This window comes from Carassius carassius, chromosome 9, assembly GCF_963082965.1.
Source record: "Carassius carassius chromosome 9, fCarCar2.1, whole genome shotgun sequence".
Taxonomy (NCBI): Eukaryota; Metazoa; Chordata; class Actinopteri; order Cypriniformes; family Cyprinidae; genus Carassius; species Carassius carassius.
This window is the reverse complement of record NC_081763.1, coordinates 19,478,683-19,582,687: the sequence shown is the minus strand read 5'-3', so window position 1 is coordinate 19,582,687 and position 104,005 is coordinate 19,478,683. Positions and strand designations below refer to the sequence as shown.

General features: G+C 38.9%; 2 protein-coding genes and 1 long non-coding RNA gene across 4 annotated transcripts; 2 read left to right on the top strand and 1 right to left on the bottom strand.

Moving 5' to 3' along the window:
• Positions 1-549: 549 nt before the first annotated feature.
• Positions 550-58,090, top strand: LOC132148751 (macrophage receptor MARCO-like). The gene is made up of 4 exons (XM_059557445.1): positions 550-1,482; positions 3,660-3,708; positions 57,578-57,601; positions 57,750-58,090. The coding sequence occupies exons 1-4, from the start codon at positions 550-552 to the stop codon at positions 58,088-58,090; spliced, it is 1,347 nt and encodes a 448-aa protein (XP_059413428.1).
• On the bottom strand, positions 7,487-8,870 carry LOC132149223 (uncharacterized). 2 transcript variants are annotated; one of them, XR_009435008.1, is made up of 3 exons: positions 8,418-8,870; positions 8,202-8,297; positions 7,487-7,941 (listed from the first exon to the last, which is right to left on the bottom strand). It is a non-coding gene; the product is annotated as an uncharacterized LOC132149223 (long non-coding RNA). The 2 variants fall into 2 exon arrangements; XR_009435009.1 differs by having other exon boundaries at positions 8,202-8,870.
• Positions 58,091-58,426: 336 nt separating the features above from the next.
• Positions 58,427-93,670, top strand: LOC132149220 (deleted in malignant brain tumors 1 protein-like). The gene is made up of 8 exons (XM_059558243.1): positions 58,427-58,755; positions 58,879-59,163; positions 61,423-61,743; positions 91,506-91,811; positions 91,935-92,219; positions 92,425-92,745; positions 92,825-92,962; positions 93,089-93,670. The coding sequence occupies exons 1-8, from the start codon at positions 58,545-58,547 to the stop codon at positions 93,331-93,333; spliced, it is 2,112 nt and encodes a 703-aa protein (XP_059414226.1). The 5' UTR covers positions 58,427-58,544; the 3' UTR covers positions 93,334-93,670.
• Positions 93,671-104,005: the final 10,335 nt, after the last annotated feature.

The window sequence follows — 104,005 nt, the reverse complement described above, 5'->3', positions numbered from 1 at the left end:
GGGAACCATTAGAATTTCTGTGATGGTTCTATTGTTGTTTTATCAGCAGGGTCACCGTGGCCTTTGTGATGTTATTTGCCATAAATGCAATACATTGATTGCTGCAATACTGTAAGATAGTAGCGGCTGTTTGTAGTTGTGGTGGGCCTGTTTGGGAGAAAATCCAGAGCCGTTTTTTACTCCCAGTCCTTCCCTGGCAGTGCCCTTAAAGTACAATAAAGTCCACACTATCCAGAGTAGTATTCAAGGCTTAGTGTATCCCATCATGCATTGTGTTCTGGAAATAAACTGGTATAAATTGACATGGATAAGCTCTAACAACAGTCTTTAATAGGAATCCAAGGGGTTATACAGGGCAGGCAGGAGCACAAGTAGCACATAACACAGAGACGAAAAGACATATAACACTGGACAGGGTACAAGGGGGCCTCTAGGAGGCCTCTAGGGATAGGCTTGTAAAGGACAGGAGGCCTACAGGGCAGTACCTGTAGACCCATAGCGGATCAGGCAGTTCAGGGTGAGTGGGTGGAACAGGCAGTTCAGGGGGCCATGGTGGACCAGACAGTTCAGGGAGCCATGATGGACCAGGCAGTTCAGGGGGTCATGGTGGACCAGGCAGTTAAGGGGGTCATGGTGGACCAGGCAGTTCAGGCGGCCATGGGGGACCAGGCAGTTAAGGGGGCCAGGGATTACCAAGCAGTTCAGGGGGCCATGGTGGAGCAGGCAGTTCAGGGGGTCATGGTGGAGCAGGCAGTTCAGGGGGCCATGGTGGAGCAGGCAGTTCAGGGGGTCATGGTGGAGCAGACAGTTCAGGGAGCCATGATGGACCAGGCAGTTCAGGGGGTCATGATGGACCAGGCAGTTCAGGGGGTCATGGTGGACCAGGCAGTTCAGGGGGTCATGGTGGACCAGGCAGTTCAGGCGGCCATGGGGGACCAGGCAGTTAAGGGGGCCAGGGATTACCAAGCAGTTCAGGGGGCCATGGTGGAGCAGGCAGTTCAGGGGGTCATGGTGGAGCAGGCAGTTCAGGGGGCCATGGTGGAGCAGGCAGTTCAGGGGGTCATGGTGGAGCAGGCAGTTCAGGGGGCCATGGTGGAGGAGGCAGTTCAGGGGGTCATGATGGACCAGGCAGTTCAGGGGGTCATGGTGGACCAGGCAGTTCAGGGGGTCATGGTGGACCAGGCAGTTCAGGCGGCCATGGGGGACCAGGCAGTTAAGGGGGCCAGGGATTACCAAGCAGTTCAGGGGGCCATGGTGGAGCAGGTAGTTCAGGGGGTCATGGTGGAGCAGGCAGTTCAGGGGGCCATGGTGGAGCAGGCAGTTCAGGGGGTCATGGTGGAGCAGGCAGTTCAGGGGGCCATGGTGGAGGAGGCAGTTCAGGGGGTCATGGTGGAGGAGGCAGTTCAGGGGGTCATGGTGGAGCAGGCAGTTCAGGGGGCCATGGTGGAGCAGGCAGTTCAGGGGGTCATGGTGGAGCAGGCAGTTAAGGCTCCCCATTATAAGCAAAAGCATATTACCGTGCACCTTCTGGTTGTCGTCTCTTTGTTTCAGATCACTAAGGCTTTCAAGTCCCGGTTGGCATGGACCTCACTGAGGTCCACTGAAAGACACTTATCCTCATAACCAAGCTACAGGATAGGCGTCCCACTGCCACATCTAGACGATTACCACTGTTTGCTTTTAAAGACATTATTAAGTGTCTTAATTGTCATGTATTTCCAAGCTGATGGTTCCGGGGGGTTAATGTTTAAGCTCTTGTATGTTCAATTAATTTGGGATCAAGAACCCCCATAAGGAACCATACTGCCAAATAAAAATTGTGTTCAATAAACTCAAGTAACTTACCAAAATGGTCCTGTCTAAACTACTATTATCAACAACTTCAGCTTATAGCACTAAATATTATTCATGCCCAATAGGAGTGTCATTGATAAAGAAATAGTTTAAACAATGTCTTTTGTTAAAGCACTTAACCTTACAAAAAGCTGTAACATACCTGTTAGTGGATATATCCTGATGAGACGTCGCCTCTGAGTCTTCACTTGAACATCGCTTCTCAGGGAATGGATGATTTTTCGTGGGTCTACCATCATGAACTGGAAAGAGCAAACATACTGAAAGTTCGGTGGTTTCTTTAAGTTTAAAGCTTTTAGTTTTAACCAAAGCAGACGAGTTTCTTCTCCCTTTGAAGGGGCATGTAAATTATAGGGTGCCCCCGTCCATATTCGGCTCTGATGTGTGGATTATGGTCAAAACTAATGTCTTGCAGATATTTTTTACTCTTGAACCAGCTATTATGACACCCCTTAACTACACAAAGTACGCCAGTCTTTCTGTTGTCCATATTAAAAGTAAACTAGCCTGTGAAATCTATTCAGTGACCGCAAAACTACTGAATCACAATACAACTACTATTAGCGGAAGTGCTTTACCAGAAATCTGACACATTATAGTTCTAAAATGGCAGCACCCGCGCTTATGTGAAAAATAAGGTGGATACTCCAGAACATTCTACATTATGGTCATCAGTGAAAACTGGAACCGCTCGCTTGTAGAGACTTTTTATACCTTACGAAAAATAATTTTATTCAAGTGTGCTATTAGTATACTAAAAATAGGAAAGTATGCTTTTAGTTTACTTTTTATGTACTTCTCAGAAACTGGCTTTATGTAGGCCTACCCCTTAGAAATATAAAAATTCTAAATATATTTGAGCTATACTCCTAGAATCCATGTTTTCATTATTATACGGTAGAGGGCACAGAATTGCCAAAAAAAACACAAGTGAAGAAGAAAAAAAGAAACAACATGATCATCTGACATAAAACAGCATCAAAACTGTAACGTTAAGGAATAAAATGTCGACAGATGAAGAGGTAATACTTACAGTCAAGCTTTGGGGTGTTGATCGACTTCATCTATGTTTTGATTATCATTCTGAATCCAATTCATAGTCTATTTTCAGGTAATGCTAATGAAGGGTCTGAAATAGATGTTGCTCAATCAGGGCATTAAAATATACACATCATAATTTATTCAGAGAAATAACTTTATAAAATTGTTAATTTTCGTAAGGGAAAAATATTACTCATAAAGCTATATAGGTATTGAAATTATGTTATCATTATTTAATTAATTTTAACATTAAGGAAATTTGTAAAATATTAGGAGAAATTAAGAGACTGAAAAGGAAAATGGAAGTGAAGGTGCAATTCAGGAGGGAACTTTTAATTATTTTGCATGTTCCCAGCCTAAGGATTTAAATGTGATGGCCATACAAAAAAAATAAAAAAATAAAAATAAATAAATAATAAGGTTGTCCTCGTTTCAGAATTTGTTGTGGGTATATGGTATGGCCTGGATAAGTGAGATTTCAAGGTCTGAAATTTTGTCCCAGTCTGCTCATGCTGGAACTGTTGGTTGATTGGAATAATTGGCCGCTCCATACGAGTCCTGTTATCAGCAACACAGAGGAAAGCGAAACCATATCCTTGCCGCCTGGGCGGGATCGGCACCGAATGGAACGGTTAGCAACGAGAACGCTTCGGCCCGACGGCGGAAAAGTGGCTATAGTGTAGGCTACGTTTCCGTTCTTTAAGAATCAGCTGCCTTTTTCATTTATCAGGAAGTAACCTCTTAATTCATGCTTGTTTTCAAAGAACGCAAGCATCGCAATGCCAAGACGTTATCTTCTCACTTTGATATTGGGTAAAGTAAATTTTCAGTTCTTGCACTTTCTATTTTTCATAACAGAGATTAAAGATTAAAATATCATTATGACACTGCAAGTCACAATTTTAATATCACAGTAATATCTTATCCTTAAAACAGTTTAGTTAAAGATTAAGCTGGTTGGTTGTGCAATCTTTTTTATCATTGTGCCGTTATTTCTTAGATTTTCACTGAGCTTTTACAAATGAACTGAAAACGGAACTGAAACTATTTGCTAATACCAGAATTAACTTTTAAAATGATAATCGTTGATTTATCTGTATGTTTGGGTTGACATAATTGATTTTAAAAAGACATTTAACAAGTTGACTAACACACTAATGCATATATATATATATATATAGTTTTTATTTATTTATTTATTTATTTCTTTTGATTGCTTACAATTACACAATTTCTATAACTAGGGCTTCTTTTCTTTAAACTCACACACAAAACCACAAAATATGCACACAACATGCAAAACATTATGTGTCTCTTTCAAAACTATTTTAACATTTATAAAAAAATTCGCATAGTAACTCTACACACAAACATCAGATGATTAGCCATATACATGCCAAACTACATGGATATGACAAATGTAAAACTACTCGTTTGTGTATTTTTCTTGATCAGTGTGTTGTGGAATGCACAGAAGTTCGTCAGAGCACTAAACTGAATTAATACTGAACTGACTTGAGCTGTGTAATGACACTACAGCTTATTAAAGCTGCTTTACAGCAGAATATAAATTTGTTATTGCTGTATGGCGGCAAATCAATGACAATATTATCCGAGCGCACAACTGATGCTGGCGCGCGCGCTAAATCGATTCCGCGAGAGGAAAACTAAATCGGACGCGGAAAAACGAGCCCGCGAGCTCATCTCGCGCGCGCATGGTCATTCCCCACATCCTCGCGCTCGATCATCTCACCTCTGCTCACACGAACAATTTTATTTTTGTCACTCGTGGGGCGGGGCTTGCTGTTTTCGTTGTTATCTCAAATGTCATTGGTTATTCCCCTTTTCCTGAAGTTAGTATTGGACGCATGTTAGAAAATGATTAATAATTCACTTGACTTGACACATGACTTCATCAGTGGACCAGATACATGTGAGTTATCATTTCATTTGCTTGTTTAATTTATTTTTGTCTTTAATGTAATTTAATTCATTGTTTATAGAGTAGATCTTTTCTGAGAGGGGGTTCGGCGAAAAATCGGCAGCTGTCAGCAGGAAATGGCTGCCAATAAAACCGGATGGCAGCATGATGGCAGCTGTCGCTAAAACACGAAAATTGGAGGGAGCAAGACCATAGACAGTAAAAGAAATGGACACAGCGACCCCATTGGAACTCAATTGAGACAAGTGAAGCCCATTTTTAGCAATTTTTAGCACTTCCGTTTCTGACGCGCAGACTCAAACTAAGCTTGATGACGTCAGCAACCTGTCTGACAGATGTAAATCTTCAAGTAGCTGTGCGTGCAAACTGCCATCATTAATCTTGCAGAGACGGCGAGCATGAGCAGGGAGTTCTTTGGCGTGAGTGAGCAGGAGTAAGTATTCTGATTAATTATTTTGTATAGTATTTTAACGCCAGTATGCAGGGGCGGAGTAGGACCAAAAAATCTACCGGGAAATTTCGTAAACCACCGGCCCTCGGTGGTCCAAAAAAAAAAATGCTAAAAAATATATACTACTAACGTCATAACCCTTGCAAAATTATTTTAAATATATTAAGAAAGCCACTGCTACTGGTCACGTGGTCTATGGTTATACTTTGTAAATTATATAGTTTATCATAAACTAACCACTTATAAATTACTTACAAATTAACTTTTATTATAAAGTGTTACTGATTATTAATGGGCGTCGGCGACGTCATTATAGTATGAATATATATAATACACACACCACTGTCTACCTACCACTAATTTAATTAGTCATTATTATTAGGCTACCAACATTTACTAGCTTGTGCTAGTTCACGGGCGGCTAGCAATAACGTACGTTAATGCTTGAGCGGCGCCACTGTTTTTTCTGTCAATTCACCTGTTGACACCTGATTTCGGAATAAATCCGTAATTTTTGAGCACTTTGATGCATTCTCCTCCAGCATCCGCTTCTTCTTCATTCTGGCCTTTTCGGCCCCTCCTTTGTCCTTTCTCTTCTTGCCTTCCATGGGGGTATCGTTAAATGTTATGCAACCACGCTAATCCTTCCTGACTGTCAATTTATTTTTCTAGAATTTGCGCGCTTTCTCTCTCTCTCTCTCTCTAGTCTGGCGTGTGCCATTTTTGGGTCATGTCATTAGAGGTCATGCCATTAGGGGGCAGGGGGTGCTCATTATCTCCCTACATTTCTGTAAACAGACTTGACCTGCAATCGGTTCATTGGATAAACGAATTCCCCATTCCCAGGAGGTTTTACTCCATTCTATGTTGATTTAAGAACAAACAAATGAATTAAATACTCGTTTTTTGTTTGTTTTTTTGTGACCATGAAAGTTCTGTATGAATAATATGACAGGGGAGATGAGATGAGTGTGCAGGGGGGTAACTATGACTGAGAAATACAGTGCCGGCCGCCGCGCTCCCGCTCACGCTCCGGCCACTCTCACGGCCGTTATGAATAATTTATAATGGGCCGATCATGAAAATTCATCAACCGGCCGGCCGGTCGACCGGCCGACCGGGAAAAGTCCCGATCGTCCCGATTGCCACTCTGCCCCTGCCAGTACGCCATAGTAAGTTAATTGCCTGCGAGCTTCTCCTCCTGTCTGTACGGTAATTTCTCTACTGTGCGACAGAGAGTCGAGTGGTTATGACGCCATCGTTAGCCATAATGTAACATAGAAGGTAATGGAGCCCTTTATACATTGTCGTGTATCTTTAGAAATAAAAAATGGACAAATGGAGTCTTTAAACGCCTCAGATGTAAAGTTATTCACTGTCAAAGTGACGCCAAAATGAATGCAAAGTCAATGGGATGCTAACGCAAGTGAAGTTCTGCTACAAGATGGCAGCTCGCAGCCGACTTCAACTTCCGGTAGACTTCCTTGCCGCCTGAGCAAGACAAGTAAATAATTATATACATTTATGATTATTTTTAATACTTTTTTAAAATAATTATAAAGGTCAGTATTGTATATTATTTGATTTAAAATTTTGATCAAATATAAACAAAGAAAAAAGATAATTTTGCTAAACGTTAATTTCCAGCTGAATGTTTATGCATGAATGCATGCATGTATCATTGTTTGTGTGAAATAATGAAATATATGCACACAAACACATTTATATTTATTTAAATATGAGAGTGGCACTTACTAGGTGTATGTTGTATATTTATTATAAGCTATATACACAAATGACTGAAAAGAGAGAAGTCTCAGTGACCTTTATTTAAAATCATATTTTTTGCAGTTATATTTGTAGTATTTCAAGAAACAACTATATATATATATATATATATATATATATATATATATATATATATATATATATACAGTATAAAGTGGCTGTTAAATTTGTAACCGGGTTGGTATGTTGTCAAAGTCAGTGCTTTACAATGTAAACAGTATAAAATATATCCAGTAAGCAAGCAGACAAAAATATCGATCAGAATCACTAACAACAATCCGGAGGTATTTTCAAGACTCTTAGATCAGAACTGATGAGGTATACGGAGTTACTCCTCCAGCATCTTTCACCAATCACTGTAAAACCCAGGATGGGTGTGCATCTCTCCTCGTTTTCCTCTTCCAACATGGTCAAGTCAAGCCTCCTTCATTTATATAGTGCTTTTAATAATACAGATCAAAGCAAAGCAACTTTACAGTATTAAATAGGAAAATAGTGTGTCAGTCAATAATGCAGAAGGGCATTAGTAAACACTCAGTTTTAGTCAAAAGGCAGTTTATCATTGAATTCAGTGATGTCATACTTCAGCTCGGTTCAGTTTAAATAGTATCTGTGGAATCATTTGCAATCATGTCAATGATATCGCTGTAAATGAAGTGACCACAACGAAGCAAGCCAGAGGCAACAAGGAACCAAAACTCCATCGGTGACAGAATTGAGAAAAAACAAGGTCTTTACAGGGGATCTGTATCTGGGGCTCTAGTTGTCCTGGTCATCGCTGTCTTTCAGGAATGTAGAGGTCCTCTCTAGGTGCTGATCCACTATCTAGTCTGGATACGTACTGGATCTGGATGACTGTAGTGACCTCGGAATAAGAAAGAAACAGATTAATATAATTGAAGATTTTAATATCTATACGATGTTTGATAGGGAGCCAGTGCAGTGTTTATAGAACTGGGCTAATCCGGTCACACTTCCTGATTCTAGTAAGAACTCTAGCTGCTGCATTTTATTATTCATAAGAAAATGGTGATATGCATGCACAGCCATATTAATGATTATTCCCATTGCATCTTGTCATCATGTACAGAGCAGTGATTACATTTTCATGCATAATTTGCACACCTGGTAAGCAGTTGTTGTAAACCCCGCAGTGTCTGCAGGGTGTACATTTGGAAGAATTCCTGGCATGGCTTAGACTTGTTCTCCATTTTGTTACACCTGTATATTGAGATGAGGAGCATAAAAACAGCATTATTACGAAGATAAACATTCAGACATGGCAACTGAGAAATTTCATGTTATGGCACCATTTTAAATCAAATATGTAAAAGAAAATACACCGTCAAGCCAGCTGAATTGTGCCCTCTTTCGAAAGGAGTCTGTATTCAACAGACTTCTGAATTTGGAACAAACCAAAGACAGACTTAATAATGTAGCATCACCCTCCTCCAGGATCACATAAAGAAGAATTTCCAACAGGGCAGCATCTGGCAACTATTGGGTATTACAAAAAAAAAAAAGGTGTCATTGCCATGGTTTTGTCTCAAGATGCACATCAGTAATGTTTTTTTTTTCTAAAAGCACGTTTACAAAAGCTACTTCAATGTTCTAAATTAACTAGTAACTACGGCCTAATCCTGGCTTAATCCAAGCCCTGTCTGTGAAACTAGACCTAAAAGTTATAAGGAATTATGAACAGTTCCATTATATTTTGTATAGATTGTTAAAAAAAAACAAAAAAAAAAACAAGTGTTTTGCATTCACATGCTTAGAACTTCAACTGGTACACAGAACAGTCCCCCCCCCCCATGGAACAGAATAAGTAAACCTGAACATAAATACACAGTCAGTATCTGTCATTTGCAAAATCTGCAAACAATACAAAATGATGAGGGGAGTTAATCTTAAGTGTTCAGGATTTGACATCACCCCAGCTGTTCAGTGTAGATGTGGTGGTCACAAAATATAAAATATATATGTAAACAATAGGTGAGATGTTATGTGTGTCAAGATGAGAGAATGTCTTTCTAAAATGTAATTTACACTGTTTATTACATTGACGATTGATGTTCCCTGCTTAATCGATCGGTGTTTGATTGTTTTCCCTTTGGGAGTGTTCGCCTGTTTGGGGAGAGGGCGCGCGCGCTGCTCAAACAATACACAGACTGATGATTGAAGCAGCAGCGGCTCCGTGTCCTGTGTATTATTTATACTTTTATCTCCCCTCATCAGGTGTGGTACACATTAATGTTATAATAATATGTTCTTGACATGTCAGAGAGTTATGACGAATGTAAATGAGAGTTTAAAGTGTTTAATGAGTTGTGTAAAAGTTTGCTTCGAGATACGTCTGTGTGTCTCGTGTGCTAGTTATGCATTTCATGCTAATGATGGAGACCATGCGGTCTCAGGAAAGACGCGATATTAGAGTGAATCCACCAGTATGATTTGTTTTAGTTAAATAATGTGATTATTACAATAGTAAGTCTGCATATGAGCGTGAAGATAAGTGTGTTTGCACTCAAAATGTGTTAGAGAGAATAATTTTTGCTGTTATATGAACACGTTGCATTGTCAGGGTTCATTTAAGTGTAAAACACAGGAAGAGTGGAAAATATTATATGTATATTATATGTTAGAAATTAGTATTTTATAGTGTTTAATTTGTGAACACAGTAGTCAGTGAAAGACTGTATATATGTACTTCTTTTTTTCTATATTGTGACTTCTCTTGAAGTGATGCTCTGTCATTTATTGACATATAAATGTATTTGAACTGTTTTAAATGGTTAAAAAACAATAAACAGACTGATGATTGAAGCAGCAGCAGCTCCGTGTCCTGTGTATTATTTATACTTTTATCTCCCCTCATCAGGCGGTGAGGGTACTACATAGACAACTGCCTGTCCCAGAACAGACCTCATCTATTCCAAAAGCAAGTGGTACACCTGCACATGCATAGTATTAGAGAAAACACACCTCAATAGTGCAAAAAAAAATGGATTCTTCTTTTAAGAACTCTTAAGTTAATGGATATCAGACAATCTCCTGAAAGACTAAACACGCAAAAATATATGGTTAGTGTTGCACATTTATCTTCTATAATTCCAGTCAAACAACATTCATTTATATTATTCAATAGACTGTTAACACATTAACAAACTTTAATATTTAATGGTACGTTAAACGTAATATTTGAAGTTAATGGTAGGCCCCTAACAAGGTACACAATGTAGCATGGTACACAAACTACGTTGCTACCACTAATTAGATTTCATTGAACAATTAAACCAAAGTAGGCAAAGTTACACTGTTGTTCACCAAGATAACAATTAAAATCAAACTTACAACGCAAAAAATATTGGTCGATACTGATTGGCTGCCACCGAGTGGCAGGTCCCGCCTACCTTCCGGCTGCCAGTTACTGCCTTCCGGCTGTCAATGGCAGCCACTTCCTGCTGCCAGCTGCCGATTTTTTATCTGAACCCCTGCTGTCTTTTCTAGATACTTGAATAACTGGAATTTTTCTGATTGCTAGTGATTGCAGTCTTGTAAGGTATACTTCACATAATTTACAGACTGTAATGACACACACACACACACAACACACACACACATATGTGTATATATATATATATATATATATATATATATATATATATATATATATATATATATAAAGCTAAATGAATGACAGTGGAGTGTTTAAAGTATTTTATCTTTAATCTTTTAAATAGATACATCGTAATATTTGAAGGTTAGTTTAGTCTGTGTTCCTATAAAACACAGGTTTGATTTGAATTTGATTTACATTGTTACTAGTCATCTACTATCAAGATCAGTCCCTTCATTATGATGTTTATGAAAATTGATTCCTGTTTATTGAAAAGAAACTTGTAATACATTCAATCCCAATGTATTTACTTGCATTATTTTTTCCCCCTTTGTAATTGCAGGTCGTGTACATGAATGCAGCAAATAACTGGGCCTTGACATCCTACCAATTATTCTCAGAAGCAGATTATTAGAATAGACATGTCTGCAGCAGTTTATTTGTGTTCACATAGGCCTAGATTCACTAAATAGCGTCAATAAGGGTTTATAGTCCAAAGTTGCATTATACATGGAGATATAGGATATATTTTTACTCACGTTTACTTCAGATTTCTTCAGACAGAATCATAATTTCTATTCATTTTCCACTGATTTACACAATCTGATGATAGTTATCTGATCCCAGTGCTGTCTCTGTGTGTGTAGTCTTCCGCGTGCACGTCTGCCACTGACAGAGACCTGATTTGTCTGTGTCTTGTCCATCATAATTGTGCATCATATCCCGCCCCGTCCCATCCTGTGATGCATTTCCTGTACACTTGTTGATATCTGACCACAACAACACACAGAAACCTCTGTACCCACGAAATATCCAAATAATAACCACACGATTACGTTAGTAAATGTTTTGTATGTGATTTTCTTGAGATTTGGGGCACTTTTATAACAATATTGAAAATGAACACCTAAAATGCTAATTTGTGCAGCGAAATAAAAGGCTATAAATAGCATATTTTAAAAACAGTAAACGACCAAATTCCACATGATATCGCAAAAGGAAGTTATAACAAACACTCCATCAGAATTTAAAGTGAGTTTTGAGTAAAAGTGTACTAATCATTTAATAAATTGTCTTATGCTTGATGCTACCATTAGCTCTAATGCAGCTACATAGCATGTGCAGTTCTTCTTCATAATGCATTTTGTCATAATAATTCACGTAAGGTCATAAGAAAATGTTTTATTGTATTTTTATAGAAAGGCTTTTGATAATAGCTGGTAAATGTATACTGAGATTGAAGCGATGTGGCTTGGTAAACCTTGTAATGCCAGAATAAAACTAATAATGGCTGAGTACAACAAAATATTAATGATAAAAGAATAATGAGGATGATGTATCATACCTGGCGGAGGTGTGAAAGGCTCATTGAGTGACAACAATAGAATTATGAATGGGGCAGGCTGCCAGTCCAGATATGGGATAATAGCACACAGGAGAGCTTACAGCAGTCATAAATACTTTTTATTAGCCTTTTATTAGCCTTCTCTAAAAACACACATGACATGGTCTTAGAAAACGTTTCATAAAATTCACAGTTTGTGAGACAATGTTCTGAAATATAAAAAATAAAGTATTAGTAGACTTGTGGCTTTAGCTTCATTATGTTTCTAAAATATCCTACATCAACATTTAAAAATATATTTTTTTTTTTTTTTTTTTTCATGTTTGGAAACATGAAAAGCCGCTTTAAGCCCGCCCCGGGTATACTTCAAATTCCACGTTTTGTTCCGTCTCACACACAGCCTCGTTCGCAGTGCTTAGAAATGGCTGATGAGCTCGACAAGCAGTTCCACTTCTGTCTCATCATTCACCTCGTGCATGCGGTGTTGACAACCGCGCTCCCCGTGCGCGTGGAGGCAATTTTTTAGACCGCGTGGACCGGTACGTTGCTGTCCGCGAGCCCTCTTGATGATGAAAATCACATAATGCGGACAGTGCGCGGATGCGGACAGTCAAATTATACTTTGGCCTTTATCATTGACGCACGAGATTATAATCTTTTTGTTAGCCTATCCAGTTGAAGCAACTAGATGCAGCGCTGCTGTGATGTTCATTCAAAATATTGCAGAAAAAGAGAACATCAATGTGGTGACGATCTTGTTTACGTCAAAACTTAAACCAAGCCATTCACACAGAAAGCATATTTCATGCATTTTCTAGAGGGGCATTTCCTATCACCGTTGCACTCGTGTCTGGCACAAGAGAGCTGCATTTTTAGAAAGTCATGTAAAATTAATTAATTAAAAAATATATATATTATTTTCAATATTATGCACTTTTTTTCATAGTGATGTTTTCTTATGCTTTGAATAAACATGCATTAGTAATATTTTGCCCAATGCGCCCTCTTGTGGCCTCAGGAGAGAAACCAAAAACTTTTCTTCACCCTAACTGAAATAATGCATTTTAAATTCGAATATAATTCGAATTTTGATAATATTTAATTGCAAATTCGAATTTAGTTTATCAGCCATTTTGACTATCGTGAGGTACCCCCCCCCCCCCCCCCCCCCCCCCCCCCCCCCCAGTTTCCAGTTCCCAGTTCCGACTGTATTTCATCCTCGGCACTTCACCAACACCACACCACAACATTTTGAGCAGGTGATGTGTGATCTTTCCTTAGTACTCATGGCCAGTAATACTAATGTGTAGGCTGCAACTAATGATTATTTTGATAATCGATTAGTTGGCCGATTTTTTTTATTTTTTTTCTCGATTCATCAATTAATCGGATTAAAACCCCAATTTTCTTTATTTTAATTTCACTGACAAAAACAGACTAGTCCTCATTCTGCCCAATGTCCTTAAAACAAATGTGCAAACTGAATGCTATGAAAACATACAGTGCGATAAATAGTATTTCTATAGTGTTCCAGTGGCTCAAGTGGTGACGCATTAGCAGTGCAAGGTTCTGGGTTCGATTCCCAGGGAACACATCTTAGGTAAAAATTGTTAGCCTGAATGCACTGTAAATCGCTTTGGATAAAAGCGTCTGCTAAATGCATAATTTTAATTTAACAAAAATTGCCTCCTTTGCCTTTGATAACAGCTCACATGCTTGCTGGCATTGTTTATGTACTTTTTGACTAATTGGGTATCTGAATAAAAAATGAACACTATAAAGCACTTGACAATTTTTTTCTGCCTTTCACAGATAACAGCAATAATTATATTATAGATTTAAAAATAGCTTACTACTGTTAATAAAACGCTTACTCATACTGGAGGTCTAACCAATACAGAAAGCTAAAAAATATTTTGGTAATTACTAATACTGTTAGGTTAAGGGGAGCAGTGGCACAAACCTTACAAAATAGGTTAAAAACATTTTAAAAAATGTAACATTTTAATAAATTTGTTAATCACTTGTAGACTATATAGTGAATACAGTTTAAATCTCTAAATCAAAAATTAAAACAATTAAGATAATAAAGAAAAATAAAATCACTGTAATGTCAATGTCAATGTCAATTTTATTTATATAGCACTATTAAACACAACCACTGGTTGACCAATGTGCTGAACAACAACAATAAAAACATTTCAATAAGACAAAACATAATAATACTATAAAACAACACAGTATAAAATTTACATTTTAAAACGCTACATCAAAAAGGTATGTTTTCAACATAGATTTAAAAACAGATAGTGAAGGTGCAGATCTAATACAAAGGGGTAATGCATTCCACAATCTAGGGGCAGCTACCGAGAAAGCGCGGTCACCCCTTACATTTTAGCCTCGACTTGGGGATGTATAATAATCTCTGGTTGGACGACCGGAGAGACAAGAGGGGTAGGTGTTCAGTCAATAATTCAGGAAGATAAGTAGGGGCAAGACCATTTAATGATTTAAACACTAAAAGTAGAATTTTAAAATTAACTCGATAGCGCACGGGTAGCCAGTGTAGAGAGCGTACTGCTCTGCAGGAACACCCGTCTCATGCACTTTGATCACTGTCAGTCTCTTCTTACCATAATTTCTTTATACAGTAAAAGCATCTGATATTTATATTCAGACAATTACATGCTTCTGTCCCTTCACAGTTCCTACGCTCATAAATTACTTGCACTGCATGTTGACTGTTACGTGCCCCTTTTTAAAAAAAAGATCTGGGGGTGAAAGGGGTGTAACAAATAAACGGTGGGGAGAGACTGAGAGAACTGCCGTCTCCAAGTCCCAGGGCTGATACACAAGAAAGATCAGTAACACCAGTTTGAGCAAACAAACAGAGGTATTTATTAAACAGAATATGAAAAAAAAAAATACTTAAGGCTTCAGGAGGGGAAAGGTCAAAACAACAAACAAAAAAAGAAATATTCCTCTGGCTAAGTTTTTATGAAGTAACTTACCTATCAAAAGAAAATAAAAATAAATTACAGAGATGCTTCCCTGACTTCCTCTCTAACTTAAACACAGGAGAAAAAAGGGTAATTTCTAAAATAAATGACATCCACCTCCCTACAAGAAAAAAGATATTCCACATCCACTTAAACAGTTACAAAAAGAAATAAAATAAAACTGAAACACTCTGCTACTCCAAATAACTTCACATTAACACTATAGGTGAAGCAATCAACAAACACGGAGATAGATCTCAATAACTTCAAGCTAACACTATAGGTGAAGCAATCAACAAACACGGAGATAGATCTCAATAACTTCAAGTTAAATCTATAGGTGAAGCAATCAACAAACACAGAGACAAGAGTTTAAACCAGAGCTTAAACTGCAACGCTGGGACTGGAAGATGGCAGTTGCAAGGATGGAACACCTCAGCCTTTCTCTCTGGGCTGCAGCTCTGCCGGTTCCTTTATACTCCAGCTAACGAGCTCAAAACAGGAATCAGGTGACACTCATTAGCCTGCCAAGCAGAGAGAGCAGGAGGAGTAAAAAGAGACAAGATCAGTCTACCACACACACACAGAGTAAACACAATTGTTAATTAAATCATATGACAGAATAACTTATGTCCCTATGGACGTAACATTGACTTTTAAACCTAAATATAAATGTTAAACAATAGATGTTTCAAAAGATATTTCAGCACAATGAATGTTTTTGCACATAATATTTTTTCCCTTGCCTCTCTGTACAAGCCCTGTCCCAAATGGTACCCTAAACCCTCACGGTCTTCCTCTGAGTCCGCACTTTCCTGATGTAATGCTGCTTTGACTGTTGGGTAGACGTTTGCTGTGGAGCTCGCCTCAGTGTGGGCCCAGCAGTACTATAGGTCTACGCGGGACTGTTTTTTAAGTCCCGCTCCCGCCAGCTCCCGCTGGGGTTATATCTGCACCCACCCGTTCCCGATATATATACACTCTTTGTTCACCCGCTGTCTGCTTAGAATAATTTTCTTCCTGACCCGACCATCCCGCTAAATTTAGAATTCGTTTCCAGATTTTCACATTTACATTTCCACGGAGAAAATAAAAATGTAGTCTGCAAAAAAATTGTATATATTATTTTATTCACCTTGTCAAGATACAAAATGTAACATTTTGCTGCCAACACAGTAGGGGGAAAATGTCGCAAGAGAAAAAATAAATAAAAATGTACAAAAATAGAAGCCTTTTTGTTATTTTTATTCGTATTGTCAAAATACGTAACATTTTGCTGTCAACACAGTTGAACGTCCTTCAAGGACAGCGCATCCACACTTTGCCATTCTCTTTGAGGGCCGTATATTTTAGCTACAGTCTGCCCTGAGGACCGTTATGTACATGCTGCGCGCACAGACCCCTCAAATACAATGCATGACGCAGAAAAAACTGGTCCATGCGTGCAGTGCGTGCATAACGGTCCTGAGTGCAGGGCAGGCTGTTGCCTATACCGGGTGGTCGATAAGATTAAGATTAAGTAAAGCGAAGATATGCTGTTCTGGAAGAACGTCGGGAACGTGATATTGAATGACCGACCGCTCCCGTTCAAATTACACCAGAGTTACCGACCACTACTGTGTTTTAGTCGGAAATTTAAACCCGCGGCGCAAAATATGTGGTCGGGTGCACATGAAGTGTTCTATTTGGGACAGGGCTGTGTTCCTTTTGTTTAACGTGTGGACGCCCACTGCCCTGGTGATTTCAAATTAACAGACACTGACAGGGCAGGACATGAAATGGAAAGGCTTGCGCGAATTTGAGACATTTACAGATAAGGATATGACCATTAACTAAAAGTTTTTTGCGCCGAGAACACAAACACGTATCTGTAAAAGCACCTGACAGCCAAGCCATTATGCTAATGCATCAGCTTGAAGCTTAAAATAAAGATTTATTATGTTTTTGGCAGCTTGGATGACATACTTGTAGCGAATGATTAATTATAAATATTTAGATCCGCTGTAAGCAGGGATGGACTGGGACTAAAAAACGGCCCTGGACTTTGACTAGGCCCGACCCAAAGCAATCGGCCCGCGGAAACTCTACAAACAACAGCAATAACGCCTGGTAATTTAAAGTTGAGCTGGAGTGGGTGTCTTTCTCTGCTATTGGCCTGCAGAAGGGGAATGCCATCTCAAAGCAGAGGATGGCCCAATGGAATGTGGATGGCATCACCCTGGCTTATCAGACACAGGGTGTGCCCTGCCCATTCAACTAGAAGTGTTGCGTCCTCTTGGGCGCTGACTTGTGGTGCCTCACTGCAGATATCAGTACAGCCACGGGCTGGGCGACCCCTAACACATTCATTATATTCTATAGCGTTCATGTGGAGCTGGTATCCTCCTGTGTTCTCACCTCAAATGGGTAGAAGCACTGAGAGGCGCGGCTTCAGGTCGGCATGCTATAACTGCTCCAGAAAGCCCATACAGTAGGCCCTGTTGAGCTCCTCCATCCCCTCGGCAGCCAGACATGGCAGAGCTTCCGGTGCCAGGCCCTCAACTATTGAATCCGTGAGAACCGGGAGAGTGCTGGATTCCATAGAGACCTAAGTGGATCCCATATGTGTAAAGTCCATGGTAAAGCCTCAGATCTCGTGTTTACCCAGCAGACTTCTGGCATTTCAAAGAGGGTTACAATCACCTCCAATTTTACATATGCCCCTAAAGGTATTTTCATATGCATATGTGCTCCCGATACCTCCTTCGGGAAGGATGGGGCATCCGCAGTGTCCCTGTTCCAAGTGGAGTGGGTACATTTTCCTTGTGTTATCCAATCTCACTAAGTGGGTAGTGCTACGACTACGGTGAGTGGTCTTCTTGTTGCGAGCCCTGGCCTACACCAAAAAGGGGTGCAGGCAGCTCGTACAGGGCACAGGAAGGGGCAACATCCATAGAGCTTTGATAGAGGATCCCAATTCGTCGATCATAGATGTGACGTCAAGAGTGACCGACTGAAAGGGAACGTCTCGGTTAGGGAACTGAGATGTCACATCTCTTTGCCACAGCTGCTGTACCACTGCTGAGCGGCCGGGTCACCGGCTCATCTCCTCAGTGAAAACCTGATATGCATTGCACCTGCTGCCTTTTTATGCTCACTGTGTGATCAGCTGCAGCTGTTTACAATAATTCCATGGCAATGTGCATTGGTTCTTTTAGTTTACACTCAAAGTAGATTGGTATGTCGAAGCTAGATCACCGATGTGACGTCTCCGTTCCCTGGTTACATACGTAACCAAGACATTTTTTTGTAATGACGATGGTGGGTCCTATGTAAAAAAAAATACAGAAAAAAAATAATAACCAGCATAAAGACTGATTTTGTGGTGTATATTTAGTGTTTTAATTCCTTTAAAGGTTCCATAGAATGCATTGATACAATATTTTAAATTGTTCTCTGATATCTACATAGAAGGTATGTGGCATAGGTGAGGGCAAAAAAATCTCCAGAAATTATGTTCTTGTTAACAAGGTTCGGGAGGAGCGCATCAGATACTTAGCCTAATCAACACAGGTGGACCACAATCTAGTAATCAATCCCACAGTATAAATATTGCTGACTTACCTCTATCCATTGACGGTTAACCAGCATTCGATTCGTTCTGTCTGTCATCCTATCACAGACCCAATCTTCCTTCCAACGAAGAGATCTGTACCGGGGATTTTTCAGATCTGCCACTTTTTCCGGACCCACGATCACTCCTACCTCGCCAAACATGGCCGCCGAACACCATTAAGCATTATCGCGACAGCTGCTCTTCTCGCAAAGCCACACGTTGTGGCCAATAGACCATACGAAGCCCCGAGCTCGCCTTGCTCGATACCACGATCATCCTTCTCAAGACCGGGCTTTCCTTGAGCACTGGATCGCAGCAGCAGGCATTCAACCAGCCTGGGCTGCACCTCAGTTCTCACCGCAGCAAGTCTCTCTCGCTTCCCGCCGCGGCTTTTCTGGCCGCAGTGCAGTCTGAGGCTGCCTCCTCTAGCTGCGCAGACCGCCTGTCGTAAATCAATACATTCTTCAGGTGAAGTAATTCCGTCGGATGACGGAGGCAAGCCATCCACACCGAAATGTCTGAAGACATTATATTTGCCTTACCGTGCATGTTTAAACCTCACTGAGATGATACAGACATAAGTTGCATGCAATTATTCTGGCAGGACCAATTTATTTAGGTAAGGCAAGTTTATTTATATAGCACATTTCGTACACAATGGTAATTCAAAGTGCTTTACATAAAACAAAAGGAAAATAATTATGAAGGAAAATAATAATATAATAAATAAATGAAACAAGCACATTTTAAACCTTTAAAATGATTTTAAAAAATTACTTATTTAAAATGAATTTAAAAACCGTTAGAAACAGAAAATGATTTTATAAAAAAAAAAAAACTGTGAAAATAGTGCAATCAGTTCGGACATTGCACAAGTGCCCATTCAATAAATGTACAGCTAAACATATGAGTTTAAGTCTAGATTTAAACGTGACTAGTGTTTTATCACATCTGATCTCTTCTGGAAGCCAATTCCAATTGCGGGCAGCATAGTAACTAAAGTGGACTCCCCTTGTTTTGCGTAAACCCTTGGTATTTCTAACTGACTCAATCCTAGTGATCTGAGTGCTCGGTTAGGTTTATATTCAGTGAACATATCTGCAATTTATTAAGGAACATATTTCACCATTTACTTGCGTGATCACTTAGAATTTATTGAAAACACAACTACCCTCGTGTTTTGCCGCAGGACAGCAAGGGTGAGTAAAATTTCTGTTGTCTTTTCAGGACTGTAATACGAAAAGCACGCAAAGTAAATATCTTTAGAATCTGCTTGAAAGTGAATAGCACATAACTGCAATCATAATTACGGTTATAACCATGTCTATTGGTACAATGTTTTACAAGACTAAACATGCTTCATCGTTTTCAAAAGCCTCTGTTTCCACAGTCCATACTACAATGCGAAAACAGCATTCCAAATTTATCCACTCTGGAGACCGTTTAAAAATATAATGTAAAAATATAATTTAATTCAAATGTACACCATCTTTACTATTGGACACTTCTTTACAACAGGCATACTACAGCAATCATAAGTCCTTGAACCTCAAATGTTGCTATACGTTTCAGCTATTCACCAAAATAATCTGTTCAGATTTCCCCTATAGGTGGCAAAAAAAAAAGAAAAAAGCTGCTCATTAACCCTTTTGAAGACGTCCTGAGTCTTAATCTCCATTCAGAGGCTTCATGGGCTCTTTCGGTCAGCCATTTGCCCTTCGGCATCTAAATAGCAGGGGCTTATCAGCCAGTAGGGCCCGTACGCTGACACCGTGACCTATTCCAGTCGAGGCAACTCTGGCCCTCTTGGTCGGGCTATACAACCACGCCGCTCCTCCTCATCGGCCGGTAGGACTCACCTTTCCAACGCTGTGAGCCCCTGTTGAGCATCGGCTCGAGCCCCACCGACCGGGCGCCTCTAACCACATAGTCCAGTACCTGCAGCCGGTAGGGCCTACCTTCCCAACGCTTAAGTTCATGGGCTCTCTCGGTCAGCCATTTGCCCTTCGGCATCTAAATAGCAGGGGCTTATCAGCCAGTAGGGCCCGTACGCTGACACCGTGACCTATTCCAGTCGAGGCAACTCTGGCCCTCTTGGTCGGGCTATACAACCACGCCGCTCCTCCTCATCAGCCGGTAGGACTCACCTTTCCAACGCTGTGAGCCCCTGTTGAGCATCGGCTCGAGCCCCACCGACCGGGCGCCTCTAACCACATAGTCCAGTACCTGCAGCCGGTAGGGCCTACCTTCCCAACGCTTAAGTTGCTCCCGTTGGAGTATGTAGGCTCTTCCGGCCCACCAACGAGATGACTTCTCAGAAAATAAAATCAGCCACCGCCAGTACTCAATGCTATTTTGGGGGGCGTACTTAATCTGGCGGCTGTCCTCTTGTCCATTTGCTTTTTGGGGGGTACTCTAGGTTCAAGCCATTCCTGAGCTCGGAGCCCTTCCCCGGACAGCACGCCAAATACGCATACCATACCTCAGCTAATTATATGTAAGCGTGAACTCGTGAAATGATGTTCTCGTTAACAAGGTTCGGGAGGAGCGCGTCAGATACTTAGCCTAATCAACACAGGTGGACCACAATCTAGTAATCAATCCCACAGTATAAATATCGCTGACTTACCTCTATACATTGACGGTTAATCAGCATCCCTCCTCCACCCCATCTCCTCACTTCGAGTTCACTTTATAATTAGACGGGGAAGGGGGGGTACTCTAGGTTTGGGCCATTCCCGTGCTCTGAGCCCTTCCCCAGACAGCACGCCAAATACGCATACCATACCTCAGCTAATAATATGTAAGCGTGAACTCGTGAAATGGATTTACATGTCCATTTACAACCCTAGGATTTGTCCCTATGTAGCCCCTCATAGAGCTAAGGCAATGCTAACTACGCCACCCCTTGGACACAACCAGTAAGGGCAAGGGGACTCTGTTACAAAAAGAACACACACACAGGCTTGGTTTAGCAAAGTAGAAAGATACAATCTTTATTTTATCTTTACTTATAATGTAGTCGCTTTTGGTTGTCAATAAATAACACGTAAATACATAATTGGACATAGGGATAAGCCATAGGAAGATGGGCCCCCAGGTTACGGGTTGGACCAGACCTAGGTTTCAATGCCACACGTGAACTAAAACACACCACATTTTTGGTAGAACAAACACTACAAACTCAGCCTACATAACCACGGCAATCATGCTCCTTGATGCACACATCACAGCACTACACTGCACACATCGGTTTAAAATTGTTGAAACACTAAGGAAACCAAGCTAGAACCTGACAAGCTTGTCTATCCTATGGGCCCAATCCACCCCAAGACTACTACTAAGGAGGGGGAGAAAACAAACAACACACAAAAAAAGAAGAAACCGCTAGCCAGTGATCACAATCAGTTCACTAACACAAATCTTTTACAACCCACCAGTTAGTGTTGTACCCTTAAAAAGGGGAAAAGTAACGGGAGAAGGTTTAAGAAACACACATGGCGCAGCTCTCGCCTTCACTCGTCTGTATTGAATGCTTTTGAACAATGTATTCAAGAAAACATACATTTCAACATTTGTGCACTCATCAACCACAGTCACGACATTTTTAGTGCTTTCTAAATTATCTTTTTAACTTAATTACCATATAAAATGTCAATTGTTTTAAACAAAGTTATCAAAATACATTTAATACTCTTTTTTTTAAATGATTTCTCAAGTAACACAAAGATTAATTGTACTTTTAACCGCATTCAGCAGTATTCAGTATCTCAGCATCACATGGAATCACCCTTGTAGTGATAAATACAAAATAACTTTACAGCAGAAATATGTGTATGTAGTAGTAACTAGCTTAAACACAAACGACACAGTAAACACTCGTATATGTCGAGACTCGGTCATGACGGAGCCACGAGGTCTCCAACTGCTAGCATAAAGTTACACATCTTTGCAGTTAGCACGAAACTCTTTAAATAATGCAAAAATGTCTATTTTACCCATATAAAACCATAATACCATAACGAAATGCATTATAAACATGTTAATATCTACATTGCTTTGTGATTGGTAAGTACCTTAAAAAGGGGAAAAGTAACGGGAGAAGGTTTTAGAAACACATGACGCAGCTGTCGCCTTCACTCGTCTGTATTGAATGAGGAAGAGAAGCTCGCGCATGCAATCCCCAGGCGGGAAGGAAGTCGACCGGAAGTTGAAGTCAGCCGCGTGCCACCAACTTGTAGCAGAACTTCACTTGCGTTAGCATCCCATTGACTCCCATTCATTTTGGTGTCACTTTGACAGCGAATAACTTTACATCTGAGGCGTTTAAAGACTCCATTTGTCCATTATTTATTTCTAAAGATACACGACAATGTATAAAGGGCTCCATTACCTTCTATGTTACATTATGGCCCCGTAGAAACAGATTTTGTAAAAATAGGCTAACGATTGCGTCATAACCACTCGACTCTCTGTCGCACAGTAGAGAAATTACCGTACAGACAGGAGGAGAAGCTTGCAGGCAATCGGGGAGACGTCAAGAGAGAAGCCCATAGATACAAGCCCTGGCGTTACATTTTAAAATACTATACAAAATAATTAATCAGAATACTTACTCCTGCTCACTCACGCCAAAGAACTCCCCGCTCAAGCTCGCCGTCTCTGCAAGATTAACGATGGCAGTTTGCACACACAGCTACTAGAAGGTTTACATTTGTCAGACAGGTTGCTGACGCTTAGTTTGAGACTGCGTGTCAGAAACGGAAGTGCTAAAAATTGCTAAAAATGGGCTTCACTTGTCTCAATTGAGTTCCAATGGGGTCGCTGTGTCCATTTCTTTTACTGTCTATGGCAATCCCCCTACAGAAGCCCTGAGGCATTACCAATAGATCGACGAATAATCAACCAACAGAAGGATCAGCATTATCAGCATTCCACTTCTCAATATTACTCGTCTAGTTTTTAACAGTGACAACCTTAATATGGTTTTTAACAGTGACAACCTTAAAATGTATTCTAATATAACCATTAATATAACTGACTATAGTAAACCTATTGTAAATTAGATGAGTTAGGAACACTTTTCACATTAGAGGGAAAAGAAAAACAATATATAAAGAAAAAAAATAAACAAATCAAAAACGTGTCAAAAAAAAAACAGCACCTGCACATTCACAGATATTTACACCTTTAAACTCATTCAAGAGAACAGCAGACGACAATCGAATTGCGGCAGCCTCTGCCTGCAGTCTAGCGACTGGGTGGGTAGACAGTGTTTCGGCGCTTCACAATCTCACCAGGGTCATGGATCACTCCTCTGTGCTCATCAATCTAGGCATTGTTTCTTCACAATACCTGCAGAACTTCTGATGATTCGGCTGTGCAGATCCGGCTGACATAGAACATGAGCGGGTAAATGCAAAAGTTGGGGGCATAACTATTAGTGATCCCAACTGTAACGTCACAGTTGGTGTTATGTTCTGATTCGCTGAGTTTTTCAGTGGTCTTTTGCATTCTCAAGATTTACATAAAAAGGAAGAAACAATGGTGTTTGAGGCTCATGGTATGTCATTTCCATTTACATAATTGTTATTATTCAACTATGCCAAGGTAAAATACAGTTTTCCATTCTATGGCACCTTTAATATAGCTATTTTGACAAATGGCTGTGGCTAATGAAAATGGTAAATAGTGAGGGGGAGAGCGGGCATCATTGTCTAATCCCAAGGTGCAGATATGAACACCTGTACTTTACTTGAGTATATTTTTTTCTGGAAGCTTATGACTAACTTTATGTTAAGATTTAAAAAAGAAATTATCCAGTTCTTTTTCGTCGCCACCAGAGTTTTCTCATTACTCCAAAAGTGTTCATGGCCATGGGAAGAAAAGGCACATCAGACACAGAATCTATATGAGTATACCTTTACTTCAAATCTTTATTGGCATAGGTGGAGTTTAGGGAGGGCTGAGGGGTGGGAATCAAGAGCAAATCATAATTTTGTCTGAGCTATGAATAACATAAAAATTTAATAATTTATATTTTCAAAATTATTTGTATTATCTTATTATTTTGGTGGATATAATAAGTAAGTTTGGTCTAAATTAATTTCTATGATATTTAAGCCCCATCCTCACGAGCCGCGAGTCATCATGATTCTTAACTTAGGTTACATGTGAGGAGTCTCTTTTTATTATTTTCTGAAGTTAACTGAATAATGGATATTAGTTATATTTTTTAATAAACCCGCAAATAAAAATATGGTGGACTGAGTCACTGCTGGCTGAATTGGACAGGTGATTTACACACGAAGCGTTGGCCTCGAGTGTGGCATGTGACACAGTATTCAACTGTGAGAAAAATGGCATCAGTCCTCAACTAAGCATGTACGGAAGCCTTAAGATTCACCCTCAGCTTCTGACAGCTGAAATGGATCTTGTGAAATGTGTGATCACATCGTGAGCATGCTTGAGAAACTTAAAGATATAGTAGACTACAAAAGGACAAATATCCAAACTTTTTCAGACTACAGCAGCTTGCACTCATGCTGCCCATTGGTTTGGATTAGAGCCCTACACAGGCCTCAGATCCCGAGACACTTATCTATCCGACAGCTTATCAGAATTATCGGCCCAAGACTTTTTTCCCCTTCTCCCAAACAACTTATACTATTGTTTCAGCTATTAAAATGTTTCAGTTTTGTATTTAATGGCAAAGTGATTATGTTTCGTTTATAGTTTTTTTTTCTTTTTTTTTAAGTAATGACCAAGTGGCCAGCGGCAGACAGTGAGCTTACGTTTGATCAATTTAGTCTTATCAAATCATCTTGACTTGCCTAAAATAAAATCTATAGATATAAAAACCATTCAAGCATAATTACAATGTTAAAACATTAAACCTACAGTAGATAAATGTGCACTATATCTAACAGAGAGTAGAAGCTAAAGCGTGCTTTGCAAGACATGGAGGCACCAGCGTGATTGCTTGAATTGTTTTTTCAGTGGATACGCCGTCATTTTTGCTCATAAAGGTAAGTACATTCGTAACTGTAAAGGGTTTAATTTTATTTGTGTGCAATATCAACAAAACGTTGTGCTTTTATAAAATAAAGAAAACAAACATGATCCACTTTCTAATGTCTTGTCTTGAACAGGAGCGCTTCACAAAAATTAACCAAAACTCAGCGAATACATGCCTCACAGACACGATGTTTCTATAAATGTATAAATGTATCAATAGAAAGCTTTAAATTACTAGGCTACTTAACTCATATAGTTATTTTTTTGAATTTCATATAATATGTCCTGTTGTGCATCTGATTTTCCACTCTGTAAACTTGTCAGAGCCACCACTGATTCTGTACAAACCACAATTGTGTTAGTGCTAGACATCTTCAACCCACTGCAGTGCATGACATATAGCTAATAATTCAGAAGAATATACAGATACATGATCAGAAATTCTTCTAGCAATTTTGCTTTTTGACAATTTACACTGTGCAACTGAGGGTAATAATTAAACTGGGATAAGTAGCCTATTTTTTTTTTTTTTTTACAAGTTTTTAGCTAAGAACACAAGTCTGTCTGTCGACTGTCTCTGGTTTAAGAGAAGCTCTGTGGCATAAAACTATGTTCCCACTAGCACTAAAAACCCTCTCAGATGGGGAACTAGTTGCTGGAATAGGTATTTCTTTATATATATATTATTTATATATTATAATATATACAGTATATTAATACCAAAGACACTCTCTCTGTCTGTATTATGAAAACTGGTAAAACGAATTAAAAATATTATAACATATATATTATAATAGTAATTCCACATTGCCATAGCCTATGTTTCTATATTCACACAGCAGTGATTGAGTTAGTGTATTTATACAGCGACCACAATCGCAAACAGTACAGTTGAGATCTCATGACAGAACACAGACCAGCTGAATGATGCTTTCATTAAAATCGATAAACTCCAGCTTGTTTGTTTCAGATCATCTGCGCCCGCGCTTCCGCAATGAGGAGTGGGCATTTGCGTACGCATGATTTCCAGATTGCTTAAAATAATCAAAACACCAGGAAGAAAATGTATCTATGGCTGTGTTCTAAATAGCATACTTGCTTACTGCCCAGTACACAGTGTATGCTGTCTACTATTTTTTAAAGAAAAGTGTGTGAAAGGGTATACAATAAGCAACAAATGGTTCAGAGTAATATGCTAAAGTATTGTCACATAAAAAAAACATTAATTCAGCACAGCTGCTGAGGTTGTTACCTCACAAATAAATGTACTAACCATTATTTTTACAAAGGCTTGTTAATTAATGATTCATACTAGTAAACAATGCTATATTGCCCAATTGAACTCATTTAATAATTAATGGTTTTTACATACTGAACAGAACTAATAATAATTGTGTAAATAGTAGTTAGTGTTGAGTTTAAATTATCATACTTAAAAATATTATTAAATAAATGCAAAATCATTGGGACAAAAACCTCCATACATGTTTTATTTCCAATTTTCATATATTTCCTTTATTTTCATTGAAAAATATGTGATGTGATGGGAAAAGTAGTAGAACAAGTTTGGTAAAAGGCGGCCTCGAACTCGGGTCGTTCATGTGAAAATAAATCATAACACATCTTTTACCCACTGCGCTACTCATACTGTAAATAAATGGGCATCCTATTTATCATAGCCAGCGATTGGTAAGCGGAGTTAATGTAAATAGTCTCTGCCTACAAGTTATTATGCTATAATATTACTTCAATATTTTTATTATTCAATATCTTAGAAATAATCTGTACTGTATAAAGCACTGTAGAGATAAAGGTGAAGTCATTTTACTTGATCGGAAACGTGCTGTAGAGATTAAATTACAATTTATGTCCTACTGTACCTACGATATTGTTTTTAGATACACAGCGATAGTTTGTAGTTTACAGTAACATGTAGGCTATCTATAAAAGTGTTACATTTGTAAATACTATTCCCACCTCCAATTCACTCATGTATTTGAAGATGAAACATTACATGGAGCATGTTGCATTCTGGTAAACAGTATCCTGTGCAGTGTCTTCAGAGGCATACATCGAATTTCAGCAAATGTAGCAGGTAATCCAGCTGTCACAGTGTCTGGGTTGTGTTCTCTGGGGTTCCACTAGATGTCCTCCTTTCTCACGGTGTCTGTCCCCTTTTACTTCCTGTTCCCTTATTTGGTCACCTTCCTCCTTGTTGAGTAATTGATTGTTCCCCACCTGTTTCCTGTTCCCTCATTATCCTTCTGTGTATTTATACCCGGTCTGTCTGAGTCTGTGTTACGGAGTCCTTGTTTAATGTTTGAAAGTTAATTCATGTCCATCGCTTCTTGCCTTGCCTTGCCTTGCCTTGCCTTGCCTTGCCTTGCCTTGCCTTGCCTTGCTTTGCCTTGTCTTGTTTATGTTGGATTTGGATATTCTGGTTTTGACCCTGCCTGGACTGTTTACCCCTTTGGATTACCCTTTAATAAATGACTTACCTGCAATTGGTTCCCTCTCCGTGTTTTCGGTATCACCGAACGTGACACCAGCATTCCATGCATACAGAACATTCTCTTAGTATTCACAGTATATACGCAGCATACTGCAAAATTGTAGGAGTTGTATGGCAGTATGCTAGGGGTGTAAAGGTACGCAAAAATCACAGTTCGGTACGTACCTCGGTTTTAAAGTCACGGTCGGTTCATTTTTGGTACAGTAAGTGAAAGAAATGCAGAAATACAGTAAGTGAAAAAAAAAAAAAAAAAAAAAAAATATATATATATATATATATATATAAAATAAAAAAGAATAATAAATAAAAATACTGCTGCAAAGTTCTCCACTAAATAAAATACTCTCAGTCTCAAACCAATATCACATAATAAAATATAATGAAAAATATAAAAAAAAAAAAAAAAAAAAAAAATATATATATATATATATACACTTTTCCAAAAGTTTTTCCAAAGTGTAAAGTGCAGCAACAACAGTTTCAGTTTTTAGACCTGCTCAGATTTCGTTATAGCGTTGGCCCGATCAGAATTAAGAGCAAAGGTCTGTTTAAATGCCGACGGGAGCTGCATTTGAATTACGGTTGTTTTTTTCCTAGTTGTAGTGATGTTCACACTCGCGTGATGCCTTTTGAAAATTTTAGAATTAGCTGCAGGGCGGGATTTGCGCTGAACGCGGAGACTTCCGCCACTTAATATGCTCGTGTGGAAACACGAATATGTACTTATGTTCCGCACACAAAATATTGCATTCGGTCATTCGGTGCACATGTGCACCGTACCGAAATCCCTGTTACGAAACGGTCTGGTACGAATACACGTACCGTTACACCACTACAGTATGCCATTCCGAATATGTACTTATGTTCCGCACACAAAATATTGCATTCGATCATTCTGTGCACATGTGCACAGTACCGAAATCCCTGTAACGAAACGGTCTGGTACGAATACACGTACCGTTACACCACTACAGTATGCCATTCCGAATACAGCTTCTGTACTGATTTCAGTGTACTTGAGTTATATTAAGTAGATTCTGGTAAATATAGTAGATCATCTGGGTATTTTATGCATACCGAAAATTTGCGCATGATGCACAGCATACATACTGGATACTGCAGAAATAGTAAGAGTAGTATGGAATTTCAAACACAGCATATGTAGCCAGGAAGCTATGAATTTGAAACATTCGATATTCACAACATTTTCAATTTTACATCGTCATCAAAATTATTGTGATATTATTGCTTATATTTGATATATCGCCCAGCCCTAGTTGTATGTGAGCCAAAAATATGTGTTATATAAGATAAACATATGATCAGGAAATACTGGACATATAAGGAATACTTCTGGCAGAGTGACACTTCAACTTCCAGCAAAGGACAAACTAAACCCAGTAACCTTGGTCTAAAAAAGGCTCCCACCATCTTTCACTATTTGAACCCTAAGAAATATATGCGTATGCATGTATACATTGAGATAAAGAGAGATAGGAATTGAGAATAGAGAGGGAGAGAAAACAGATGGGAGGAGGAAAAAGCACAAGAGGAGAGAAAGGTAGGGCAGGAGTAAGAGAAGGGGTCAAGAAGAGAGAGAATGAGATCACTCACAAATAAACATAACAGAAACTTCTGGAAGAGAGTGTACTTTTTCTAAAACATTAAAAGACAAATATCATACTTTTCACTGCACTACATTTCTATCAAGGTCCTCAAAGTAGAAAGTCATTACTATGTAGCAGCTTCGGAAGTCAGTGGGTGATTTTTTCCTCTCTAAAATGTGACTTTTTTTTTTAGACAGTAATCACTCTTATAGTGAGCAAAAAAAAAAAAGTTATGTTTAACAATGTTGGGTTACGTGTAGTGATTTCCGAGCTTTTTTTAACACTGACCAGTTGCAAATTTGATATTTACTCACACCAATTTAATTAGAAGTTGATATTGTGGTTTATATTAGACACAATTTTGTCGGATTTTGCAAAAATTGTGTGAACATAAATATTACCTATTAAGTCACAGAGGAACTTTTGTGCATCTCCTAGGCATTTGACTTGAAGCAGCACTGAACAGACCATTCTGTGTATGACATCAAAGTACAACGAGAGCAATTACAGAGCATTTTTCTTTATTTTTATTTGATGTTAAAACTTGCTGTTTTGCTTTTTTATTAAAGCAGTGTTGTTGTTATAAAGTTATTTAGCTACAGATGTGTTGCTGTGTTGTGAACTATACATCCGTTGTGTTGTGTTGCTGTATGATATCACTACCATGCTGCTTTTGTGAGAGTGGGTAGGGGTGTTAAATTATTATTTTTTTTTCTTGTCAACTCACTTTAATTTCTGTGGGTTTCATTTCTATAGGTTTGTTATATTCTAAAAGCTATTTATTCCTAAGATACTACAAGCTAGTCAGTGTATTCAGTAGACGTAATGTATTGTAAGTTGCTTCAGAGGCATAAGGTTGTCATGCTACATGTGGATCGAGGAGCAAGGAAACCCAGGAGATTTCTTCAACATGGAATTTTAATTTAAAGATGTGGAAAACACAGGAACTCAAAGAAGACGTTAACAGCAGACAAAAGAACTCTAAACTGGAACACTATTTATACAGGACTTGATGAGGGGAGGACAAGGAACACCTGGGACTAATGAAACATAGAAAAGCACTTGGAATCAAATTAACTGAGTACACGGGGAACAGAAACTGGGTCGCCTTAGCCTCTACGGCTGGGCTTAACTGGGGATCCAGCACTGAAGTACGCTTAGGAAGGCGTTTAAGAGGAACAGGCACTGGAGGGTGCTCTGTAAGGCGGGTTAGAGGAACAGGCACTGGAGGGTGCTCTGTAAGGTGTTTAAGAGGAACAGGCACTGGAGGCGCTCTTTAAGGCGTTTAAGAGGAACAGGCACTGGAGGGCGCTCTGTAAGGTGTTTAAGAGGAACAGGCACTGGAGGGCGCTCTGTAAGGCGTTTAAGAGGAACAGGCACTGGAGGGCGCTCTGTAAGGCGTTTAAAGGAAAAAAGGCACTGGAGGGCGCTCTGTAAGGCGTTTAAGAGGAACAGACACTGGAGGGCGCTCTGTAAGGCGTTTAAGAGGAACAGGCACTGGAGGGCGCTCTGTAAGGTGTTTAAGAGGAACAGGCACTGGAGGGCGCTCTGTAAGGCGTTTAAGAGAAACAGGCACTGGAGGGTGCTCTGTAAGGCGTTTAAGAGGAACAGGCACTGGAGGGCGCTCTGTAAGGTGTTTAAGAGAAACAGGCACTGGAGGGCACTCTGAAAAGTGCTTATGAGAGCAGGTCACTGAAGTGAGCTTTGGGGCTGGAAGGCTTGCCAAGTTAATGTTCGTTGGGCTTTTCACATTAATGTCCTTTTGGCCTGCCATATGAACTGGCTTGGGCGACGGGTTTGACTTGGGGACGGCCAGCTGATGGGTCCTGGATTGGGACACTTTTTTAATGCACCACAAACTAGCTGAGACATACACATCTACACATTGAAAACATAAATAAATAAATAAATAAATAAATAAATAAATAAATAAATAAATAAATAAATAAATAAACAGACATATAAGGTTAATGAGGCATGTAGGTAGTGGCCAGGGATGGCTTGTATTTTGGGGGATGGTGGGGGGCTTTGGGTCCTGTTGCCCTGCAGCATCTTTCCCTAGCACTTCCGTTGTGGTGTGACATGGGCTGGGGATTAAGTTATGATATATTTTAGCCATAGTGGGATCAGAGGCAACCCCAATAATTATTAAATATTTATTAGTTTATAACTTAACATTATTATTATTACTTGACCTCTTCGGTGTCCTCCACCCTTTCCCATTCTTAATTAAATTATTATTATTATTATTAATATTGTTGCATTTGTCTCCTTTTTTCATTTTTAAAGTTATACTAATATTTTTTATTAACCTGTTAAGATTCTTTTTCATTTGTATGCTCCCTCCTCCACCTCTAGGCAAAATGACACACTCACACACACACACACATGCATGCTCACAGACACATGAATACAAATACAGGAGCTAATCAGAATGGATTTGTAATCAGTATACTGTACACTGTAAAACCCGACAAGTTAACTTAACTCAAATCGTTTGAGTAAACCGATTGCCTTGACTTTAAAACCCGACAATTAAACTTAACTCAAACGCTTTGAGTAAAAAGATATCCTTAAGTTATGTTAACTCAAACCGTTTGAGGCAACCGATTGCCTTAAACCATTTAAGTTGAAAAAACTAACAGTTATAAGTACTCTGAACTTAATTCAGTTGAGTTCACTGAAAGAAGATATACATTGCAATTAAGTAATTAAGTGATTAATTGAGTGATAATTGAGCTTTAGTGATGAACACCTGCTGTTAACAAACAGAATCACTGAAGAAAAGAGAGAAAGGAACTACAGCTGACTTCAGACACAGCCTCACTCAAACCTGACAAGTTATGTTAACTCAAACCATTTGAGGCAAACGATTACCTTAAACCATTTAAGTTGAAAAAACTAACAGTTATGAGTACTCTGAACTTAATTCAGTTGAGTTCACTGAAAGAAGATGTACATTGCAATTAAGTAATTAAGTGATTAACTAAGTGCTGGTTGTGAATTAGTGATGAACAGCTGCTGTTAACAAACATAATCACTGAAGAAAAGAGAAACACAAGAACTACTACAACTGACTTCAGACACAGCCTTAGATGAAATCAACTGAAATAAAATACATGAAATCTCTCAAGATCTGATTAAACAACCCCATAAACAGCATCACCAGCTGCACTTATTAATAACCAGACTGACTTTATTTCTGTCAGACGTCTACAGAAGATCTTATTGAGAACGAACTAAGGTTTAGATGTTGATTTATTGTTTCATTTAAAGTAACCATGTTAGAGATCAGTGTTTGCTTTAGTTGGGCCCTTGACCCTTGACTTCTGTCTTAGTCTTTTCTCCGGCTGTTATAACCATGTGTTTCTAAAACGCATTTGTTGTAATTCAGAAGCCCAGAAGAAATGCCATCAGGTGTTAACCTGTACCTAGATGTAGGTTGTTATACTTTATATAGGTGATGATAGTTATTCATTATTATTCACAATTATTGATCGTACAGAGTCTAATCTCTGATGAAATAAATGTGCAATTAGTAGAAGTGGACCTAGTAAAAATGACACTAAGATTCAGTTAATATAAAAATGACTTCATAAACATTTTGTACACATACATTTTTCTTCTATGCCAGTAATTGGTCAAACACAGACATTAATAATCAGAATATTAACCTCTACAATGGTGACGGAAAAAAACGTGCTGCAATGCATGCTGGGTACTATTGTAGTACAAAACTCATCCATGGTTCCCAGCATGCTCTGCAGAATTCTTTTTTTATGGTCACCATTGTTGAGGTTCATATTCTGATTATTGATGTCTTTGTGTGACTGTTTGACACCATTGAAGACCACACAGTTTGAAAAGTCATTCAGATTAACTGATTATCCCAGAACCACTTCCTCTTAGAATCACTTTTACTATATAATCAATCAAATTTGACAACACCTATTTCATCAGAGATTAGACTCAGTACAGTTCAATAATTGATGATTATCATCACCAATATAAAGTATAACAACCTACACCTAGGTACAGGTTAACACCTGATGATATTTCTTCTGGGCTTTTGGATTACAACAAATGTGTTTTAGAAACACACGGTTATAACAGCCAAAGAAAAGACTAAGACAGAAATTAAGGGTCAAGAGCCCAACTAAAGCAAACACTGATCTCTAACATGGTTACTTCAAATGAAACAATAAATCAACATCTAAACCTTAGTTCATTCTCAATAAGATCTTCTGTAGACGTCTGACAGAAATAAAGTCAGTCTGGTTATTAATAAGTGCAGCTGGTGATGCTGTTTGTGGGGTTGTTTAATCAGATCTTGAGAGATTTCATGTATTTTATTTCAGTTGATTTCATCTAAGGCTGTGTCTGAAGTCAGTTGTAATAGTTCTTGTGTTTCTCTTTTCTTCAGTAATTCAGTTTGTTAACAGCAGCTGTTCATCACTAATGCTCAATCAGCACTTAGTTAATCACTTAATTACTTGAATGCAAAGTTTTAAAACTTAGGCCCTGTCCACACGGACACGGGTATTTTTATAACCGTGACTTTTTTTACGCGGTTCGGCCTTTCGTCCACACGAAAACGCAGTTTCAGGGCACCGAAACCGAACATTTTTGAAAACTACGGCCAGGGTGAGCATTTTCAGAAACGCCGGTTGCAGTGTTGTCGTGTGGACAGTATAACCGGGGTTTATCCGCTGTGTTTGACGTCAGATTGTGCGCTGCTGCCTGCTTCTGATTGGCCAAGGTGACTTTACAATTTGGGTTATATCGCCGCCTGCTGGTGTGGCATGCTCTTGACAGCGCTTGATAGCATGTTTTGGCGTTTTCATGTGGACGGGATTTTTTTTTTAACGCAGGAGGAAAAACTCCGGTTATAAAAATACCCGTGTCCGTGTGGACTAGGCCTTACATGGTTTAAATCAAGGCAATCTGTTTACTCAAACGATTTGAGTTAAGTTAACTTGTCGGCTTTTACAGTGTATATGTTTTTTTTGTCCAAGTGAGTCTATATTATATATGTAAATATTGTAATATTCTTTACTTTGCCTATGTTTCATACTTTTATGATATATGGTCTATGGGATTTTGTATTTGGCACATGCAAACATTGTCACAATCCTTACTTGCATACAATTTGTTTTTGTTTTTTTATTCTAATAATTTGTGGGCTAGTGCCTTGGCGATGATTTGAATGCCAACATTAATCAGAGAAATTTGACAATAACTTGGTTAGGTTGGGTCTTTATTCGGTTTAAGCAGGAATGAAATGGTTTCAGTGTTCATATTAGTTGGGATTAAAAATTTCTGTTTAGATTTGCTTATCATTTGGATGAAGAGTGGTGATAAAATGGACCAAAATTGTTTGTAGAACACCATCAAAAACGCATTTGACTTAATATTCTTGTTTTGATGACTTTAAATCTATTATATAAAAACAATGATGCAATAATGATTGGTTAATTAATAATAACCATATGATTTTATTAAATAACAATGTTAAAATAATGTAGTACAAAAGAAACAATTTGCATTATTACAAATGCCTGCAAATGGCACTAATGGCCTGGTACAGGGCCGTAGCTGGGGTAAGCGGGGCCCTGGTGCAGGTTGTACCAGTGGGCCCTGTTTGAAATTGTTTAATTTATATGTTCATTCTATTTATTTATTTGTGCTAATTCCACAATGTTTAAGTTGTTTCATGTTTGTAGGTGTCCAGGTACAGAAAACAAATAATTAAATATAAAATAGCTCTGCATAGTAAAAATTAAATTAACAGTCAAACCAAAATGTATTCAGACACCTTCAACATTTCTTACATTATCACAGTTTATTATATAATTATATAACAGTATATTATAACTCAGATTTGAACTGTCAGAACAAATTCATCTTGATGTCAGATAACTTTGATAGAATGATTAGTAATGGATTACAATCAACCAAAACTTCAGACAACTGTTAGTATGACAATATTTGCACAACTATCAATACTTTGTTGAACAATTACCAAGCAATCCTTAATTTCGTTCAGTCTGTGTTGTGAAAAGGTTGCATTAGCAGGTCAAAGTATCTGAATAATTTTTGGTCCAATTTTTTTTTTCTAGCAGTTTCACTAGTCTATGGGATTAGAATCCCGCCAAATGTATTGAGGTCACAGATTGAAAAATAATAAGCATAAATAAAATATTTAAAAACACGTGTAAATTAATAACGCACAAAACCGAGAAACAAATGCAATTTTTTTTAAATAACAAACAGCGCAGTCATGGATTACACAAAACTGAAACGTGAATTCAAAATTTTCCAAATCGCAAACTAAATCAGGTTTCCTGCTCATATATTTTATTTTTTGGTGTGTTTGTGGTTTTCCCCTTTGCTCTTGTTTCCACGTTCTGCGCTTGCGTTTCTAAAAGTTGCAGTTTGAGTTTCATGTAAATCAGGGCGGGCTTCAGCGTCACCATTGGGCCAATAGTTCTAGACTGACAGCTGCGCCTCTAGCCAATCAGTTCATGGGGGAGTTGATGTCACTCCAAAATCTCCATCACCTGCGTGCTTTCACAAGGAGCAGCATTAGCGTTCGACTTGAAGCAGCTGCACAGAATGATCACTGTAGGACATCAAAGTACCGTTGTAAACAAAATCACTATCACGGGATTGGGACGGGAAAAATTGTTGGCGGGACCTGGAATCGTAATAACACTTTGATCCCCAACTTTCTACACAAATATAGCCTACCTTTTAAATAAATAAAGTATAAACTGTAGGCTTATATTTTAATTTTGAACTCAATTGTACTCGCCCTGTGTCTTTATGCTCTCCTCCTGTTTGCTCTGGTGTGGCTGGTAAAGGACAGATCGGTAACGGCTGGTCTATGTGGTAATACAGTAGCCTACACTGGGCAGTACATCCAAAAGCCCACCTATCATTCATAGACCTCAAATATAGCTTTTCATCGAAAAGATGTATGTAGTAATAACTTTATATGGCCGCTCAATCTAATATTGACCTACAGAAATGTGTGCTATTGAAGTGTGTGTGGACACTGAACAGCAGGACAGATGGAGGCACCAGTGCTCTCACTTAGAGGTCTTCACAGTGCACCCGAGACCCGTCGACCCGGGACCCGTACGGGTTCGGGTCTATATTTTAAATCATCAGCCGGGTCCGGGTCGGGTCCGAATCTATTACCTCGGGTCCCGGGTCTGTTTAACATTGTGTGTAATACCCGTGCGATCGGAGTCATCAGACTCGGAGAACACCCGGCCGTGATCAAAGACTGCTTGTGTTTTTTGTAACTTGCAACTTGTAAAATTAGGAAAAGAAAAGAGTGAGCCAAAAAAAGTGATCGCTCTCTCTCTCCCTCTCTCTCTGCTTTTAGAAGCAGAGCTCGCAGACTCAGAGTTAATACAAGTGCACGCACGGTATTAATGCTTGCAGACTTGACACACTCATATTTAATATATTTCAAATCAGCAACACAATCTGAGGTGAACTGTCACATGAATGTTTTCTATGACGCTCAAATTGCGTTAAAGCATATTTTAGGTTGATAAAGCTAGCACGCATGTGCAGTCTCGAGCGCATTTCATGTTTCTATGGCAACCAGTGAGGGACATTTCGACCGCCAAACCGCGTTTTACATTTTCTCCCATTTTTATAATAATATAAATGAACCATTTAATCTTAAAGTTTTAGTGGTCAGATTCAGACTCGATGCAGAGCAGAGAGCACAGAGATGATAGCAAATAAATAACGTCAGCGGCCATGGCATTGCACGAGAGATCGTTATTATAGTTCAAAAGGGCAAACAGTCTAAGTTATTATGCGAATTAACTCGAGTCAGAATGTACATGTGCACAGTAGCATTTGTCATCCGTCACCGTGACATCAAGTGGACTTTTGAAGCTGAAATAATGAGTGGATTCAGCTTGGACTTGGAATAACGAGAGGAATAACATGGATAACTTTCTTCTCGGAGGATTGTAATGCATCACAGGCAGTCAGGTACAAGGAAGAGAGACTACGGCTCCTTAAATTAGGTAAGACAAAAAGCAGTATTTTTCGCAACAGGTTTATTGACTTGTAATAGCAATTTAAGGTGGTAATGTGACAGTCGGGTCCAGTCGGGTCTGTGTCTTCCCGGCGGGTTCGGGTCCAGATTTCAAATAACTACGGGTCTGGGTCGGGTCCGGGTAGGCATTTCTCGGATCTACACGGGTCCGGGTCCAGCTTTTGATATATAAGACGGGTCCGGGTCGGTTCGGTGTAGTACATTACGGGTCTCTTTCGGGTTCGGGCACAAATTTTTGGACCCGTGAAGACCTCTACTCTCACTTGCTCTTAAAATGTGAACTTGAGCGAGAAACTCCATGTATGAAAAATAAATCTATAGAGAGTGCCACTCTCAGAGTGCAATGTCTATGGTCAAATGAAAAAAAAAAAATAGAAAACGTGTGTGAAATTTACAATGTGCATTGTTTAAGATTGCTTTCAGTTCAATAAAATAACAATAAAAATTATTCAACTAAAGTGGGCATGCTGTGATCTGTGCTGTATTTTTTCTCTGTAACTGACAGATTCTGGCTGAAAATAAATAAATAAATACAACATGGGAGAGATCGTGAGTCATTCCTGGAAATGGGATGGGATTTTCCCCCAGTTTTTTTTTGTGGGATTGGGACAGGACGGGATCTTTTTTTGCGGGAGGGGGACGGGAGAGATTTGAAAATCCACTCCCGTGTCTCCATCACCCTCTACTTCACACACACACACCTGCCACAGCAGCCACGAGTCGCATTGGAGTGACGTCAACTCCCCCTTGAACTGATTGGATAGAGGCGCAGCTGTCAATCTGAATTTGCGGGCCAATGGTGACGCTGAAGCCTGCCCTGATTTACATGAAACTCAAACTGCAACTTTTAGAAATGCAAGCGCAGAACGTGGAAACAAGAGCAAAGGTGAAAAAACCACAAGCACACAAAAAAATTACATATGAGCAGGAAACCTGATTTTGTTTGAGATTTGGAAAATTTTGAATTCATGTTTCAGTTTTGTGCAATAGAATTTTAAATGCGTTTACATTTTTGATTTACGCTTATTATTTTTCGATCCATGACTGCGCTTTTTGTTATTTAAAAATAAATTAAAATAAATCGGTTTTGTGCGTTATTATTTTACACGTGTTTTTAAATATTTGATCTTTGCTTGTTATTTTTCGTTCTGTGACTGCAATACATTTGGCGGGATTATAATCCCATAGTAGTCCAATGTATGAAGATTTTTGGGTATGTCACAGCTCGCTTTATTTTGCTCTCTTACGTAAATTAATTATAGTGTCCTGCACTTACTATTAAAACTAATATATATATATATATATATATATATATATATATATATATATATATATATATATATATATATATATATATATATATATATATATATATATATATATATATATATATATAATTTTTTTTTTTTTTTTTTTTTTTAATTTTCACATTACATAACATTACAGCAGCTAGTAGCTAAATTAGGCACGGTCACTTTAAGAGACGATGAACCATCCAATATAATACACATCCAATATTTTTCTTAACTGTTTACTTTCACTTAAGACATAACCGACAGTTTTATCGAACATACTTTCCAAGACAGGTATTTTGACATATTTTGTATGTTTTTGTCGGTACAAGAGCAAAAAGAGGCAAATTCTGTGTTAAAAAGTGTTTTGAGACGCCCCTCTCTGCGTGAGCCCTGAACACCAGAACACCGTGGTGCTGAAATCGGCTTTTTCACATTCTTTTCTGTTTGTTTAAACTGCGATTTGTATTGTTCATTCAGGTGCAGGAGGAAGTTCGAGGAGAACTTCGCAAAGGAGCTCGGTTTAGTGTCGCTGTCTGTCAGACGCGGCTCTGAGACTGTGAGATGCGTGCGCACCGAACACAGAGCGCGAGTTGAGATTTTCTGCGTCTTGTGTTTGAATTATTTAAACTTTTTTGAATGTTTAAATTGGAAAGTGGTCAGGCTTAAAAACAAATGAAAACGATAAGCTTTCGTGACGACACGCAGCAGTGGCCTGTCAACTGTCCTGATCGTCTTTTTAGGCTAGCCTCAGCCAGATCGCCGGAGGCCCCCACTCGGCCGTGGGCCCCTATAATCGTCACCACCTTTCACCCCACTTGCGTCACACTTAGAGGACGATCAAATCCTTGTTTAATATTGACCAAACATTTAATTCAAATATATAAAATTATTATTTTATTTTTCGCCACCTTTTTGCGATAGAAATGCTACAGCCTATTTAATTTCTTCAACAAAAACATATGGACATAACAACCTTTCCCAAAATTAACAATGGTTTTATCGTATTAAAACTGCTTTATTTTATTTTGTGGGATTTCTGAATGCTTGAGACTATAAAATTAATCAGACAACTGTATTACTAAAATCAAAGCCATAAGTAGTTGTCTAGAGCTACAGATGTAATTTATAAATAATACAATTTAATTAAAATGTATTTATTTACTTGTATATTTGTTAAAAAATTATATTTTGAGCCCTTAAAATAGTTTTTTTTAAGTGGGTGCACAACAATACTATTCTGCTTAGGGCACCCATTTGGCCAGCAGCGGCCCTGCTTGGAGGTTAAATTTGAAACACCGTGGAAGAGAAGTTGAAGACATATTGCTTTCTGTGGCTGTTTTCTGAGACATTCTGACTGTTTTTTTTCCTTGGAATATTGTTCGTTAATACAATTGGACCTGAATCATCTGAGTGGATTCCTCCGGAAATAATTATCTTCATCATCTCATTGCACTCTATCAACTCATCAGCTCTTAATTCTTTCGTACTGAGATATATATAATTTTTTCCAAACTTAAATTTTCAGAATCAGTTTCCTTGGGTTACAATTGCATTATGTTATCAAGCTCAATTAATTGTTGGAGATGGAGTATCATTCAGTGTTCATTACTTTGGTTTTAAAGTACTTGTTTGTGGCTTCGTTTTATTTATTGATTTATTTTCCCCATGATAATACAGTTGTTCATTTCAATTTTGAGAATTTTGTTTAAAAGGAAAAATTACCCCTAAGCTCCTTGAATGAACTTTTTTTTTGTTGTTGTTGTTGAAAATGTATATTTTCAATTAGATCACAAATCCCTGAAATAAACCCTGAGATTAAGTGTTTACACAAATTTAACCAGGAGCTTGGGTTAAATTTTACTCTTAGTTTTAGCTACCTCAGTAAATTTATTTATTTTTTTGTGTGTGATTTGATTTTCACTCACACATTCTGAAGAGTGGGATATACATTTTTTCATATCTATTTTGAGCTTGATTATATGTCCCAAGACAAAATATGGATCTTTGTAACTGTTTTGATGTACATGGACAAAACTTTTTGTATTTTGCAGGGGCAGAAAAACTTGTAGTATTGAGGATATCATAGATTTTTTAAAAGTACATGGGGAAATTGCAAAAGTAGTCAGAGCCCGATGAGCCAGAGCAGCCGGCAGGAAGAATTCTCATTCAGTATTCGTCTGGAAGTTCAGTTTTGAAGATTGACCCTGTTAGTTTAGGAAACCTGCCAAGCCCAAAAGACCCTTCTGTAATATAGCATGTGAGAACAGTTTGTGATATGAGCCAAGAGAGATTAGGCAGGGAACTAGCACATAGACATTCAGATGAACAAAACACAGTATCAAACTTTTCTCCCTCATATATCCCACAGAGCCCTGTGCACATCGACAAAAGCATGCTTAACCCTCCTCAGATTCAAAGGTAGTTGTGGAGCATGTTATCCGTAATGAGTCTGCACACTCACCCTTGAGGCAGAGCCAGATCTGCACATTCTCCGGCAGAATCCCCAAGCCAAATGGGGAGGTTGATTATGAGACTTGGTGTCCTCAAGTTAATATTCTACTCTCTGACCCTTCTGTGTCAAATTTTCAGAAAGTGGAGATAATCTTATAAAGTCTGCTTAGTCCAGCAGCTGACATTGTCAAACCTTTAGGTGTTAGTTCTTCACCTAGTTCTTAACTTAACCAGATTGAATCCGCTTTTGGTATAGTAGAAGATGGAGAAGAACTCTTTGAATCTTTTCTAAACTTAAATTAAAATGCTGGAGAAAAACCTTCAGCATACCAGCAAAGACTGCATACTCTTCTTAGCAGAGCAATATCCAGAGGGAGAGCTAGTGCAGCCAACCTCCGCAAACATTTGCTTCGCCAGTTTTGTTAAGGGTGCTGGGGCCAGACCATGATAATAGGACTCCAGCTTGAACATCTTAAAGACCACCCACCACCTTTCTCTGAGCTCCTGCTCTCTGTGAGGACCGAAGAAGATAAAAGGGCAGCAATGTTAGATCGAATGAAGAAACACAAAAGCGGCTGCACATGCTCACTCCGTGTATGGCCTACCTGTCAATGTAGAACCACAGTCTGAGTCCTCAAAGAAGTGCCCACAGGATGAAACTCAGAAACTTAAAGGAAAAATAGCTTCACTGGAGAAACAAGTTGCCTGTCTGTCAAAGAAAGGTAAAACAAAAGAGTGTGAAGTTAATTGTGTAAAAAATTCTACGGAGGGCACAGTTACCAGTGACTAGTCTCGTGGCTAACTCCAGCGTGACATCTGACTCTACAAATATGCAAAGGCCCTGGTTCTGCTTTAAGTGCGGAGAGGATGGACACATTGCAAGCCGCTGCACTAAGGAACCCAACCCTGAGCTTGTCTGTAAAAAGAATTCACAGCTAAGGGAACGACAGGAGAAGTACAGGAAATTGCATGAACCATCTCAGTTTTCTTTAAACCTATAGCAGCTCCTGCTGTGGAACACCAAGGAGCTGCCAGCCCTGCCAGCAATTATGCTAGAGAAAACCAAGGAAATAATGGGTTAAAGATTAGTTCTTGCCACAAGGTCTTATTGGTCAACGTTGCATCACTTCTGTGTTTGTGGAAGACATTGAGTGCGAGTCTCTTTTAGACACAGGGTCTCAAGTCACAACTGTTTCAGAAGCATTTTATTTGACCCATTTAATCTTCCCTTCCAATTTAACCAGTTCATGCTTTGTTTGAGATTGAGATTGTTGGTGGGCAGCACGTTCCATATCTTGGCTACATCCAAGTTGTCATAACTTTCCCTCGTACTGTGATAGGTGCAGAGGTAGAACTTTCTTCTCTTGTACTTGTTATTCCAGATTGTCACTTCAACAGTAGAGTCCCACTGCTAATTGGAACAAATGTTCTTGACCGCCTGTATCAGCAGGGTGTAGAGAGAAAAGGGTCCAAGTTCTTCCAAAATCCTGATGCCAGCATTGACTATGCTTTGCTTTTTTAGCATGTTGCTCAGAAATATGAGAGTGGGAAGCAACCATTTCAAGTCAGAGCACTAGAGAAAGACCACATTATTATCCCTGCCAAACAGAAAATCTGTGTCCCTGTTCAAGTGAGGATAATAAAAAGCATTTCATAAGCTTTGTTTGTTTTAGAGCAAACTGAGAATTTTCCTTTGCCTGGTGGGCTAATAGTTGAAAATGCTGCAGTGAATGTCCCTTGTTCCAAGATTCCTGTCATTTTAAAGAACATGACTGAACATGATATTACTCATTATCCCAAGCGTGTGATTGCAGAGATGGCAGCTGCTCATGTTCTTCCTTTGAAGCCTGAGGTACTATCTTGCTCTAATCATGTGTCCTCTGGGAAGTTGGTGTTCCATCTTGATGACTCGCCAATTCCTGAAGAGTGGAAGAAGCGTATCTCTGATAAACTGAATTCCTTAATAGAGGTTTTTGCTGTTGATGAGTTGTCATATGGTCATACTACTGCAGTGAAGCACCACATTAGACTACAGGATGAGACACATTTTAAGGAACGGCCAAGAACGATACATCCAAGTGACAGAGAAGCCGTTAGGCAACACCTCAGAGAGCTCCTAGATGCTGAAATAATAAGAGAGTCTGAAAGCCCTTTCGCGTCACCAATTGTGTTGGTCCTCAAGAAAAACGGACAAATTAGGCTTTGTGTTGATTAACAAAAGCTTAATATGCTCATAATAAAAGATGGTTCTCTGTCATTGGTTTTACATCCAGATACTACCAATTTGAAGTAGCCGAAGAAAATAAACACAAAACAGCTTTTGTTTGTCCACTTGGCTTCTTTGAATTTAAACAGTTGCCTCAAGGTGTAACAAATGCACCTAGCACCTTCCAGAGGCTTATGTAGACGTGTGTAGGAGACTTACATCTGAGTGAGGTTATTGTTTTCCTGGATGACCTCATTGTCTTTTCCAAAACACTTGCGGAACATGAAGCCCGACTGTTGAATTTTCAAAATCAGTTTCCCGGGGTCAATTAATTGTTGGAGATTGAGTATGATTCAATGGTGATTACTTTGGTGTTAAAGTGCCAGAACAAAGAGCATTTAAATTGATTGCCTCACAATACATTTCTGGCTTACTTGAATTCTTGTTTGTGGCTTTGTTTTTTTTATTTAGTTTGTCCCCCATGATATTTCAGTTGTTTTTAAATTGAGAAAGAAAAAAAGGCCACGAAAAAGATCCCAAAGCTCCATGAACTAACTTTTTAAAATGTATATTTTCAGTTAGATCACAAATTGTCACAACACAGAAGACCCCAGGGAGACAGACAGATAAGTATGTGTTACGGAATGAAACTCACACAGAGGGTAAGAAAAACACAATTGTAGTTCATTGACAGAAAGTGAAGCAGATGGTTCTGGCAGGGGAGTATTCAAGTCAATATAGCAGTCTTTAGGGAAGAGGAGAGTAACGTCGTAATGGGCATTCATTGGAGATTGTAGAAGGGAGACAAAAGATTGCACACACCTCAGACGATGAACCAACTGGGAATCCACAAGGCTGGAGTGATTACTGATCTGTGACAGGTGCATGTGATCAGAACTCAGGAGGTAGCACAGACAGGAAGACAAAGTGGCAGTGGAGAAATCTCAGGAATACAATTCCGGAAACAGTACTCACTCAACTGAAGGACTTCATTGATGAGACCACTAGAGTCTAGAACTTGACTGCGTACTCACTGAAACCGAGCCTTGACTGACGCGGAAGAGCTGATCATGAACAGATCTCGGAGCATGCATGACTGAACACCTCTTTGACATGGGATGTGAATGCCATTAGCGTGTGAATGGCAGGGCTATTTACTTCCCAAATGGACTAGGCCAATTTAAGAGCGTGGCCAGCAAGATGAAAAATAAGTATGAAAGTAATGTATTAAGACTGGAATATGAATGGAGATATAGGCAGGGGCGATTCTAGGATTTTCATTTTAGGGGGGCTCAGCCCCCAATGAGTGTATGATGTAAAAAATAAATAAATAAATTAGTTTATGCTCTAATGCTCATTATTAACTAGTTGCATTCATTCATCCAGTAACATGCATATGGCACAGTTTTATAATCACCGAGGTACCGAATGTGAGGTATTTAGGGGGGTTCTGGGGCTAGCTCCCCCGAGAAAATTTTTATTTCTCTGATCTACATATGTGCATTTTAAGATGTTTTGAAGGCCAAAAACATTGGATGACAATAGCTTTAAAACCATGTGCGGGCAGCTGTTTTTTTTTCTCACCTCATCAGCATCACACTCTTTTTCTCTTGGTTTTTATCTTGCTCTGTCTTTTCCCTCGTAAAGCTGAGCTTTGACTGATATAGGCTTTTTATTTTTGTCTGTCAGTGAAGAAAGTAAACATAGGGTCAACTGATAGGTTGATTTATGAATCATTTTCTCAGACAAAGCTACCAGGAAAGCTAGGTAACTAAGTCCATCAACAATGAAATATTAATTATTTTATTTTTTAAGCTTTTTAGCCTTTGTAATCAACAATACGGTTGGTTATTCACCAAGTCACCCTGTGAAAATCTATTTAATATCAAATCATTTAACTAACCAGCTAAACGTGTATTAATGTAACTGTCTATTGGCAATATGATTAATCTGTTCTATATGTATTTCTATTTATTAAAAATAACAACATGAATTATCAATTTGCCACTTCTATAAATCAAGTACTTAAAAGAAAATAACAAATCCCTTTTACTCTTACTCTAATATATGTATGTACACTCCTCCTGATTCATTATTACTTAATACAAAACTATATTTATTAATACAAAACAAAAAAACTCCAAAATAATAATGATGTTCTCTCTCTGGGTCATCTAGTGCTTTCAGATAATGATGTGTGTCTTTAATCATTTATGTGCATGGCAGCATAATGTAATGTCAAAATACAAAATAATATGTTTTAAAGTTTAAAAAGTAAATAAATAAAATAAATCATGATCGTTTTTTAAAGTATGTTTTCATGGGTGTTAATCGCTTCAAAGCTGGAGTATCCCTGACGGTCATAACAGAAATGGTCGTTTTTTCTTATTTCGTTTGATTTTATTTTATTTTATTCGCCAAATATTTCCATCAGGAATTGAGTATGTTTATTGAATTATTTCATCAAGTTATATTTTCTTAACTTGTTTTGTGTCTCTTCTGTTGGGTTATTTATATTGATGTCTTCATGCTTTTTTTTTTTAATACAATATCATATTATTTTTCCTCTTAGAGCTGCTTTTCCTGTTTCCCACAAAAGACAGAGATGATTCAGGGGTTTCATTCATTTCTAGAAAGCATGCCCACTCTCTTTTAAAATAACTTACCCAAAAGACATTAAAATCGCTTTCCACTCTTTTAACTACTACTACATTTTGGTCAGATTTAGGCCCCTTCATGTCAGATATGATACATTTTTCAGTTATTCAAGGTGCATTTCACCCATCTATTAATATAGCTGTTATTTCTCTCTTGTTAAAAAAAGATAAAGATCTGACTTGTTCTAGTTACCGGCCACTCTCTTTGATAGGGACTGATGATAAATTATATGCTAAACAGGGCTCTAGACTAACTTTTTGCACTGGTTACACTGGTGCACCTAAGAAAAGCACAAAAGTTAGGTGCACCCAAATTTTTCGACCGCATCGCATTTAAGACAGCAGTATTACAAGTTCAAAAACAAGTTTAAATTGATGTCCATATAGGCAATATTGACCTTTTTCCTAAATTATTAACTAACAATCTGGTCAGCATAATGTTCTTTACTTGAAGCACAAAGGTAACTTACTGAAAAAGTGTTGGTGCTTAAAGTGTTTCACTGAGCTGAAATGTAAACTTAAAGAAAATTAAAAGAAAATCTAAATTAAGTGTTTTAAGGGCTTCAAACTGAACATCTCATGGCTCAGTGTATTCTACACTGATTCTAATCAGATCTTTCACCGTGTCTGAATGAAGGGATGCTGTAGTGTCTGATTTGAACCGCTAAACAGTCCCTAAACAGCTTATACTACAACCCGAATTCCGGAAAAGTTGGGACGTTTTTTAAATTTTAATAAAATGAAAACTAAAGGAATTTCAAATCACATGAGCCAATATTTTATTCACAATAGAACATAGATAACGTAGCAAATGTTTAAACTGAGAAATTTTACACTTTTATCCACTTAATTAGCTCATTTAAAATTTAATGCCTGCTACAGGTCTCAAAAAAGTTGGCACGGGGGCAACAAATGGCTAAAAAAGCAAGCAGTTTTGAAAAGATTCAGCTGGGAGAACATCTAGTGATTAATTAAGTTAATTGATATCAGGTCTGTCACATGATTAGCTATAAAAGCTTTGTCTTAGAGAAGCAGAGTCTCTCAGAAGTAAAGATGGGCAGAGGCTCACCAATCTGTGAAAGACTGCGTAAAAAAATTGTGGAAAACTTTAAAAACAATGTTCCTCAACGTCAAATTGCAAAGGCTTTGCAAATCTCATCATCTACAGTGCATAACATCATCAAAAGATTCAGAGAAACTGGAGAAATCTCTGTGCGTAAGGGACAAGGCCGGAGACCTTTATTGGATGCCCGTGGTCTTCGGGCTCTCAGACGACACTGCATCACTCATCGGCATGATTGTGTCAATGACATTACTAAATGGGCCCAGGAATACTTTCAGAAACCACTGTCGGTAAACACAATCCGCCGTGCCATCAGCAGATGCCAACTAAAGCTCTATCATGCAAAAAGGAAGCCATATGTGAACATGGTCCAGAAGCGTGTCCTGTGGGCCAAGGCTTTCAAAGTGGAATAGTGTTTTATGGTCAGACGAGTCCAAATTTGACATTCTTGTTGGAAATCACGGACGCCGTGTCCTCCGGGCTAAAGAGGAGGGAGACCTTCCAGCATGTTATCAGCGTTCAGTTCAAAAGCCAGCATCTCTGATGGTATGGGGGTGCATAAGTGCATACGGTATGGGCAGCTTGCATGTTTTGGAAGGCTCTGTGAATGCTGAAAGGTATATAAAGGTTTTAGAGCAACATATGCTTCCCTCCAAACAACGTCTATTTCAGGGAAGGCCTTGTTTATTTCAGCAGGACAATGCATAACCACATACTGCAGCTATAACAACAGCATGGCTTCGTCGTAGAAGAGTCCGGGTGCTAACCTGGCCTGCCTGCAGTCCAGATCTTTCACCTATAGAGAACATTTGGCGCATCATTAAACGAAAAATACGTCAAAGACGACCACGAACTCTTCAGCAGCTGGAAATCTATATAAGGCAATAATGGGACCAAATTCCAACAGCAAAACTCCAGCAACTCATAGCCTCAATGCCCAGATGTCTTCAAACTGTTTTGAAAAGAAAAGGAGATGCTACACCATGGTAAACATGCCCCGTCCCAACTATTTTGAGACCTGTAGCAGAAATCAAAATTGAAATGAGCTCATTTTGTGCATAAAATTGTAAACTTTCTCAGTTTAAACATTTGCTATGTTATCTATGTTCTATTGTGAATAAAATATTGGCTCATGTGATTTGAAAGTCTTTTAGTTTTCATTTTATTAAAAATTAAAAAACGTCCCAACTTTTCCGGAATTCGGGTTGTACCATTTTAGCTATTAAAATTGTTTGTAATAGCAAAGTGATTATATTTTGTGTGGTTTTTTTATTTAGTTAATTTAGAAAAACTTTTGGAGCATTTTTTGTTTGTTAAATAGAAGTTGTTGTTTTTTTTTTTAAGTAACAACCAAACGGCCAGCAGCAGACAGTGAGCAGTGGCAGACAAAGTACACAAATCAAGTACTTGAGTAAAAGTACAGATACATATAATAAAATATTATTCCAGTAAAAGTAAAAGTACTCCTTTTTCACTTTCATTTAAGTGAAAGTACAAAAGAACTCAATTTTTATATATACTTAAGTAAAAAAGTATCGAAAGATAGATTTAGCAATTTTATATAGGCTACTTAATTTAATTTTATATTAACACATATTTTTTATAATCCTACTTCTCAAAATACCTGAGATTTTCTCAAAATAACCACTATATAAAGTCAAGATATATTTTTGTTGTTATATGGTTATATGATATGTACTACATTGATGAGAGTCATGTTCACTGTGAAGCTTACACTGTGATGTACCTGAGAGAAAACAGAGTTGACCATCTGATTTTCACCAGTAAGAAAAACGTTTTTTAAAGTTTGTTTTGCAGAACATCAAAGTTACATATGACATGAGAATAAGGCCTGAAGTTAGGAAAAATATTTTAAGGAAAATATAATTATATCTTCATACTGATTTTTTTCCTTCTTAAACCTTGTCTGTGGTGTAAAAACACCCCCTGGCCAAATGCCCCCAGAGGACATCACTTCCCACTTTGATAATTACTGTAGTTACCATGTTCTGAACATCAAATCCTTTCTTTTTTTCCCCCAGATGTAATCTATATAGGTGGTTAAATAAAAATATTTGGACTTTATTTTTTTAAATTACCTCAACTTAGCACCAGCAAGCTTGTTAGCTAGACAGTTAGCATCAGCTAACAATATTTACTTATTTCCAGTATGGTTATGAAGAAACATTCATATTTGTCTACTCGGCTAGTTAATCCAAACAATATAAAAATGTGTACTGTTGCTAAACAATATAAAAGCAGAGGTCACATAGGGCATATGTAGCATTTTAATAAAACTGTTAACGTTACGGAATTTGAACGTGCATGAGTTATTTTATTTAATCTGCGTTATTTTAATGTTTCGTGTTTTATTTTTTTTATTTTTTACCTAAGAGATAGAGACAGTCTGCATCATCTGAATTCAAGCATTACAGTCGGCTTAAATAGATCACTTTTTACAGCAGATTTAGTATTTGACCTAAATATGATTTTCAGTTACAATAATTAATCCTAAATATCAACATTAATAACTTACTTTTAACAGCATCAGACACGCACGTACGCGCTCACAAGATCTTCCGGTTCTTACTTGTGAATTCAGTTCACTGGAGACTCACACTAAACGGTTCATTTGAATCAGTGAGTTGTCGACTCAAGAACAGCCGCAATTGGATCATTCTAATTCATAAACCAGGGGGGCAGAGTTTCATATTTTTTTGAAGCATCCCTGGGCGCCGCCATTGGCTAGCGGACCCCCACCTGCTGTTAGCATTCCATTGACTCCCATTCATTTTGGCGTCACTTTGACAGCGAATAACTTTACATCTGAGGCGTTTAAAGACTCCATTTGTCCATTAATTATTTCTAAAGAAACGCGAAAATGTATAAAAGGCTCAATTACCTTGTATCTTACGTTATGGTGCTGTAGAAGCAGTTTTTGTAAAAAATAGGCTAACGATTGTGTCATAACCAGTGACTCTCCGTCGCACAGTAGAGAAATTACCGTATGGACAGGAGGAGAAGCTCGCGGGAAATCTTTTACTGTCTATGAGGCTATCAGGGGGACGCGGAGGCATAAAGTCAAGGGAGATAATCAGAATTCTTACCAAAATTTGCTCCTGTTCACGCTCGCCTTCTCTGGAAGATTCGGTGGGTGAGTCAGATTTCTCTTGGCACAGCGGTTAGAAGACTTACAGGTTGCTCACGTGACATCTACGTCATCAAGCTCAGTTTGAGTCTGCGCAGTACACTCGACCCCCAGGAAGTGTGTGCTTCTAATTGACTTCACTTGTCTCCGTTGAATCCAATGGGGTCGCTGTGTCCATTTCTTCTACTGTCTATGTCGTAAACGAATAGTTTGGTGTGATTTGCGATCCGATTTAAAAGGTTAATTGAAAAGAAACCGCTTCTGCGTGTCGGAGCACGTGATATATTGGTATATATATGGAAATTACTTTTGCCAGTGCTTTGCAGCAAGCTTAAGCCTATTGCGTGAATTTGAATGCAGAACTGTTCAGCTGCGCTGCATACAATAAACACAGTCAAGCTGCGACAGTCGCGGTAGCACGGTCTCGTGTTGTTTCCACCAGCGTGGCAATTCTTTTCATCACTAATTGATGGATGAATAAAATATAAAAGTAAGGAAAAGTCAAGGCCTAAAGTGTCTGCCGTTGCTAAGCAACCATGACGTGCTCTCTCCATGAAGACGCGGAAATTTCAGCAAAGGATAAATGGATTTGCAGCTCTAAAAATCGCTTGCAGTAGCTCTGCTACTAAATTTATTTCAAAATGGCAATCCATATACAACTATGATCAGCTGTTCCTTCATCTTGGCTGAGCTTTCAACGTTGTTATGGAAAAGGATGAAGCTGATTGGTTAGTTCTTGTCACATGACCCGCGGTGCACTTGCGGCATTCTGAAAAGTTAAGATGTTTTTAGCTAGATGCGGTGCGGACGCGCCTGGAAAAAACGAACGCGTCGTGACTGCGTCACTTCCATTATGAGCGTGCATACCTCGCACCTACATTGGAAATAATGAACTTGAGCACGCAAAAGACGCGATATGTGAACGGCCCCTAAAATATGCGGGAGGCCCGGTCCGCGTCTGAACTATATGATGTGAAAATTGGCCCGAAGCCCGGCTCGAGGGGCATAAAAAAGGTCGGGCCCATCTGAAATGCAATTTAAGGATTTTGCTCCGCATCGGATAACTTATGCAGCTTGGGCCCCGCGTTGCATTCTGGGACGTGGTGGCCATGTTAAAATCGTGAAAAGGTTGTGGAATTTACAGTGATATGCTAAATAGGGATGCCAGGGACCGGTATGTGGACAAAATCGGCACTATTAACAGATTGGATCCATATGAAATTTCCAACAAAGAGTGGAGCACCGACGACGACTTGTCAGGGTTTGGGTAGAGGGATGCGGCGAGGACTCAATAATGCAGAGAGAAGGGCTCTTTAATAGTAGTAATAATAAAATAAACAAACAAAAACTACCCCATAGGGGAAAACAGACTAAACTTGACTGGCAAGGCAAGACACGATGTGCACAGACAAATATTTGACAACAAACTAGCAACCAGACTACAAACACAAGGACAATAAATAGGGAGCTAATGAGGGAACACATGTGGGGAAAATTACATCAATAATCAGGTAACAAGATGGGTGGGGTCAAGACAATTGACGAGAGCACATGGCACATAGGAACTAAGACAAAAGCCATGTGCTCACACAAAACAAAAAAACACAACCACATGGCCAGCAAACCAATCGCAAGCCATGTGCTTGAATAGACACAAACACGCAGCTAATGAGCAAGCTCATAAACCGCGTGTTCACACGAGACGGCACGCAGCCAGTAAAAACTAAGCCGCGCGCTCACATGAAAACAATGACATGAGGAGAGTATCAGGGATCTGTCACAAAACCATGAATAACACTAGACTGAAGTGACAGAACCCTGACACTAGCCCCCCTCAAAAGGGACGCCACCTAGCAGGAAAACCCAAACAGTTATTAAAAGGGACCAGGGAGGGGCGGGATGGTTGAGCCAAGGAGGCTCAGGCAGTCCAGGAGTCCCAGCAGTGGGCTAGGGTGGAGCCGGAGAGATGAGCCAGCGAGGATCTGGCCTAACAGGAACCCAGGCAGACCACCAGAGCGGAGCCAGAGGAACGAGCCAGCGAGGATCTGGCCTAACAGGAACCTGGGCAGACCAGCAGGGCAGAACCAGTGGGAGAGACCAAGAGGACTCCGGCTTAACAGAAACCCCGACAGACCACCAGGGCGGTGTTGGAGGAACAGACCAGCGAGGCTCCGGCCTAACAGGAACCCCGGCAGATAGGAAGGGCAAAACCGGCAAGGCACTCATCAAGGGCGGAGCCGGCATCAGGGCAGGGAGCTTAGACAGAGCCGGCATCAGGGCAAGGAGCTTAGACAGAGCCGGCATCAGGGCAAGGGGCTTGGGCGGCGCCGGCATCAGGGCAAGGGGCTTGGGCGGCGCCGGCATCAGGGCAAGGGGCTTGGGCGGCGCCGGCATCAGGGCAAGGGGCTTGGGCGGCGCCGGCATCAGGGCAAGGGGCTTGGGCGGCGCCGGCATCAGGGCAAGGGGCTTGGGCGGCGCCGGCATCAGGGCAAGGGGCTTGGGCGGCGCCGGCATCAGGGCAAGGGACCTGGGCGGCGCCGGCAGGGCAAGGGGCTTGGGCATGACTGGAATGGCCTCCAGGCCAGCAGTGGGCTCCTGAATGGCCTCCGGACCATGTGGGATGAAGGAAGCCTTTCTCCTCCTCCTCCTCCGTCTCCAAGACTGGGGCAGTGCAATGTCGTCGCCCACTACTGGGGGCGCTGCAGCCTCATCCGGCACCTCTGGGGGCGCTGCAGCCTCATCCGGCACCTCTGGGGGCGCTGCAGCCTCATCCGGCACCTCTGGGGGCACTGCAGCCTCATCCGGCACCTCTGGGGGCACTGCAGCCTCATCCGGCACCTCTGGCATTGGCGGGGCAGAGCCATTCCTCTTCTTTCCCCTCCTCCGTCTTCGCTGCAGTCTCTTCGGCCACCTCTAGGGGTTCTGCAATGTCACAAGTCACCTCTGGGGGTACTGCAGCTCCTTCATCCACCATAGGGGGAACTGCAGCTTTGACGGGCACCACAGGCAGCACTGCAGCCTCCTTAGCTGGGGAACGTGCCACGAACTCCACAAATTCCCCAAACGACAGGTGGTCCAGCCCCCTCATTCTCCACCAGCTGAGAGGCTCATCAAGGGCGTAATTGAAGAGGTCCTTGAGGGCCGCATCATTAAACTCCAATCCCTCTGCAGTACCACTGAACTCCAGGGCAAAATCCCTCACACCAGTCCCTTGTTGATGGAGAGAGATCAAGGTCTTAAACTGGAGCATGCGCTGGTAGTGGGGGCTGGAGAGAGTGGAGGCTGGTGGACGGTGCAACCCCTTCTTCCGCTGAGTCCTCATACTGGCTAGTTCGTACTGTCAGGGTTTGGGTAGAGGGATGAGGCGAGGACTCAATGATGCAGAGAGAAGGGCTCTTTAATAGTAGTAATAATAAAATAAACAAACAAAAACTACCCCGTAGGGGAAAACAGACTAAACTTGACTGGCAAGGCAAGGCAAGACACGATGTTCACAGACAAATATTTGACGACGAACTAGCAACCAGACTACAAACACAAGGACAATAAATAGGGAGCTAATGAGGAGGATAACGAGGGAACACATGTGGGGAAAATTACATCAATAATCAGGTAACAAGATGGGTGGGGTCAAGACAATTGACGAGAGCACATGGCACATAGGAACTAAGACAAAAGCCATGTGCTCACACAAAACAAAAAAACACAAGCACATGGCCAGCAAACCAATCGCAAGCCATGTGCTTGAATAGACACAAACACGCAGCTAATGAGCAAGCTCATAAACCGTGTGTTCACACGAGACGGCATGCAGCCAGTAAAAACTAAGCCGCACGCTCACATGAAAACAATGACATGAGGAGAGTATCAGGGCTCTGTCACAAAACTATGAATAACACTAGACTGAAGTGACAGAACCCTGACACGACTTGCTGCCGCACTTTTGCATTATAGATATCTTCGGCTACCTTGTTTGTTTTGTGAGCACCTACACCTAGAAGTCATTGGAGTCTCATGTGTGGTTCACAAACAGATAGGTTCAGGAGCTGCAGATCATAAAGCCGACAAACAGTGTACAGAAATCAAGAAAACGCTACGCTACGCTCCACATAGCTGCTAGTTAAGTAACTGTTAGTGCTAACAACACAAACAAGTGTTTCAAAAGTGTAGTTAGTAGCTGTCAACCCTCCCATTTTTTTCCGGGGTTCTCGCGTATTTGAGCTCTTTTCCCGCTGTCTTCCCGTTTTAGTATTTTCCTGTAAAATATCTCGTTAGCCCTTCCATCGGATCTGTAGATCTCTGTACTGTTGTCCTGTTGCTACCCCTTGCCCTTCCAGCAAAACAGATGTTTTCAAAGCATAATTTTGCTTACTTGAAAGCAACCTTAGCGTGGTGTTGTTGGGCTTTTTTAGATAGCGTGGTTGTTGTGAGAGCACGATTTCACACCAATCTGTAAGCAAAGTCACGTTAGACCTAGCTTCACAACTCGCTTAACGTTAGTTAATGCAGCATTCTTGTAGTACGAATTTTTTTATATCAGCAGAGGGATAGCAACAGAAAGATGAATTTTAAATTTTCCCGTATTTTGGATGAGTAACCAGGGAAATTTCCCTTATGTTCAATGTTGACTTAAGCTATATAAAGTAAATATTCAGATGTTATGGTATCCGTGGTCGCACCTCCAAGCAGGAAAGCGGTGGAAAGTTAATCCATTCTCTTTTTTTCCCCCATGGCGATTATGTGTTGAGCTATTACACCCCACAATACAGCAGCGGTTTACCATGTTTGAAATTGATTTTTAATTAATCAAATTAAGACAAACGGCTGACAGGGAGTACGTCTAAACACTGCGCAGTAGTCTGAGTAGCAGTAAAGGAGGCCATCAACATGGCGGCCACACCAAGTAATGACGTCACGACGCCCAAGCCCTATTATTGATTCAACTAATAGTTTGTCCTCCCCTTGAACAGTATAATCTCTGGATGCAATGAAAGCTTTTGACCAGCTAGAATGGAACTATTTATGGGCAGTTTTACAGCATCTGGGTCTAAGATCGAGTTTTATAAATATGATAAAAGTTTTGTACGCCAATCCAGCAGCCACTGTTCTCAGGTTCTGTTTGCTCTAACCCATTCTTTATTTATCGAGGTAGCTACTAGGGTTACCCTCTTTCTCCTCTGTTATTTGCCCTATCCTTGAAACCCTTAGCTCAAGAGGTCCGACAATCTGAAACTATTTCTCCAATATAAATACGGAATAATAATCATCATATTTCTTTGTTTGCCGATGATATCTTATTGTTTTTGGAGAAGCCATCACATTCTATTCCTCATGTGTTGGATTTATTTGACCATTTTAGATCTCTCTCTGGGTTTAAAATGAATCAGAGTAAGTCATGTCTACTTCCCCTCAATTCTAAAATTGATTACATTTCCCTTCCTGTATCTATTCCATACTTCCAAAAACTTAGGGATAGATGTTTTTCCTTTCCTTCAGGAAATTCTCTCAAAAAACTATAATAGTATTCTAGCCAAATTATCCTCAAATTTGAAAAATTTATCTCATCTTCCCAGTTCTCTTCAGGCTCATATATCAGTGATTAAAATGAATGTTATCCCAATTATTAATTTATTTTCTTCCATGATTCCTCTCGCTCCACCGGTTGGTTACTGGAACAAACTTGATGCATGTGTTTCACGGTATATATGGGATGGGAAACGTCGTCGTATTAAACTGACAACCTTACACCAAAGTAGATTACTGTACATGGATGTCTTCCTTTTCCCAACTTTAGACTGTATGCTCAAGCCTTTTTCATCTGCTCTTTATCAGTTTTGTTTGATCCTGATGCTTCTGTGTCTTGGAAAGCAAGTGAGGAATCTATTGTTTATCCGTATAAATTGAAGCATCTTGTTTTTTCGGGGGTTGCGCTTAGTGTAAATCTCAGTTTGGTCCCATTTTAACCCACCTCCTCTCCACATGGAGGGATGTTCATGTATTTGCGCATTAGATCAGCCCTATGGGCATATGGGGTGCCTTGAAACTCTCAACTGCCTATTCACCCTTTGCACAAACTAATCCTTCCCTCTGAGGAATCTCCCTTCTCTGTTTCAGTTATCTATCTCTTTCTTCTTGAACATTCATACAAACCTTTATCTATAACAACTGTTTGGGCCAAGGATCTTAGTGAGGATGTGCATGTTTTATTTTAGGATCAGGTATGGGGAATGTTTAAATTGTCTTCTAAAAACCCTAAACAAAAATGATTCATTGGAAGTTGCTGCTTAGGGTTTACTTGACTCCAAAATGAAATGTTTTAATATGAATCTGTCATTTTCACCAAAGTGCTATCTCTGTTCGCAAGCAAGGATCTTTAGGCACATTTTTTGTGGCAAGACCTATAGGTACTACATAAAAGTGCATCTTAAATTTGAGAGAAATATAAAGGTACAGGAGGTGTGAGGTAATATATATGTTTATAAGTTTATGACATTAGCAGTTATTGACATGAGGATGAAGGGTTTAGAAAAGCCAGGGGGTTAAAGTCCTTATCACGATATAATTGTCTGTTTATATACAATTTGTCTGCTGTAACAGTTGCCTTTTTTCCTTCATTTATCATCTGTTTTCGGATGGGGAAAAGCTCCTTTCAACGCTCCACAATGTGTTTTGGGTATTGTTCGTTAAGTCTGTAATTTGTACCTTTAAGTTGTCTAGTACCTTGCTTCAGTTATTTTTGTTTATAATGTTCGACTTTTAATTATTTTATTTAAGTTTGTGACCTTTATATATTCTAATAATATATATATATTTTTTAAATGTCTTAATAAATTCTGAATTGATTTTCTACTTTTAATTGTAAGTCTACAGTAAATTTAATTGTCCCTGTTTTTCATCTCAACAGCCAGTGCTCTGATTTCTGTAACTGGTGAGTAACAAGCTGTTAGTCACTCATTTAAAATAATAATAATTTTATTCCAGCTTTATCATGACATATCTAGTCACTGTTTTGGCTAGTCTGTAAGTTTAGCCTGTTGTAAGATGAGTTGTATCATAATGGAGTTATTTTTTTTTAGGAGATTATAGTATCAGACTGGTCAATGGTGATAATGACTGCTCTGGAAGAGTTGAGATGCTTTATAATGGCCAATGGGGGACAGTGTGTGATGACCACTGGGACATGAATGATGCTGCTGTGGTGTGCAAACAGTTGGGATGTGGAAAAGCTGTTAGAGCACAAACCAGTGCTCATTTTGGTCAGGGAAGTGGTCCGATCTTGTTGGATGATGTGAGATGTTCAGGAAGTGAATCATCACTCACACAGTGCTCACATCCTTCTATTGGAAAACATGACTGTAGTCATTCTGAAGATGCAGGTGTTGTCTGCTTACAGGGTATGTTATTTTTTCCCCTGTAGTTTTGCTGAATTTGTATGTAATATATAATTCTTAGCATTACCTTTTTAATTCTAACATTTAATTACTTTAATTTTCTAAATAAACTTTTGTTATAATTTTCAAAACAATTAGTACTAAATTTCTATCAGATTATTTTGATTATCTGTTTAGAAATTCATGCTAAGTGTTTTGAAAATGTACCTCTTGTGTGTAAAAATAATATCACAGAGATTAGAAAACACAAACCATGATGTTTGGCCCCAAATAATAATAATAATAATAATAATAATAAACTTATGTAAACTAATGCGTAACAGACACATGACCCAAAAACATGTTTTTAATCCTTATTACTTACATTTTTAAAACCAACTACCAGCCATAAGATTGGTCAGTGGGACTGACTCATGCTGTGGAAGAGTGGAGATCCGTTATAATGGCCAGTGGGGAACCGTGTGTGATGATGAATGGGACATGAATGATGCTGCTGTGGTGTGCAGACAGTTACAGTGTGGATCAGTCATCAGTGCACCTCCTGGTGCTGCCTTTGGTCAAGGCAGTGAACGAATCTGGCTGGATAATGTTAAATGCTCAGGAAGTGAAGGAACAATCACACAATGTCCACACAATGGACTAGGAAGTCATAACTGTGGTCATGGAGAAGATGCTGGTGTTGTTTGTTCAGGTTAGTCAAATCTTAAGCACCTTCACACATTATTTTGGGTGAAATGTGCAACAGAAATTACATTAGATTCATGTTTTTCATAATTTTTCTAAATTTTTAAATAATACACTTTTTCTTTTGCAGGCAACCTGCAGATGCCGACCCTTTCTTTGACATCCAGACATTCAGTTGTTTCTCCTGGAGAAAATATCCAGTTCAGATGCACAACACCTAAACCAAGATGCAATGCTAATGCTAAATTCCAGCTCTTCAGAAACGGACCATCTATAATCTCCCAGGAACATAAATCTAGTGTCACTTTCAACATTAATGTAGACGTCTCACATCAGGGCAACTACAGCTGTCAATACTCCTACCAGAGCAACACTATCAAGTCACCTTTGAGCAGAAATGTTACCATCACTGTGGGTGAGTGTGTTCAGTTTATTCTTATTGCCTACATCATAAATCACATGCATTAGTACAGTAGTGATGGGATTTATGGCTCTTTGAGGGGATCCGGTTCTTCACAATCCGTTCCTTTCAAAGAGGAACGGATTGTTCATTGTCTCTTTTGGCTCTTTTAAATATTTAGTCAGTTTTAAGAAGCCAGCTTGGAGCCATCTCAGTTTATCCTGGAAATAATCACTGGGAAGAATGATGAGGTGAGATTTGTAGTCAAATAATTAAAACTCAGATATCACACACCAATATCTGAGTTTGAATTATTCTGAAATATTGATTATTACCTCATTTGTCATGTGTGGACTATATTCCATAGGGTTGCACAAATCCCTCTGCTTAGACAGTGACATCACTATTTTGGATTTACCTTTAGTACAAAGTGTGTGTGTGTTAGAGGTCTTCACGGGTCCACTTGGATCCGAAAACCCGAGGTCCGACCCGAGACCCGAGCGGGTTCGGGTCCAAAACTCCAACGAGTACCTCGGACACGGGTCGGATTCGGTATTAGTGGTCTCGGGTAATTTAAAATAAATATGCCTTTTCCAAATGGACCCGAGAAGACCCGAATTCTTTTAAACTATGTTGGGCATTTAACAAAATTGCATTATTTAAAACAACTATGACACCGTTCTCTCATTTTTTCTAAGTGTGAGAGCAAATCAGCGCTTCTACGTGCAACGGGCTATAAGCACGGTTGCCTCGCAACGCATTTATTTACTCAGTTCCACATTAACCAACCCCCCTCCCTTTGCCAAGAACTAGTGCGCCATCATGTGGATGGATGTTTGACTAAATGCAAGTACCGGTATTTGAATTGTCGTTAAGCCAGGCCTGTCAATCAATTTGAAAAATACGCGACACTGTCAGAAAAGCATGGAGGCGATAACAGACATTGCGAAAAAGGTGAGGGAAAACGAATATGTAGAACAGAAACATCCAGGGTCGTCATCGGTGTTTAGTCAAAATCAATGACTGGGAGACTTTGTATATTTTATTGAAAATCTGTTATTCTGTAATCTGAAAAGTTATATTTGAGAAACAGCCATCGGTAAATTTTATCCTGTGGTGGTTCTAATGTTAATCATCGTATGGTCCGGTAAATAACATTATGCCAACTTTCAAAGGACGTAATGGGTTACATGTGTGATTGACATTTCAGCACTTCAGCGCGTAGGCTACTCCTACTGCCGCGTCTATGTTAAGTGCATTTTTGAGAAACGCATGGTTGCAGGCTGTGCACATGTAAATGCCGTTTACGTTCGGGTCCAGTCGGGTTCTAAAGGAAATGCCGTCAGGTCGGGTCGGACTCGGGTCTAATTTTATCGGGTCTGTCTCGGGTCGGGTTTTTCTTTAAAAATAAATAATGTATGCATGTCGGGTTCGGGTAAGTAGTGATTCGGGTCGATTCGGGTCGGGTACAGTTTTTAGGACCCGAGAAGACCTCTAGTGTGTGTAAAGCTACGTTGACTTATGTTATTCATACAATACCTACTCACGAATAAACATCAAAAAGAAAGCCGGCTGCAATAAATTTATGTGCAAAACAGCTTTTACTACAAACACTTCCACACAAGAACATTGTTATCACACAAGAACATTTTGATAGAAAACAAAAAATATTTAAAGTTAGAATAAATAAAATGGAAATGTCTACATACAATTACTACTGTAAACTTTGCAAACATCAGCCCCTTCAAGTCAATGAACAATAACAAAGTGGGCTGCAATAAATGTCTGTGCAAAACAGCTTTTTTTTCAACGCTCCTACCCAATGACAGAGGCACGCAGGATGTGAAGGACGTGAAGGATGCGTGCACAACTAATAACTAATATCATCACGCTATAAAGGGTTGGCCTGCGCTGGGTGCGCCCCTCCCCCTACAACTGTTCTGTCTCGCGGAGGAGCTCATTTGTGTGCATCTGTGTGAAACACGCATAGGATAAAAGAACGACAGAAAGAACGGCTCCCCTCCAGCCGCGACTCGGCTCCCATCGTTCATGTTAATGAGCCGTTCAAAAGAATCGGTTCGTTCGCGAACGTCACAACTCTATAGTACAGTGAAATCATTTTGTATTGACACCTTTTGTTTTTGCAATTTAAATATTTTGTAAAATGGCAGTGGATTAAATTTTGGATCATGACAATTTTAGATCATTTTTATTTATTTAATTAAATAAGTTACGTTTTTTGTTAAACCATATAAATGTATTATTGTTCTTTAGTGAACTTGCAGCAGCCCAGCATTTCTCACAGTGCTCCTGATGCATGGTTCGACAAGGAGCTTCAGGGGCCAGTGATCACCAGGAGCCACAGTTTCACTATCAACTGTTCGACTGCATCCCAGTTTCCTGGAGGCTCTTTTCACTTGTTCAGAGGGTCAAACATCACCAGGACTGAGTCAGCTGTCAATCACTCCGCCTCCTTCTTCTTTCCTGAGGCAGAATATTCAAATGAAGGAAACTACAGTTGTGTTTATGAAGTCAGTGTCTCCTCACGCTCCTTCAATTCATCTGCCTCTGAACTGCTGCTTATCACTATCACAGGTACTAATGTGTAAGAGTCTAAAAACAAGCTGGACTGCTGGTAATGAAAGTTTAAAGGGATAGTTCACCAAAAAATGAATTCTGTCATTAATTACTCATCCTTATGTGATTCCAAAACCTTAAGACTTTTGTTCATCTACAGAACACAAATTAAGATATATTTGATGAAATCAGAGAGCTTTCTGACCCTGCTTAGACAGCAAGGCAACTGACACGTTCAAGGCCAAAAAAGATAGTAAGGACATTGTTAAAATGCTCCATGTGGCATAAGTGGTTTAATTCTAGTTTTATGAAGATACGATAATAATAATACTTTGTGCGCAAAGAAAACAAAAATAACGACTTTATTCAACAATTCTTCTCTTCCCTGTCAGCGTTCACCACCTTTCATTAACATTCCACATTGGTACTGTCTATGCATGGTCAGAAAGCTCTCAGATTTCATCAAATATATCTTAATTTGTTTCTGAAGATGAACGAAGGTCTTGTGGGTTAGCAACGTGACGTGATGGTGAGGAATTAATTACAGAATTTTTGGGTGAACTATCCTTTAACTCAACCCCTAATGTCTCTCTCAGCCTCCCTGCTTCCTGTCATTGGTGCTGCAGTGCCAGGTGTACTGCTCTTGTTGTCTCTCCTCATAATCATCCTCCTGCTAAAGAGAAGACAAAAGCATAAGAAAAAGGAAACTCATTCGAAGTGCTCTTTTACGAAAGGTAACAGAGTTGCATTTTATAAAATAAGTCAGATGATGTGTTCTGTTTTATTTTTAACTCTTTCATCCAAAGTTAATTTTATCCTCAACATTTTCCTGTAATTATGTCCCTCTCTATGCAATGTCTCTAGCTGCAGCTAATACATATGCCGGTACATCCCATGATAACAAAAATGAAGAGGATGATGAGGCTGTTTATGGAAATGTACAAACTGATGAAAACATGGATCATGATGATTCTGAACAAGACTATATTAATGTGGACTCTGGTCATTCTGAGCAGGACGATGTGAATGTAGACACTGATGACTCTGAAGACGACTATGTCAATGTGAATGTTTCAGTAAATAACAGTGTGATAGACAAATCTGATGATAACATTTATGAAAGCTGTTAAGATTAATACTAATATACATATATATATATATATATATATATATATATATATATATATATATATATATATATATATATATACACTTTATATTTAGCTTATTTTATATATATAGTTAACTTCTAACTATTTTTGAATTTTGGGGATCATCAGTCATCAAAGCTAACTCAGTAAGCACTGATGACAGACAAGAAGATTTATTTTAAATTTCACAAAGCTGATTACTCACTTAAAACTCCCACAGATCATGTTTTCAGGCCATTTTAAGTCTCATTTTGATGTAACAAAGTAGTTATATTTAAGTGTGTAAGTTGTTTGCTTATTTATTAATTTTTTTACATTTCAATGTAATTTTGTATCTTCCTTTCCTTGTCTCCACCCCCTGGCTAATGTAAAATGATAAATGTGAATGATTCTATATAATAATAATGAAAAAAGTTGTTTACTTGGGGTGCATCTCAATCAGCTCTCTAGCTCCCGAGCTCATGAATCAGTATTTCAGTCACTGGTAAGTTCCCTGGCTCACTGCACATTGGGACAGTAATTACTCAGTCATTTGCGGTAACATGACTACCAACAATCTCAACGGACAACATTGTAGAACGTCACCACTGTAATTAAATCAACAGGCAGGACCAAACTCTTTTTGATATTATTTTTGTTCTCTTTAAACACATCGTTCTTTGAAATGTTCTTACAACATTTCAGTCGAATATTAATTTTAAAAGTTACCTAGATGTGATCATTACCTATCTAGCAATGTGTGCTTATGCTGAAATAAACTTTGTTTGTCTTTTCAAATCTTCTGTCCCGTATCCTTATAGTTATTTATTTATTTATTTTTTTTCAGAACTTATGAATACATAGCCTACAAGAACAGGGAAATGAGAAATGGTTATATCTCATACAAAAAAAAAATTACAACTATGGGTTGGCACACATCAAGAACACGTTACACATCAAGAAAAAAAGAAAAGAAAAGCACAAGATTAAAATTACTCCTATCTTTTATTTTTCATTTTAAATTGTCATAAGGTATAAAAAATTATTATTATTTTAAATATAAGACATGAAACAAGTCAAATTCAGAATGAAAAAGGGGAAAAGACAAAGGAGATTTTTGCTTATTTATAATTGAATTAAATCACCCAATGCCTCTTTTGCTAGTTCCAAAATGTACCGATAAATTGAAAGCTGGTAAAGGAGAACTTTGCTGGGGGAGAAACTGTGGACAAAACACAATTTCCATGAAAGAAGACATTGCCATGCAGGAAATTATATTTCAGTAAGAAAGATAGGCCACCAAGTTTGTTCAATATAGGCTACTATTTAAAAAAGAAAAAAAAAACATAAACAAAGAAAAACCCTGATACTGGTTGCACAAGTCATCTTCTCAGCCAATTTACTTTATATACAAATTAATAATATTTAATAATACATTTGCTGTTTATAAAGATTTTCATGCAAAATCATGGGAAATTCAATTGCATCCACTTAAGGTAAAAATCGCATGCCCTGCCATGAATGACACTACTGAAAGCACAAACCCTGCGTTTCAAAGTTCATACTAGCCATCCTAAATGGTATGTGAGATTAAAATAAGTATGTCCTAAAGCATAGTATGTTTAAAAGAATATGCCAGACATCCCCAAATGGTCTACTATTTCAGATATATTTTTGAAGTGTGGGATCCGTGCACATTTTGATGGCTAATATTACCAACAATCCATTGTGCTTTGATGACTGATTCCGTTCAAAACTACAAACATAGTGGAAGTACCCGACCAATGGTGAAGTAGAGAGGTTTAGATAAACCAGGGCCGTGCACAGACGTTTTGAGGGGCAGTGGCCCAAACCACAAAAGGTGCACTAGGTGGGTGCTTGTTAACATAAATTATCCAGTTGTTACAAATAATTAAAATAGAGGACAGCACACTCTGTAATAATTGCAACCTTTATTGTAGATGTTTTGAGAGTGGGGTTAGTTGACCCCCCATCCCCCCCCCCCAACTAATGCTTTTTATCACATTATAATCAGATATATATTTCCACCTGTAGTCGCTAATGGACAACAAACTCTCTGTTTAGTCTGTTTTTAGTAAGGCTACAACTTTAGTGTTCAACATATTGTTTCAGAATTGCAAATAATTAAATACTGAAATTTAAACTCCATTTGGTTGGTTTTATGTTGTTAAAGTTAACTTTAAGAAAATAAATATGACTGTAAAAGGAAATTATTAAATAAATATTTAAATTTTACCAATTATTTATTACACATGATTTTGAATCAGATTTTTAGACATTTCATTTAAATTTTTTACTGCATAAAATCTATATTATATGCTAATAAACAACTCATTTAGAACTCTTTTTTTTTTTTTTTTTTACTATTTATAGGTCTACTATTAATACGGTTTTAAGAAAATATTATAAATATGTTATAGATTACCAGTAGAGTGATTAAAATGGGAAATACACTTAACTGCAAGAATTAAAGGGTGAAAAACTGCTAAATATTCTATATAATTATTTACCTGCTATCTTGCTGGAGCTTTGAATTCATATTTGCAATGTTGAAATATCTTGAGCAGTCTCGCATATTATACATGCAGTTCATTTGTAATGCATTTAATATATTGTACTTTCAAAAAAGCATTGAGTTTGCAAAAGCTGTTTTTTTAGCCTTTGTTTTAGTTCCATTAACACAGATTTGACCAGCAGGCACCAGCGTGTGGTGTTTCGAGCGCTTTGTTCAATTCGATTCGCCTGGTTCAATTGATTTGAAGTGGTTCGTTTCTCCCATCACTCGGAGGCAAAGAAAATGCACTTGGAGAATACATAGGAAAACACAGAGAAAATGACCTTGAATACATTGAAAAATCGTCGCTGGAACTTGGAATACAATAATCTTACTCAAATGAGACCAGACATAGAGGTGCGTGCTTAAAGGGTACATAACATAACACAGTTTCACCTAATCTCATGTTAATCTTGAGTACCTATAGAGATGTACTGCATCCTTCATATATCCAAAAAGTCTTTGGTTTTATCATATTTATAAAAGAAAAATGCTTTCCGACTCTTTCTGAAAAAGCCGAGCTCCTGGAGGTGTGCCGTGAGCGGAGCTATAATACTGATGTTTTGATGTTTCCATTAACATATATTCACTTATGTGCTGATTTCCAACAAAAGACAGAAATCTGATGCAGTTGTTCTTACATGAATGGGGTCTTTTATCACAGGGACGGCTCCATGTTTTAATAGCAAATGATGTGCAAATCCTGTGTCGACTTGGGCCTTGTTAATAGTCTATAAAACATTTGTCACTCAAATGAGCAGAACACACAAAGGCACTTGATATACACTCTGTTGCTGCCCCAGAAAAACAAACTGCATCCACTGTTCGTGTAATGCTGGGTTCTTGGGGAAGCTGAACACGATAAACTTTCCCTCACATCCAAAAATGCACTTATTTGGAAGCATTCTCGAACAAATCCTATGCAGCGCTGCCGACGATTTTGACGCGCGTTGATGTGCGTGGTCTCGCTCTCCTCTGGTCAATGTGTGTGCACGGGCCCGTTTTTCCGAGAGAAAAGCTCATATAAGGACTTCCGCTCTTGTCTACGTCATTAGAGCCACGATCTTAAATAAAAAACAAACTAAATTTGTACCAACCCGGGAGTAAGATTTTCAGCACAGAAATGCTCAGTCATTCTTCTAAATTATTTTTTTAAACTTTGGCCATGTTTAGAATGAGAATCCATCTCTTTAACACTGTGAACAACTTTGAATACAAGAAATTATGTTTTATTAACAAGATTCGGGAGAAGCAAGTCAGATACTTAGCCTAATCAACACAGGTGGACCACAATCAAGTAATCAATACCATAGTATAAATATCGCCGACTTACCTCTCTCCATTGACGGTTTATCAGCATGCTGGTTTGCTCTGTCTGTCATCTTATCACAGACCCAATTTTCCTACCAACGAAGAGATCTATATTACACATGATTTTGAATCAGATTTGGTCAAATGGTCATTTAACATCCAGATGGGGCATCTTACCCACTGACTCGACTTGGGTCAACTTAACCCTAACCCAGCTAGGGCAAACAGGGCACACAGCATTATTTTTTTTAGAACTCTTTGTCATAGACACATGCTGATCATTTAAAATGATAAGAAACCTCTTAAAATTTTCATTGTACTGGTTCATTTTCCCTTATCATGAGGACCACAAAAAATGGCAAATCTTGCCCCACTCTCCCTATTAGACATTTCATTTAATTTTTTTACTGCATAAAATCTATATTATATGCTAATAAACAACTCATTTAGAACTCTTTTTTTTTTTTTACTATTTATAGGTCTACTATTAATACAGTTTTAAGAAAATATTATAAATATGTTATAGATTACCAGTATCAAGAGAAGTGATTAAAATGGGAAATACACTTAACTGCAAGAATTAAAGGGTGAAAAACTGCTAAATATTCTATATAATTATTTACCTGCTATCTTGCTGGAGCTTTGAATTCATATTTGCAATGTTGAAATATCTTGAGCAGTCTCGCATATTATACATGCAGTTCATTTGTAATGGAATTTTATTATTTGGAGTGCATTTAATATATTGTACTTTCAAAAAAGCATTGGGTTTGCAAAAGCTGTTTTTTTAGCCTTTGTTTTAGTTGCATTTACACAGATTTGACCAGCAGGCACCAGCGTGTGGTGTTTCGAGCGCTTTGTTCAATTCGATTCGCCTGGTTCAATTGATTTGAAGTGGTTCGTTTCTCCCATCACTCGGAGGCAAAGAAAATGCACTTGGAGAATACATAGGAAAACACAGAGAAAATGACCTTGAATACATTGAAAAATCGTCGCTGGAACTTGGAATACAATAATCTTACTCAAATGAGACCAGACATAGAGGTGCGTGCTTAATGTCCAAAGACATTACATTTGTCACGATCGGTGTTACAGAAAACACAGGAGAAGGAACCAATCGCAGGTAAGTCATTTATTAAAGGGTAATCCAAAAGGGGAAAACAGTCCAGGCAGGGTCAAAACCAGAATATCCAAATCCAAACATAAACAAGACACAAAGACAAGGCAAGGCAAGGCAAGATGACGGACATGAATAAACTTTCAACATTAAACAAGGACTCCGTAACACAGACTCAGACAGACCGGGTATAAATAGACAGAAGGATAATGAGGGAACAGGAGACAGGTGGGGAACAATCAATTACTAACAAGGAGGAAGGTGACCAAATAAGGGAACAGGAAGTGATAAGGTGACAGACACCGTGAGAAAGGGGGACATCTAGTGGAAACCCAGGGACACAACCCAGACACTGTGACAACATTTGCCTTACCGTGCATGTTTAAACCTCACTGAGATGATACAGACATAAGTTTCGTGCAATTATTCTGGCAGGACCAATTTTATTTAGGGACAAATTTCACCATTCACTGGCGTGATCACTCAAAATTTATCTAAAATGCAACTGCCCTCATGTTTTGCCGCAGGACAGCAAGTGTGAGTAAAATTTCTGTTGCCTTTTTAGGACAGTAATACGAAAAGCAGGCAAGTAAATATCTTTAGAAACCGCTTGGAAGTGAATAGCACATAACTGCAATTAACGTTACTGCTATAATCATGTCTTTTGGTACAATGTTTTATTAGACTAAACATGCTTCATCGTTTTCGAAAGCCTCTGTTTCCACAGTCCATACTACAATGTGAAAACAGCGTTCCAAATGTATCCGCTCTGGAGACCGTTTAAAAAGGCCGGAGGCCAAAATGAGAGGAAAGATGCTTTTCCAACAAGAACATACTAATGTGGACAAGGCTTGAGGAATTGTCAAATCAGGCAACCAATTGCTAAGCTGGCAACACAGTAGGCTAGCCATTCATTTTTAGCTTGCCCCATCAAATGTTACTAACCCTTTTACTCTTCCCGCAGCCAACATCACAGCAGCTGAAGCAAGCTCCGCAGGTGGCCCAAGCAGCTATCTCTCCTCCTCTTCTCATGCTCCCCTTCACTTCTCTGTTTTCCGTATCTCCCCACTGCTGCCGCAGTTTCTGCTCCCGCAGGAGCCTTTTCTGTATCTCCTCACTGCTGCAGCAGTGTTTGTTCCCGCAGGAGCCTTTATCTATATTTTTCCACTGCCACAGTGCAAAAAAAATTAAATAAATAATAATAAAAATTTTGATCATTCCATGGGTCTTGGTACTCTTCTGGCAAAAGTCCACATCATCTCCGCTTCAAAGTTATGCCATGCATCCTAGGTTGTAGTGATAGTATCACGTATCGACGATAGTCAAGAGGATATAAGGCTCATTAGGCGGCCTACTATAATTCGGCTATCAAACTGCTCTGTTATTCCATTTCAGCACTGCATTTCATGATTTGAGCCTGTAGGCGGTGAAGAAGTCTCCATCCACAAACAGACATACATTGTTTGCAGATATAAGGTTTTTCATTGCACTTTAACAGGTAATCTGATATGTGCAATATTTTAAAAGAGCTCTCACTAACTGAGTTTAATGCCACAGTTACGTTAGAATGCATCTCATTCTTGTTTCCGTGGCGGTGCGTCGGTCTCATCTATGAAGCATGTGGTCCGGAGCGCGTATGAGAAATGCAACAGTTTAACTGAACTCACTCCAAATATATGAACTTACCTGTTTTGAATACCTCATATTTAATGCGTTCGTTTATGTCCATATTAGGGTTAAATCGTTGGACTTTAAATTAAATCTACTATTGTTTTTCACTGTTGACTGATTTTGCAGAACATTTAAACTTCTCACGTGCTGACAACATGACGATTCGACAATGACCATATCGCTGATTGATGGCACCTATTTGGGGTACACTGGCACAGGAAATTCGATTTATTTTTTGTACGCTTAATTTTCGAATACAATGACTGCACCAAGATTTCTGACTCGTTATCGTAAGCAGCTCATTGGATTTGCTAAACAATTATTCAAGTAATCCTCACAGCATCTACCCTTGTAGACAACCAAATTGTTCTTAGTATTGAACTCCCTGTCAGGCGCTGCAAGAGTGCTCCCGGTTGAGCCAACCTTTACCTTCTCCGTTCAACTACCAGCAAAGCTTACTCGTATGACATCGCGAGTATTAAACTCCTGTCAGATGCTGCAAGAGCTTTCCCAGTTAAGAAATCTTGGCCTTTCCATCCGACTACCAGTGAAGCTTACCCGTTCATGCCACGAATATTGAGCTCCCATGTGATGTCGGCAAGAGCCTCCCGGCTACACAACCTTACCTCTCTGTCTTGCATCAGTTAGACTACCCGTTCGATGCAGTGAGTATAGAACTCCCGTCGGACTTCTGGTCGCCTGGCTAGACAACTGACTTTTTCTTCTCCAATCCAACCATACTAGTCCATCTTCGAATACCTCCTCCCTAGAAATTCTCGACAGTGATTGCGACAGTGGCAAGCAGTGGCGGACTGGGACAGTAAATCAGACTGGGAGTTTGACTCCATCCCAGGCCACCTCTGTTGCTGCAGTCACCACCACCCAATTCATGTGTCCACCAGACTGCTAAACTCTTTGGCTCTTTCAGTTGTTTGAATTGGGTTATACTTAAATAATAAATCAAAATCCTTAGACTGTGGACGGGCAAAATAATCAAATGAAGTATCAAGGCATTCACTGCCTCTATCATATTTCCCTTAATCCCCCTCTCTCTCACTCTGCACATTGAGTTTCTCTGCAATATTAAATAAGCACTTTCAATAATCTATATTAATTATGCAGCCATCAATTGTATGTCCCAATGATCACAGTCCTACTACTGATGACCTTATAAATCATAAAAGCACATATTTTTCTAAGAGTAGGTATAGCCAGATTTAGCGACTTTCCAGACCTTCATAGCGACTTTTTTCCAAAAAAGCGACTAGCGACAAATCTAGCGACTTTTTTTTGACACACCTTATTTAGTCTCTGAGACTCTCCGGTAGTGCCGCACGAGCATGATCTCTCTCTCTCCCAGGGCGCGCACACGCCTCTCTCTCTCTGCATCTGCTCTATTCAGCGAGCAGAGAGGAGCAGCACTTTCAGTTAAAAAAAGATATTCTGTTGCTTCTAACTCTATTTTACATGCAAGTATAGCCGAAATCACAGTACAACCATTGTCTTAATCTTATGTGTATGTGATTTCATTAGACAATGTCGTGAATAGGATTTTAGTGCAGAGATTAACATCTGGAGCTGATTATGTAGTCTTAATGGACCGCGTTTCAGTCATTATAATATTAATTCCGTTGTCGGACAACAGAAACATTAAAATATAATAATAAAAAAACGTTTTATTGAGAATTTTGGCTGCATTAAAATGCAGTACATAAGCACAGAAAGGGCAAGATAATATGACGCACTTACGTCATTAATATGCTAATTAGCATAAGAGAAACCAGGCTCAGTCGGGGGGCTAGTTCTCCTCTGGTCTGACGATACCAGCATGGTGTGGTTTATTTCCAGGTTGCAACACAGGTGCAAAGGTCTTGTCTAATGCTAAATGATTGTCTGGTTGCTGTGGTCTTGTGCTGATGCTCGACGAGGTGATGAGGTCTTTGCAGGGGATCTGTCTCTGGGGCACATCTAGCTGATCGCTAATAGGAACACTGCAGTAGTTAGCTCTCTCCAAAGCAGCTTTTAACTCCTAATTTAGAGCAAGAGGCTTAAACCTTGGCCTTGACATTTAAGCTTGGCATTCTGATACAGTTCCCACACATGCACCTAAATAAATTATAACAATGACGCTGCAATCACATCTTAAAATTACCACAAACTAAGTTAACACTGACCACTGAGAAGCATTCTGCTCCAATCATGCTCGCAAATCAGTCTCTGTCTGATCAACTAGACCTTTCATCATCAGACCCAGGCTCGAATTTATAAGGTAAAACTGATACCATATTTTCTCTCTATACAGTCTCTCCGGAGCTGTCAGTCAGTTATTAAATTTACATTTGAATTAAATTGAATAATTCATGTAAATATAGTTATGTAGTTATAGAAATGGGCGTTTCGTTTCCAACACACTTTGTATGCAATAGACCAAAAACAAAGGACTGGGCAATCTGACCATTCAGAGCAGAGTAGACTCATGGAAATGTAGGGTTTAGAGAGACTGAATTTTAGAAATGCTTTATTTGAATCGCTTGAAAATCATTGAGAAATGTGGTGAAATTAAATGTATATTGAGTAAACTAAAGTGTTTTTTGACCTTGCATGCATAACTTTTTGTAGGAGACTAGCAAAACAATATTAGGAACCTTACAAATAGCATGAAGGTGGCACCAGTATGTAAGTTGGTGTGGCTTAATGGTTACAGATCTGAGCCACTAACTTAAAAGTAGACTGGCTTGAACTGACAATATAGCTCTGCTAAACATAAAAAATGGAATAAGGCTGTACTAATGATCTGTATTGGCCAGTGTGGTGTGTCTTCATATACACGCATTTAACCACAAGTTTCAGAAACCTTAAAATGTGTGAACAATGTGAATATGTCTAAGTGCAGCAGCACATTAAGAGCACACGTTCTCAAAGAGATTTCAAACATTTGAAGAGACAACTTGTGTTTGCTTTATAAAGAACAGAATAAGCTGACATTGAATGACTTATTTGCAAAGTCTAGTGCAAACTGACTAGCATATTAAAGTGCACATCAGTTGGTAGAATGCTGAAAGGTTGAACTAAAAACAAGTGCTTATATTTATTATAGAGAAATATTTAGTATAGAGGGTAGTGGGTATTTCACAGATCACAGTGGTTACTGAGATTAGCTTCTGCTTAAACATAAATAAATAATAAGCTATTTCTCCTGATTTACTCTCTTGAGAAGCTGAAGTGTTTAGTAAGACGGGGTGGTAGCAGTAAAATGAGGAACTAGTAGTTCTGTTCACACAGAGCTAGTTTCTGTCTGACTCAGAGAACATGTGAAGAGCAACAGAGATGCACACCACGGACATCGATCAATGAAAGAACAGAAATGCTGAGATCACTGCTTGACTTCACACTTGGTAAACAGTTTTTAAATTGATATTATTATTGACATTTATTATTATATTAAATGATATACACTGTTTAAATTATTAAATAAACATTAATATAAATTAGAAGGGTTACTGTTCAGGCTTTTTACAAATACATGAACTCTGTATATCATCAGAAGCAGTAGTGTCCTGCATAAAAAGCAGTTTTTATTGCAAACAAATTCACCTTATATTATCAAAGAAAATGTAAGACAGCAAACAAAAAAATACTTGCTTAATACTTAAACATACAAAATTTTGTGATAAATTCTATTCTAAATTTTAAAATTCCTTATGTTTTCTCTTTGACAGTGATGGTTTTGAATGATTACCTAAATGTTTCTACTCTATATTATTGATAAAGGAATAGTTCACTCAAAATTTGAGCAAATCTGAATTACTTTCTTTTTTTCTGTGGACTCCACAAAGAGAAATTAGAAAAAGGAGAAATAAAGATTTTCATTATTATATTTTTTTCCATGCAGTTACAATTAAAGTAGACTTTTTAAGCTTTCAAGCTTAAAAAAAAAAAGTTTTCCATACAGCTTATGTGTTGTATTCCAGGTCTTCTGAAACCATACAGTTTTAATACAGGTGCCGTCCTTTATTAAACCTTTAATCAGGATAAAACCGTATATTAAAAGCTAACAATGCAGCAGCATTTACAAGTAACAACATATCTAAAAGTATGAGACAACAACAAAACAAAAAACAGGCCTATCATTAAAAGCAGTGCTTGCACAGGTGCTGAAACTAATGTGATATTTTTCTGAATGGTTTTATATATATAGTAATGTTAACAGTGTTCTATGTGAACATGTTCTGCATTTATTTTCCCCAGGTTTTTTTTTTTTTTCTTGGAAAATCATATTTGAATGTGCAGCCACTATAGTTGCCGTTGGGCAAATATGTTGTATATTCACCCCTTCAGTGTCAAATTAGAATAGAAGGAGTGCATTTGGCATTTAACTCAAAATAACTGCTGTCAACAGATCAATCTTTATTCATAAACAAATTTATTATGCAGAAAAGTTGAAGAACATTCGATGCAAATCCCAAAAAAAGGCTGCTTCTAGCTTATAATCTCTTGAATATGAAAACACAACAAATCTGTTGTCTTAAAATGGTGGAACATAGTTCATAACAGTGCAGCCATTAAGTTGCCCCAACAGGGTATTGTGCATGAGAAAATTAAATGAATAAATTAAAATAAATAGAATGAAGAGAATATTACATCTATTTAATAAAAAGGTATACCTGAAAGAAAATTACGCATTTAACTGTTTGGTCAACATTATCAACATTCTGCAAAATATCTTCTTCTGTGCTCAACAGAAGAAAGGAACTAATAGGTTTGCAACTTGATGATGACAAAATGATGACACAATTTCCATTTTTGGGTGAACTGTCCCTAACGTAAGCAGTTTTAGTATCCTAGTATCCTACAGGTAGCCTATAAGGAAAACTGCAGTGAAGGTAAAAGTAGTACCATAATAAATTCACATAAACATATTTGCATGCTATTCTTTGTGATGTAAATATGTACAATATCACATATTTTATGAATAGGTACATATTAATTAGGTCAAATGGATTAACCCTGAGAAAAGTCCTTGATATTCATTCAAATTAATGATATTCTTTTTAAAATACCGTATATGCTTTTTAAAATAATTATCATTTGTAGGCTACACACATGATTGTTTTTATTTTTTTATTTTTTTATTAACTTATTATTGAACATGCAGGTATTTTCATTCTTAGAGGTATGCTAGTTAAATAAAAATAAATAAATAAATAAAAAATTGGAATGAAGAAAATAGTACATCTATATAATAAAAAAGGTATCCCTGAAAGAAAATTACATTAGGTCCACAGTATTCGATGGCTGACTGTAGTAGCTGATTTCATATAATAATATAAATGTAAACTCATTACTTGTCTGAATTTCAACTTTATAATGAAATTATAAGCTACTAGTCATAAAATGAATGGGATAAAGGGGCCTCAATATTTTGCCCCTTATAAGACATACCCCCAGTTTCACAGACAAGACTTAAGCATGGTCCCAGATTAAATGTAAATCTGATTTGTTTTAACTGAAAGAAACTTGCGCTGATAGATCTTAAAAACATATCAGTGCCTTTGTTTTGTCTGAAGATTCACACCAGTAATGTTTTTTTTTAAGCCATGTTAATAAAAATTAATTAAATTTCCCAGTTGAATTGAATTTATGTCCTAATCATGTCTTAGTCTAAGATCTGACTATGAAACCGGGCTATAATGTCATAAAAGAGTAAAAAATATCATCTACAGCAGTTGATTCCATGTATTAGCTCTTTATCTTTCCATTCTTCCTTTTGTGTGACTGACGGAAGTTTGTAAACTGGTGTTGTCACTTGAAAACTGGAAATCTCCACCCCCATGTCAAAAGCAGACACAGAAGAGGGGCAGCAGAGCTGGGAAAAGATTGATCTCTCATCTCCTCCTTTTACAGATTTATTACCTATCAAATTAAGGTCTACTGTACAGTAGATATGTCATTTAAAGGGTTAAGTTATGTTTTAGGTGAGATATTATGAAAGCAAAAAGCACTAAAAAAGACCAATAACCTTGATTTATTAACCTATTAACACAGTATACCCCATTTCCTCATGATATACTTACAAGTGTATAGTTGCTGGTGGGCTTAAATGGGTTAATGATGCCGTTATTTACAATTCAGTCAGAGCACATGCCACTGAAGTGAGGGCCTGGACATTTAGATGCACACTAAAGTGGTTTTATGCAATCACAACACACTGGGCTCGCTACCCAATCAGAGCACATTGCTTATTTCTTAGGGAGGGGCTTCATAAAAGCAGGAAATGATCAGCATGTTGATCAGAGAAGGGAGAGAGAGTTGTGGAATAAAGGTAAATTATCTAGAAAATAATGTTTTTTTTTGTTTGTTTTTTAAACTAAGCATTAACACATGTTAGACTGCACCTCATAAACACAATCAAGCCTTGAAAAAAAAACTGTGAACCACACTTTTAATTTTCTCTATTCAACAGGAGCTCAAAACATCAGTCTGGTCAATGGCTTGGATGCCTGCTCTGGAAGAGTTGAGTTATTTTATAATGGCACGTGGGAGGCATTGTGTGGTGAATCCTGGGACATTGATGATGCTGCTGTGGTGTGCAGACAGTTGGGATGTGGAAGAGCTGTTATTGCAGATGGCCAATCTCTTTTTGGGGTAAGGGGTAATGTCTGGCTAAGCAAGATCAACTGTAACGGAGACGAGTCATCCATCGCACAGTGCTTTGAAAAGAATGGAAATAATTGTCCTCAGAGTAACGAAGCTGGAGTCATATGTTCAGGTATGAGGATTTAGTATTTCCCTAAATCAAAGTGTACTTTGCAAGTGTGCTGGTGTAGTTCAACAGCACGAGGTTTGAGACTGACTGTCAGTCTGTGTATGAGTTGTGGGGAACTTCAGTGATTCTTTTGGCATGTTACAATATGCCAGTAGGTGACAACAAGTGTCTGTCTTTAATAGTGATGTGCAGTCATATTTGTGAAATGTCAATGAGATTTTTCTGGGCAAATCTCCATTGTTCATGTACACTGATGAATGAAGCACAGCTCACACAGAAATCACTTTCAAACCAAGCAGCTTTCTACTGGTCAAGAGCCCAAATTTGAATGAGCGAAACCTACATGGGGAAATTTGCCCTTGTGCAAAAATCCTGATTGCACAGATTCTAATTTTAGCAATGATAAATTTGACCACACCTTAATTCATGAGCAAATTGAATATTTAATTTAAACGATTAGCTAAAAACAAATATATGGAATCATTCAGCAGAAACATTACAGTAGTATGCCATTCTGAAGATAGGGTGTACTCTTTTTAATGTACTAAAATCTTCCCTCCAGCTTCTTCATTTATTATCATTGGTGTTGTGGTAATAGCTGTACTGCTCATATTGTCTGCACTGCTGATCACTTTCCTGGTGAGGAGGAGACAAAAACAAAAGAAAATCCAAATAAGCTCCCGTTCAAAAGGTGAGAATGATTTCAGCAATGTACTTTACCTTTAATTTGGTATTGCCAATATCAGTGTTGAAACATCTTACCATCATAGTAAAACGTTGTTGTTGTTTTTTCCAATGCACTTTGTATCCCATGGTGCAGTTAATATGCAAGGTGTGCTCCATAATGACCAGAATGAAGTGCCTGCTGTGGATGACTATGAGCTTGTAGATATGGATGATGGTGATCATGATGATGTAAACTCTGACTCTGATCAAGATTACATCAATGTAGATCAAAATGACTCTGAACCAGACTACGTCAATGTGGAAACAGACGATTCAGAACAGGACTACATCAATGTAAATATTACAGAAAACAGAAGTTCACTGGACAGTAACTATGAAGATTTATGAAAGCTATTTGATGGGAATTTTTTCACAAAATAAAAGACCCAGTACCTTCTGAATGGATAACAGTACTAAATATCAGACAAGACAAGAGTCCATTGCTACACAAAAGTGCCACACAAAAATGGAGCAAGAATTGCCAGGCAAGGAACAAGTAAAGTCCGCAGTGAATTATTCATTATAACCAATAATCAATGTCCAAGTATAAATTATTCTTTGTATATAAAGAGAACAAAGACTCTTTGAACATTACTTTTATTAATTATCTAGAAATATCTGGAATGTAAGTGTGGATTATCTTTTCTTGTAGCAAAGCATCAGTTTGTCTATTTGACTGAAAATGGTTAACTAGCAAATTAGCAGTTGTTAACAGAGCTTTAGCAAAAAAGTATGAACTTTTATTAAAAGTGATATAGTGTTTTTGACAGCTTCTCAAGATTTGTGTTCTCTAAAGAAGCAACCAATAAGGAAACTCGCTGAGAGAGAAAGCAGTAGCTGTATCCGTTCACAGTGTGACACAACTACCCACAGCCCATCTGTGTGTCTTCATCTCTCAGTTGTTGTTGTTGTTAGACAACCGCAAATGAGTTACTGTTACTGTGTGATGTCTGCCTTTTGTCATGACTGCCCACTGGATGCCTAAATAATTGAAAATAAAATATTTTTAAACAACAGTTTAAACAAAGACTTTAATATGTTAAAAATTATATATTTTATTAATATATGTATTCTACACAAGTTGCCTCTGAATAAAATTACAACTGCAAATACACTGTAAATCCAGTTTTTATTTCTCTGGGCTCAGGAAATGCTGAATATGTTGTCACTGTTTCACAGTCTCTGCCCTCTGTGTGTCCAGAAGGGCACTTCCTCAAATCTGCTTCACAGTTTACGTATTCTGAGAACAGAGCTAATCTCTGAATGTGTTAAAACACATCCTGAAAAATAACCAAAACTAGGAAATCCCACTGAATACTACACTTTAACGCCATTTCAGAGTACTGCCTATATGATTTGGTTTCTTTATTCCCCTTTGCAATTTCTATCACATGTAAGCAGTTAGTTTCACTTCTTTGCAGAGATCATTTGAAATTTTACATACTGTAGGTTGTCATTCATTAAATGAAACATAAGTCAAGTCAAGTTGAGCTTTATTGTCATTCTGCTACATGTGTGGACATACAGTGGAATGAAATGTCATGCTTCACAGGACCATGGTGCTGCATAAACACAGACAAACAACAATTAAGTAAAACAGATTTTGACTATAGATTTACATGTTTACCTATAAAAAATACAAACTATATGAATGCTTTACATAAATACTGTACCTATACAAAACTAACCTAATGACAGATTTAACTATAAATATGTGACCCTGGACCACAAAACCAGTCTAAAGTGTCAAATTTTCGAAATTGAGATTTGTACATTATCTGAAAACTGAATACTTTTACCAAAAAGTGGTATATTTCAAGTTTATTTGACTTAAGTTCAAGTATATTTTTAAGTATACTTCATATAGCAAGTATACAATTATCAGTGTTCTAGTAGTATACTTTTAAGAGTACTGTTTCAGTACACCTTGGGACTATATTGGCCCACTTTCTAGTATATAAGAGTATACTTTTAAGTATACTTTAAGTATAACAGTGTAGCAAACTTTGAGTACACAACTAGTTTATCTCTATGTTTGTAGTTTGTACTGCAATTATACTAAAAGTGAACTTATAGGTATACTCATAGTTTACTGATTAAATACTTTGTACACTTTGAAGTATAGTCTCAGTTATACTGCAACTCATAAGTTTTCTTTAAAGGTACAGGTTGTAGGATCTGCCACTGGAGGGCGCACTATCAAAACAATAACAATCGCGTGGTTTGATGACGCTAAGAAGGAGCGTGGAATGATGGGATTTGTTGACTTCAATCTAACCGCTGAAGGCCATCAATCAGACAAAGATAAATCATGGATTTAATGCAACGATTCAATTCAACGATTTGCGCGAGTAGATTACATACAAGGTCAATGCAAAGACACGATCAGACTACGGATCAGACGCGTCCTCGCGCGGGTCTATAGACGTGATGCCCCGCGTTTGCCGTGTATGCCCCATAATACAAATCTTGTTGATCGTTATAATAGCATACGTTTTCTGTAAAGATACGAACTCAGATACAACTCACCTGTCAAGTAAAACACAAGCGAGATCTCTTGCATCTCTTTCTAGTTGAAGTTTGTCGCGAAGCTACTTCCGCATTTGTCCACGATACTGTTGTCATGTGGTTTCTACGTCAGTAAAGGTGGTAACAAAGGGTAACTAATGTCACTGACAGGTGACTGCACTGCCCCGTGTCACTGTTTAGAATGGGAATTTTCTCATGATTTACAAGTAGTTGAAAACATTAGAGATATTGTTAGTAATCAGCTAGACAAAATATATAACACTAGCCTAGTGGTTTTTGGATATTTTACTGCAAATGTCTTACAAATTGTACCTTTAAGTGAACTTCACATCATAATTTAAGTATACTATGTCCCTATTTAGGTTTGAATTTGTATATAGTTTGTTATATGAATATCTGCACATACAAAACATCCAAAGAAAGAACAGGGTATCTGCTTGTAAACAAAACACTGCTGAAAAACATGTTATTCTGGCTTCATGTATTCTCCTTGTAAACACTTTAATGTGGGTATGTTCCATAATGAATAAAGAAATAATGTTTGTTTGTTTTTTGTTTTGTTTTTTTTTCAAATATGTTTTATTGAGCACCAACCATACAAAGTGTACAAAATGTCAAACAGTACTTATAAATATGAAATAGTGCTCACAATTTTTCATTTTTTTCCCCACTCCCCCTCACCTCCCCACAAAACACCATTCCTATCCCCTACATGGGATCTCACACCCTGATGCCCCCTGCTCTTGGATGACAAACACAATACAATAAAATGAAAAATAATAAATAAGTAAATAAAAAATCTTTGCATTGGTGGTTAGTTACACTGTAAATCCTGAGGACATAAACATTTCACTCTTCAGGCATGATGTCTAGAGAGTCAATGATGGAAAGCAAGGGGTTCCAAGTTTTGTCAAATCTCCTCAAGGAGCCTATAAGGGAGAACCTTAGCCTCTCAAGTTTTAGATTATATAGGATTTCTTTAATCCATCTGTCGTATGATGGAGGCAGGGCCTTCTTCCAGTTAAGCAAGATCAAGCACCTAGCAAGGAAGGTACAGAAGGCCAAAGAGTGTTGTGTTTCAGCTGTTGTGTTTCATGCTGCCATGTGATATACCAAAAAGGGCAGACAAAGGATTTGGGTTTGTTACACAATGGTAGGCCGTGTGAAGAGTGTCAAATATTTTAAACCAAAAGTCTACTAGCTTTGAACATGACTAAAACATGTGAATGAAGTCTGCAGGAGATTGGTTGCACCTATTACAGGCATCTGCAACATTGGGATAGAACTTGGACAATCTGTGGTTAGTGTAGTAAGTCCTATGTATTAATTTACATTGAATCAGTCCGTGCCGTGCACAGATGGAAGAGTTATGGACTAACTCCAGAATCTGGTCCCATTGGTCTTCCTCAATATATCCCCAAATCCTGCTCCCATAGAGGTTGTCATAGAGGTCTTTGATAGCCGTGATACCTCTGTCACTCCAGAGTTGAAAGGCAGAATCCATAATAGATGGTTTGAAACTATGATTATGGGATACTGGAGCGTAAATAGAGGAATGCTTCAGGCCAAAATGCTTCCTGAATTTACATTTATCTGACGCTTTTATCCAAAGCGACTTACAATTACTATATATGTCAGAGGTCGCACACCTCTGGAGAAACTAGGGGTTAAGTGTCTTGCTCAGGGACACACTGGCGTTTCACAGTGGATTCGAACCCGGGTCTCTCACACCACAGGCATGCGTCTTATCCACTGCTCTAACACCACCCATCAACCCATGAATTGCATCCATATTTTAAGCAAAGAAATAATGTTTAACAAAAAGCTGAAAAAAGGCTGTGAATTGGATTCAGAATAATTATCAAAATGTAGATGGAGTCGATCAACACCCCAAAGTGAAGAGAAGTGAACACACACACGGTGAGCAACTGGGGGTTCAGGGCACTTCAGCCATGGGTATTGAGGGTGGAAGAGAGCGCTGTTCATTCACTCCCTCCCACCTACAACTCCTGCCAGCACTGAGACTCGAACCAATGACCTTCTGGTAACTAGTCCAGCTCTCTAATCATTAGGCCACAGCTGCCCCAGCTGGTTGAAATAGATTTTTAATTAATCAAATTAAGACACACGGCTGAGAGGGAGTATGTCTAAACACTGCGCAGTAGTCCGAGTAGCAGTAAAGGAGGCCATTAACATGGCGGCCATGCCAAGTAATCACGTCATTATGCCCAAGACTAGAAATGAATTCAGTTCATTTATTAACAAACAAATATGAAAAGTAATTAACCTGTTAACAGCAGGTTTCTGTGTTCATATATTGAAGTAAAGGATGATTATTTTAATAAGTACCACATTTTCTTTATTCGTCTTATTTTTGTATTTGCAATAACGGCCTGTGCGTAATGTTTGTAACAATTTATTTCTTTGTTCAAATCTATTAACATTTACATGATTAAAACTGATCTTGAAAAACTGAGCGACCACATTGCTACATTAAACTGTGTAAAATGTTAATTTGGTTGCAGTGCTATGCACGTAATACCTCATCTGCTGTCATTCTTCAATAATGTTCATTAGTGAACATATATAAATAACATTAATAATAATGAACAATATTTCCACAGCATTTATTAATCTTAGTTCGTGTTAATTTCAGCATTTATTTATACATTAATGGACCATTGTCACTCTATCTATAATCTCAATTACTGTAGGAGTGTCAATGGTCCATTTGAGAGATAGGTGACTGCAATGCACTTTATAAGTCTGCATTACACCGTAAACTAAGAAGAAGAGGATTTGTCACAACTCACGCACAGGCTGTGTCAAGAACACGCTTAGTACAGTTCAGACAGTTCAGCATCAGAGGTAAAAAAAAAAAACTATATAAATACTGTTCAGTTTCTTGCACAGATTCTTTTGTGTCTTTACACATCAGTGTATCGACAATTCATCATGCATTGGCTGTCGAGGACGAATTCAGTACAGTTCTGGCATTGCAGTGCATCAGAGAGACCGATCGTTTTGTGTCTTTAATCAATGTATCGTCACAAACCACTGGGTTTATTTTAGTTTTGCTTGTGTGTTTTTTATAGTTTTTTTTTATTTAGCCATGATTCCCATTCACATCAATTATAAGACTGATAGACTGCAATGGTTTGAGTTAAAAATCTTGATTTGTGTTCTATTGAAGAACCAAAGCAACCTACATCTTGGATGCCTTGGGGTTAAGCTTTCATTTCTGGGTCAAACAGACAATTCCTGACCCCGAGATGAAAACAGTGAGGGTCAGATGCTTTTAAAAAGTCACATTTTACGTATATGTAGTACTAAGCAAGTGTCAGTTTTGGACTTTGATCATATATATCATAAAAGGTACTTTTTTCATGCGGGCTGTTTAACTCTCCCCACCATTGACAGAATCCATCATTCATGAGATAACGCTTCCCCGCCACTGATGGAAATTTCTCAAATTGGATCAAAACACAGCAAAGAAGAAGCAGAAATAAGTGATTACGAATGTAAGCAGATGCATATGTAAAAGTTATCATCAAGCATTAAACAGCAAATAAATCAAAACTGCCCAATGTTACTGAATAAAAAACAGCACAGGAAAAGTGCTGTAGGACCATGCAAGCTGGATATATTGATGGAAGCAATCTTCCATCTGTTTTGATCATCGTTCTGAATCTGATCAAAAATATTTTACAAAAACATGTTTTTCTCAGCTTTTTGTTTAAAATGCTGTTGTTTTTTCATGAAACTTGCCCACATTAAACTGTTGATAAAAATAAAAAAATGTTTGCGATGGCACATATGAACACAATTGTGCACACAATAATATTATCATTTAAAAAAAATAATACAGTTTGTTTTATTTACATATTCTAACAGTAATTTGTGGTGTAAATTACCTTGTATAAGGATACAATCTTAATTGAATAAAAATAGACTAGAGGGCAGATCTTGACAGAGAAATGGACTGAACTCATAATAACTGCGCAGAGTGAAAGTTTTATTTCTCACAAAAGCACCATCAGATTTTCTTATGATCCATGAAGTAAATACCTCTTAAATTCATAAGACTACCCTTGTAATTTTATGATCTGTTGTGTTTTAAAATCAGTAATCTAATTAATATCTAAGCTCATTTCTAATCTTATAAGAGATAGTGAGTGATGACTGAGTTCAAGAAGTCTACAGTAGGTAATCTTAAGTAAAAGGACTGGATTCTTCTTAAGATTGTCATCTCATAGAGAATGTCTCTTTGCAATGAAGTCAAGCGAAACGCGTGAAAGAGGCTGGGTAAAAAAGGGGTAGTTTTCTTGTCTTAATTCATTTTTAAAACAGTTAAAAGGGGAAGTGAATGTGTGTGTTTGCAGTTTTGGTTTTGTATGTTTTAAAAAGAGCAGATCGATAGATCTTAAGTCCATTTGGGAACAAAGCAAGGATTACCATGTCAAGACCTCCTCTTCTCTTTTTGATAGGTAAATTCAATTTACAATCTTTGCAGTTCCTATTTTAATTACATATGTAGTTTAAAGATTAACATTCAATGTTGAAATATTTGTATATGTCTACAATAATATTTCATGTTTAAAACAGTATTGTTGATGTTTATGAACTGTGTATGTTGGTGGTGGTGCCATATGCTACTAAATACTATGTTGATCTGTCATCTCTCAGGTTTAGTTTCAGAGTTTTTACCATTTGCTCTTTCCAAAACGGAACTGAAACTAGTGGCTTTTTGTAATGTTTTATGTTAACTTTTATTTAGACACGGTCTAATAATTATCCTTCAGGGATGTTTGAGCTGCCTTGATATGATTTTGACTGATGATAAAATGATAAATGATAAAATGATAAAATGGAGCTTACATTTAATGGAGCTTTTACAAAAAATTGGGATCGTGAAGGGTAGGAAGAAAGAACTATGTCAAAAGACTAGGATACATCCCGCCACAAACAACATAACATTTCCCTGCAACTGTTACAGTCCGCTACAGTACACAATACATAGTGTCTATCTATATAGGCAACATTCTCATAAATTTGTGAGTAGACTAAAATGTTTTGTGCTGTTGTTTGACTGTCTGTTACTAAATGGAAAAATTCCAGAGTGGCATACTGTTGCTATAGTTCCTTTCTTAGGTTTTGGTAAGCCAAGTTGACAGATTTCACAGACTACAAATTTCTTTCTCTATATTATCTATCTAGCTGGAGGACAGATAAGCTAGAAACATGTCTGTTATTTTGAACCAATTTTAGAACAAACATTGGACTCCTTCACACAGCAGCAGAATATGGTTGTCAGTCTTTTATTGGAGTCATTTATATGGTTGCATTCACACACATTTCAGTTATTTATGGGATTGACAAATGCATTCTATTATTGACACACCTGTGCATTTTCTGCACTCACAACTGTGTTGTAAAATATATTAAATAAACCATCATAAGTTCTAATATTAAACTTGTAATATTAAAAATCAAGGAGAATAACAGTTTTAAAATGTACATAGAAGTATTGAGTAAATTTTAATCTAAAAGTATTGTACTTGAATCCACGCATGTGTGTTTGGACAAAATATTCTTCCCAAAAAATTTGCCCAGTATATCAAAAGGTTAGTTTCTGATATTTCATACACTCAGCTGACATAATGCATTTACATTTGATCATTTAGCAGATGCTTTTATCCAAAGCGACTTACAAGGGCAAATAGATGCAATTCAGACCAATAGGCAACAGTATACAAATGCTGTAACAAGTTAGTCTAGCACAGTACACATATAATTTTTATTTTATTTTATAAAGTGAGTTTAGAGCAATAAAATTGTATTGAACTCAGAAATTGTTGTGTTTTGTCACTATGCTAAGGTAACATACCACCTAACCCTGAAGCACCTGTTGCTAGTGTTGTTTTTGTGATAACTTGTCCCTCAAATCAACAGTCAAGCTGGAGATATCAAAGCCCATTCAAACAACACAGCAAGCTTTAATCAGCTTTCAGGGTTTTTTTTTCTTTTCTTTTTTTTTTTTTTTTTTGACGTAATGCAAAATCCTTCCTTTTAAATTAAGGGGGAAGTTGTGGCCTAATGGTTAGAGATTCAGACTCGTGATCCAGAGGTTGTGTGTTCTCCATCTCCAAGCATGACCTGGTATGAGAGAAGGTCCGTCACTTTGACAATGAACCCAGGAATCCACTTGGGTCCATCTTCTTCCGCTTATCCGGGGCCGGGTCGCGGGGGCAGCAGTCTAAGCAGAGAACCCCAGACTTCCCTCTCCCTAGACACTTCCTCCAGCTCTTCTGGGGGGACACCGAGGCGTTCCCAGGCCAGCCGGGAGACATAGTCTCTCCAGCGTGTCCTAGGTCTTCCCCGGGGTCTCCTCCCAGTCGGACGCGCCCGGAACACCCAGCCCAGCCACCCTGCGGAGAAAGCTCATTTCGGCCGCCTGTATCCGGAATCTTGTCCTTTCGGTCATGACCCAAAGCTCATGACCATAGGTGAGAGTAGGAACGTAGATTGACCGGTAAATCGAGAGCTTCGCCTTGCGGCTCAGCTCCTTCTTCACCACGACAGACCGGTACAGCGACCGCATTACTGCAGAAGCTGCACCGATCCGTCTGTCAATCTCCCGTTCCATCCTTCCCTCACTCGTGAACAAGACCCCAAGATACCTGAACTCCTCCACTTGAGGCAGGAACTCTCCACCAACCTGAAGTGGGCAAGCCACCCTTTTCCGACTGAGGTCCTTGAGGTCCACTTGGGTCCTTATAACTAAAGTTTACACACGTCACTGTGTGTCACTCCAAAATAATCAAAAATGGGCAAAAAGGAAGGAGCTGGATGCTGATAGTAGCGGCAATCACCTGTCACTAAAGTGGATGAGCCCTTAATTATGCAGAACTTTAAGGCTTAATATAATTTAAACAGATGAGTTATAAAAAAAATTGACCGCCCTCACAGACAAAATTAGTCATAGAGAACAACATAATAATTTTTTGTACCAGGCTGTAAACATGTTTTTTTTCTGCTGTAAAGTTGGGCATTTTTAACATTAGGAGTCTATGGGATTGACTCCCTTTTGGAGCCTGCTTAAGAAACAAAGTCACCTACATTTTGGATGCCCTGGGTATCCAAAATGTAGAAAAACATCAAATTTTCATTTTTTTTTGTGAACTATCCCTTTAAACACAACTTCTTAATTAATAATAATTAAGTAATATTTACATAATTAGAGTGCAATTAGATATAATTTCTTCATGAATGTTAAGTTCAGTAGTAGTAATAGATTTTACTCGGTAGTAGAATGTAAGTTATATTATATGATATATGATATTAGAGCAGTAAAATTTACTTAAAATGTGTTTTTAAATTTAAAAAAAGTAAATCTTACAAGTTATTCATGTGTGAATAGAACAACTAATCAGGTGCTCAGTGGGTTGTGAATGTGAATGTGCTGTCTTATTTGAAATATGTTAATTTAGATTATTTTGTTAAATAATATAAACATAATTATTCATAAAAGTAATCAATTTTTATGATTGGTGATGATTTTTTTACATAATTTTATTTATTTTTATTATTGAACAGTCACATTTTTATATTTTCTTATTAACTAGTACACATTTTTTTTAAAATTATTAGAAGTTAATAGTTTAAAGCAGTGCATTGGTAGTAAAAATATGGTACAATGAATAAGAAATGTCCTGATTTTTCACAGGTGTTTTGCCTGTATTTGAGTAATTGAGTGTTGCATTTTGAGTTTTAGGGTTACAGGAAATGTCTGTAAATATAATGATAATTTCCTGGCAGAAAACTGAAAATTATCTGAAGTTTAAAATTCAGTCACTGTCCACCATCTGAGCTGCTCCCATCAGTTTTGTGGTCTGCGTCTTACTCAAATGCTCTGCTGTCCACCCTTTACTGAGGACTGAGTTATAAAAACTGCAAGATTTGACAGAGGAAATCTTTTGTCTTGCCAACTATGATAAGACTTCGCAGTTTTGGACGACGCCATCTTTAATATTTACTTTAGTCACTATGGTTACAGTTTATAGTCACCATTAGAATGGGGATGCGGGATTAGCTGCACATTCAAATAACAATTTCCGAGCCTCTGATGTAAGCTGCTGTGTGAACAGGACATTTCACCTCACACTTGTAAGTAAATGCAGTTGTCAATCCCAAACCTGACAGTGTGAACGTAACCATGAGTTTGTGGTGTTCGGAAAGAATTGAAAGTGTGTATTTTATGTATTATATATTAGCTGTATTATATTGCACTGTACCCTCACTGGACCAGCAAAGTGGAAATTTGGACACAGGAATTCATTCAGCACGACCCTCAGTGCATTTTGGGTATTCTCTAGTCGTTGAGTGTACGGTTTTACACTTGTTATTGTGGTGCATTATGGGATTCAATAAAAGCTTTCAATAACATCCACTATGGTTTCTGACAGTACTGGCTGTCCCATCAAATAGTGCCCTATTTAAGGGTATGGGAGGCGATTTCGGACACTTCCATGGTCTCGCTACATTACTTTAACCATGAAGAACTGAACCTAGATGAGAGTGGCGCACTATTATTATCAATTATTAAAAGATACACCGTTATCAATTTCTAGGTGGTCACACACTTAATATAAATGTTAAATTAAGTATTAAAAACAGTATTAAATTAATACTGTTTGTATGTACTATATAAAAAGGCATGAAAGTGTGCAGGACAGTTAGCCCATACTGGGAACTTATACTGCGGCCACAACATAAGGCGGTACACCTCAGGTGTGTATTATTTTCTAGTAATGAAAGGGCCATTGTCAATTATTCCTTACTTAAAGCATTATTTGCTTCATTTATTCATATACCACAGTCATAGCATATGAACTTACGGTTACCACACCTCAAGATAATTTTCAGATGATGTATTTCAAGACATTGGTCCGGTTTTTGTCCTTAAAATGCTCTTGTGTGACGCTCATCATCCAATGTTGCGATGCTATTTCCAAAACATATTTTAGACCAAGTAAAAGAGATTTGAGCTTGATGGCAGACCAATGCAGTTAGGAGAGAGAGAGAGAGAGAATAAGCATGTGTGAATTACCCAAGTCTGTGTGTTCGGCAGCAGTGTCTCTACTAATAGCAAAACTGCAAGTTCATCTGCTCCAACAACAACGATGTTTTTACCTCACTGGTGAGAAATGTCATGTATCTTTTAAGTTGCTATACTATTTTACTGAAATTGTCAGAGCAACGTTGACAACACATTTCTGTGTTTCTGTGAGTGGGGTTACTAGGCTACACAAACATGGGGAAGACTGCTGATCTGACAGTTGTCCAGAAGACAATCATTGACACCCTTCACAAGGAGGGTAAGCCACAAACATTCATTGCCAAAGAAGCTGGCTGTTCACAGAGTGCTGTATCAAAGCATGTTAACAGAAAGTTGAGGCGAAGGAAAAAGTTTGGAAGAAAAAGATGCACAACCAACTGAGAGAACCGCAGCCTTATGAGGATTGTCAAGCAAATTGATTCAAGAATTTGAGTGAACGTCACAAGGAATTGACTGAGGCTGGAGTCAAGGCATCAAGAGCCACCACACACAGACTTGTCAAGGAATTTGCTGAACCACAGACAATGTCAGAGGCGTCTTACCTGGGCTAAGGAGAAGAAGAACTGGACTGTTACCCAGTGGTCCATAGACCTCTTTTCAGATGAGAGCAAGTTTTGTATTTCATTTGGAAACCAAGGTCCTGGAGTCTGGAGGAAGGGTGGAGAAGCTCATAGCCCAAACTGCTTTAAGTCCAGTGTTAAGTTTCCACAGTCTGTGATGATTTGGGGTGCAATGTCATCTGCTGATGTTGGTCCATTATGTTTTTTGAAAACCAAAGTCACTGCACCCGTTTCCCAAATAATCTTGAAGCACTTCATGCTTCTTCACTGGTTTGTATTCTATGTGCCTTGTGCTGCTTTATTTCACTGTATTTTTTTAACATGCCCTTATTTGTACAGTTGTATTTTATATGTATTTTATATGACAAATAAAGAAGACTTTACTTGATAATTATTTAACCGGCACCGGACAGAGACTGAGGCAGTGCCACTTCATGTCATGCCAAACCTCTCACAACAGGCACGTCATCAGCTTGAGATCGGTTTTATGAGATCTGCCTTTTTATGAGAAACCGCTGATCAATCATCCCAAGCGATTATCGGCTGATTGTGATCGGTAGCCGATCAGTCGGAGCACACCTAATAATATTTACAGTACAGACCAAAAGTTTGGACACACCTTCTCATTCAAAGAGTTTTCTTTATTTTCATGACTATGAAAATTGTAGAGTCACACTGAAGGCATCAAGGGCTATTTGACCAAGAAGGAGAGTGATGGGGTGCTGTGCCAGATGACCTGGCCTCCACAGTCACCGGACCTGAACCCAATCGAGATGGTTTAGGGGTGAGCTGGACCACAGACAGAAGGCAAAAGGGCCAACAAGTGCTAAGCATCTCTCGAGGAACTCCTTCAAGACTGTTGGAAGACCATTTCAGGTGACTACCTCTTGAAGCTCATCAAGAGAATGCCAAGAGTGTGCAAAGCAGTAATTAAAGCAAAAGGTGGCTACTTTGAAGAACCTAGAATATGACATATTTTCAGTTGTTTCACACTTTTTTATTATGTATATAATTCCACATGTGTTAATTCATAGTTTTGATGCCTTCAGTGTGAATCTACAATTTTCAGTCATGAAAATAAGGAAAACTCTTTGAATGAGAAGGTGTGTCCAAACTTTTGGTCTGTACTGTATATAATAATATTACTTATATTAGTTATGACTTCTTATATTACTTCTGGACACATTTTACAATTCAGTGACACACAAAATCGATCTTGTGTTGCTGAAGCTATAATAACTGAAAGCAAGTTCTGTTCAAGTACAGGTATGTAGGTCTAAAGTATGTTTCTGGCCTTAGCATGTTCTATTTTGATTCTGTTTTGACCTGTGTATTATTTTTCCCTAAGAAAAGTTTGTATTTGAATCATAATCTATGAAATGTCAATCATTATATGTAGTTGTTAATCTGCTATGTTTTTAAATGTCACATTTTTCATCTCAACAGCCAGTGCTTTAACTTATGCAGCCGGTAAGTAACAGACTGTTTAATAACTCTTATTAAACTCTTATTCTAGTTACATGATATGAATGCCTGTTTAACCTAGTCTTAAATGTTACAATACTTGTTATATCATAATGTTTTTAGGTGATTATAGTATCAGACTGGTCAATGGTGATAATGATTGCTCTGGAAGAGTTGAGATGCTTTATAATGGCCAGTGGGGGACAGTGTGTGATGACCACTGGGACATGAATGATGCTGCTGTGGTGTGCAAACAGTTGGGATGTGGAAAAGCTGTTAGAGCACAAACCAGTGCTCATTTTGGTCAGGGAAGTGGTCCGATCTTGTTGGATGATGTGAGATGTTCAGGAAGTGAATCATCACTCACACAGTGCTCAAATCCTTCTATTGGAAAACATGACTGTAGTCATTCTGAAGATGCAGGTGTTGTCTGCTTACAGGGTATGTTATTTTTTCCCCTGTAGTTTTGCTGAATTTGTATGTAATATATAATTCTTAGCATTACCTTTTTAATTCTAACATGTAATTACTTTAATTTTCTAAATAAACTTTTGTTATATTTTCAAAACAATTAGTACTAAATTTCTATCAGATTGTTTTGATTATCTGTTTAGAAATTAATGCTAAGAGTTTTGAAAATGTACCTTTTTTGTGTGAAAATAAAATCACAGAGATTAAAAAACACAAACCGTGATGTTTGGCCCCAAATAATATTAATAAAAATAAACTTATGTAAACTAATGTGTAACAGACACATGACCCTAAAACATGTTTTTAATCCTTATTACTTACATTTTTAAAACCAACTACCAGCCATAAGATTGGTCAGTGGGACTGACTCATGCTGTGGAAGAGTGGAGATCCGTTATAATGGCCAGTGGGGAACCGTGTGTGATGATGAATGGGACATGAATGATGCTGCTGTGGTGTGCAGACAGTTACAGTGTGGATCAGTCATCAGTGCACCTCCTGGTGCTGCCTTTGGTCAAGGCAGTGAACGAATCTGGCTGGATAATGTTAAATGCTCAGGAAGTGAAGGAACAATCACACAATGTCCACACAATGGACTAGGAAGTCATAACTGTGGTCATGGAGAAGATGCTGGTGTTGTTTGTTCAGGTTAGTCAAATCTTAAGCACCTTCACACATTATTTTGGGTGAAATGTGCAACAGAAATTACATTCGATTCATGTTTTTCATCATTTTTCAACTTTTTCAAATAATAAACTTTTTCTTTTGCAGGCAACCTGCAGATGCCGACCCTTTCTTTGACATCCAGACATTCAGTTGTTTCTCCTGGAGAAAATATCCAGTTCAGATGCACAACATCTAAACCAAGATGCAATGCTAATGCTAAATTCCAGCTCTTCAGAAACGGACCATCTATAATCTCCCAGGAACATAAATCTAGTGTCACTTTCAACCTTAATGTAGACGTCTCACATCAGGGCAACTACAGCTGTCAATACTCCTACCAGAGCAACACTATTAAGTCACCTTCGAGCAAAACTGTAACCATCACTGTGGGTGAGTGTGTTCAGTTTATTTTTATTGCCTGCATCATAGATCACAAACATTAGCTGCAATGAAGTGAAAGCAATCTGTATTTTTTATAATGAAAAGATGCAGTTCTTGAAGCCATTTTTATTTAATTATTTTTATTTTATTTTATTTAGTTAGCTTTATGTTCGAGTTTCTGTAATCATATAAAAGCGTTATTTTTGTTCTTTAGTGAACTTGCAGCAGCCCAGCATTTCTCACAGTGCTCCTGATGCATGGTTCGACAAGGAGCTTCAGGGGCCAGTGATCACCAGGAGCCACAGTTTCACTATCAACTGTTCGACTGCATCCCAGTTTCCTGGAGGCTCTTTTCACTTGTTCAGAGGGTCAAACATCACCAGGACTGAGTCAGCTGTCAATCACTCCGCCTCCTTCTTCTTTCCTGAGGCAGAATATTCAAATGAAGGAAACTACAGTTGTGTTTATGAAGTCAGTGTCTCCTCACGCTCCTTCAGTTCACCTGCCTCTGAACTGCTGCTCATCACTATCACAGGTACTCATGTGTAAGAGTCTAAAAACAAGCTGGACTGCTGGTAATGAAAGTTGAACTCAACCCCTAATGTCTCTCTCAGCCTCCCTGCTTCCTGTCATTGGTGCTGCAGTATCAGGTGTATTGCTCTTGTTGTCTCTCCTCATAATCATCCTCCTGCTGAAGAGAAGACAAAAGCAAAGGAATAAGGAAACTCTCTTTAAGTTTTCCTTCAAAAACGGTAAAAGCATTTCATGAAAACATCATTTTATATCTTTTAAGTTTTAACATTTTATATTCCATCACCACCGTTTATTGACAACTTCCTTTAATAAATTTTGCCTTCATCTCTATGCAATGTCTCTAGCTGCAGCTAATACATATGCAGGTACATCCCATGACAAGAAAAATGAAGAGGATGATGACTCTGATTATGAAAATGTAGAATTTAATAATAAAAACATGCATCATGATGACTCTGAAGAGGACAATGTCAGTGTGGACGCGGATGACTCTGAAGAGGACTACGTCAATGCAAACTTTACGGAGATTAAAAGTGTGCTAAACAAATCTGATGATAACATTTATGAAATCTATGGTGATGAATACTGAGTAAAATATTGAAATTTGGCTCTAAAAAGAAATATGGAAACCCTGATGTCGATGAAGAAAATCCAGTTGATTGTGACTGATATATCTTTGTTAGGCCTAATGAGGATTGCTTTGAGATAATAAAGTGATATTATGTGTATTATACAGTTGTGTAATATAAATGTTGTGTAATACTTTCAAAAGTAGAATAATCAATTGTTCTTCCAGGTTAATTTGTTTGTTGCTAGTTTTTAAACTGTGAGCCGAACCCCCAGAGGGCTATGGAGGGGGACTGTAAACGATGATTACAAATGATCTTGAGCATTCTATAAAATAAAGTTAATAATGTTGCAAAGTCCCCATTTGTGTGTGTGGTTAAGGTATACTCTATGTTATGGGGAAAAAATCTTCCCACAAAGATGGCCATATTCAAAATCCTTGTCCTTGTGGGAACATTTTGGTCCCCATGAGAAAACAAGTTTATAAATCATACAGAATTATTTATTTTGTTATTTTATTTTTAAAAGTGTTTGTGTATGTGTGTGTGATATTTTTTGTTTGTTTTGAATTGAAAAAAATAGTTTAGCGTTTTCATGAGTCATGTTGTGTAGTTCTTAATTGAATTTAGAAACATTCACAGAGCTGTTATCAAAATAGCATAGACACAAAATTGAGAATGAATGTGTGCATATTGTGAATCAGTGTAATGAACATGGTTACTTGACCTTCACTGAAGCCTTTCAGAAAAATAAAATATTGTTTACAAATAGTTTAAATGTATTATTTTACAATAGCTATAGGTGTTTTACTGTTTTTATTCTTTTTTTTATTCCCTTAAATCCCTTTAATATATATATATATATATTACAGACCAAAAGTTTGGACACACCTTCTCATTCAAAGAGTTTTCTTTATTTTCATGACAATGAAAATTGTAGAGTCACACTGAAGGCATCAAAGGCTATTTGACCAAGAAGGAGAGTGATGGGGTGCTGCGCCAGATGACCTGGCCTCCACAGTCACCGGACCTGAACCCAATTGAGATGGTTTAGGGGTGAGCTGGACCGCAGACAGAAGGCAAAAGGGCCAACAAGTGCTAAGCATCTCTTGGGGAACTCCTTCAAGACTGTTGGAAGACCATTTCAGGTGACTACCTCTTGAAGCTCATCAAGAGAATACCAAGAGTGTGCAAAGCAGTAATTAAAGCAAAAGGTGGCTGCTTTGAAGAACCTAGAATATGACATATTTAGTGAACTTGCAGCCGCCCAGCATTTCTCACAGTGCTCCTGATGCATGGTTTGACAAGGAGCTTCAGGGGCCAGTTTCCTGGAGGTTGTTTTCACTTGTTCAGGCAATCAGATATCACCAGGACTGACTCAATCAAACTGTCAAACACTCTGCCTCCTTCTTCTTTCCTGAGGCAGAATATTCAAATGAGGGAAACTACAGTTGTGTTTATGAAGTCAGTGTCTCCTCACGCTCCTTCAATTCATCTGCCTCTGAACTGCAGAGTTCACTATCACAGGTACTCATGTGTAAGAGCCTAAAAACAAGCTGGACTGCTGGTAATGAACCCTGATGTCGATGAAGAAATTAAAGTTGGTTGTGACTGATATATCTATGTGGATTAGACAAAAACGGGTTAGCTATATTTCTTTTGGTTTTGTTACTTTCTTTCTTTTGGCACAATCCAGTTTCCCTTCAACCTCCCCAGTTCTCCAATATGGTAAATCTGCCGGTGTATCTAGGATTCTTTTGAAAATAATAATTTTCCTTTATTCTTATACCTATTTTCTTTTTGTCTTGAGTAAATAACTGTCACAGTCTTCAATAATAAAACAAGATTGCTTGATTTAGTCTCCAGTTAGTTACTTTCATTCACACACTGATACACACATACAAACACATTCATGTCTACCTGGGGGGTATTCCAGAAAGCAGGTTATGTGACATACGCGGGTATGTTTGACGATAAGTGAGCGAATAACCTCAGCTTTTGGTTCCAAAATCAGAGGTTACTTTCAGGATATATAAGTAACCATAGTAACTTGCTCTCTTCAGATAACCTGCTCTGGAGAAAGGTGGTTTAATTTATTATATTATATATATTTATTTATTACACTTTATATTTTAATCTCACAAATAGATCGGCATTTTCTACAATGTCTAAATTCTGTGTGAAAATACATATCTGATATGACTACATATCTTGATATATAATCAGCATCAATCAAACAATATAATTCATATTCTGAAGGATTAAAGATTAAATGAAAAAAAAAATAATAATAATGATTGCACAACCATCAATTAGGTGGCAAAATGCACTAAGCATCTAAACGACCATTTAACAAAAGAACAATAAGCATGGCACGCTTTTTCTTAGCATCTATTTCCCTAGTGACTAGTCGATTCATCACTCTGTTGAGAATGTCTTGAGTCTTAACCGGGAACATAACTCTGAGTTGAATGAACTCCTGGATGCGTTTTCGGAACCACATACTGTAGGGGAGACCGGGGATGATAGTGACACTTTTTTGTTTTAGGGTCAGTAACTTAGTGGTTGTTCATGCTAGAACTTTAAAACTTTGATACATTGTAACTACTTTGTCTACTAAAAATAAAATTTACTTGAACTCGTACTACACACTCACAGGTTATGTGATTTAACGTCAAATAAGAGTTCCGTTGTTACACCAAATGACCTCTTGTAGCGTATCAGACCCGAACCAGACAAATTAAAGAGTCGATCAGGACTGTGGTTGAAACACGAGCCGAATTCCTCAGAAAGGCAACAGGAGGTCGTAAATCATTCCTAGTACCAGAGTCAGAAGCAAGATAACCAACCAACCAACTCTTTTACAGAACAGCTTTCAATATTAACATTTACATTTAATCATTTAGCAGACGCTTTTATCCAAAGCGACTTACAAATGAGAACAACAGAAGCAGTCAGGTCAACAAGAGAACAACAACAGTATACAAGTGCCATGACAAGTCTCAGTTAGTCTAGTATAGAACGCATAGGTAGGTTTTTTTTTTTTTTTTTTTTTTTTTATTAAATTAAAAGACAAGAAAAGGAAAAGTGCTAGTGTTAGTTGGTTAAGTGCAGGCGAAAAAGATGAGTCTTTAGCTGTTTCTTGAAAATGAGTAAAGACTCAGCTGTACGAATTGAGATTGGGAGGTCATTCCACCAGCTGGGGACAGTCCAGGAAAAGGTCCTTGAGAGTGATTTTGAACTTCTTTGGGATGGTACCACAAGGCGTCGATCACTTGCAGAGCGCAAACTTCTGGAGGGCACATAAGATTTAACCAATGAGTTTAGGTAAGTTGGTGCCGTGCCAGTGGTCGTCTTGTAGGCTAGCATCAGTACCTTGAATTTGATGCGAGCAGCTACTGGTAGCCAGTGTAACCTGATGAGGAGCGGAGTAACGTGAGCTTTCTTTGGCTCATTGAAGACAACCCTCGCTGCTGCATTCTGAATCAATTGCAGAGGCTTGACAGTACATGCAGGAAGGCCCGCCAGGAGAGCATTACAATAGTCCAGTCTGGAGAGAACAAGAGCTTGGACAAGAAGTTGGGTTGCTTGCTCTGACAGGAAGGGTCTAATCTTCCTAATGTTGTATAAGGCAAACCTGCAGGACCGGGTAGTTGTAGCAATGTGGTCTGTGAAGCTTAACTGATGATCCATCACAACTCCTAGGTTTCTAGCTGTCCTCGAAGGAGTAATGGTTGATGAGCCCAGCTGTATAGAGAAGTTGTGATGAAGCAATGGGTTAGCTGGAATCACCAGGAGTTCTGTCTTTGTAAGGTTAAGCTGAAGGTGATGGTCATTCATCCAGCTAGAGATGTCACTCAGACAGGCTGAAATGCGAGCAGCTACCGTCGGGTCATCTGGTTGGAATGAGAGGTAGAGTTGGGTGTCATCAGCGTAGCAGTGATAAGAAAAGCCATGCTTCTGAATGACAGATCCTAATGATGTCATGTAGATGGAGAAGAGAAGTGGTCCAAGTACTGAGCCTTGAGGAACCCCAGTAGCAAGGTGGTGTGACTTTGAAACATCACCCCTCCAAGACACACTGAAGGATCTGTCAGAGAGGTAGGACTTAACCCACAGGAGTGCTGTTCCAGAGATGCCCATCTTTCTGAGGGTGGACAGGAGAATCTGGTGATTAACAGTGTCAAAAGCAGCAGAAAGGTCCAGTAAGATGAGTACCGAGGATTTTGAAGCTGCTCTTGCTAGTCGCAGGGCTTCAGTAACCGAGGGCAGAGCAGTCTCAGTTGAGTGGCCACTTTTGAAGCCAGATTGGTTGCTGTCCAGGAGGTTGTTCTGTACAAGGAATATAGAAAACTGGTTGAACACAGCTCGCTCAAGTGTCTTTGCAATAAATGGAAGAAGGGATACCGGTCTGTAGTTTTCAAGAAGCGCTGGATTTAGTGATGGTTTCTTGAGCAGTGGGCTTACCCGAGCCTGCTTGAATGCTGAGGGAAATGTTCCAGAGTGAAGAGAGGAGTTGATAACGTGAGTAAGCAAAGGTATGACTGAAGAAGAGATCGCTTGAAGGAGGTGAGTGGGGATCGGATCAAGTGGACAAGTAGTAGGATGATTGGACAGGAGAAGTTCGGAGACGTCCATCTCTGAGAGTGGGGAGAAGGAGGAGAAAGAGTGTGCATCGGTCATTGTGAAGTTGTCCTCAGTCTGCGGTGTGGAGAATTGGCCGCTGATGGATCTCGTCTTATTTGTGAAGAAAACTGCAAAGTCGTCCGCTGTAAGAGTCGATGGAGGAGGTGGTGGCGGTGGATCAAGAAGAGAAGAGAAAGTCTTGAAGAGTGTCCGAGCGTCACAACAGCTGTTAATTTTGTTGTGGTAGTAGGATGTTTTAGCCGTGAAGACATTTGCAGAGAAGGAAGAGAGGAGAGACTGATACACACTGAGGTCTGTAGAGTTTCTTGATTTCTGCCATTTCCTCTCTGCAGCCCTGAGTTTAGAGCGATGTTCACGGAGAACCTCAGACAGCCAGGGGGCAGATGGGGCAGTGCGTGCTGGTCTAGACAACAGTGGGCAAAAGTTGTCCAAGCAAGATGTTAAAGTGGAGCAAAGAGTGTCCGTAGCGCTGTTCGTGTCCAGAGCAGAGAACTGAGAGAGTGCAGGAAGTGAGGATGAAACCACAGAAGATAGGCGAGATGGAGAGAGTGAGCGTAGGTTCCGTCGAAAGGTGACCTGCGTTGGAGTGTGAGGCACTTCAGGAGTAAGTGCTAGGTTAGCAGTAATGAGGAAGTGGTCTGAGGTGTGCAGTGGAGCAACTGAAGAGTTGTCCACAGAGCAACAGCGCGTGTAGATGAGGTCCAGTTGGTTGCCTGATTTGTGAGTCACTGTAGTAGACACTAGCTTGAGATCAAATGAGGCGAGCAGAGTTTTGAAGTCAGCAGCCTGGGGTTTATCTAGGTGGATGTTGAAGTCACCAAGCAGTACCAGAGGAGTACCATCTTCAGGAAAGTTTGATAGCAGCACATCCAACTCCTCCAAGAAGTTTCCCAATTGACCTGGGGGACGATAAATGACCACAAACTGGATTTTAACAGGGTGGGTTACAGTAATGGCATGTGATTCAAATGAACCAGTACCTGTAGGTGATGGCTGAAGATCAAATTTCCATTCTTTTGATATAAGGAGACCTGTTCCTCCACCCCTCCCAGTGGTACGAGGAGTGTGGGAACAAGTGAAATTAGTGGAGAGGGCTGCAGGGGTGGCAGTATCTTCAGGTTTGATCCAAGTCTCTGTCAGTGCCATGAGGTTGAGACCGGAATGAGTAGCAAGAGAAGAAATGAAGTCTGCTTTGTTAACTGCAGACTGGCAGTTCCAGAGACCAACTGGAATAGAGAGCGTAGTAGTAGAGGTCAGAGGGACAGTCCGTAGGTTTGTCAGACAGGCCTTCCTGCGACGTCCGTAGCGTGCTCTCCGAGTGTTAGTAGTGATAGTAGAGATCTGAAAGCACATAGTGACAACAGGTGTAAGATATTTGAGAACAAGGTATACTAAAAGTAAAGAAAGAGGAAAAAAGCAATACTCAAGTGCCCTGTCGGTGTCCTTGCTCGGTGGAGTCGTGCAGGTAGAGTCGATCGTCTTTACACTCGTCCGTCTTCACACGAGGAGGGCTCACACGAGGGCTGCCGCGACCGCTACCGCGGTGAAACTTAGCGCTTTTGTATTAGCCTGATTACCTGTGATTGAAGTCAGCTGGCCACGCCTCACTATTTAGCAGATCGAAACCAGGCAGTCCCGCGATAGGCAAACGCAAAACCAAGCGCCACTGTCAGCACGTATTAACCAGGGTAAGACACACACAATTTAAACCAAAAAACTTTCCTAGCAATGACGATCCCACACTAGTCTGATGAGAAAACAAGGCAAAACACTCACAAGCTGCTGTCCTTCTCTGTAGCTCGACTGTTTCTTCTGACAAGTGCTTTCTAAACAGCTAATTAAGTACTTTCACTGGCTTTGGCCACGCCTCACTATTTAGCAGATCGAAACCAGGCAGTCCCGCGATAGGCAAACGCAAAACCAAGCGCCACTGTCAGCACGTATTAACCAGGGTAAGACACACACAATTTAAACCAAAAAACTTTCCTAGCAATGACGATCCCACACTAGTCTGATGAGAAAACAAGGCAAAACACTCACAAGCTGCTGTCCTTCTCTGTAGCTCGACTGTTTCTTCTGACAAGTGCTTTCTAAACAGCTAATTAAGTACTTTCACTGGCTTAACACTTAACACCACTAGAACAATTATTGACAATTTAAATTTGGAGAAGAGATTGTCAAATTTGGGGCAAGTAATCAAGATGCAACACCGGCCAGCAAATGTAAACCCATGAGAGTAATAAACAAGATCCTTGGATTGCCCCCCCCCCCCCCCCACCTAGCAGAACCAGACTGAAATTCCTAAGGGAACCTTTTAACCTCTGGTCCCCACAGAACATCCTTATATCAGAGAATGGCACAAGAACTGTCTTTTAATGAACTCAAAATTACTTATAAATGAATATCAGTCCATTGCTTAACTCAATATTCATTTATATGTAACCCACACATTTGACTATCATGTTTATAATCACATATTGTGTATGTCTTTTAAAAACTATTGGATAGCTTAAGGATACATATTCATGTTTAGTATGTATGTGCTTGAATCTGTTAGCTTGAAACAGTCCAGACCATCAGTTATTTGTCAAATGTATCATATTCTTGTTATAGGAATCATGTCCAAAATTATACCCTGCAAGTGACTTCAGTTACTACTGAACTTCCAGCCAATCAGCGACTTCGGGAAACAAAGGGAACGTCTTGGTTACATATGTAACCCTCGTTCCCTGAAGGAGGGAACGGAGACGTTACGAATGGGATCTCGCCCGAGAGCCCAATCACCTTCGAGTGGTACAAAACGAGCCAATGGTACACAAAGTACCTTGGTCTGCGGGATTTGCATCGCAAGCTCCGCCCCGCAGAGCGGGTATATAAGGAGCAACGCAAGCCACTAGCATTCAAGTCTTCGCTGAGGAGCCAAGCCCGTGACCCGGCCGGGCCGTTCAGCGGAACAGCGGTGTGGCAAGGGGATGTAACGTCTCCGTTCCCTCCTTCAGGGAACGAGGGTTACATACGTAACCAAGACGTTCCCTTTCAGTCGGTCACGTTCGACGTTACGAATGGGGTCCCTTACAAAACACCACATGGCTGTCTTCCAGCGACCTGTGTGAGTGATAGACCTGTGTGAGTGATAGCACCCTGTCGTGAGGCCAGCATGAGTGAGGGCCTAAGCTCACACAGAATACACTGGGTAGCATATTCCAGCTGGACAGGAGGCCGCAGGGGGGCGCCCTCGGCGACGAGCAGCTGGAGCAGCTTGGCCTGATAGACCTGAAGTGAGGCCATGGCATGCAGGGCAGAAGCGGCCTGGCCCGCAGCTCTGTAAGCCTTGGCCACAAGCGTGGATGAGAACTTACAGGCCTTGGAGGGCAGCTTGGGACCACCACGCCAAGCGGAGGCGCTCTGTGGACACAGTTGCATCACAACAGAACGCTCCACCGGGGGAATCCCAGCATACCCCTTGGCTGCCCGCCATAGAGGGCAGTGAAGGCGGAGGAAGTACCAGAACGGTTTCGGTCAGTTAAAGGTGCCTTCCATGAACTGGTTACCTCCTGGTGCACTTCCGGGAAGAAAGGAACCAGAGGGGGGTGCTGGCGATCCGCATGAGCAGCCCCCAGGAACCAATCATCCAGCCTCGAGCGCTCAGGACAGGGTGGAGGGTTCCACTCAAGCCCGATGCTCTCCGCTGTCCGGGAAAGCACGGCCGTCAGCTCGGGATCGGACTCGGACAACGCTGGCACTCCCGAGGGAGGCAACGCAGCCGAATCCTCATCTCCCGAGGACTCAAGCCCGCCTTGTGATGCGGCGATTGACATACGGTCCTCTTCGTGAGCCCCGAATGAGATGTCAGGAGCCTGAGAGGGTCCAGTAAACTCATCCGGAAACTCGACCAGCTGCGGCGTATGTGAGGGGGGTGTGGCCCGAGGAGGTTCGCTCGTCGGGGAAGCCCACACAGTAACCCTCAGATCACCCTGGCCACCAGCCGAAGTAGCCCTCTTACGAGAAGAGCTAGAACGGGGTGTGGCAGAGGGGGCTCTATACCTTTTAAGGTAATCAAGTCTCGATCTCAACGCCGAGATGGTCATGTCCCCACAATGAGAACATGAGCCATCCACGAACGCAGTCTCAGCGTGCCGGAAGCCCAGACACGTGACACAGCGATCGTGACCGTCACGAGGAGCGATATATCGACCGCACCCAGAAACACACGGGCGAAATGACATCTTTAAAAAGACGCAAATCGGCCCGTATCTCTTTTGTGAAAGGAAATTGCTCTTTCAGAGGTGTTGAAGCGCTCAGGGGAACGCGGGAGCTGTCGCAGGAAAACCCAGACGAACCGCTGAATCGCGCCGTCACACCAACACCAGCTCTTGCTTGTAACACTCCGGCGATGTGCTCGGCTCCAAAGCGAAAGCTTGAATGCGAGTTGCTCGCGTTGCTCCTTATATACCCGCTCTGCGGGGCGGAGCTCGCGATGCAAATCCCGCAGACCAAGGTACTTTGTGTACCATTGGCTCGTTTTGTACCACTCGAAGGTGATTGGGCTCTCGGGCGAGATCCCATTCGTAACGTCGAACGTGACCGACTGAAAGAGAACCCCCTTTACACAGGAGACGCAAGTTACTCCTCCAGACATTTGTACTGGTGTATGTAATATAATTTTAACCTCATTGAGGAACTCAATGCGAGGGTTAATTGAGTGATTGATGGTTGTTCATGTCTATGCAATTTCACATATTGCTGTAAACTTGGGATTCCACCTTTTCATTCTCTTAAACTCATTCTTCCCTAACTTTCTATCTTCCTGCAACTTGTGTGAATGTGTGAGTGCATGCGTTTATGTGCTAGATTAGTTTAAATGTCTTAGATTTATCTAATAAAGCCTTATTCATATTGAAAAGAGAAGTATCTTGTGTTTTGTGCTTACAAGTAAATGTCTTAAACTGCCGATCTTGTTACTGTGCTAATTAATAGTGTTTTTACTATAGTACGGATATTAATATCCAGTGCAGATTTGATGTTAAACGGCTCGTTCAGTGAATCGCAGGGCGTCTCAGTGATCAGCCGTGACTATATAAAATTTGTCTGTGTGTAGTGTATTTCCTTTAGAACTTTAAACTTAAAACTATAACAAGTGTGTGTGTGTGTGTGTGTGTGTGTGTGTGTGTGTGTGTGTGTAGTGTATTTCTTATGGGACTTTAAACTTAACACTATAACAAATTGCTGTGTGTGTCAGTGTGAGTTCCATGCACAAAATGCAGAAATTCTCATCATCAGATGAATCATAACACTCTTGGTCATTGGACTTGTGCCTTTTGCTTGGTTTCTTAGTTTTCTTCTTCTGCCCCTAACCAGACACCAATCTCTTATTGTAAATTTTTTTTTTTTGTTTTTTTTTTTTGCCCCTTTTCTGGTGTTCTTAACATTTTGTTCTTAACAGTTCTTAACTGTACTATCCCCACCCCTAGCAACCATTACATGCAGCTAACTCTTTTAGCATGTGGGTTTGAAGTTAGCATCAATGTCAAGAACCAAATTAAACTACAGAAATTGCTAATTACGATTATGTAAGTCAAATGTTCTTATCTACATTACAATGAATGCTATGCAAAAAATAATCTTGATTTAAAAAAAATATAATTCTTCCTTGAAATTTCATAATCTTGCTCACAGACACATGTCAGATCCTGTTAGATCAGTTTCAGGAAGTAGGGGGATAGTGTGGGGTTTCAGAGGAGGTGCATAATGGAGGCTGAAATCTTCCTTTGGTTTTGAATGGGGAAGAAACAACAAGTTAACTCCAGTTAAAAGGCAGTTAAACTTGAAAATCATCTTAGAGCTCAAACCAATTTACCTATCATTGCATTAGCAACTTTTAGCAATTATGGGATTATGTAATTAAATGGTGGGTTATGGACTTTTTTACACTGTGAATATTACATGTTGTGTCTTAAATGTTAAAAATGGTGACTTCAAGTCACATCAGTACACTACACTTTTGTCAAATGTCATAATAGATTAGTACAATAGATTGTGTCTTTTAGT

What these genes read in the sequence shown, in the direction of transcription:
- LOC132148751 (XM_059557445.1), top strand. Translation starts at nt 550, where the DNA reads ATGGTGGACCAGACAGTTCAGGGAGCCATGATGGACCAGGCAGTTCAG. An exon ending in GGGTCATGGTGGAGCAGGCA is followed by an intron (nt 1,483 to 3,659) that starts GTTAAGGCTCCC and finishes TTGTTTTCAAAG; the next exon opens with AACGCAAGCATCGCAATGCC. An exon ending in TCTTCTCACTTTGATATTGG is followed by an intron (nt 3,709 to 57,577) that starts GTAAAGTAAATT and finishes TCATCTCAACAG; the next exon opens with CCAGTGCTCTGATTTCTGTA.
- LOC132149220 (XM_059558243.1), top strand. Translation starts at nt 58,545, where the DNA reads ATGAATGATGCTGCTGTGGTGTGCAGACAGTTACAGTGTGGATCAGTC. An exon ending in AAATGTTACCATCACTGTGG is followed by an intron (nt 59,164 to 61,422) that starts GTGAGTGTGTTC and finishes ATTGTTCTTTAG; the next exon opens with TGAACTTGCAGCAGCCCAGC. An exon ending in GCTGCTTATCACTATCACAG is followed by an intron (nt 61,744 to 91,505) that starts GTACTAATGTGT and finishes ACCAACTACCAG; the next exon opens with CCATAAGATTGGTCAGTGGG.